The 144,179-nt window shown below is 44.3% G+C and overlaps 2 protein-coding genes and 1 long non-coding RNA gene across 3 annotated transcripts in view; all 3 read right to left on the bottom strand.

Annotated features, from left to right (window-relative positions):
• SMS (spermine synthase) overlaps positions 1-60,055 on the bottom strand; it is a 105,087-nt gene extending 45,032 nt beyond the window's left edge. The window contains exons 1-8 of the mRNA XM_069945140.1: positions 59,909-60,055; positions 42,331-42,451; positions 25,217-25,301; positions 23,044-23,108; positions 19,569-19,744; positions 15,959-16,113; positions 10,432-10,521; positions 9,065-9,179 (exon numbers count right to left, since the gene is read on the bottom strand). Coding sequence (XP_069801241.1) covers positions 9,065-9,179; positions 10,432-10,521; positions 15,959-16,113; positions 19,569-19,744; positions 23,044-23,108; positions 25,217-25,301; positions 42,331-42,451; positions 59,909-59,957 — 856 coding nt within the window. The 5' untranslated portion in view covers positions 59,958-60,055. The remainder of the gene's footprint in view (positions 1-9,064; positions 9,180-10,431; positions 10,522-15,958; positions 16,114-19,568; positions 19,745-23,043; positions 23,109-25,216; positions 25,302-42,330; positions 42,452-59,908) is intronic.
• On the bottom strand, positions 34,702-36,167 carry LOC138767562 (uncharacterized). Its single transcript, XR_011358813.1, has 2 exons — positions 36,089-36,167; positions 34,702-34,797 (listed from the first exon to the last, which is right to left on the bottom strand). It is a non-coding gene; the product is annotated as an uncharacterized lncRNA (long non-coding RNA).
• Positions 60,056-93,059: 33,004 nt separating the features above from the next.
• MBTPS2 (membrane bound transcription factor peptidase, site 2) lies at positions 93,060-143,146 on the bottom strand. The gene is made up of 11 exons (XM_069945126.1): positions 142,994-143,146; positions 141,826-141,974; positions 136,526-136,664; positions 126,488-126,591; positions 123,430-123,557; positions 120,119-120,237; positions 97,244-97,424; positions 96,574-96,668; positions 96,237-96,432; positions 95,262-95,337; positions 93,060-93,898 (listed from the first exon to the last, which is right to left on the bottom strand). The coding sequence occupies exons 1-11, from the start codon at positions 143,066-143,068 to the stop codon at positions 93,676-93,678; spliced, it is 1,485 nt and encodes a 494-aa protein (XP_069801227.1). The 5' UTR covers positions 143,069-143,146; the 3' UTR covers positions 93,060-93,675.
• Between the last annotated feature and the right edge of the window lie 1,033 nt (positions 143,147-144,179).

The following is a 144,179-nucleotide window of genomic DNA, read 5'->3' as shown; positions in this document are numbered from 1 at the left end:
CCTACCTCTCCCCACCGGCCTCCACATCCCGGGTGCCGCGGCCTCCTCACCTGGGGTAGCAGCAGCAGCCTCACACACCGCCCACCCGACGTAGCGCCCGGACGTCCTTGTCCAATCAAATCAGTGCAGGGAGGGAGTGTGGAGCCGCAGCGGCTCCACGCCTCCACCCTGCGCTGATTTGATTGGACAAGGACGTCCGGGCTCTACGTCGGGTGGGCGGTGTGTGAGGCGGAGGGGCAGCCGCTGCGACCTGCAAGCCAGATGCGGCCATCAAAAGAGCCGCATCTGGCTCGAAAGATGCCGGCGAAAAAAAGATTCGGGGCGGCAGGCATTTAATCCGGGGCTGGGCCGCACTTACAGTAAAATTACCATTGAGGTGGGGGCCGCAAACTAGTGTCCCCGAGGGCCGCAGTTGGCCCGTGGGCCGCGAGTTTGAGGCCCCTGGTCTAATAACTGCAAAAATAATTGCACCACCTGGGTGAGACAGGTGGAGTGCATGACCAAATAGAGGCAGCCACTCCCCCAACTGGAACACAGAAAAAAAGAAAAAATTGGTTAGCTCTCCTAGAACACCGTTCACACTAGGCAGGAGGACGTTGCCATGGCTGAAATTGCAAACACAGAAAAATGCAACAGCAAGATACAGACCCACCACAGACATAAAAATAGTTAAAAGCAGCCCCCCCAACTGCCCCAAAAAATTTCCACAAAAATAATGAGTCTCTTGGTTACTATTTGCAAACAGCGTAAACTGCCTCATTATTTTTGTGGAATTTTTTTTGGCAGTTGGGGGGGCTGCTTTTAACTATTTTCATGTCTGTGGTGAGTCTGTATCTTGCTGTTGCGGTGAGCTGCTGCATTTTTCTGTGTTTTTGTGTGTTTGCAATTTCAGCCTGTGGACATGTCACAGGTAAAGTGTTCGAGGGGAGGTACATCTCACCCAGGCTACTGCTTACGGTGAGATGGTAAATCCGGGAAAGATCTCTTACTCAGCAGTATTATGCTGCTGAGTTGTTCTTTACATTTTCCGGGCCGGATTTACTGGAATGGTGGGTAGGTTGGTAGTGGGACCTGCCATTCCCTTCCCCCCCGATCCAGTTCAGTTGTTGCAGTCAGGTGTGCCCTGATTAGCCTGCAACAACTTAAAAGCTCCACAGTGCTACAGGGGATTGCTCTCAGCCAGGGTGAACAGCCTGCATGCTGTGTTTCCTGGGAGCAAGGAGTTATATCACTGCTGGGGCCTATTCACACTCCACGATACCGCCTATGGAAGTGACAGATAGGTGACCTGTGTTAGTAAGTGCCCAGACGGGCAAGACCTTTTTGTTTTGTTTTATCCTTAAAGCACAGTGTTGCTGGATTTACTTTGCTGGACTGTTTATGTTACCAATAAACATCAAAGCTGATTTTTCTAAAGTCCAAGTTTGCTGCCTGACTTGTGTCCAAACACACCATCCCCCGGGAAGATCCCTACAATTGGTGCTGCGGAGCGGGCAAAACGGTTGCTAGGGGCAACGGTGTGCATCAACTTGGCTACAGCTGCTTATGTCCTGGGTGAAGGCTGCGGCTTCACTCCAAAAACAGCCAAGCAACATGGAGGAGATGATGAAGCAGTTAATGCAAGTGAGTTTGCAGCAACAACAGGCTCTGACAGACGCTAACCTGCGCCATGAACAGACAATGGCTGCACAACAGAGACTTATTGAGCACCTGATAGCAAAGCAGGAGGCGTCTGCAGGTGCTAATCCCCAGCTGGTGGCAGCAGCCGCGCCAGAGACTTTGTCTGTGAAAAGAGCCGTGCAGCGTGCGCTGCAAAAGATGACTGCTGATGATGATATTGAGGCCTACTTAACTGTCTTTGAGCGTGTGGCTGAGAGAGAGAAGTTACCCTCCACTGAGTGGGCAGAAGTGATTGCGCCTTATTTAACAGGCGAACCTCAAAAGGCCTATTATGACCTCAGTGAGCAAGAGGTCAAAGACTATCCTCGGCTAAAAGCAGAGATACTCGCCCGACTAGGAGTTACTGCTGCTGTCCGTGCCCGGAGGGTCCGCAACTGGAGCTACAGTCTGGACAAGTCAGCGAGGTCCCAGATGTACGACCTGATCCATTTGGCAAGAAAATGGTTGGAGCCAGACACCTCTACTCCTGCCCAGATCCTAGAGAGGGTCGTGATGGATCGCTACCTCCGTGCACTTCCTGCTGATCTACAACGCTGGGTAGGACAAGGTGACCCTAGGAGTGCCGACGAACTCGTCAGCCTTGTGGAGAGGTTCCAGGCGACCGAGGACTACCTCCGTGATGTTCCTGCAGCACCTTCACCTCCACGGAGTGCCAGATCTGTGCCATCGGCTGGTAAGAGACTTCCATCTATTGGGGGAGTGTGGAGGGGTGCTGATAGAGGGAAGAGCGCTCAGGAGGTGTCTCAAGGGCAAAAGACTGGTGATGGTCCCAGGTGGCTAAGTGGCCCTAAAAAGGACTCCTTGCCAAGGAGACCAGGCCCTATCCAGTGCTGGAGATGCCATGAGACGGGACATGTGTCTGCCCATTGCCCTCTTACCGCTGAGCCCATGGAGTGTGACGCTAGCCGGCGTCAGTCGCTATTTGCGGAACCGTCTTTTGTTGCGGTCACTGGACTAGAGACTGAACCGCAAGTCTGCCACATTACTGTTAATGACTTCCCTGTTAAGGCGTTGCTGGACTCAGGAAGCCTTGTCACCTTGGTGCATGCCAGTCTGGTGACTGGGGACTTTGTGCCAAAAAGACATATGAGTGTGGTGTGCATACATGGTGATACAAAGGTTTACCCTATAGTACTGGCTAATGTCGGGACTGAACTAGGCACGGTACAATATGAAGTGGGTGTGGTTAAAAACCTTATGCATAATGTGATATTGGGGCATGATTTTCCATTGTTCTGGGCTCTATGGGGAAAACAACAATCCCCTGAAAGGAGTGAGGAGACCCCTAAGTCTATTGCATTACCCACGGTAAATGATAAAAATGTACAGGATGAAAATGATGCTTTTCCTTTGCAGGTCCTGGCTGGTGAGGAAGAGGCTCCTCCCACTGAGCAGAATGTTCCAGACTTAGAGGTGTCTAGGGATAATTTTGGTACTGCACAGTTGCAGGACCCCACTCTCAAAAATGCGAGAGAGCAGGTCACTGTTATGAATGGGGTACCTCAGGAACCAGAAGCTGAGAAAAAATTTCCACATTTTTCTGTGACTAACGATCTCTACTATAGAGTCACTAAAATTAATGATGAGGTTGTGGAACAGCTTCTGGTGCCTAAGTCGTACCGGCGTCAGGTACTCGACATGGCCCATAATCATGTCCTTGGGGGCCACTTGGGGACCGATAAAACGCAGGAGAGAGTCCTCCAGAGGTTTTATTGGCCTGCGATTTATGCTGACATAAAAAAATACTGTGAGTCGTGCCCCACATGTCAGCTTAGCGCCCCAGTGTCGCATTTCCGCAGTCCGTTGGTTTCGCTCCCCATCATAGAGGTACCTTTTGACCGCATTGCAATGGACTTAGTGGGTCCCATTGTAAAGTCGGCAAGGGGACACCAGTACATTTTGGTGGTCTTAGACTACGCAACCCGCTATCCTGAGGCTGTCCCCTTAAGAAACACTGCATCCAAAACAATTGCGCGTGAATTGTTTTATATGTTTTCCAGGGTGGGGATCCCCAAGGAGATCTTGACCGACCAAGGTACCCCGTTTATGTCAAAGGTGATGAAGGATGTATGCAAACTGTTTAAAATCTCACACCTACGTACCTCTGTATATCATCCCCAGACAGATGGATTAGTGGAGAGGTTTAATAAAACCCTAAAACATATGTTAAAGAAAGTGGTGGAAAAAGATGGTCGGGATTGGGATCACTTACTTCCTTACCTGATGTTTGCTATTAGGGAAGTGCCCCAAGCATCCACAGGGTTCTCTCCCTTCGAGTTGGTCTATGGTCGTCACCCTAGGGGTTTGTTGGATATAGCGAAAGAGACATGGGAAAGTGAGTCCACCCCATACAAGAGTGTTATTGAGCATGTAGCACAAATGCAGGACCGTATAGCCACTGTAATGCCCCTAGTAAGGGAACACCTCCAGAGGGCGCAAGAGGGCCAAAGCAGAATTTACAATCGTTCTGCGAGAATCAGGACATTTAGCCCAGGTGACTGGGTACTCATTCTTGTTCCCACTGTAGAAAGTAAATTCTTAGCAAAGTGGCAAGGTCCCTATGAAATTGTAGAAAAAATCAGTGAGGTAAACTACAAGGTACACCAACCAGGTAGAAGGAAGCCTTTCCAAGTTTATCACATAAACTTGATCAAACCCTGGAAAGACAGGGAATCCTTGGTGGCGACAAACTCTATTAATAATTTGTCACAACCAATCCCTCCGGTCAAGATTGGTGATACTCTATCAGTGTCACAGAAGCAGGAGACTAAAGAGTTTTTGCAGAAAAATAAAGACAAGTTTTCTGACCTTCCAGGGCGTACGCATCTCATTCACCATCACATTGAAACTGAGCCTAGAAGCAGGGTAAACCTTAAGCCCTATAGGATACCAGAAGCACGGAGGGAGGCGGTGTCAGCCGAGGTAAAACGTATGCTTGACCTAGGAGTCATTGAGGTGTCCCAGAGCGAATGGTCCAGCCCGATTGTGCTAATCCCAAAGCCCAATGGAACTTGGAGGTTCTGTAATGATTTTAGAAAGTTAAATGAGATCTCCAAGTTCGATGCCTACCCCATGCCCAGGGTAGATGAGTTGATTGAAAGAATGGGTAATGCCAGGTACATAACCACCCTCGATCTCACAAAAGGCTACTGGCAGATCCCCCTCACTCCTGAGGCTAGAGAGAAGACTGCATTCTCCACCCCTGATGGGCTCTTCCAATATGTAGTGATGCCATTCGGGTTACATGGAGCCCCTGCCACTTTTCAGAGGTTGATGGACTTGATTCTGCGACCACATCGTGATTACTCCGCTGCCTACCTCGATGATGTGGTCATTTTTAGCCCTGATTGGGAAAGTCACCTCTGTAAAGTCCAGGCGGTGTTAGAGGCCATAAGTGATGCAGGGTTAACTATCAATGCAGAGAAGTGTGCACTAGCCTTAGAGGAGGCCAAATACTTGGGCTACATTATTGGGAGGGGGTTAATCAAACCACAGCTAAATAAAATCGAGGCAATACAGAATTGGCCTAAACCCCTCACAAAGAAACAGGTCAGAGCTTTCCTGGGTATTACGGGCTATTACCGTAGGTTTGTGCCAAACTTTGCCACAGTTGCAGCCCCGCTAACTGACCTGACAAAGGGAGGTAAGTCCGCAATGGTGACATGGACTCCAGAGGCCGAGAAGGCTTTTCAAAGCCTTAAATCTGCCTTGTGTCAACAACCTGTACTAGTTACCCCTGACTTTAGGCAAGAGTTTCTGGTCCAGACAGACGCCTCTAATACAGGGTTAGGCGCCGTTCTCTCACAGGTCGTGAATGGCGAGGAGCACCCGGTGATGTACTTAAGCAGGAAGTTATCCCCGGCCGAAAAAAACTACGCCATTGTGGAGCGAGAATGTCTGGCAGTGAAATGGGCCCTAGAGTCCCTGAGGTATTACTTGCTAGGCAGAAAGTTCAAGTTAGTGACCGACCATGCCCCCCTAACATGGATGAAGGTTAATAAAGAGAAAAATGCGAGGGTGACTAGATGGTTTCTGTCCCTCCAAAACTTTAATTTTACCGTGGAACACAGGCCAGGAAAGTTACAGGCAAATGCTGACGCCCTATCAAGGGTACACTGTCTGTGGGGACAGAATGCTCAGCCCTCCGGTCTGAAAAAGAGGGGGGGGGATATGTGGACATGTCACAGGTAAAGTGTTCGAGGGGAGGTACATCTCACCCAGGCTACTGCTTACGGTGAGATGGTAAATCCGGGAAAGATCTCTTACTCAGCAGTATTATGCTGCTGAGTTGTTCTTTACATTTTCCGGGCCGGATTTACTGGAATGGTGGGTAGGTTGGTAGTGGGACCTGCCATTCCCTTCCCCCCCGATCCAGTTCAGTTGTTGCAGTCAGGTGTGCCCTGATTAGCCTGCAACAACTTAAAAGCTCCACAGTGCTACAGGGGATTGCTCTCAGCCAGGGTGAACAGCCTGCATGCTGTGTTTCCTGGGAGCAAGGAGTTATATCACTGCTGGGGCCTATTCACACTCCACGATACCGCCTATGGAAGTGACAGATAGGTGACCTGTGTTAGTAAGTGCCCAGACGGGCAAGACCTTTTTGTTTTGTTTTATCCTTAAAGGAGAAGTCCGGCCAAAATTAATTTTTGATATGTTGTTACTTATGAAAAGTTATACAAATTTCTAATGTACATTAATTATGGGAAATGCACATATACTGCTATTTCCCTTAATTTAGTAGATCAGGAAGTGTTAGAAATATCTCTGAAGAAGTGACGTCACGACCCAGGGTGTAATTCCTATGGAGTGTCCAGCAGGGGGCGCTCTCTATATAGAAGTCTATGGGACTTTATTGTTTCTATGGGTTTCTATGTAATGTAATGTAATGTAATGTAATGTAGTGTACAGTGCTTTATTGAATGAATACATCTATGGAATACTTTGGGGAGCAAGTGTCCTTGCTCCCCAAAGTATTGCATAAATGTATTCATTCAATACATTCAATACACAGTAAGCCCGCCGATCCGCCGCATTTCCGCCGCATTCCCGCCGATCCGCCACACGCTGATCCGCCGCATTCACGCTGATCCGCCGCATTCCCGCCGATCCGGACCATATACATTGAACTACAGCTCCCATCATCTGCTTCTAGTATGAACAGGTAATGGATATGACATGCCGCCGGGCGCAGGGGGGAGCCGCTCAGTACACAGCAGCTCTCCCCCCTCCTCCTCCTCCTTCCGTGATAACTTCCGCCTATACCAATGCTGAGTCCCTGCCTGGCCGCCGCTCTCCGCTCTCATATACCGGCTCCCGGCATCAGCGCGGACACCAGGATGCATCGGGAGCCGGTATGTATGGGGGGGAGAGCGGAGAGCGGCGGCCAGGCAGGGACTCAGCATTGGTATAGGCGGAAGTTATCACGGAAGGAGGAGGAGGAGGGGGGAGCGCTCCTGTGTACTGAGCGGCTCCCCCCTGCGCCCGGCGGCATGTCATATCCATTACCCAGCTACAGCTCCCATCACCTGTTCATACTATAAGCAGATGATGGGAGCTGTAGTTCAATGTATATGGTCCGGATCGGCGGGAATGCGGCGGATCAGCGTGTGGCGGATCGGCGGGAATTCGGCGGAAATGCGGCGGATCGGCGGGCTTACTGTGTATTGAATGTATTGAATGAATACATTTATGCAATACTTTGGGGAGCAAGGACACTTGCTCCCCAAAGTATTCCATAGATGTATTCATTCAATAAAGCACTGTACACTACATTACATTACATTACATAGAAACCCATAGAAACAATAAAGTCCCATAGACTTCTATATAGAGAGCGCCCCCTGCTGGACACTTCATAGGAATTACACCCTGGGTCGTGACGTCACTTCTTCAGAGATATTTCTAACACTTCCTGATCTACTAAATTAAGGGAAATAGCTCTATATGTGCATTTCCCATAATTAATGTACATTAGAAATTTGTATAACTTTTCATAAGTAACAACATATCAAAAATTAATTTTGGCCGGACTTCTCCTTTAAAGCACAGTGTTGCTGGATTTACTTTGCTGGACTGTTTATGTTACCAATAAACATCAAAGCTGATTTTTCTAAAGTCCAAGTTTGCTGCCTGACTTGTGTCCAAACACACCATCCCCCGGGAAGATCCCTACAGCCATAACAATGTGCTCCTGCCTAGTGTGAACGGTGTTCTAGGAGAGCTGACCAATTTTTTCTTTTTTTCACTTTACAAAATGTTTGATAAATCTCCCTCTATGTGTATATACGTTGAATATGAAATTCTCAATCATACTAACAGGAACATTGATCTGATTGGAGTGTTATACTACTGCTGTATTAATTGAAATGCTACGTGTGTCGTACCTCAATAAGTGATTCTTGCAGCATGTTTCCATGCTGCCAGGACATTGTTATGCATTCAGCAATAATTCATGTTCCTCAGGATAACCATGTATGTTCTGACTATAATAATCAGTAATGGACCAAATGGTGTTTACATCCAGTAAATATCCATTATTCCAGAAATCGATCTTTTATTGCTGACTATAAACTGGCTATTAATTTTTTTAAGTACTTTTCATATACGGCAAACTAAATTACCAAGACATCAAGGAGCAGTGACAAGCCATTTGACAACACAGGAAGATCAGCATTTTTATGTAGCTTAAAGGGGTTATCCAGTACTACAACATGGCCACTTTCTTCCAGAGACAGCACCACTCTTGTCTCCAGTTTGGGTTCCAGGTTTTGCAACTTAGTTCCATTTGAGTGAATGGAGCTTATTCGCAAACCACCCCTGAACCGGAGACAAAAGCAGTGCTGTCTCTGGAAGAAAGTGGCCATGTTTTTGTATCACTGGATAACCAATTTAGGCTGCGTTCACACTACGTATATTTCAGTCAGTATTGTGGTCCTCATATTGCAACCAAAACCAGGAGTGGATTAAAAACACAGAAAGGATCTGTTCACACAATGTTGAAATTGAGTGGATGGCCGCCATATAGCAGTAAATAACTTCCATTATTTCAATATAACAGCCGTTGTTCTAAAATAACAGCAAATATTTGCCATTAAATGGCGGCCATCCACTCAATTTCAACATTGTGTGAACAGAGACTTTCTGTGTTTTTAATCCACTCCTGGTTTTGGTTGCAATATGAGGACCACAATACTGACTGAAATATACATATACTGACTGAAATATACATATACTGACTGAAATATACGTAGTGTGAACGCAGCCTTAAAGTAAATGAGTTTGGAACTGCAATCAGATATAGAACATCCTATGTAGATCCCACTGACTGTGTAATGTAATTATATAAAGGCATAGAACACAGAAATAGCAATGTATTAAGAAGCACCTTCTTCTGGAGATGTAGAGATGGGGACAGCAGTAAGGTCATTTATAACATAATCAAAGGTTCGCCCTTCTTTGGCATACATCTTCAATACTGGGACACAATCCTCAACCAAAACCTGTGCATGGCAAATATTCAGAAAATAATATAAGAAATTTAAGTTTTGTATAAAAAGACACAGAAAACACTTTGGCTGATAAATGTTACATGTATATCCAATGTTCATACACACAGCAAAGGCAAGCCTCTTGACTTTCCACAATGTTCTCATTTTATTTCCTAAATCCTGCGCTCATGACTCATATCTATTCTTAAAGGGAACCTGGCAAGTGCTCAGTGCAGCCCAATCATAGGCAGCAAACAGCAGGCATAGGCTCCCTGATTGCAATGACTGCAAGGTCAAGGTCATAGTGTTAGTAAAGGTGCATAACATTAAGGATGTGGTTCTCTGATGGTTTCCTCCCCAACCCTCGGGATAAATTGATTCTGTCTCTCCCTTTATAAATAAGGAGAATCCTGTCAATCAAGCCCAGCTAGGCAGGTAAAATCCAGAGGTCATTGGCAACAAAAGCTCAATGCTCAAAGCTCAATGATGCACATAGGGAGTGAAGGCCAGCCTATCTGTTCCAATGCAACATAAGAGACATGTATGGGTCTGTGGTAGCCACTGAATAGTCAAAGTGCAATGCTGAACGTGTCAACAGACAAAAGCATTTATCTTAGCATGAGAAACTAACCAGGGGGCAATTGAAGCATGAGTGTCATTTTAGGATGTGCACAAGAAGAACTGCGTAATTATCAGCAGTCTTCCCCTTTGCAGACTCTCTCAGTAATAATCACTTTTCCTTGAGTTCAGCTTAGAGTGGATGGAGACTGATCCTTCTCATACACTGCACAAAGAAGAGAAGTTCCTGCTCCTCTATTTCTCTGTAGCACATCCTCAAAAATTGCAGCATGAAATACATAATACAGCAGTAATGGGCAGTGTGGGTCAAGCCTGTAGGATGGGGGACTGCATGGATGCAAGCGACCGCCGCTCAGCGAGATTGACGGTCATTTGCAGTGCCTTTAGAAGGCATGATTAATGGCAAGGCTGAGCCACAAATGATCAGTGCAAATGTAGTTATCGCCCAGATATCCCCTGTTTACAAAGGAAGATGTGGGACAATAGCAATAAATTTTACCTCCTGTACAAAGGATGCAACCAGCTGACGAGCGGGTGTTTTCCCGCTCCTCAGTTGATCGCTTACACTTTCACATGGCCGATCACACTTTCACATAGCCGATCTGTGTGTGCAGATAGCTATGGATATATGCAAGTATACACCAGAGTACAAACACAAAACCGCATTCTCTTCTTATCCACTTACCTCGTAACAGTCGCCTTTTAGATTGTCTAACACATCACCGCATGTTTTTCGCATATGTTGTCTACACCCATCGATCACCATTTGGTCTATGTTTAATGCAAGTTAAGGTGCAATTATCTGTATGTGACAACATAATGGGTCTCCCTGACAGTCCTGACAAACATGATGTAATTTATTTCATCATTCAGTCACAGAGTATGGAAATAAAATGTGAGCTGAAGGACAAAAAACAGTAGAGTTACTGACTCCATCACTCAATCTGTCAACCACTACTTTCATTGAGGAGAGAAATGCCATAGCAGCCAATACAATTTGTTGTAAAGTGTACCCTTGCCAAAATTGACCATGCTCCTGGTCCTTTATGCGGAGTGCTTATGCTTTTATATATATATATTAGATATATATATATATATTTCTTCTTTTTTTTTTTTGGGCTTAACACGTTACTGACATTTACAGGGGTATTCTGGGGAAACTTGCATGCCTTTAATTAGAAGCAAAAATCCTATACCTGCACCCTTTAATTCCCCATCTACCACCAAGTGGGTTCCCATTATGCTGCACTTCTTTGTGTCTGTGTGGCACAAGGACCTTCCTACTCAGCCAATGAGGCAGGCGGCAAGACACCTCTGTTGCCATTGATTAACCAAGCTGGAGGTTTATTGTGTGACACAGAGACAAGGAAGTGCAGTGTAACAGAGGACTGAGGGCGACTGCATATATATTTTTTTATTTAACTTCGCCCTAAGCCTAAATAAATAAAAAAATATTTCCCCAGAACACCACTTTACCTAAACTGTGCTGAGCCCCCTCACGATCTTCTCTCCCTGGCTCTCTGAAGGAGATGAGCACCATAGATTTACCTCAGAATGCATCTACTGTAGGAAGACTGGGACAGCAGCACACCTGTGATTCTCCCCACTGGTTCTAATGATAAGCCAATTTTAACTAGATCCCAATCTATGAAAAGTTTTTGTTTAGGAATTTTCTCAGAAAAAAACGGTGACAGGCTTTCAGAGTAAAAGCATTGGGCATGAGTGGCTAGTACCTTCTCCTTCTAGCACTGGGGTCCTGGGTTCAAATCAAACCAGTGAAAAATCTTCAAGTTTGTATGTTCTTCCCGTGTTTGCATAAGGGTTTCCTGTGGGTACTCCGGTTTCCTCCCACGTACAAAAACATACTAAGGTTAGATTGTGAGCCCCTGTGGCAAAGTCCTATGTGATAATTGTGGAATATTGGTCCATTTACATGGAGCGATATCGTTCAACATGTTCTCAAATCATTGCTGGTCGCTGATAATTCCCAAATCGCTGTGTCTGAACAGCCTTTGTGTCAGCTATATGAATAAACGAAATAACTTTTGTCTCTTTAACGAATTCAGCCACACGAACAGCAAGAAATAGGAAATTCTTTTTGAGTGACATTATAAACTTAGGCTGCGTTCACACTACGTATATTTCAGTCAGTATATTTCAGTCAGTATTGCAACCAAAACCAGGAGTGGATTAAAAACACAAGAGAGGCTCTGTTCACACAATGTTGAAATTGAGTGGATGGCCGCCATTTAATGGCAAATATTTGATGTTATTTTAAAACAACGGCTGTTGTATTGAAATAATGGCAGCTATTTACTGTTATATGGCGGCCATCCACTCAGTTTCATCCTTGTATGAACAGAGCCTTTCTGTGTTTTTAATCCACTCTTGGTTTTGGTTGCAATACTGACTGAAATATACTGACTGAAATATACATAGTGTGAACCCAGCCTTAAAGCGTAACTGTCATTTCAGGGTCATTTTTTTAAAAACATTAAATATCAACAGTACAAAAGATTTTAAGAAACTTTGTAATAGGTTTTATAAACCAAAAGAGTTTCCTTCTGGACTGAAAAAGCAATCTCCCAGCTTCCCCCCTCACTTCAGAAGCAGCAGGATTTCTGTCTCCATTATGTGGCTATGGAGAGGGGAGGGGCTGTTAGGAGTGACTGAGCACGGAGCAGTCTTGCAAACCACAACACCCTGCAATCTTCTCTTAGTAAGTTCATAGATAAGCACTGACCTTTCTGACCCCAGAATCCTGCGGTTTAGGTGCCCAGAGAGTCTACAAACAGCTGACCTCATGTCACCTCTTCCTGCTCCCTCATCTCCCCCAGCCCCTCCCCCCTCCATAAGGATAGAATGGGAGAGCAGAACCCGTCTTCACTGGCTTCTCTGTAATGAAGACGTGTTTGCCTGATAATGCACAGATAAGAAGTCAGGGGGGAGGCTGGGAGATTGCTTCTTGAGTACAGAAGGAGGCTTTTTTGGCTGATAAAACCTATTACAGAGTTTCTTAAAATCGCTTATACTACTGATTTCTGCAATAAAAAAAATATGACAGTTACGCTTTAAGATAACGTACATTTTTATATCAATTTATGTTTATGAGGCATTATGCTAACAACCCTTGGCCATGCATACATAAATGTCACAATCACCCTGGTCTATCTAAACCCCTATGGCAATCTGCAATACAGAGGACTATATTCACTGGATGACACTTTGGCAATCTGGTGCAGAACATACAGGATTAGGCCAATGAGACCAGTGATGGGCTGAAGCGTCATGTGTACATGGACATTATCACAGCCCTAAACTTGGAGGACACCAGCAGTGGTAGAGCAAGGTAGGCGAAGGTGCAAGTTTTTTGTTTTTCTTAAAATTTTTCACCCCGTTCCCTGCCTACCTACGATTTTTTTAAAACGGGAAAAATTCTTTTAAGATTTATCTACTGAAATTAGAGGTTCCTTTAAACAAACCAGGCAATAAACAACAGAGGGTAACTTTAATAATGCATGATTACCGAAAAGCAAATCTATCACCCCCCTAATCACCTGACGGCACTGCTGGATAGATACCAATGAAAACATTCAGAATATACCTTTTCTGCCTGTGTTGATTTTTTATTTTCATTTAAAAAATTACTCAGCCTGTAAATAGTGTCAAGGAGGCGGGATCTAGCACCTTTATGACCTGCTGTGCTATATGTCTGTCCTTTTACATAATCAGTGACATACACTGTACAGACAGCACAGTGGGGCATAGTGGTGCTATGGCCCGGGTAACCCTAGACGTTCTTAATAAAAAAAAAAAAACACAAACACAGGCAAGAAAGGTATGTTCTGGTTAAGGGTAACAGAATTGTGTTAAATATATTATACAATAATATAATGTCCAAATACGGTAGACACGCACCTATCTAGAGGGACATATTGGAAGTGCTCTTTCCACTTATTACTATTTCCAGTAACTCAACTTGACAAATATAACCACATTTCACATACAGAGTAAAATAAACACAAGCTCATTTTACATGTGAATGATGGAGAAAGCCACAGAAATAATGTGATTATGATTAAGAGTGCAGCACTGTCGACTTCTGGCAGCTAAATCCTCCCGTCTAGGCAGAAATCAAATCCATTGCCACAGCTTTACTTCAAATTAGCACTTAGCTATGCTTCTCAGGCAAAGCCTGTAGGCAGATTCTTCAAAGCTGCAGTAATGGACCAACTATAGAGTGATATAAGGATTATTTTCTGTACTGCCAGTTTTCTACTCAAACGCTTAGCATTCACAGGTTATGCTTTATTCGTTGACCTATGACTACACTTAATACTTAACCAGCTATATGTATTGCTTAAAGAGACTTTGTCTCTGCTCTATCTCAGGGTAGCATAAACTAGTGACAGAGAGGCTGAACAGAATGATGTATCACTTACATAATTCTGTGTAGCTGATTCGAGGATATCCTCCTGAATAACATGGACAATAAGTAGTCGTCTCTATTATGCGCATGAGCCCAGTAGTCCTGGATATTCATGAGAAGCAGAAAACTCCGCCCACCAGCTGCTGATTGGCAGTTATCTATCCATGCTGTGTACAGGCAGTCACCTGCCAATCAGCAGCTGGAGGGCAAGGGGAGGGGTGTGCTACGAATACCATTCTCCTGCATATTAGGAGAACGACTGAACAGAATGATGTAAGTAATACCCCAATCTGTTCAGCATTTCCGTCACTAGTTTATGCTGCTCTCATTTAAGGCAGAATAAACCTGGTGACAGATTCCATTTATTGTAAAACTACATTCTAACAATAGGCAAGGGTCTTAGCACCCAGCCCCTCACTAATGCAAGCTCCTGACACATCAGTATGAGAAGTCAGACATTTGTTAAATGGTTAAATGATAGGTACGCTTTAAATTTACTGTCATTTAACAAAACTTTTTGACATGTCTAGAGACAAAATGTCGCCCCTTTCCTGGCCTTGTGCATTGTGCCGATTCGTTCCTTTTAATGGGGTTGTTTCATCAAAGGGGAAGTCTGGTGTCTGACCATTTTCCAAAAGATCCGGGGAGGAGGTGGCTGAACATAACATGCATCTACCTAACCGGCTCCAGTGCAGGGGTCCGCTGTCCCTCGCTCTGGTTCTCGATCCCCTGACCGCTTCCTGGTCTGAGCGGGAGCCCGGGTTGTGATGTGTCAGCCCCACTCAGCCAGTCAGCAGCCGAGGCAGGACCCCGCTACAGCAGAGTGAGAGCCAATCACTGGATGTGGAGCTGTCCCATCTCAGTCAGTGATTGGCTTGGCAGGCTGTCATTTCCCAGAAACCAGGAACACCATAGGAGGACACTAAGGGAGTGCAGACAGGTACGGATAACATGTTTATGTTTTACATGCACCAGCAGCAATATTTTTAAAAGGCCGACCGCAGGGCAACCCCTTTAAACAGACAGTAGATATATACATTTATGTGCCGTCAGTTTCCTGGGCTGCATGAATTATACAAGAATCGTTCGTGTAGCCCAGGCTTCTCATTTTATTGTGCTGTGTAAAGGCACTGTAAACAAGCACCAATCTCGCTGATCGGCACTAATTTGCGGCCCCCACAGCTGACAAATCTGCATGTAAAAGAAGACATCACATTCGTACTCCTTTACATATACGAATGTAGTACACATCTGATTTTACCAACTTTGCTTCATGGCCTTTAAAGTCCTTTTAAAGTATTATGAGCAGAGCATACGCAGGTGGTGAGCAAAGCAAGAAGTCTTTAAAGTTCACCTTAGATGCAGAGAAAGAGATGTTGTTTTAGCAACCCAACCACTTTCACTCAAGAGCATAAAGACAGCTCTGTAAAGTAAGGTGTATATACATTGCCGTACCCATGAATAAACTACATGTAAGTACACAAGGAGTGTATAGAAGCACTGAAATACATTCTGTTTGAACATCATAAAGACTCTCTGTTAACGCCCAGCATTTCTCTACCACCCATTCTGCAAAGTATGGGGTAGAGACGCTGCGCATGCTACCACGATAAGAATGGGGGAGGGGGAAATGCAACACTAGACTTGCAATAAAACAAAATGAAATGGAGAAAGGGGATTACTGTAAGTAAGCATTTCTATAAGTTTTAAGTAATACCATACACAGAACGCTTGTAGAAGTATTTATGTATTTGCAGAAGTTCACCAAAACAGAAAAGGATATCTCCACCATGGTAACCATCTTTGGTTTCAGTTTGACAAGTTCGTACAGTATGCCACCATCACCTCCTCCAAGAATTAATACTTCTTTCCCACAGTAGTCCTCCTTGCCACTGCCCATAATGGCATGGGTGTATGCTAGATCACTTTCTGCTAGGTCTGTAAGAATACAAATGAGGAATGATTTGTGAAATTCTTTAGAGAATAAGAAACCAAAGGCAAATAGAATACCTTATCAATAATGCATCTATGTTTTATAGGGTATTAGCAGTATTGTCTAGCGGTCATAAAACTTATCTAAGAGTAAGTTATATTATTCTATACAGCTGATAATGCTTAATGTACTAATTGCCACTTTAACACCGTTGCTCCTCACTGTACAGTCACACACAGCTGATGTGTTTTCTCCTCTCTTCCCTTTTGTTTTCATCCTGTTTACGCTCTGATTCAGTTCAGCTTATGTGATCTCCCCTCTCTGAATTCCTGCATGCTTTCTATCCTCTACACTCTATAATAAAGTAGTAGCAGCTGTCCAGAACTTTATGGGTGGTCAGAGATAAGAAGGAAGCCCTGATTTGCCTCTCAGGGACATAGAATACATTAACAAAGTTCAGGAGCTCTGTTCTGCACATACCACTAGCTAAGTCCCCCCCCACACTTCCTGTGATCTGTGTTGGTCTCCGTTACTAGAGGCAGACTGAACCTTACAACAGCGTATGCAGAATAAAAGCAGCACCTCACCAGAGACCCTGTGCACACAACCTGGAGTGTTTGGTCCACCTGGTTTTCACTCTGACACCTAGTGGTAAAGACTTTAAAGCTTTTTTTTTTTCTTGGGTAAGGAATAATTTCTGGTAAATTAAGTGATTTACGAATATTTTAGAAATCCCATAAGCAACCACATGGAGGGAAATTGTTTGAAACAAAAGTGACAGTTTAGGTCTTTACAGTTGTGATAAAAAAGATTTAAAGGGGTATTCCCCCCCAGAGCTAAAAAAATGAAATACTCCCAAACCTAGCCAGCCTTACTCACCAAGTCCCCCTGAGAATTTTGAGACGTCTCCCATCTTTCTAGCTGCTGCGGTTCCTGAGTTACAACTTTTTCTAAAACATGGTCTATATCCAAGATAGGAAACTACATTTCCCATCATGCAATGCTTCTGCCTGATGATGGTGCAGTAGCAGAGCTGAGACAATGAAGGAGATGATGACAGTGTAGCAGAGCTAAGATGGCCGTGTCGGTGTAGCAAAGCTGAGTTGGAAGTGACGTCGTAGCAGAGCTGCGTTGGTGGTGACAGTGTAGCAGAGCTGAGTTGGCGGGGACGCCGGTGTAGCAGAGCTGAGTTGGCGGGGACGCCGGTGTAGCAGAGCTGAGTTGGCGGGGACGCCGGTGTAGCAGAGCTGAGTTGGCGGGGACGCCGGTGTAGCAGAGCTGAGTTGGCGGGGACGCCGGTGTAGCAGAGCTGAGTTGGCGGGGACGCCGGTGTAGCAGAGCTGAGTTGGCGGGGACGCCGGTGTAGCAGAGCTGAGTTGGCGGGGACGCCGGTGTAGCAGAGCTGAGTTGACGGGGACGCCGGTGTAGCAGAGCTGAGTTGGCGGGGACGCCGGTGTAGCAGAGCTGAGTTGGCGGGGACACCGGTGTAGCAGAGCTGAGTTGGCGGGGACGCCGGTGTAGCAGAGCTGAGTTGGCGGGGACGCCGGTGTAGCAGAGCTGAGTTGGCGGGGACGCCGGTGTAGCAGAGCTGAGTTGGCGGGGACGCCGGTGTAGCAGAGCTGAGTTGGCGGGGACGCCGGTGTAGCAGAGCTGAGTTGGCGGGGACGCCGGTGTAGCAGAGCTGAGTTGGCGATGATGCGGGCGATTGCGAGGGGCGGAGCTTGTCGCAGGGTGGCGGAGCTTGCCGCGGGTGATCGCGGGGGCGGAGCTAGTTGCGGGCGATCGCGGGGGGCGGAGCAAGTTGCGGGCGATTGCGGGGGGGAGCTAGCCGAGGGCGCTTGCGGGGGCGGAGCTAGTCGCGGGCGATTGCGGGGGGCGGAGCTAGTCACGGGCGATTGCGGGGGGATCAAGTCGCGGGCGATTGTGGGGGGCGGAGCTAGTCGCGGGCGATTGCGGGGGCGGAGCTAGTTGTGGGCGGTTGCGGAGCTAGTCATGGGCGATTGCGGGAGGCGGGGCTTGTCGTGGGCGATTGCGGGAGGGCGGAGCTTGCCGTGGGGGGGGGGTGCCGTGGGTGAGTGCGGAGGCTATGCTGCGGGTTAGTGAGGGATGCCGCGGGTGATGGGGAGGGGCGGTTGGTTGTGGGGCGGGGCGCTGTGTGCTGCGGGTGAGTGCTGGACGGTGTGCCCGGGAGGCTCTGGACACAGGGGGTGAGCTCTGGGCTGGGGGTGACCGGGTGGCTGATGTTAGAGAGGGACACAGTCACAGCTGCGCTGATCACTGTCTCCCTCTGTAACAGCAGCCACCCCATCAGTGTTCTCAGTCACTTCACTGTGCTGGGACTGAGGACACGTGATGCCGACACGGAGGGTGGGGGCCAGGAGCAGGGAGCGTGTCTGGTTGGACTGAGGTCTGATGATTCTATGCAATCCATGGAGGTGAATGCAGCTAGGTAACAGCAAAACTGTGCAGAATCCATAATAACTTTATATTGGAAAGATGGAAAGCTACGGGTGGGCAGCGTATTAATGCAAAAATAATTTTGGGGGGAATACCCCTTTAAAGGGGTACGCCGGAGAAAATCTTTTTCTTTCAAATCAACTGGTCTCAAAAAGTAATACAGATTTGTAATTTACGTCTATTTAAAAATCTCAAATCTTTTAGTACAACTGCTGTATGTCCTGCAGAAAATGTTGTTTTCTGTTCAGTCTGACACAGTGCTCTCTGCTGACATCTCTGTCCCAGGCAGTAGCAAATCCCCACAGAAAACTTCTCCTACTCTGGACAGTTCCTGACATGGACAGAGGTGGCAGCAGAGAGCACTGTGTCAGACTGAAAACAAAACACTATTTACTTTAGGACATACAGCAGCTGATAAGTATGGGAAGGCTTGAGATTTTTTTTTTAAACAGAAGTTAATTACAAATCTATATAACACACTAGAGAGGGTCCTGGCATTACTCTCAAGCAGGGCTATAGTAAATAACAAAATGGATGTAAGCCGGACTGTATGTCTATATGCTACCAGGGTGCCCTTCATATGCAGTCAGCAAGCATAAAGCAATAAAGGAGACAAGGGCTAAAGGCACTCACCGGAGTAGATGCAAAATTTCTTCTTTATTTTTCATGTGGTTAAAACGGCACAGCATGCCGAGCTCTTTTAACCACATGAAAAATAAAGAAGTAATTTTGTATCTACTCCGGTGAGTGCCTATAGCCCTTGTCTCCTTTATTGATAAATCTATATAACTTTCAGAAACCAGTTGATTTGAAAGAAAAAGATATCCCCCAGAGTACCCCTTTAAAGTTATTGTAATAATACAATGTGAAAGCAGATAATTATCAATAATAAAAGCATTGTCCCTCAATGCTGGTGGTTTTAGGTACCCTTACTTTATAGGTGATGTAATTGTGAGATATTCTACATAAGATGGAGTTCTCCTCCAAGTGTTTGATCACTTACTAACATCTCCATTGAGGATGAGAATGTTTCCAAACTGCTTAGAGTGGAGAATTTTGATGTTCTGATAAGGTGAGTCTTTACTGTAAACTAATTCATCTATGTCGTACTCCACCAAGCGTCCGTCAGCCGTGGGCCAGTATCTGTCAACCTTTGCTCCCCGAACAATGGCTGGCAATCTAAGGGAGAAAAGGAAACAGAGTAATCCATAATTTATCCAAGGTAGGAAACAGGTTTTACATTTTACTCCTATAAATGTTGGTGCCGATCCCCGGTGGTCTGGAAGAGTTGAGATTTTTAAATAGAAGTAAACTACAAATCTATATAACTTTTTGACACCAGTTGATTTGAAATAATGCACGTAAGTTACTGCCATGCATATGTGCCCTTGAAAGAAAACCTATGACAAAATATGATATAGTAACTTAAATCTAAAAAGATATAACTAATTCTAGTAAGCCACAGAAGCAAAAAAGAATAAAGTTAATGATTTGTTTGTTCTTAACATATGGTAAGATAAAATGGTTCGCCAGGGGACGTGTAACCTATCTATAGAAGAAAGATACTGAAGTTAAAGAGATTCCTTGTGAAATTAAATTTTAATTGTTAGCCTTATGGTGCTTTGAAAATATAAGCATGGCTGCCTCGCAAGCTTCAAACCACAGTATCTGAAAATTCAAAGGAGTCACAGCTCATAGCACAGTAAGAAGATGAGCCAAGGCACAGTTTATCTAGCCTTGTAAGATGGGGATGGGAATGAACTACATGGCATGGTAATAACAGCAGATGTAGAATATTAACATAATAAGGTTTATTTCTATAGCGCCATCATGTTCCACAGCACCTTACAATTCGGAGGGCATTCACCAGTGGAGTACTCTTTTTTTCTGTTTTAACCGGATCCTGACATCATTTGAATGTAGCTAGTATTCCCAAGACAACCCCTTTAATCTCCAGGTAACATTTATGAAACATATAAACAATTAAAAAAAATACATTGCAAAGGTGTTTATAGCCTTTAAAAGGAATCTGTCATCCACTTTCATGTTGCCTGGACCACAAGTCATCAGGACAGTCCCCAGAGCTTCTATCTGCCCACTAGCCTTGATAAATAGATCTCTCCCTAAACTCCACATAGAGATTGAGCTCTCAATCAATGCTGGCACTGGGGACCGCCCTAATGACTCGGGCAGCATGAAAGTGATGACAGGTTCCCTTTAAACACTGTGTACCTTTGTTATCTATCTATCTCTATCTATCATCTGCACAAGCTGTGATTTCTGTTTCTTACCATAAACCACAATGCTCTGCCTGATCTGTTGCATAAGGACTATCACCAGTGCCTGAAGTACCTCAGCAATGATCAGGTTTTGTCATTTTGATAGGAGAAACATGCAGTATTACTGGATATTCAAATGAAGCCTCTGACACCGTTATTTGAGGCCTGAGCTAAAAGAAAGTAAAATGGCCTCTGTGTTCTGTCCGTCTCTCATGTAATAATGTGTGGTGAGACTGTTTCCCTGCACTACAATATATTGTGCGACAGATTTATCACCTGCGTCTCTGGTGCATGCCACTAAAAATACACAAGTTTTAAAAATCTGCACTATTTCCGTGGTGTAAGCCCCGCAGGGAGGCTCGGCAAGGCCTTCACCTAATTTATCATGGTTTACAGGCAGAAATCTACAACTACTCTGGAGCAGGGGTAGATTTTGGAACCCACTGTGCGCCTTAAGTGGACTGCATGGGGGCGAGTACACTGATCTTAATATATGTCCCCCTGTGAGTCTCATTCACAAGCAACTCAAAGTATAAGGATCATATATATGTTAAATGGGTACTGTTCTTAAATTTTTTTTTGCATGTTTTAACAGAGGCACTGATATCTAACATAGTTGTAATTCAGTTTATTTTTTTTTTTAAATAAATAAATAAATAAATAAAAATAGTTTTCTGTGTGTTAATGAAAGTTGTTATCAATACATGTTTGTATATGACAATTGTAGGGCTTGTTGCCATGCCACACTTCCTCTATTTGCTCTAAGCCCTGCAGTTGTCAAAGACAAACATACAGTATATTGACAACAATCAGGAAAGCAGAAACGGTGACACCTAGTGGCCAATGTTATAACTTTCAATAACAAGTACAAAACAACTTTTTTTTTAATGATGTCAATTACAAATATGTTACATATTGATAGCTCAAAATATTGATGATTCAAAATATACAATTTTAATGCAAATGTAACCAACATGTTAAAACATATAATATATTACCTGTCTGTTAATATATTACCTGTTTGGTGGGCTGTGTAGTAAGCTTACCCGAGAAAAGAATATGCAGCGTTCCTTGCTGTACACTAATGAACACAGTGTACATGGTGCTATCAGATAAGTTGATGCCTGCTTTTAAACAAGGCAAGTGACATTTAACTCTTCATTCTATGGCCTCCCTTCCCTGCTTGTGCACGCTTTGCAGGGTTGGCGGTCGCTGACCGACACAGTGTGGAGATAGTTTAGGGATCCATGTAAACCAAGAGACCGGCACATGGTATATGGGGCAATATGGTTTGATCAAATCATATACCAACATCCTGGCGTTGGTTTTTAAATGTGGCTGAGAGGCATTAGTGACAGCCAAAGGTGTGATGTGCAACAGCTCCTTTCTCTCCATGTTGTATTTTACTTTTCTCCCTTTTCTGAGCAGTTGGCACTCCTCCTTGTAAGACCCACATGACATAAATTAGCAGAAGGCACCTGTGTAAACATGTCAAGTGCCTCCTAACTTTCCAATTCTACCTGCAGGAGCTATGGTGAGTGCAAGATCATATTCACACTTGTGTTGTTTAGCAGTAGCTTTCTTCACCGGTGGTGCCTGCCGGGTTTTGGGGGGGCCCTTTGGCTTTGGTTCTGTGACATTGGGGTTGCAGGGCCATTCTATGGCCTCCCTTCCCTGCTTGTGCACGCTTTGTGGGGTTGGCGGTCACTGACCGACACAGTGTGGAGATAGTGTAGGGACATGTGAACCAGGAAACCAGCATGTGGTACATGGGGCAATATGGTTTGATCAAATTATATACCAACATCCTGGCATTGGTTTTTAAATGTGGCCGAAAGGAATTAGTGTCAGCCAAAGGTGTGATGTGCAACAGCTCCTTTCTCTCCATGTCACACTTAACTCTTGTATGTAACATTTGATCTGAAATGCAACTGTTCTGCAAACTTAGGACGGTAAACCCTTTAAAGCAAATACAAATACAAAGTTATGTGATAAAAATTAAACTGATCTCCATGATCCAAATCTTGCTCCATCCAGACATATAAAGGGAAAAGATGTTTAAATGTAATTTACCAAACTACCACTGGAGGGCAGCAAAGGACTACATTTATATGGGCACAAAGCTATGGTAAAATAAATGTCACCTCTCACATTGGCGTCTGCACCACTACAGTGTGACCTTAATGGGGGGAAAATTACCTTTTCACTTGTGAGATACTGTTGTGCAAAATTTCTCTCATTTTCTTCTCCACCTCGTCAAGTAGCTGAAGAAAGAATGTGGATAATCAAATATATATACATTTTCTATAGCATAATAAGGCTTTTAATATTAGCTACATATAACAGAACAGCAATGCCTAGGCTTGTTTACATGGGCAAAAAAATAATCACTTTTCTCTCATAAGATATATGACAAACGTTCTAGCATCCACCTGTGCTATTGATTTAAGTTGATTTGTTATGTTTGTTAAAACAATTGAGTCAATTTTGACTGATGATAGACGGTGGAATTCTTTTTTAATAGTCTGACTTATGGGCAGAACCAGACATTTTTGTGTATAGCAGCAAAGTCTTTTTCCTATCATAGCTTCCACTTGGTTTGTTTGGACTTGTTTTGTGCTTGAGACATTTTGCAAAACACAGTAACGTGTCCTTAAGGCTGGGTTCACACTGCGTTTTTGTTTTTGTGTCCGTCAAAAAAAAAAGTCAATGGAAAAACGGATCAAAACGGTTGCACACAACTGCATCCGTTTTTGCAATCAGTTTTTCATCCATTTTTTTCAAAAAACGGATTGCAAAAACGCAGTGTGAACCCAGCCTAATGACACGGCAATATATACGGTAATCTAATGATCAATAATAATCCTATGTCTAGTGGGACATTTCTTCCTGTACTAATCCAGGTAACTGTGTAAGTAATAGCAAAAGGTTCAAGCTTTCTGTTGAAGGTTTTAACACATTTGACAGCAAAGCAAGCAACTTACAGTCAAACCACTAGAACATGATAGTACCCTTACAGATCCCACTAGAACATGATAGTACCCTTACAGATCCCATTAGGTGTCATATCATAGAGGGATTAGAGCACTAAAAAGTGTATGTTCGCCATCTGGATATCTATGTATCTGATTATGACAACAACATATGAGGGGCGCTCCCATACAACCTGATCATGTAAAAGAGAGTGAGCATGGTCACCAAGAAACCTGACCCAGAAACTACATACATCCCATAGCATCACAAATTGTTACAGGGAGCTTGCAGCATTCTCTTTCTCATAGCTATAGCATAGGGCATAGGCATGGTCTTGTCTGAGGCTCTAGCACAAATGTTTCCTCATGATAAAGAAAGTTGTAAGCAACCTTATTCTTACGTTGCAGTAATTTTCCAAAATTAAGAAGACCTTAAAGGGAATGTACCATAAGTACATTGATTTTTTTTTTTTTTTACATGAATAAACTGGTAGTGGCGTGAGGATTGTGGTGCTGTGGTCCTTTTTTTGAACCGCCTCCTGGTTGCTGTGCACGGCGCCAGTCTATTACCAAGCACCGTCCAGGCAAGAAGCACTGGGGGCTGGCCCACCAGCCCCCAGTGTAACGATCTGCCCTCCCCTCTGAGACACGGCTCCACTGATTCTAATGGAGCCACGTCACAGAGGGGAGGGGAGATCCTCACTTTGGGGTGCCGCCGCCGCCACTGGTCTATTCATGTAAAAAACAGAAAAGCAATGTACTAGTGGTATATTCGCTTTAAAGAGAAGCTATCAGCAGGTTAGACAATCTAACCTGCTGATACGTCCCTTTTGTGCATGGGGTGAATTTCTTACCTTCATCCTCAGCACCATTTTCATGCAGTTTGTAGTTATATTCTTAGGTAAATATGGTATGGAGCACTGGGGGCAGGACTACCGCCCCCAGAGCACCGATTTAGCCCCCGGGCGGTTGTAATCCCGCCCCCAATGCTTCAAATCCCATATTAGCCTAAGGATATAACTACAAGCTACAGTGTCAAGGATCAAGGTAAGAAACTTAACTTCATACTCAGCGTCCAGTGTGCAAAAGGGAGATATGAACCCTTTAAAACTAAAGTTACATAGTAACTAGATTTCTCGTGTGAACTGCACATAAATTGTAGCTGCAATGTGATTTGTCATTTCTTATTAAGCAAATTGCTTCATGTTACATATGATGCTTTTATGTTAAGTGAGTGTTACAGTGAAGCATAGGGGTTGGGGGAATTCAACAGACTAGAAAATCTAATTCCATGCCTCATTGTTAATTGAAAGTGAGTGTATGGAATCCATGTTTCCATGAACAATGACGTGTTTTGTATAGGGATGTGCTGCTATATATATGGGGCATTATACACTCACCTTCTGGTCATCCTTGTTCGGCTCATCAAGGCTTTGCAAATCAACCAGCACTAGGCCATGAGGATAGATTCTCACAGTAGCAAAACTAGAAGAGAAACACAAGGGACCATGACTGACAAATGTAATCTTTATTATGCTTTAGCCTGAAAAGAATCATCAGAGTTTGCTCAAAAGTTAAACATTTTCTATGTATTATGACTACCTGTTTCATTTACCCAATGTGGGATGGAAACTAAAATATATGTGATATTTATTCAGATAAAAGACAGCAATATTACCATGCTGTGTATAAAGACAGACTGAATGCCTTTTGTGATTTTCCAAAACCTCTACAGACTGATAAACTTTTTGCGTTGTAAATGTCTCCCTATGTGTCAGCAGAACACAGTCATAGCACATACTGACCATATTTTGTCAATAGAGAGAGTAGAACAGCTGTTGGGTAACAACCACCTGGATGCTATCTCTGAACTTAACCCCCTTTAAAAAAAAAAATAAAAAAAAAAATTCCTTCCCAGTAAAGCATACCTGAACTTTCAGGTGACTTTTTAGAATAAGTTGCATTTTTTGTACATAAAGAATAAGATTCACACTGCCTTTTCCTGTCTATTTAACGTATATGTTAAAAGGAAAAAAACACATGTAAAAACAGATGGTAAAAAAAGATAGACAAATTTGGTCAGCTCTCCTAGAACACCTTTCACACTAGGCAGGAGCACGTTGCTATGGCTGAGTTGCAAATACACAAAGTTGCAAACACACAAAAACACAGAAAAATGCCACAGCTCACCGCAATGGCAAGAAACAGACCCACTACAGACATGAAAATAGTTAAAAGCAGCCCCCCCAACTGCCAAAAAAAAACTTCCATAAAAATAATGGGGCTTTTGGTTACCACTTGAAAATGGTGTAAACTGCCCCACCACGTTACGGTGGCCTGTCTGTAGTGGGTCTGTATCTTGCCATTGCGGCGAGCTGTTGCATTTTTCTGTGTTTTTGTGTGTTGGTAAAAAAAGATGTTTATATGCCATACAGCAGAATCCTGATTATGAATCAGGTTTTTTTTACGTATACAAAAATGGTGTTGACCATGTTTTTCTGTAAGTTAAAGGGGAACTCCACATAAGGAAAACAGTTTTTCTATTAAAAGTACATTAAAAACTATATAGATGTGTCTATACAATGTATTACCATATCTGTGCGGTTCTGACACACTGGTAGCTGATTGACATCCAGGAAGTGAAGAAAAATGGCCTCTGTGCCAATCTCTGTGCTCTTACTGCTCTCACACCATAGGAGACCAATATTCCATGCCTCTGTGTCACATTGTGTGTGTTTGCTGAGCACAGGCTGATGATGCAGACAGGGGGCAGGGCGTGATAACGCAGGAGGCTTCGCTGGATCCCCTAGTCTTCTGAGTGATTCACCATCTCTTACCGGCCTCTTTAGCTTTTAGCCTAACGCTGAGCAGGCAAGGAGTGACAGAAGCAGCTGCTGCAACTTCACTGATTGTGCAAAAGTCTACAGTGAAATTCGGGCTGTGTTTACACATGCTGGAGATTCGTTGCAGTACTGAAGCCTCTTCACAAAAATGATGCAGTAACACAATACCCCGTTTCGCGTCCATTATTTTCAATTAAATGGACTGCAAAAACGCAGCGTGAACCTACCCTAAGAGTATTTCTGACCGTTATTTATGATCTGTCAGTTCTCCTAAACCAGGGCTGTGGAGTCGGTAAGCCGCAGCTCCGACTCCAACTCCGACTCCTAAATTTTATCAGGACCGACTTTGACTCCGACTCCTGCTCCTTCATAAATGGCCGGTCATATACCAGGGGAGTTATTTGTCACACTGGCTCAGCAGCTTCTCCCTAATGTCCTACATGATCCTGGGGTGACTTCTGAGGGAATAAAGGAATACTGTATATAAAGCAGCTTCTGCTCTTCGTGTGCAGTGGATGCAGCCAGTCTCCAGCCTCCATGTCCTGAACTACTCACAACCAGACTAGATGGAGCAGGTGGTCTTTTCCTGCTGACAGTCTTCTATGTTTCTGACTAAATATTAACCATACTTAAAGAAGCACTGCTAACAATGCCAGATACCTGTAATATAGAGGTCAGCCATAGTGATATACAGGGGGTCACACATAGTGGGAATTTTTTTTTTCTGACTCCACTCCAGCCAAAACTAGCTCCGACTCTGACTCCACAGCCCTGCCCTAAAAACGGCTTCAGAGAGGCCAGAGACTAACTGCTACTGTCTCCCATACACTGCACACACAGTGGAGGAGATCCTGTTTCCCTATACCTCTATCACACACTCTGAGAAGCAGCAGCATCATGGAGAAAATTATAGAGCAGTATGAGAGTAGGTTCTAAATCAAGCACAAGATAAAGTTCTAGCCTTTCTGTGCCTCTCTCCAGCAGCTTACTCCTCCTTTCACTAGCTTCTTTATAGACTTCTATGGGCAGCATGTAAAATTATTCCTCAGAGTGCTGATGATCCATCTTGTCTTTTTAATCGGATTCTGGAGTTTCCAAAATGTGTGGTGCGTGGTTAATGAAAACTGTGCTCAGATCTTTGTGTGCTTAGTAGCTGGAATGAGGTGTGAATTGTTTTGTTTGCTTCTCTCCTTCCACCTAAACTTGGGTGCGTCTTATCAAGTGCATAAAATAAATCTTTTGAACTTTTCTTAAAAAACAATGTAACTTATCATTGCCATCTATTAAGATCCCCACATTCCGTAACTATTTTCAGCTCAACAGGAACAATAAAACAATAGGTAAAAATGTCATTCCCTGGGAAAAAAAAAAACTAAAGAAAAATCAGCTGACTGTAAACAGTGCTCCACTAATACAGCAGCAGGGCCCTCGACATCAGGACACCAGTCTGAGATTTACAACACCTATCAATATGAGGATGTTCACAGGATGGTCCTGACATAGCCAGGTATTCGGGAAATACACCACACAGACCTCAGTCAATGTCTCTGCAACATTTCAGAAAATGTAATAAATGACTACAACACTTCACACATTCAGTGTGAAAACAAAATGCTGCAAAGTAAGTGCACTGCCCACTATAGCCTATGCCGGAGGGAGGGGTCTTTGCAGGAGTAAGCTGGGAGGGGTCTTTGCAGGAGTAAGCTGGGAGAGTCTGTGCTATAGGCACACTCTCTGGCCAGAGAAAACACTGCTCAGTGCTGGTCTGTGAACTTCTGAAGGTTTGCTACAGTGAGGTAGGATTTTAGGATCTCAATTCTAGTGTGTAAGGGAAAGAAGAGTCTAGTCTGCATCCACACTGCAGCTGAGTATAGGGAAAGCAGACACAAAGATGGAGTTTGCAGGGTGGTAACTATGGGGGGGGCATAAACTAGTAATAGAAAGGCCAGATATAGTCCTGCTCCGCATACACACACAGGAGAACGCATACTGAAAAGTCACCTGAAATGACAGTTACACTTTGCGGCTATATTCACACAGTATATTTGCTCAGTATTTTGCAACCAAAACCAGGAGTGGATGGAAAACACAAAGGTTATGTTCGCACACTGTTGAAATTTGGTGGATGGTCGTCATTAAAAGGAGAAGTCTAGCGAAAATTTTTATAAAAGCATTACAAACAGTTATACAAATTACCAATATATACTTATTACGGGAAATGCTTATAAAGTACTTTTTTTTCCTGCACTTACTACTGAATGAAGGCTTCACTTCCTGGATAACACGGTGATGTCACGACCCGACTCCCAGAGCTGTGCGGGCTGTGGCTGCTGGAGAGGATGATGGCAGAGGATTTTGTTAGGATCTAGAGATGAGCGAGCCGGGTTCGGGTTCGAGTCCATCCAAACCTGAGCGTTCGGCATTTGATTAGCAGGAGCTGGTGAAGTTGGATAAAGCTCTAAGGTTGTCTGGAAAACATGGATATAGCCAATGACTATATCCATGTTTTCCACATAGCCTTAGGGCTTTATCCAAGTTCAGCAGCCACCCCTAATCAAATGCCGAAAGTTTGGGTTCGGAACGACTCGAGGTTCGCTCATCTCTATTAGGATCTTCTATATACCTATCTGACCTTAAGTTGCACAAATTGTGAAGGTCTAAGAGCTCTGCCATATGCGTAACTACTATTAAGGCAGCTTCACACAGGACAGATCGCAACGGAAATCCTGTTGCGAGTTCCTATGTAAATACATACAGTGGTGCCTTGGATTACGAGCATAATTCGTTCCGAGACTGTGCTTGTAATCTAAATCACTCTTAAACCAAAGGAAATTTTCCCATAAGAAATCACTGATATGCAGACAATTAGTTCTACTTCCCCAAAAATAAAGATTTTTTTTTATTCTGAATAGCATGTAGAACATATGAAACAAACAATGAGAAGTAGCTAAATATGTGATATTATAAGTTACTGTACAGTATAGAAATCAGCATGTGGAGTATAATGTACAGTAAGTGCATAAACCTGAAAAACAGCAGCAGTTTGTACATGCAGAATGGAGATGCAGATACCCACAATGCAGCAGTGTAGTACAACAGGCTAGAATAGAGAAGCAGGGCTGCTGTCAGAGGTCTGTGTGGTCACCTGACAGCAGAGGGGAAGGGGTGTGTGTGTTCAGCATGGACCAATCAGGAAGTGAGAATCACAGAGCTGTGCAGGAGGACAGTGACAGAAACGTTATATACAGCAGTTTGAATGTCTCAGTGTAATTGCAGGCACCATTATAGCAGCAGTGTGTATAGCTGAGTGTGAGTTTAGGCACATTATAGCAGCAGTGTGTATAGCTGAGTGTAAGTGCAAGCACATTATAGCAGCTGTGTGTTATAGCAGCAATGTGTATAGCTGAGTGTAAATGCAGGCACATTATAGCAGCAGTGTGTGTAGCTGATTGTGAGTGCAGGCACATTATAGCAGGAATGGAGAGGAGAGGATGGGAAACACAAGGGCGTGCAGAGACTGTAGGGAGCATGAAGGAATGAGCAGGACAGATGTGGGCACATAATGCAGTGCTCTCTGTCCAAGGAGAGAGGGGTTACAGCTATGAAGAGATTACCTCCACAGTCCTGTCCCCTGATATAAGCCCCAGCCTGAAGTGGATCTGCTATGTTTTGAAGGCAAGGGATCCTGGGTACAGGATACAGCACTGTAGACCAACCTGTGAAGGCCTTGCCCCTTCCCCACTCCCGCTCACACCGAGCAAAGGGAGATCTTAAACCAAAGTGATGCTCTTAAACAAAGTTACTATTTTGAAAAACTGTGAGCTCTTCTTGCAAAACGCTCTTAATCCAAGTTACTCTTAAACCAAAGTACTGCTGTACTTGCAGCGGATCTTCCAGAGCGCTGCGAGTATGTTAATTACCTGCCCCCTTAACCCACACGATGCCGGCGCATACATCACCTGTCCTCAATCCAGCTTGCGGCACGGACTCCCAGCTTGCTGCTCTCCCGCCCAGCCAATGCGTTGCCCAGTCGCAGCCACCAATTGGATGGGCGGGAGAGCAGGAAGCCGGAGGCCTGTGCAGTAAGCCGGATTGAGGATGGGTAATGTATGTGCAGACGGAGTGTGGGTTAAGGGTCCGGGTGATTTAAATACTCGCAGCACTCTGGAAGATCTGCTGCAAGTATGTATTCACATAGGAACAGACAGGACCTTGGATCGCAACAGATCTTTTTCCAAAACTCACAGCGAGTTTCCCACTGCAATCCATCATGTGTGAAGCTGCCCTCAAAATGTATTTTGGTTTCTCGACCACCACTGGTGGCCTCAAAAAGTGGGACCTGCATCTAGACCAGTGCTTCTCAAACATTTTCTACTGGAGCCTCACCCAACAGACCAAAGCAATGCCTGGGCCTCACCAGACTGACTAGGAGGAAGCATGGGCCTCAACATCTGTGATGGAAGCTCATGTAAATACTGAAAATAATGTTATGTATGCTTATCATCAGTCTCGTAAACTCTATATACCGATAAAACAAGTACAAAATAACCTAATAATGATTCTAAAATAGAGATTGTTACAGCCAGGGAAAGGACTGTGAAGATCGTAGTTACTTTTGTGAATACTGCCTCAACAGCAACTAGGGGGCGCCTCACTGGTGAAGCCCGTTTACCATTTAAGAAGCATTGATCTAGAGGACATTTATGGCATATTCTCTGAGTGTCCTCCAAATGAGTATAGGCTTTTAATATTGCAATAAATTACATATAAAGCAATTAAAAAAAATGATAAGAAGTAAACTTTATAGGAAAAAGGTGTGGGGTTATGCTGGTCTACAGTAATACTACACCAGCGTACAGACAAGCCGGATCTATGAGATGCAAGGCTCTACATAAATGCATCTAAGTCTGCCTGTCCGCCCTCATTGAAACCTACATCTCAGAGGTGCCGTAGATTTCAGCTAAAATCTAAGCCACTGCCCCGTTCCTGTCCTCTAGATGTGAATGGAGGCCATATAGCAGCAGGCCCTTAATTTGTAATTATAATTAGTATTAAAAATAAATAAATAAATAAATAAATGAAACTTATTTTTTGTTTATTTAGTTGTTTTTTTTTTGGGGGGGGGATTGTTTAATGAAATGGGGAAAAGCCCAACCTCTTTACATTACAGTCACCTTGGCATAAGTTTGTGAATAGCTTTTTGGGAGAATAACACATTTCTGGTCCGTTAAGATGACAATGTGCATGCTAATCACATTCCTCTCGTTTTTGACATTCTGCCACTGGGAGGTTTAATTAAGACCAAGTCCAATAAAATCACAGCGGTATTAATGGAAGGCCCCGGGCGGGATTTAATAAGCAGCTCACTGCCAGGCTGGGCACTGTATTTGGGTAACAAAAGGAGTGAAAGGGAATTCTATAAACATCTTACTACAACTGGTAAGAACTCCTGGATATTCTGAGATCAGGTTTTCCCTAAATATAACTAGAAATTACTAAATGATAACATTTAAGACTAAAGCCAAGGTGAAGAAAGGCATGACACTCCATACATTCACCGAAGGGCATAGAATCACATGTTAATAACGCCACTGCCGACATGAGCTGACACTGACACCTTGTCCACATAAGCTGGAGGGGCCATCAGTGCTATTGTTTACCATGCTGGAGCCCATTACAAGTCAATTGTGTCTATTGATGGTTAAGGGAATTCACGGTACAGCAGATCCGGCTGAGTGTTGGGGCTTCTTATATGAACGGAAGCCACAAAGCAAGTGTGAATAGAGCCTAAAAATGTTTTTCTGATCTAAAATGGTTCTAAAAAAGCTTTTTCACACTGAACTGAATAGGAGAGTCAAGCAATTACCAGAAATTAAGAATAAAAAAAACAGTCAATCTGCCCCCCCCCCCCCCCCCCAAAAAAAAAAATAAAAAAAATAAAAAAGGTTGACAGCAGGTCGTATGCAGTGATGTAGCTACCATGAGGGTCGACCATGCAAATGCTACAGGGCCCATGTGACAGTGGGGCTCACCCCATTAAATCAAGGTTTGCCTCTATGATTTTAGCTATGGCTGCTACTGGACAGCGACTCACAGCAGTTCGCATCAGCCCCCACCAGCAGGTGCAGTTTTTTGTTTGTTTTTTTGCTACCAGGCTTCATGAATCCATATTGTATGTAAAATATGTAAAAAAAAAGTAAAATGCCAGTGGTGTACTTGACCAACATAAAAAGATACATACTAGACAATTTAACACCCAATTATTCTCCTTCTCTTCTATATATACACACAGCCCACTCTTTCTATATATACACACAGCCCACCCCCTTCACTTTCTATCAGTATAGATGCAATCCAATCTAGCATGTAATCCTCATGAATCTAGGATCAAGCAGAGCTGATCGGTGTGGTGGTATGGTTAATATGACAGAAGGCAGATTTACTTGATCCTATAACTTTGTTCCTGCCATCCTATTTTGTGAACACCAGACTGACAGTAAGGCTACGAGCACACGTAGCACAAGTGGCCGAATTCCGCCATTTTTGCTACGTGTGAATGTAGCCTAAAAGATGGACGTTTACGTCACTCGTTCATTTCTTTACAAGCAGCCACAAGTTTACAGATGATGGGTAAAAGAAGTCTGTGCCAAGTGCCAGTATGGAGGCTATGTCTACACAGTGACCAAGTGCAATAGTCTATAGATTAGTATAATGAGCAAAACTAATTACATAGATTAAATGCTGCAAATAACACAACCTAGTGAATACAGTGGTGCCTTGGATTAGGAGCATAATTTGTTCCGGTACTGTGCTTGTAATCCAAATCCACTCCTAAACAAAAGCAAATTTTCCAATAAGAAATCACTGAAATGCAGACAATTTGTTCCCCACCCCAAAAATAATGATTTTTTTTTTTTTTTTAATTCTGAATAACATGTAGAACAGATGAAACAAACAATAAGAAATAGCTGAATATGTGATATTATTAGTTACTGTACAATATAGCAACCAGCATGTGGAGTATAACGCATAGTAAGTGCATAAACCTGTAAATACAGCAGCAGTTTGTAGATACAGGATGGAACTGCAGATCCCCATAATGCAGGAGAGTAGTACAACAGGCTAGAATAGAGAAGCAGGGCTGCTGTCAGAGGTCTGTGTGGTCACATGACAGCAACGGGGAAGGGGTGTGTGTTCCGCATGGACCAATCAGGAAGTGAGAATCACAGATCTGTGCAGGAGGACAGTGACAGAAACCTCTCTATATAGCAGCATGAATATCACATTATAGCAGGAATGGAGATGATAGGAAACACAAGGGCTGACAGAGACTGCTGGGAGCATGAAGGAATGAGCAGGGCAGATGTGGGCACAGTGTAGAAGCACTGTCCGGGGAGAGAGGGGTTACAGCTATGGAGAGATTACCTACACAATCCTGTCTCCTGATACAAGCCTCAGCCTGAAGTGGATCTGCTATGATTTGGAAGGTGAGGGAGACTTCCTGGGTACAGTGCTATGGACTCTGCTATGCAGACCATGCCTCTCTCTCCCTTACTCTCCCACCCAGTTCAGGGAGCTCTTAAACCAAAGCAATGCTCTTAAACCAAGTCACAATTTTGAAAAACTGTGAGCTCTTCTTGCCAAACGCTCTTAATCCAAGGTACCACTGTAGTTGCATAATGGTCAGTACAACAGTAGCCATGATGTTAATTGTTTAGATCTCAAAGGTTTTGGTACAATGCACAATGTGCCTAATCTCCTCCTCCAAACACTAGCATAATGTAGATGTGAGCCACAATTTTTATCACATGGCACATTTGCAAAAAGTTTTAAAATTGATCACTTTACAAAGTATCCAGCCTTAGGCTAGGTTCACACCAGCATTTTACCCTCTGCCACAATTCCATTTCTCTTTTCAGTTTTGATAACAGAGATGTTGTGCTCGAATTTCATTAAATCCATTAGGGTTTTTTTTTTTGGACAAGAATAAAATTTGTTCATGTACAAATTTTTTGTCTCTCCAAAAAAAAAGATCACGGATGGAAAACGCACATCCATTTTTTTTTTTTTTACATTACGATGGATCTAATAGAAGGTGTTCCTGTTTACGTTGTTATCCGCCATCATCAGCTTTTTCGCTGAAACCAGAAAGAAAAATAAATTGATATGCAAACTGATGCAAATGGATGTACAAAAGTCAGTTTTTTAAAAGCAAAAATGAAATTAGTTTGCTCATTAATTTCTGCTTATACTTTCATTTAATATGGACAGATCCATTTATGAATGAGACAAATGCAGGTGTGAACCTAGCCCTAGCTTTGTGCCTTGCTGCTACATGTGTTGTGCAGAGCTCTTGATATGGCTGATATACACACATATACGGCATTATAAGTTAACCTTTGGCATGCTCACATTAGTTTTTAGTGCTCACAATAATAATGTACAAGTAATGGTCTACCTTAAGAGTATGCTCACATAGGTCAGCTTCACAGAAATCTCTGTGACTTCCCTATTCATCTGAACAGATCTTGCGGAAAAGCATGCACATATGTAATGGATTTTCAGTCACAGCAACTTCTTCACAAATCTGCTCTTTGTAAGCATACCCTAAGGCAACTGTGTACAAATCTATACAGATTGAAAATGTTGTTCTGATTAATAATACAATTTATCTCAGGGATAAGGCTTAAAGCGACTCTGTACCCACAATCTGACCCCCCCCAAACCGCTTGTACCTTTAGATAGAAGCGTTTAATCCAAGATCTGTCCTGGGGTCCGTTCGGCAAGTGATGCAGTTATTAGCCTAAAAAACAACTTTTAAACTGGCAGCCTGCCCCTGTTCCTCCTCATCACTAGGAATGCCCCAGGCAGATTTTCTACTATTCCTCACCTGTGTCAGCACGGCACATGGGCTGGATCGTTAGGGCACCTGTGCAATGTTCAGACAGGAGAAAATGATCTAGGGGCATTCCTAATGTTGAAGAGGGTGGGGAGGAGGGAATGCATAAATGCCTAATGCATAAACAATATAAGCCCCGGCCGTTTGGCACAGGGCTGCAAGTTTAAAAGTTGTTTTTTAGGACAATAACTGCATCAGCTGCCAAACGGACCCCAGGACAGATCTTGGATTAAAAGCGTCTATCTGAAGGTACAAGTGGTTTGGGAGGGACAGATTGCGGGTACAGAGTCGCTTTAAAATTTGGTTGAGAGCTTCAGATCTATTGCTTGCCTTCATGCAGTCATAGTTAAATGACACAACTCTGATGCCTGGATTTGCCAATAGGGGTGACAACTCCTATCTATAACCTATTAGAACATATAGACAACAGTGATCCATTTTGGACCCCCTTCTATATGCAGACTCAAGACGCTCATGTATTACATAGCCATTCATTCATTTGGATGACCACCATATAATACTACACTTACCCTACAGGGGCCATTGGCTGGCCCTGAAAATGTCTGATGTTTTGATGTTTTCTAGAGGATTGCCCTATTATTTCTTCTCTAAACAGATAACAACTCCTAATCGACAAAAAAAAAACCTATATTCAGCTCTCATTGAGCTCAATAACAATAAATCTTTAGTAAAATCCTAATCCCTTTGAGGGAACTGCAGACGGCTAGAATTAGAACTCTAAATTAACTCTATGGGGAAATTTATTAAGACTGGCGTCTTACACGGCAGTCCTAACTAATCCCCTAAATGCATGTTGGATTTAGGTACAGTAGATGTGCAAGCCACTATATGAATCCAGATGCATCTGAGCTACATGGGCACCCGCAATGGCATCTAGGCAAGCTTGGAGCTGATGTAGAAATCAGCTGTAATGTCCACCTGACCATCCACAGTGCTTCTATGCACAGCTGTAACTCCTCCAACCTGCCCACCTAATGACGGGGCAGCAGACCCAGCAAAAAGTCACACATCTTTGCGTAGATGGGTTGTCTGCACAAAAATTTGTTATTTTTGGCTGGACCTGCATCTGACACAGCATTAAGAGATCCCCCCATGTATGTGATATGGAAGGAAGGTAATTTTGAGCTCTAAATTAAGAAAACTGAAGTTCCATAAATTCCATATATGTGTGTGTGTGTGTGTGTGTGTGTGTGTATATATATATATAAAGCAATTAGGCTTGCATGCAGCTGCTTGATCATGGAAACCTATTGTGTGAAACTTCTGCTTTATGGTTCTTGTGGAGTGGGGGATGTAACAGAAAATATACTTTTTATGCATTTCCCACTAGCACCCCTAATTCTGTGAATATGAATTTTATACCGCTTCAAGGTACTTTAGACAGTCATACCTTAGGTTGGGGTCACATTGCGTTTTTGCAATCCGTTTAACGTATTAGTTTTATGGAAAAAACAGATGCAAATGTTTGTCTGTTTGGAACCGTTTTTCCATTGATTTCCATTAGAAAGAAAAAAAACAGATCAAAACGGATGCATTTTTTTTCAACGGACACAAAAGTAGGGTCCAATATTGAAGCAGGGCAGGAAAATTAACAGGCCGACTCATGTGAGTAAAAGCAATACAAATAGATGAAAGATATCCTCCAGCTCCAAAAATCGTACGAACACACACACACACACATATACATATACACACAGATATATACATATACTCACTTACACACAGCAGTTACAGCTCTGAGTCTTCCCCTCTTCCTCTCTACAGTAAGGTTGAGGACCTGCAAATCATGTGACTCCTTCTCCTCTCTCCATCTCTGTATGCAGACCCTGCCATGCCTACCCACCAGTAAGTATTACAGAAGCTGGGAGGAGGGGAGGCTGAAGTTCCAGGCCCCCAAGTGTGATGGGTGGGCCCGACTATAGTACACACTATTCCCTGGTTAGCCAGTTCAGGACAAATAGTCCTTGATGGCTATCCAGGGACATTACAGGGCTGGGCAGGTCACGGGACCCACTGATGGGATGGGCCCCATAGCAACCACTACTGCTGCTGTGGCGGTAGTTCTGTCCCTTTGGAGTACTCCTTTAAGATACAGAAACTATGGTAGGATAAGGGGTTAATTCTGTGTCTTGTTTGAATCCATTAACCTTGATATAAAACACGAAGATACTGCACCTCATGTTTCTCTGAACATTTCTTGTCTTTTGTACTTGCTTTATGTGATTTATTTATTTATTTTTTTAAATTTTTAAGCAGGACGACTAGAGCCCATTCTGGTTAAATTATAGACTCCAATTATCCAATGAATTATTTTTGGCATATAGAGCATTATCTTGCTGCAGGAACAAAGCTAAAAGCACATTATATAATGCAATCTGTTAAATGGTTCATTGACAGATGTATTCAAGGAAATTGTTCAAAAATGGAAAACAACCAAAGTGAGAAATACCCCAGAGCTTTCCATGACCTAGAAAGCAGATCCTGACCATCCTGAGGTTGGAGCACGGGGAAGCAATAAATGACACATTCATTAGAGCTTGTTAATCCCTTCATTATTTCTAGAGCATCAGCAAACCAAGCAGCATAATCACATGCTAGAGGGTTCACTACAGGAAGAGAAAGCTGGCACAACGAGACAGTATGGCCGCACTGGTTTTACCCATACATTTAGTGGTCTATTTATTTAGGATAGCAGCACCAGAAAATGGCATCATTTCATTACTTTGTATGGGTCAATCCACTTTCTATACTCCAGAGGCTATTTAGTAACTGTGGGTGCGGCACAAGATCGCATGCACTGCATGTATAGCCGCTAATGAAAGTGGACGGAGAAGCAGTGCGACCCGTTTTCATAGCCACATAGGGGATCTATACTCCATTACTGCCCCATGTAGATGACACTTCGATCAGCCATGGAACAAACACTCATTCATTAGCTGCCTACATGTTTATGCAGACCTAAAAAATCAACAGCATCTCCCCGTGTAAATGGATCATGCGCTGCAGACTATGAGGCCGTGTTCACACATGGCATTTATTTTGCGCTAATGATGTATTTTTGCTGTGGTTTTGGCCCAAACTGCACAATTACTGTGAAATAGCGCTATTTTTACACAATTCCATCAAAATTGCTGCGATTGCACAATTTACAGCAAAATAGCAGCAAAAACCCACAATTAACGCAAAATAAATGCAACGTGTCAACACAGCCTGATGGAAGTAAATAGCCAATCAAATGATTCATTGATTGGGTGATCAATCACTGTCAATTATTAGAATGTACAAAGGGTGCATTTAACGTACCCCCAAAGGGTGCTTTTAAAGAGACGCTTAGGGCCATATTACACAGCACCATAAACAAGCACCGATCTGCTACCTCTCCTTCCCAGTGTCTTTTAGTGTTCTCCTCACTCCCCACAGCCACGATACAACTGCAAGGCGGTCTCTGAAGTTACAAGCTGCTCAGCCATGGCCATGGTGGTCCTGTCCCCGCCAGTGATTGGCTGAGAAGCCAGTGACCTCAGAGAGCGGCTCTGAAGTTGTACAGGTGGCTGCGGTGAGCGAGGAGAGTCCAGGAAGACACCAGGGAACATGGAGGAGAAACATACAGAGTTTATTATTTTCTTAACAGATTCATCAACTGTCGGAGGCCGATGATTCTAGGTAAGGACCTAAAGACAAGATCTTTGTCTTTATTACACAAAGCGATGATCTGCCGAATCGGCCTGAGTCGGCAGATTATTGCTCCGTGTAATAGGGGCCTTAGACAATTAGATTAGAGTGCTTTATAGGTAAGAGTTAAAAAGTCAGTGCTAACCAGGATGACAGAGATATCTATTAGAAGTGTATGTGTACAACATCTGTATCCGATTTCTACTACTAATGGTGCCTTAACACAGAGATTTATCTGACAGATCTTTGAAGCCAAAGCCAGGAATGGATTTGAAAAGAGGAGAAATCTCAGTCTTTCCTAAATCTCTCTGTGTAAAGGCACCTTTAAATTTTAATCATAGCAAAATATCTGTATACACTTGGAGTTTAGGCATTAACATTTTTATAAGATCAGATCACAGGAACATTCATCATACCGGAGATTCATATTTGCATTCATTTGAATGAGGCAGATGCTGGTCCCAGACAACTTGAATGCAGTCTGATAAACACTGGACGGTAATATAACTATATGGGATGCAGGGGTTACCATCGGACACATGCACTGGTGCCACTAAAGGGCCAAATGGTGTCACACCTTGTGCTACATGAAAAGACAATGCAATATTATTAAACGGTACCTGTCATTCAATGACCCTGCCTGGTTTTGTTACATTAACCCTTTAAAGTGGTAACAAGGTAATTTTAGTGTCCTCACTACTGGTATTGAGCCCCTGTGATTTCCGAGCTGGGCTGTCTGCCAGACACTAACAACACACACAGGGACTTCCTTTCCATTACTTGTCTGGCGAATCACAGCATCTACTAATCCCTACTATGCCATGGCACTGTGCTGGGGGATAATTTACAGTACAATACTACAGTAGAGGGACAAGGGGTTACTGATGCATTGGCATATTGCAAGGTGCTATGTGAGCAGAAATGAATAAAGCAGCACCATTACAGCAAGAAAGGGCTTGCAGTACGGCTGCTGCTGCAGTCAATGATGATGACTAGTTAGGCCCCGTTCCCACTGAGCAAAACTAGTGAAATTCCGCGGCAGAATTGTCCGCCGCAGAATGCCGCTAGCCTCCCGCTCATAATTGGAGTCTATGGGAGGCGCGCGCTCCTGCCCTGTCTGCGCTGAAGAATGAACATGTTCATTCTTCAGCGCGGACAGGGCAGGAGCGCGCGCCTCCCATAGACTCCCATTATGAGCGGGAGGCTAACGGCATTCCGCGGTGGACAATTCCTCCGCGGAATTCCGCTAGTTTTGCTCAGTGGGAACGGGGCCTTAAAAGGAGGTAAGAAAGAAAATTACATTCTGAAGGCAACAGCGCGTACATACAGAGCTGAGAAAGAAGCCTTGATTTACCTTTCATTCCCAGTGTGGATTATCTAGAGGAGGCAGACAGGCTTATAGATTGTAAGTACACAGTCAGCTGCTCAGTTAGTCAGACATAAAACAGAAGCCTTGATTTAAAGTGGTTGTCTTTATTTTATTTTATTTTTTTCAAATCAACTGATATCAGAAAGTTATATAGATTTGTAATTTACTTCTATTAAAAAAATCTAAAGCCTTTACATACTTATTAGCTGCTGTATGTCCTGCAGGAAGTGTTGTTTTATTTTCAGTCTGACACAGTGCTCTCTGCTGACATCTCTGGCCGAGACAGGAACTGTACAGAGCAGGAGAGGTTTGTCTATGGGGATTTATAAAAAACCGAGACAGAGTTCCTGTCTCGGCCAGAGATGTCAGCAGAGAGCACTGTGTCAGACTGAAAATAAAACATCATTTCCTGCAGGACATATAGCAGTTGATAAGTATGGGAAGACCTGAGATTTTTTTTATAGAAGTAAATTACAAATCTATATAACTTTCTGACACCAGTTGATCTGAAAGAAAAAGATTTTCGCTGGACAACCCCTTTAAGTTTTTAAGCACAGTGTGGTCCCTCTGGAGAACAGAACAAATCTTTTGGAGGAGGTTGACAGGCTTAAGATGTATGAACACAGTTCAGACTTTCTCTGCTACATAATACTAGCTAAGCACCACCCCGACTTCCCATGATCCTTCTTGTTGTCTCTGCTGCTAGAGATGGAAATCTTCTAACTACAAGCAGTGGACAGCGGTTTGGAGAGAAGTGAAACACCTACTGGCCAACACTTTTTTCTAGGGTAAGGAATCATTTTATATAAATTAGGTGATTTGCAAATATGTTAGAAATTGCGGGAAAAAAACAAGTGTTTGTGGACAGGTTAATTTTGTATTTGGTTATCCACCCCACAGAATGCACTCTCATGCTGGTTTCACTTTAGTTGCAATGCATTTGATGTTTCTGATGGGCTGAAGGTCATTTACATATTAATCCTGTATTGTTGAGCAGAACACTGGCCTTGGCTGGCTATAATTTAGCATGGGACCTGGGTTACTATCAGGCATATGTCTAGGGAACTGCAGTTTATTACTTCATAACCTCTGTCAGCACTGTATCAGGTATAGAACTGTGGATCCCGGCAGGTAGGTGCTAGGAGAAAAAAATTACCATACCTTTACTTTGCTTTTATCCCACCAGCACCTATCACATATGCACATACAACAAGTCAAATGGTGGAATTGGCAACAGCAGCGGCTCTAGTTGTAAGGGGAGGGAGATTAGACAGCTGTCCAGACTGTATGTCCATCCCGGAGTTTATGTTCTCACAGTATCACTATCTCTTATTGATATAAAATTAGACGTGACTGAGGCCACTTTCACATGAGCAGCTATATTAAATCTTTTGTTGACCATTATACGGAGCTATTGATAATCTAAGGAACTATTCAAGTGGGTGCAGAAATTTGTGTATATTTTACTCTCATCAATTTTATCCATAAAGAGGGATTAAAATACCAATGCAACTGTATGTATTGCATTAGTATCTTACCAGTATTTCATGTGTATTGGAATTTCATGCCTAGAAGTAGGTTCTCCACAATATAAATAAGAATATGACCATATTTTTGATCTGTATTACGACACCACAACTTGTAAGTGTCAACTTTTAAGTGTAAGCATGTAATCTGAGGGTACAATCTGTTACACCTTTGCTTTCTTACCTCCCGTTTTTGGCTGTGTATGTGGCCAGGTAGCCATGGTCTTCCCAGCTATGTACAGTCTCTGTCATTTCATGGTTTTGAAATACGGGTTGCAGCTCCTTGATAATGGCACCTCCGTCTGCTACAATAGTGACAAGAGAATAACACAATTCAGTTTTTGAAAGATAATTCTTACAAAAAATCCCTATATTTATGCACTTTTGGCCATGAATTCATTTTCAGAAACAATGTAATGCAAACAATGAGCCCTCCGTAAAAAAAAAAGTTACAAAGGTCAGAATATGGGAAAAATTTTTACTATTATACTAATACATAAACATTATATCAATTGTGTACCACTGTAATCATAAGGACCTGCAGAATGAAGATAACATATCAGTTTTACAGCAAAGTGAATGGCGTAAAAATGAAATGCTTCAAAAGTTGCAAAAATTCCTTTTTTGTTCATATTCAGACCCCATTTTTTTCTGTTTCACGGTCTATTTATTTTCAGATAAAATGAAGGATGTCTTTACTGAAATTACTGCACAGTATATTATTTGTAGACTACAGAGCATGTGCATGCTCCATAGTCCATGATGTTCATGAGCTGCTGCTCTATCAGTCTACCTGCCAATGGTCAACAGCTTTCTGCAAATACACAGTAACAGGGAGGGAGCTGTCAATCAGTAGCAGTAGGCCAAGTTAGCCCCCGGCCTATAAATACATGCGCTTCATTTTGTTTTGAGAAGGCAAAGGAACAGTACACAAACACACTTCAAAGGTCTCCAAAACAGATCTACATATTCAATGCAGGTTGCAAAGACAAAAACTGTTTTTGCAGTCCCCTATGAGAAAACAGGCTTTGTCCTTAAAGAGAACCTGTCACACTGGTAATGCTGTCTGATCTGCAGGCATGATGTTACACAGCAGGATGAGCTGAGAAGACTGATATATGAGAATTTGTCATTCATACTGTGGTTCAATATTGCACTTGAATGTTTTAGATCATCCAATTACATTAAAGTGGTCTTCCAGGGAAAACCTATCCATGATTGGTGGGGTATTGATACCCACAAATGTGCCAACCAGCTGATCAGCAGGGATGTTGGCATCCTTCCAATCAGCTTTGGATGCCCTATCCAGTGGCTAGGACATCAATTGCTTTTTCCTGAAAATCCCTTTAATTTTACACAAAGATAACTTCCAAAGTAACCACCAAATGCTGTTTAATGGCAGGGAATCCCGGCTTAATTAAGGGGATTCCCTGCTCCTGTACTGCAGGGAGGGGTGCGCTAAGGACCCCTCCTTACTGTACAGCCCCAGGGGGTTAGTAGTGATGCTGCTGCATCACTACTTAACCCTTTACACTCCGTGGACCGGGTGCACAGCACCTGACTCATGGAGCAAACTCGCTCCACATTATGGGTGGTGAAATAGACCACCTCTGGTGTGGAGTGAGTTTGCGACACATGTGCGACTGTTTTAGATAGTCGCACATGATAAATCATGCCTACTTTCAGCGTAAGCTGAAGTAGGCATGATCAGTCTAAGTCAGTGACATGTCGCAAAATTTTGCGCAACTATGCGGGTGCGCAAAGTTTTGCGACATTTTCACTCCAAAAAAATGGTCTAAAATCATGATAAATCTCCCCAATAGTGTATACACACACTGTACATACAGTAGACTCTTAGTTGCATCTAACCATTAAGCTCAATACATGGATTCTCCTTGGGAGGTAGTCATCTGGAGATATGTAATGTGCAGCTTGGTAAACTACCTTCTGTGTTTTTTGTTTCTTATTTTATATATTGGCTCTCACTGGGTAATATGTTCTTCATTGTTGCTATTGTACTTCAAATGAACAAACATTTTTGAACTGCATAACCCTGTACACTTGTAAAATTTGAATAAAAAGAGCAACCTTTAAATGCTGTTTAATCATTCTTATGTGGCTCATAATTAAGAACTGAGCTACTAAATCAACCAGTTAACCCAGTTTAATCGACAATTGGTTTTGATTATTTATAAATAAATGAAAACATAGTCGCCTTTCCCTGACTCTAAAGTGCTTGGCGGAAAAATGCCCTCATGACATCCCTGTACACTCTGCACAGGACACAGGACAGTGATCACTCTCCTGACATGACCACTGAGGCTAGTGAGTGGCGGCAGTGTCCTGTGCCGATTCTATAAGGATTGTATATCATCCAAGTACGTTCAATGGAGCCCATAAAGCAGCGGCGGCACTAGACAGTTATATAATTTTTACCCCCTTACCTGTATCTACTTAATTTTTGTTGGTAAACCCCATTTAACACCTATCACACATATAAATATGCTGCAGGTCACCAGAGCAAATCAGGTCAACACATCATGGGAAAGTTTTTAATAAAATTCTGGCTAAGTATACATCGTACCTAAACAAGTGTGGGAATTTGTGGAAACAGAGCTTCAGATAAGTATGTCAGCCTTGGACTAGAAACATTTATAGCATGCAAATGATAAGTTCATGCCAGCATTGTTCTATTTAAACGCTTTGGCTGCTTTCCATATAGAAGAACTAACAAGGAATAAATTAAATTTCACATCATTAGCCTACCAAATATGGGGAAAAAAAACACCCAGCCCGAAATGTAGAAGAATGTCCGTGCTTATGTAGCATCAGCGGCCCGGCCAGCCTCCATGATGCAGCTACATGGAATAAAGCATGGTACAAAGCGTACGTTGTATGACCAAGCTCTTTATTATAGGACAACATAAGGTTCTGAATTTCTAAATGTCTGTCAAATAATTGTGAGAATAAGAAAAAAATAATTGGACACAGACAGAGATAACTGCGGCCCCTGAGTCATCCAACAGACCAACTAATAATGGGTCATAATAACACCAGCATAGAGGCTGATAATCTGCAGTGGATGTTATGAATAGAACACCTGTTGCACACACAAAAATAAGATTTTTAATTTTTTTCCTTGAAATTCTATTGTGTGAAAATATCTAGAGAACTGTCATCCACTTGACTGGAGTCAGTCCATAAAACCTAATTTCTAAAAAATTTAAAGAAGCTGAACTTGTGCTATATGCATAGGGTGTTAGCTGTAGGTTATATCTGACAACTGTCTACAATTACTGACAGTGGACCTCAGTTTCATCAGTTTATGGTGCGTTTACACAGAGAGATTTATCTGACAGATTATTAAAGGGGTTATCCAGCGCTACAAAAACATGGCCACTTTTCCCCCTACTGTTGTCTCCAGTTCAGGTGTGGTTTGCAATGAAGCTCCATTTACTTCAATGGAACTGAGTTTCAAAACCCCACCCGAACTGGAGACAACATGACCTGTTCTCCCTGAATTTCACAGGACCTAATTGGGTTATGCCTCATACCAGACCTCGGATTCCACATAGAAGCTGACATCACTTCTGTACTACTTGGAGATCTCACCCAAGCAGCCTACGCTCATTTCTTTAATGGTACTTGTGTTTTATTGATTTATTGTATGATGTTTCTCATTCTAAAATTTCTCTGTACCATATATGTGCCAGCCAACACATTGCTGTGATACTCTTTTCTGTATGTCACCCTTTTGCAGAGTCTGATGACGGTCGTGTAGACCAAAATGTTACGATTTTTCTGCTTTGTCACTTATGTGAATTAAACTACCGTAATCGCAATCCCTTGTGCAGAGTACCTACTTAGATTATCTAAAGGGGTAGTGCGGCGTTTTTCTTTTTCTGCTTAATTAACACACATTACAAAGTAATGTAACTTTGTAATGCTGCGTTTACACGGAACAATTATTGTTCGAATTTGCACGATAACGATCGCATTTGAGCGATAATCGTTCCGTGTAAACATAGCAAACGATCAAGCAACGAGCGAGAAATCGTTCATTTTGATCTTTGAACATGTTCTAAAACCGTCCTTGGTCGTTCGCAAAAAAATTTCGTTTCGTTTTGTGTGAACAGTCTTTCACCGATTTAACCTGTGTGCGAGATAGGCTCAAGCGATTGCAAAACGATCGGAATATGATTTTTCCATACAATATATCATTCCGTCTAAACGCTGATCGTTATCAAAAACAAAACGTTATTTTGAAATCGTTAATCAAACGATCGGGCAAATTATCGCTTCGTGTAAACGCAGCATAATGTGTGTTAATAAGCGGTTTAGCCCCTTTCCCCCCGGAAGTTTATCAAAACACTGTCGATCCCGTCCTCTTCTCCTGGGTGTCATCTTAGGTCGATGTCGTAAGACAGTCTGACACAGTGTTCTCTGCTGACATCTCAGGCCGAGACTTTGTCTTGGTTTTCCCATTGAAAACCTCTCCTGCTTTGGACAGTTCCTGTCTCGGCCAGAGCTGTCAGCAAGACTAAAAAGAAAACAACATTTCCTGCAGGACATACAGCAGCTAATAAGTATGGAAAGACTTAAGATTTTTTAACAGAAGTAAATTAGAAATCTATATAACTTTCTTAAACCAGTTGATTTGAAAGAAAAAGCTTTACGCTGGACAACCCAAATACACAGATGCATTATTTAGATGTTATTACAAATGGGTCCCTTAAAGGAAAAGTCCGGCAAATTTATTTATTAATACACAATATACACCCTGTCATCATCCTCTCCAGAAGCCACAGCCCGCACAGCTCTGGGAGTCGGGTCGTGACATCACCATGTTATCCAGGAAGTGACATCACCATGTTATCCAGGAAGTGACATCACCATGTTATCAAGGAAGTGAAGCCTTGATGCAGTAGTAAGTGCAGGGAAATAGCACTATAAGCATTTCCAGTAATAAGTGTATATTGGTGATTTGTATAACTTTTAGGGGTAATACAATACTTAAATAAAAAATTTCACCTGACCTCCTTTAAATGGCACTTCCTGCATGTAAAGGGTTTTGTATGGTAGAAATGCTCCTTTATACAAGTGATCAAAATGGCCAGGAAAACAAATGATCATGCAAATCTCAAGTCCATTTTTGTCTCGGCAGAAAAGGGTTCTTTGCATTTTTCTGTAGTTTTTGTTGAAAGGTCTCCAGCTAAACTGTGAGATACAAGTTGTTCCTTAAAAAAGTTATTCTAATGCCAAGTCCCAAGCTTCATTAGGGTTTCAATGGATCTCTCACAAGAAGCTAGAAAATAGGCACATTCATTCATCTGCCAGTTCTGGCTCTTTCCAAATGTATTCTCGGGCTCTGCCTTAAAATCTTCAGCATTCATTTCAACTACGTTACCTGTACTTGGTGATAAAGGTACTGATGCTAAACGTACAGATCCATAAATAGGGCAGAAAGTCTGGTAATTTACTAAGATTTATTCATCTGAGGCCCGTTATTAAGAATGCTTAAAGGAGAAGTCTGGTGGAAATGTTTTATTAAAGTATTGTATTGCCCCCCAAAAGTTATACAAATCACCAATATACACCTATTACAGGAAATGCTTATAAAGTGCTTTTTTCCCTGCACTTACTACTGCATCAAGGCCTCACTTCCTGGATAACATGGTGATGTCACGACTCAACTCCCAGAGCTGTGCGGGCTGTGGCTGCTGGAAAGGATGATGGCAGAGGGATGCTCAGTGTCCCTCCAGTGCCCTGTGTCCCTCAGTGTCCCCCCGCCATCATCCTCTCCAGCAGCCACAGCCCGCACAGCTCTGGGAGTCACCATGTTATCCAGGAAGTGACATCACCATGATATCCAGGAAGTGACATCACCATGTTATCCAGGAAGTGAGACCTTGATGCAGTAGTAAGTGCATGGAAAAAAGCCCTTTATAAGCATTTCCCAGAATAAGTGTATATTGGTGACTTGTATAACTTTTTGGGGGAAATACAATACTTTAATAAACCTTTTTGCCGGACTTTTCCTTTAATAGATAGGGCCACGTAATAGTGACACAAACAAGGCCTCAACTATTTTATCAGAAGTGTTAGTAAGGTAATATAGATATTGGTAAATCATTTATAAGTAGAGATGAGCGAACCGGGTTCGGGTTCGAGTCGATCCGAACCTGAACGTTCGGTATTTGATTAGCGGGGGCTGCTGAACTTGGATAAAGCTCTAAGGTTGTCTGGAAAACATGGATACAGCCAATGACTATATCTATGCTGAAAGTTCGGGTTCGGATGGACTCGAGCATGCTCGAGGTTCGCTCATCTCTACTTATAAGTTATCTGTTCGATGACATCAATGTCTTCTGTCTGTGATAATTAATTTGTAAATGTCTAATTTTTGCAGAACACAGGGTCCCTAGAGAACAGGAGCAGAGAGACCTTTAGGCCTAATTCACACACTGTATTTTTTGCAGGTTTGCAACAACGCCCGTTGTTTAATCACAGCGGCAGATCGCATTTACCCCTATGTAATCCTGGCCACACTGTATACACTCTGGCCGGGATTCCATGTGGCCGCACAAATAAAATTCCGGTCACAGAACGGCCGCTGATTTGCTATGTGTGAACATGGCCTTAGGCTGCATTCACAGGTCCGTAGATTGTGCGAACCTACGGACGGTGAATGCATGCAATGGGTTGTTTCACCACTCGGCATGATGTGTCAAGGGGAAAAAATCCATTGCATGCATTCACCGTCCGTAGGTCTGCAAAATCTACAGACATGTGAATGCAGCCTTAGGCTGGGTTCACACTATGTATATTTCAGGCTGTATTTGGTCCTCATGTCAGGTCCTCATAGCAACCAAAACCAGGAGTGGATTGAAAACCCAGAAAGGATCTGTTCACACAATGTTGAAATTGAGTGGATGGCCGCCATATAACGGTAAATAACCTCCATTATTTCAATATAACAGCCGTTGTTTTAAACAGCAAATATTTGCCATTAAATGACGGCCATCCACTCAATTACAACATTATGTGAACAGAGCCTTTCTGTGTTTTCAATCCACTCCTTGTTTTGGTTGCTATACAGCCTCAAACATACAGCCTCAAATATACGTAGTGTGAACCCAGCCTTATGGTGTGTTTACACAGAGAGATTTATCTGACAGATCTTTGAAGCCAAAGCCAGGAACAGACTATAAACAGGGAACAGGTCATCAAGGAAAGACTGAGATTTCTCCTCTTTTTAAATCCATTCCTGGCTTTGGCTTCAAAAATCTGTCAGATAAATCTCTGTGTGTAAATGCACCCTTAAGGCCCTATTCCACCAACAGATCTGACGACAGATTATCTGCCAAAGATTTGAAGCCAAACCCAGGAACAGACTATAATCAGAGAACAGGTCATAAAAGAAAGACTGGATTTCTTCTCTTTTCAAATCCACTCCTGGGTTTGGCTTCAAATCTTTGGCAGATAATCTGTCGTCAGATCTGTTGGTGGAATAGGGCCTTTACTCCCCACAATCCTTACTGCAATAATCCTGTTTCCAGTTCACTGATTGCCCTTCTTTGGTAGATACTGACCACTGATACCAGAAAAACCCCAAAAGACCTGTTGTTTGAGACATCCTATGACTCAGATATGTAGCCATCACAGTTTGGCCCTAGTCACAGTCTCTCCGATTCAGAGCCTTACAGTGTGTTCACACATACAGATTTTTGGTTGAAATCCTCTTTTTAAATCCATTTCTGGCTTGGTTTTCACCCATTGCAACCAAAAATCTGTATGCTTGAACACACCTTTAGGGTACAAACACACTTGACGTTGCTGTGGATCCCGTCCCTGTTTACTCAATGGCAGACAAACAAGCAGCAGGGATGTACATCCCTGCTGCGTGTTTGTCCGCAGCCCGCCCCGTAAACCCCCTCCCGCCGCCGGAGCTGATACTTTACCTAACCCTGGCCCCGGCTTCCTCCGGCTTGCTTTGGGGCTCCCGATGTCTTCTTGTCTCGCTCAGCCAATCAGTGCGCAGCGGCGGGGCAGCGCACTGATTGGCCGAGCGGGACGTGCCGGGATCCGCCGAAGCAAGCCGGAGGAAGACGGGGCCGGGATCAGGTAAAGTATCAGCTCCGGGGGCAGGGGGTTAACGGGGCGGGCTGCGGACAAACTCGCAGCAGGAGATGTACATCCCTGCTGCGTGTTCGTCTGCCATTGAGTAAACAGGGACGGGATCCACAGCGACGTCAAGTGTGTTTGTACCCTTATACTGTTATATTGTTGTACAAATGCTCGGATATATCGCACCCATTAACAGTAGCCATTGTAATAAGAATCTATGTTTTCACTTCACCTCTTAAAAGATTGATATAAATTATATAAAGGGAAAAAAAACCCTCTGTATCTTTTACCACCTTAAAAAAGAATGCTGCACATAAAGCAGATGAGTATTCGTCCCAGTTTCTACAGCCATAGCCGCTATATTGTGCATTTACGTAGGAGTGTAAATTACCATCCCTCCAGGGAGTAGATCTATTTAGAGCTTTACCAGCTGAAATCTCAGTTATGTATAGTCCAGGCTTATAGAGCAAAAAACAGGCTGATCAATTACCTCTCCCGCATCTCCGTAATGAGCATTGTGAATAAGTAGTGCGCTGGTGATCAGACAGCTCTGGCCTTATTGACCATCCTGATAAACAGGTTAGTAGTGAATCAGCAAAAGCAGCTAACATCCCCCCTGAGAGCAGGGCAGTAAACGGGATGCATGGGACCATACACCACACTTTCAGATGGATGGATGTTAGACAGTATCAGTATAATTAAAACCAGAAGTGCAACAAAACAGAGATAAAAGTACAATGCAAAGGTAAAGACAACATCCTTGATTGAGACCAGGGATGGGCAACCTTCAGCCCTCCAGCTGTTGCAAAACTACAATTCCCATCATGCCTGGACAGCAAAGACTTAAAGGGGTTGTCCAGCGCTACAAAAACATGGCTACTTTCTTCCAGAGACAGAACCGCTCTTGTCCATTTAAGGTGGGGTTTTGCAACTCAGTTCCATGGAAGTGAATGGAGCTTAATTGCAAACGGCACCTGAGCTGGAGACAATTGTGGTGCTGTCTCTGAAAGAAAGTGACCATTTTTTTGTAGCGCTGGATAACCCCTATTAACATGCTATAAGCCTAGTAATAAGGATGATTAGAAAAAGTGAATTCCCATTTACGTGGTATGCCCCATATGAAGAAAGACCCATGTACATGAGCAGCATACAGCAGATAAGACGTACAGGATCAGACACCCTTCAGCGTAGACAGCACTGGGCCCCAGTAGTTTGTGACGGTCTAACAATAGCTACAGTCAGATGACACATTGTCCTTGTGTCACAAGTGAGTGTTGGTGTTTTATACATTTTGAGTATCAGCCCTGCGTCCACCAGCGATCACTACCACCACCCATCATTGCAGGTTATATGTTTCATCTATGTTAAAGGGAGTCTGTAAACCGTCAGAGGAGGCAGCATAAAGTGGTGACTGACACTGACTTGTGATGAGGATTTAGGCCTGTAGTAGGGCTGGGCGATAATGGCCTAAATCTATATCGCGGTTTATCGTACATATAACTGCGGTAACGATAATTGAGCGATAATTATGACACGCCCCTTTTACAAGCCACACCCACTTGGTTGTGCCAAACGCAATATTTAGTTTCAATAACGTAAAAAAAAATAATAAAAATTAATTGAGCAGCAACCAAGGCTATGTACACACTACAGAACATGTATAGACAGGTATACAGCCACTACAGGATGTGTATATACAGGTATACAGCCACTACAGAATGTGTACACAGAGGTATATAGCTATGTACACAATACAGGACGTGTATACACAGGTATACAGAGCATTGTCTACACTGGATACAGCTGAGCGCAGGACTAGCCATGTACAATGTATCAGTCTGGAGCTCACAGAGCATTGTCTACACTGAATACAGCTGAGAGCAGGACTAGCTGTGTACAATGTATCAGTCTGGAGCTCACAGAGCATTGTCTACACTGGATACAGCTGGGAGCAGGACTAGCTATGTACAATGTATCAGTCTGGAGCTCACAGAGCATTGTCTACACTGTATACAGCTGGGAGCAGGACTAGCTATGTACAATGTATCAGTCTGGAGCTCACAGAGCATTGTCTACACTGTATACAGCTGGGAGCAGGACTAGCTATGTACAATGTATCAGTCTGGAGCTCACAGAGCATTGTCTACACTGGATACAGCTGGCAGCAGGACTAGCTATGTACAATGTATCAGTCTGGGGCTCACAGAGCATTGTCTACACTGGATACAGAGCAGGACTAGCTATGTACAATGTATCAGTCTGGAGCTCACAGAGCATTGTCTACACTGGATACAGCTGAGCGCAGGACTAGCTATGTACAATGTATCAGTCTGGAGCTCACAGAGCATTGTCTACACTGGATACAGCTGAGAGCAGGACTAGCTATGTACAATGTATCAGTCTGGGGCTCACAGAGCATTGTCTACACTGGATACAGAGCAGGACTAGCTATATACAATGTATCAGTCTGGAGCTCACAGAGCATTGTCTACACTGCATACAGCTGGGAGCAGGACTAGCTACGTACAATGTATCAGTCTGGAGCTCACAGAGCATTGTCTACACTGGATACAGAGCAAGACTAGCTATGTACAATGTATCAGTCTGTAGAGCTCACAGAGCATTGTCTACACTGGATACAGCTGAGAGCAGGACTAGCTATGAACAATGTATCAGTCTGGTGTCCAGGCTGTTTGTATCCAGTGTAGACAATGCTCTGTGAGCTAGACTGGGGCAGGATGGTTCTACTGGCACTAAACAAGCTAGGAACAGACAAGGATCTGATCATGTAGGGAGGGCAGAACACGTGTGCGGTGTGGACTATGGGACCGGGCTGAGTCGCGCAGCGCTCCGTGTGGTATCCACGGGACATGAAGGGCCGCATCGGACGACTGGGGTCTGCTCTGCTGTGGCGGGCGAGTTGGGGTCAACTGTGCCAGCCGGGGGCTGCTCTGCCATGTGGGGTGAGTGGGGACCCGCTGTGCCGGCCGGCCGGGGGCTGCTCTGCCATGCGGGGTGAGTGGATGACCGCTGTGCCGGGTAGGCGGATGGCTGATACCTGTGTCGGGCAAGTGGATGACCGATATGCCGGGCGGGCGGCTGCTCTGCCGTGTCGGGCGGGTGGGGGCCGCTCTGCTGTGCCGGCAAGACCGCTGTGATATGCCGGACGGGGGAGGATGGCAGGGGCGCTCTGACACACGGTGCTGGTCTCCTATGTGCAGTCCGTGCATCCCTGCACAGACTGCACATAGGAGGCTTCCTCCGGCCTGTGCAGCGCTTAGGGCTCAGGTAGGAAAATAGTAAAAATACCGCAGATACCGTCCTGGCAAAGTTGAGGTCGGTTAACCGACGCCAGAGACGGTATCGGTATTTTGACGGTATACCGCCCAGCCCTAGCCTGTAGGTCTTATGCTAAGTTTACACGAGGCGATTATTGGCCCGATCGTACGATTAACGATTTCGAAGTAACAATTTTTTTTTTATAACGATCAGCGTTTAGACGGTACGATATATCGTATGGAAAGCCCGCCCCCGCTCAACAGCAGCCCCCTGCGCCGCCCCGATCGCCACCCCCGATGCTCCGATCGCCACCCCGGCCAAGAGCATACGTTACCTGCTCCGCGCAGCAGGTCTTCCGACATCCCTGGCTCCCATCTTCAGCGCATTGATTGGCTGAAGAGATGAGCCGGGAATTTCAAACGGCTCCTCTTCAGCCAATCAGTGCTCCTCTTCAGCACTGATTGGCTGAAGGGGAGCTCTCTTCAGCCAATCAGTGCTGCCGTGCATTGATTGGCTGAGGAGATGAGCCCGGAATTTCAAACGGCTCCCCTTCAGCCAATCAGTGCTGAAGAGGAGCACTGATTGGCTGAAGAGGAGCCGTTTGAAATTCCCGGCTCATCTCTTCAGCCAATCAGTGCACTGAAGATGGGAGCCGGGGATGTCCGAAGACTTGCTGCGCGGAGCAGGTAACGTATGTTCTTGCCCGCGGCGGTGGGGGCGATCGGAGCGTCGGCGGGTGGGGGTGGCGATCAGAGCGCGGGGGTGGCGATCGGAGCAGCGGCGGGGGAGGCGTTCGGGGCGGCGATCAGAGTGGCGGCGGCGGGGGGTGGCAATCGAGCCGGAGCGGGGGGCCGGGTTGCGAGCGGGGGGCCAGGCAGCGGGCGGGGCTTGGGTGGCCGGACTATCACGCGACGACTGTTTACACGGAACGATCGGCGAATTTTTTGCGATCAGCGAACGACGATTTATGAACATGTCAAAAGATCAAAATGAACGATTTTTTGATCGTTCACCGTGTTTACACGTACAATTATCGTTCCAATTCGATCGTTATCGCGAAAATTTGCCCGATAATCGTTTCGTGTAAACGTAGCATTAGGGTCCATTTACACAGACAGATTATCTAACAGATTAACAGGACCTTAGGCTTGGTTCACACCACTGGTATACATTTCTGTGCAGAAAAAAAGATAATAATGGCAGTGCTTGTTCCATACACGATGGGTACCAGCTGCTATCTGCAGCTAACATATGGGCTGTGGAGTCGGAGTTGGAGCTAATTTTAGCTGGAGTCAGAATCGGAAAAAAATGTACCGATTTCAACTCCAGTTTTTAAAAAAATCTTTCAAAATTTTTTAATTGAATTTCATATTAATTTTATAAATGTTTCTCATCACTATAGTTTATGTTCTATCAATTTAGGGCACTTATTTATAACAACCGGAAAAACCCTTTCTCACATACATTTAGTTTCCTCCATACATCAGTAATAAAGCACTGGCCTGTTGGATAAGTGCAGTCAGGGAAAAGTTGGGACACTAAGGGGGAGATTTATCAAAGGGCTTAAAATTCAGACTGGTGCAAGCTGCCCACAGCAACCAATCACAGCTCAGTTTTCAGTTCTAGTGAAAGGAAAGCTGAGCTGTGATTGGTTGCTATGGGCAGTTTACACCAGTCTAAGGGTACTATTACACGGAACGATAATCGGCCAAATTGACCCGATTCGGCCGATTATCGCTCCATGTACTAAATATAACGATCAGCCGATGACAACGATCATCAACTGATTGTTGATATAGGTTCTGACCTATTTATTGTCGGGCGCCGACCGCACACCGCTATTACACATAGCGACTAACGATATACATTACCCATCCACGTTCCAGGGCTGCTGCTGCGGTCTTCTTCTCCCCCGATCCCGCGCGCTGTAACGTCAGAGTGGCCTGTCAGCTAACAGGCCGCCTGGCCAATCGCAGGCCGCAGCAGTCCCGGCCTGTGACAGGCTGACAGGCCGCTGTGACGTTACAGCGCGCGGGACCTGGGGAGAAGAAGACCACAGCAGCAGCCCTGGAACGTGGATGGGTAATGTATATAGTTATGCAAGGGCTGCAAGGACATCGGTAACGATGTCCTTGCAGCCCTTGTTTAACGATTATCGGGCCGTGTAATAGGCCCAGGCTAGATCGCCGCTCGTTTACAGGTATTATCGGGCCCTGCTCGGCCCGTGTAATACAACCCTAAATTTTACACCCTGTGAAAAATCTCCCCCTAAAAGTTGGTCAAGATTTGGCAGTTTGTTCCTGAACTTGAAGAGTCCATTGTAGGGGAGTGGGTGCTGTTGTTTTTCTAAATGACTGTATATGAACATGAGTGTAATATGAAGATATCCTGTGTAATATAGTATAGTATATATAGGTAGTAAAGCCATAAGTAGTAATCTTCTATGTGATGTTTTCTTTGTGTGTGTGTGTGTGTGTGTGCGCGCTATGGCTCTGCAGCAGGCTTTGTGTGTGTGTATGTGTGCTATGGCTGCAGCAGGCTGTGTGTGTGTTCTATGGTTGTAGCAGGCTGTGTCTGTGTGTGTGCGCTATTGCTGCAGCAGGCTGTGTGTGTGTGTGTGCGTGTATATGCGCGCGCTATGGCTGCAGCAAGCTGTGTATGTGTGCTATGGCTGCAGCAGGCTGTGTGTGTGTGTGCGCGCTATGGCTGCAACAGGCTGTGTGTGTGGGTGTGTGTATGCGTGCGCTATGGCTGCAGCAGGCTGTGTGTATCCTATGGTTGCAGCAGGCTGTGTATGTGTGTGTGTGTGTGTGTGTGTGTGTGTATGCCCGCGCCATGGCTGCAGCAGTCTGTGTGTGTGTATCCTATGGTTGCAGCAGGCTGTGTATGTGTGTTCTATGGCTGCAGCAGGATGACTGGCTGACTTCTCTGTTTCCCAGGACTGGATCCAGCTTTTCCCCGCACCAGGGGAGGAGCGGCACAGAGTGGAACAGACTTCCTACTGTAAATATGCTCATATCTATAGGGCACCAATAAAAAGTAAAACTTGTCACATAAAAAATATGCTCTCATACAGCTCTGTCTATGTATAAAATGTTATTGTAGAAGGCGAGGAGGAAAAATAAATAAAGTTAAGAAAAAACTGAAAAAAAAATAAATACACCAGTTCACGATGGGGTAAAATTTCAATTAAAGTGAATATAAGATAAAGATAAAAGCCGATTAAGTTTCAGCCCTGGCCATGTTAACATTAGACACCACATCCAATGACTATTAACCCCTTAGCGACCCATGACGTACCTGACGTACCGCGGGGGGTGTTCAGAGTGGGGTCCCGCCGGGGCCCCGCTCTGAACGGCACCGCTCCCAGCTGCAATCTGCAGCCAGGCAGTGCCTCTATTAGCTGGCGCGGGTCCCGTTGCCGCGCCGGCTAATTAAAGTGAATGTACCATGAGGCCTGGGCTGAAGCACTGGAGGAGGGCTGACCCACCCCCAGTGGGAGAAAACCCCTGCCCTGTTATGATACAGCTCCATTGATTCTAATGAAGCATTGTCATAGAGGGGCGGGCGTTTCCTCCTATTGGGGTTGGTTCGGCCCGCCTCCAGTGCTTCAGCCCGGGCCTGATGGTACATTCCATTTAAGCACTTCAATGCAGCTGTCAAACCTGACAGCTGCCATGAAGGGCTTCAGACCTCATGTCCCTGGTGTCTAGTGGGACGGATGCGATTGCGGCGGGGGAGATCCGTTCTTCTGCCCGTGCCGGGCCTCAGCGTCGCAATGACGCTGATCCCGGTTAGGCAATAGATTGCTGTGGCCTGCAGCAGGCCATAGTAATCTATGACCGATCTAATCGATCTTTGCTGTGTATATACACAGCATTGATCTCTATGAGAGATCAGTGCTGTCTATATACAAGTCCCCCAGGGGGACTTCTAGTTGATGTTAAAAAAAAAAGTAAAAAGTGTTTTTATTAATAAAAAATCCCCTCCCCTAATAAAAGTCCAAATCACCCCCCTTTACCCATTTTACAAATATAAATTAATAAACAAATAAATAAACATATTTGGTATTGCCGCGCACGTAATCGCCCGAACTATTAATTAATCACATTCCTGATCTCGCACGGTAAACGGCGTAAGCGCCAAAAAAATCCCAAAGTGCAAAATTAAAAATTTTTGGTCGCATCAAATCCAGAAAAAATTTAATAAAAAGTGATCAAAAAGTCGTATATGCGCAATTAAGGTACCGGTAGAAAGAACGCATCATGGCGCAAAAACTGACACCTCACACAGCCCCATAGACCAAAGGATAAAAGCGCTATAAGCCTGGGAATAGAGTGATTTTAAGGAACATATATTTGTTAACAATGGTTTGAATTTTTTACAAGCCATCAGATAATATAAAAGTTATACATGTTATATATCGTTGTAATTGTAACAACTTGAGGAACATATATAACAAGTCAGTTTTACCATAGGACACACGGCGTAAATGCAAAACTCCTTGAAATCAGAACAAATTCTGTTTTTTTTTTCAATTTGACATTGCAAATTATTTTTTTCCGGTTTCGCAGCATATTTTATGGAAAAATAATGCCGGTCATTGCAAAGTACAATTGGTTTCGCAAAAAATAAGCGCTCATATACGTCTCTAGGTGAAAAATGCAAGCGCTATGGACATTTTAACATAAAGTGGAAAAAGCAAAAGCGCAAAAACGAAAATTGGCTTTGACCTTAAGGGGTTAATGTGGTCGCACTGCAGCTTCTGACATGACAGTTGCCCAACATCCAAATTTGATGTTTTTTTTGCAAAGTTGCATAACAGCAAATTGCTGATAAATCACAACTGTATTTAGTCTGCACCACGCATGTGTGACCATCGAATACTTCCAAAGTCAGTGCATAGAAATATTATGGCCAAGCCCGCACAGTGCCCCCAATTCATCCCTATTCTCAGGATCAGCGGGGTTCCCAGTGACCAGAGGCCCCCAGTCACCTTGTTAAATGCATGATTCATGTCACCATGTAGCCCTAGCCTTAGTTCTACAGTAACAATAATATACAAGATAAAACTGGAGTTGTATCAATAACATATAAGATGAAGCTGGAGTTGTATCAATAACATATAAGATGAAGCTGGAGTTGTATCAATAACATATAAGATGAAGCTGGAGTTGTATCAATAACATATAAGATGAAGCTGGAGTTGTATCAATAACATATAAGATGAAGCTGGAGTTGTATCAATAACATATAAGATGAAGCTGGAGTTGTATCAATAACATATAAGATGAAGCTGGAGTTGTATCAATAACATATAAGATGAAGCTGGAGTTGTATCAATAACATATAAGATGAAGCTGGAGTTGTATCAATAACATATAAGATGAAGCTGGAGTTGTATCAATAACATATAAGATGAAGCTGGAGTTGTATCAATAACATATAAGATGAAGCTAGAGTTGTTCATTACTTCTGACCCTGAATAACCTTTGACCTATTCATAACTAAAACTATATTCACACTTAAGTGACCTAAGGTCAGACAGCCAGGGATCACAATACACGTACATATCATATACTGTAATGAGTGCAGATGTCTTTATTACTTTGGAAAATTTATGTTTTTTTACACTGCCATTGTGCTCAAAGGACATAGATCAGTGGTAAAGGAATAAATGGCCATATATGTTAACATTAGAATATATATATATATATATATATATATATATATATATATATATATATATATATGCATGCACACACTGACACCCAGAGATATATGTATGTATATTATATATATAGCTATGAAGTGCTATATACCCCCTATGACTGGTGCTCCATCAGACAGTGCTCCCCAGCAGTCCCAGCTGTCACTACTGCCGGGGAGAAGCGCACACAAAGGTCATGCCGGCGGTGAGACTAAACAAGCCGCCGCCGCCTCCTCCCGCCCGCCCGGTGCACTAGGCCCGGCGTCTGTGCTGCGGGTTATATATAACGCTGCTCCATAGACTGAAGGTGAAAGTACACGGCACCCTGTGCAGCATACATGACGGCCGCAGGGCCCTGCGGAAACCTTGCCCGCCCCAACCACTTTTACGCTATCCGAGAACCTAGGGATAAAGCCGGGAGCCAGGAGTGTCCTCAGCGCCGGCACAATGCAGCACCGCCCGCACCCCCGGCACCGGCTGCTGCACGACCCTCAGCACTTCCTGTGCGCCCACTTGTCACCTCCAGGCACCGGGGCTGCAGAGCGGCAGAATGGGCGACATTGCAGCGAGGTGTAGTGGGAATGAACGCCCCTCCCTCGTATTCCTGGTGTGCGCCGTGTGACCCGGGCACTGCCATGCACGTTACCTGTGCCACCGAGCTGGAAGTCGAGGGTGTTGTGTCGCACTGCTGCCATAGTGCCATGCCTGGGGGAGGCGGCCGCTGCTGCACTGCCCTGTGTCACAGACTGACTGGAGAGTGCGCCCGCCCGGGCTCCAGACCTGAGGGGAGGATCTGCTGCAACAATACGGAGCAAGGGAGGAGCGGCCGGAGCAGCGCCCCTCACAGGACGCCGGGCCACACGTCACACCGGGAGCACCGGCACAGGGCATCATACCCTCTCACAATACATACACCGCACCGGCACAGGGCATCATACCCTCTCACAATACATACACAGCACCGGCACAGGGCATCATACCCTCTCACAATACATACACAGCACCGGCACAGGGCATCATACCCTCTCACAATACATACACAGCATCGGGCATCATACCCTCTCACAATACATACACAGCACAGGGCATCATACCCTCTCACAATACATACACAGCACCGGCACAGGGCATCATACCCTCTCACAATACATACACAGCACCGGCACAGGGCATCATACCCTCTCGCAATACATACACAGCATCGGCACAGGGCATCATACCCTCTCGCAATACATACACAGCATCGGCACAGGGCATCATACCCTCTCACAATACATACACAGCACCGGCACAGGGCATCATACCCTCTCACAATACATACACAGCATCGGCACAGGGCATCATACCCTCTCACAATACATACACAGCACCGGCACAGGGCATCATACCCTCTCACAATACATACACAGCACCGGCACAGGGCATCATACCCTCTCACAATACATACACAGCACCGGCACAGGGCATCATACCCTCTCACAATACATACACAGCACCGGCACAGGGCATCATACCCTCTCACAATACATATACAGCACCGGCACAAGGCATCATACCCTCTCACAATACAAACACACCACCAGCATAGGCACAGGGCATCATACCCTCTCACAATACATACACAGCACCGGCACAGGGCATCATACCCTCTCACAATACATACACAGCACCGGCACAGGGCATCATACCCTCTCACAATACATACACAGCACCGGCACCGGGCATCATACCCTCTCACAATACGTACACAGCACCGGCACAGGGCATCATACCCTCTCACAATACATACACACCACCAGCATAGGCACAGGGCATCATACCCTCTCACAATACATACACACCACCAGCATAGGCACAGGGCATCATACCCTAACCCTCTCACAATACATACACACCACCGGCACAGGGCATCATACCCTCTCACAATACATACACAGCACCAGCACAGGGCATCATACCCTCTCACAATACATACCACCGACACAGGGCTTCATACCCTAACCCTCTTACAATACATAAACACCACCAGCATAGGCACAGGGCATCATACCCTCTCACAATACATACACAGCACCGGCACAGGGCATCATACCCTCTCACAATACATACACACCACCAGCATAGGCACAGGGCATCATACCCTCTCACAATACATACACACCACCAGCATAGGCACAGGGCATCATACCCTAACCCTCTCACAATACATACACACCACCAGCACCGGCACAGGGCATCATACCCTCTCACAATACATACCACCAGCACCGGCACAGGGCATCAAACCCTCTCACAATACATACACAGCACCGGCACAGGGCATCATACCCTCTCACAATACATACACAGCAGCGGCACAGGGCATCATACCCTCTCACAATACATACCCGGCACAGGGCATCGGCACAGGGCATCATACCCTCTCACAATACATACACAGCATCGGCACAGGGCATCATACCCTCTCACAATACATACACAGCAGCGGCACAGGGCATCATACCCTCTCACAATACATACACAGCACCGGCACAGGGCATCATACCCTCTCACAATACATACACAGCACCGGCACAGGGCATCATACCCTCTCACAATACATACACAGCACCGGCACCGGGCATCATACCCTCTCACAATACATACACAGCACCGGCACCGGGCATCATACCCTCTCACAATACATACACAGCACCGGCACAGGGCATCATACCCTCTCACAATACATACACACCACCAGCATAGGCACAGGGCATCATACCCTCTCACACAGGGCCGGTTTTAGACTAGATGTGGCCCTGGGCAAAGTTAAAGGTGGGGCCCCAAATGCTGAAATATTTTAGCAACAATTTAAGGTCCCCATACATGTTACTCTTTTGTTGGTGGTACCTGTTGCTCCTGGTGGGTTCGGCCATCAGCGTAAGGTGTATGGGGCTCTCTGGACAGTCCTCTGACAGATGATATCAGTGGACATAGGGGGTCGAGCTTGATGGAAAATCAACGCCCAACCTCTTTGTTCTCAGAGAGATAAGCCGGCATCAGATCTGTATGGCTATGGCTTTCCCCTCTCATAGAGAACACAGGAACACTCAGATGTGCCAAATTTCTGTGTATGGGGAGGACGGGACCGGATGGGACAGATAATTGTCAGCTGAAGGATTGTTCAGCCAGCAGTTATTGGAAGTGTACGGCCACTTTTAAGGCCGTATTACACGGCCTGATATTCCGCAGAAGCGAGCGCCAATCTGGTAGAATGGAGCTCGCTTAGAGAGCCTACTACATGGCTCTTTTATGATGCAGCAAAAGCTATGGAGGAGATTTATCAAACTGGTGTAAAGAAGAATTGGCTCAGTTGCCCCTAGCAACCAATCAGATTCCACCTACTTAGAATGTGAGTAATGAAAGGTGGAATCTGATTGGTTGCTAGGGGCAACTGAGCCAGTTTCATTTTACACCATGTTTGATAAATTTCCCCCCCTATGTGTATATATACAGTATATCATTAGTGATGTGTGTGCAATCCTTGCTGTATATAGTAAACAATAAAGATATATACTACCTGATTAAGGTCCCCCGGTGTCCTCAGGCCTTGTCTGTGATATATACTACCTGATTATGTTCCCCAGTGTCCTCACAGAGCGATAGCGTCCTGATTCGGACAATTTTCGCTCCATGTATTAGGGCCCTTACTCAGTTCAGAAGGTTACATGCCGGGACTGCCGCTATATGCCAGGACTGCCGCTACATGTCAGGACTGCAGCTACATTATGGGTCTGCCGCTACATGTCGGGACTGCCGCTACATGTCGGGACTGCCGCTACATGTCAGGACTGCCGCTACATGTCAGGACTGCCGCTACATGTCAGGACTGCCGCTACATGCCGGGACTGCCCCTACATGCCGGGACTGCCGCTACATTATGGGACTGCCCCTACATTATGGGACTGCCCCTACATTATGGGACTGCCCCTACATGGCAGGACTGCCGCTACATTCTGGGACTGCCGCTACATTATGGGACTGCCACTACATGCCAGGACTGCCGCTAGTGGTGTAAACACAAGAACTATTTATATGAATTGCATTAAAAAAATAAAATAAAAAAATCACTATAATCAGGACCAAATATTACCTCCATACCGTTATTGATGAAAACACACTATATATAGGCCAATATTACCACCATAAAGTGACCGCCCCATAATGACTTTATATACACTATATACAGACCAATATTACCGCCATAGAGTGACCACCGCATGACTCTTTATATACACTATATACAGACCAATATTACCGCTATAGACTGACCACTGTATAATGAATGACTCTATATACACTGTATACAGACCAATATTATGTGTCTGTAACTCTATGGCTTTACTTTTGATCTGTATATAGTTTATATAGAGAGTCATTATGTGGTGGTCACTGTATGGCGGCAATTTGGCAATGTCATTATGTGGTGGTCAATCTATGGCAGTAATGACTATATATACACTATATACAGACCAATATTAATGCCAAAGAGTGACCACCGCATAATGACACTTTATACAGACCAATATTATTGCCAAAGAGTGACCACTGCATAATGACACTTTATACAGACCAATATTATTGCCAAAGAGTGACCACCGCATAATGGCTCTATATACAGACCAATATTACCGCCATAGACTGACCACCACATAATAAGGGTACTATTACACCAACAGATCTGACGACAGATTATCTGCCAAAGATTTGAAGCCAAACCCAGGAACAGACTATAAACAGAGAACAGGTCATAAAGGAAAGACTGAGATTTCTCCTCTTTTCAAATCCACTCCTGGGTTTGGCTTCAAATCTTTGGCAGATAATCTTTCGTCAGATCTGTTGGTGTAATAGTACCCTAACTCTATATACAGACCAATATTACTGCCATACAGTGACCACCACATAACTCTATATACACACTATATACAGACCAATATTACCGCCATAGAGTGTCCGCCACATAACTCTATATACACACTATATACAGACCAATATTACCTCCATAGAGTGACCGCCACATAACTCTATATACACACTATATACAGACCAATATTACCGCCATAGATTGACCACTGCATAATGACTCTGTATCCAGACCAATATTATGTGGCGATCACTCTATGGCTGTACTATTGGTCTGTATATAGTGTATATAGTCATTATGTGGTGGTCACTGTATGGCGGTAATATTGGTCTTTATATAGTGTCATTATGTGGTAGTCAATCTATGGCAGTAATGACTATATATACACTATATACAGAGCAATATTAATGCCAAAGAGTGACCGCCACATAATGACTCTATATACAGACCAATATTACCGCCATACAGTGACCACCACCTAAGGACTGAATACCACCTTATTTTTTTTTCTCACCGTATTGCCTTATATACATAGGAGCTGCAGCCAATCAGCGGCCTCAGTGGTCACCTGCAGCAATTACATAGGACTGATGAGGCCAGAGAATGGCTGCAGCTCCTATATACAGTCTATTCACCTCAACACTTGGAGTCAGCAGTGCTAATACACACACACCATTATATATATATATATATATATATATATATATATATATATATATATATATATATATATATATATATATATACATACACACACACCATTATATATATATATATATATATATATATATAAAAATTGAACACGAGGACGGCACTCCAGTAGTGTACAGTGAGGATTTATTCACCCAATCACAAACAGCTATATATATATATATATATATATATATATATATATATATATATACATACATATACACACACACAGCTATATATATATATACACACACACACACATCCATGAAAACACATTATACAGATACAAACCATCCAGTCCACACACTATACACAGGACATGTAACACACACTACATTCATGCATTATACACCTACATTCATACACATTACACACTACATGTACAGAATACTTACTCCCTCTAGCATGCTGGTTGTAGTGGTGAATCCCCCTCATGTTCCTTGCAGCAGCAGCAGGCTGTCATCCTCACCCGGCAGCCCTCTCCTCCATCGTCCCGACAGCTCCAGACCAGAGGAGGAAGTCACGTGCAGAGAGGAGCTGGAGGGAGGGGGAGGGGGAGCTACACACACGGAGCCCAGCGTCCTGCAGCCTCTGCGTGACCCCTGATGGCAGCAGCCGGGGATCACTGCCAGACGCTGGAGGACGCTGTCTGTGCTCTCCTCTCCTACTGGAACTGCGGGAGGGGGCCCCTGGGGGATGGGGGCCCTGGGCATTTGCCCTGCTTGCCCCCCCCTAACGCCGGCCATGCTCTCACAATACATACACACCACCAGCATAGGCACAGGGCATCATACCCTCTCACAATACATACACACCACCAGCATAGGCACAGGGCATCATACCCTCTTACAATACATACACACCACCGGCATAGGCACAGGGCATCATACCCTCTCACAATACATACACAGCACTGGCACAGGGCATCATACCCTCTCACAATACATACACAGCACTGGCACAGGGCATCATACCCTCTCACAATACATACACAGCAGCGGCACAGGGCATCATACCCTCTCACAATACATACACAGCACCGGCACAGGGCATCATACCCTCTCACAATACATACACAGCACCGGCACAGGGCATCATACCCTCTCACAATACATACACAGCACCGGCACCGGGCATCATACCCTCTCACAATACATACACAGCACCGGCACAGGGCATCATACCCTCTCACAATACATACACACCACCAGCATAGGTACAGGGCATCATACCCTCTCACAATACATACACACCACCAGCATAGGCACAGGACATCATACCCTCTCACAATACATACACACTACCAGCATAGGCACAGGGCATCATGCCCTAACCCTCTCACAATACATACACACCACCAGCACCGGCACAGGGCATCATACCCTCTCACAATACATACACAGCACCAGCACAGGGCATCATACCCTCTCACAATACATACCACCGGCACAGGGCTTCATACCCTAACCCTCTTACAATACATAAACACCACCAGCATAGGCACAGGGCATCATACCCTCTCACAATACATACACAGCACCGGCACAGGGCATCATACCCTCTCACAATACATACACACCACCAGCATAGGCACAGGGCATCATACCCTCTCACAATACATACACACCACCAGCATAGGCACAGGGCATCATACCCTAACCCTCTCACAATACATACACACCACCGGCACAGGGCATCATACCCTCTCACAATACAAACACAGCACCGGCACAGGGCATCATACCCTCTCACAATACATACCACCAGCACCGGCACAGGGCATCATACCCTCTCACAATACATACACACCACCAGCATAGGCACGGGGCATCATAACCTCTCACAATACATACACAGCACCGGCACAGGGCATCATACCCTCTCACAATACATACACACCACCGGCACAGGGCATCATACCCTTTTACAATACATACACACCACCGGCACAGGGCATCATACCCTAACCCTCTCACAATACATACACACCACCAGCACAGGCACAGGGCATCATACCCTCTCAAAATACATACACACCACCAGCAGAGGTAGGGGGCATCATACCCTAACTCTCCCATAATGGGGGCACACCACCGGCACAGGGCATCATACCCTCTCATAATGGGGGCACACCACCGGCACAGGCAGGGGGCATTCTAACCCTTTCATAATGGGGGCACATCGCCAGCACAGGCAGGGGGCATCATACCCTAACCCTCTCATAATGGGGGCACACCACTAGCACAGACAGGTGGCATCATACCCTACCCTTTTACACTGTGTACAGACAGGGCGGATCATACCCTAACCCTCTCACAATGGGTAAACACCACTAGCACAGACTGAGCATCATCCCCCTACCGTCTTATAATGAGTACCCACCACCATCACTGACGGGGGACATCATACTCTACCCTCTCACAATGGGGACACACCACCAGCACAGGCAGGGGGCATCATACCCTAACCCTCTCATAATGGGGGCACACCACCAGCACAGACAGGTGGCATCATACCCTAACCCTCTCACAATACATACACACCACCAGCACAGACAGGTGGCATCATACCCTAACCCTCTCACAATGGGTACACACCACCTCCAATACAACACATGCTATGCACATATACAGTATATACATACAGTGCAATAGCACACTACAGAGAAGAGTGTGGTGCATACTTCTACTCCAGTATGTAATACTAGAAAATGTACCCGGGGCTGCCCGGGTATAAAGTGTCAGTGTGTTAATTAGATTTGTTCTAAGGTGCCCAGGAGGCCAAGCTAAAGGTATTGTTTCATCTGAGTTAATCAGTGGAATTAGTGTATACCTGTAGTGCATAGTTGGAGGGGTTCTGTATAACCACAATGTATAGTTTTTAGGGGTCTCGCATATCTGTAGTGCATAGTTGGGGGGGCTGTATACCTATAGTGTATAGTTGAGGGAGGTCCTGTATACCTGCAGTGTACAGTTGGTGAAGGTCCTGTATACCTGTACTGTATAGTTCGGGGGTCCTGTATACCTATAGTATATAGTTGGTGCTGTATACCTGTAATGTATAGTTGGTGGAGGTCTTGTATACCTGTAGTATATAGTTCGGGGGTCCTGTATACCTGTAGTAAATAGTTTGAGGGTCATGTATAACTATAGTATAGAGTTGGTGGAGGTCCTGTATACCTGTAGTGTATAGTTTGGGGTCCTATATACTTGTAGTATATAGCTGGTGGAGTTCCTGTATACCTGTAGTATATTTGGGGTCCTGTATACTTGTAGTATAGAGTTGGTGAAGGTGCTGTATACCTGTATTATAGAGTTGGTGTAGGTCCTGTATACCTGTAGTGTATGGTTTTGAGGTCCTGTATACCTGTAGTGTATAGTTTGGGGTCCTATATACCTGTAGTATATAGTTGGTGGAGTTCCTGTATACCTGTAGTGTATAGTTTTGGGGTCCTGTATACCTGTAGTGTATAGTTTGGGGTCCTGTATACCTGTAGTATATAGTTGGTGGAGGTCCTGTATACCTGTAGTATATAGTTTTGGGGTCCTGTATACCTGTAGTGTAAAGTTTGGGGTCCTGTATACCTGTAGTATATAGTTTTGTGGAGGTCCCGTGCACTTGTAGTGTATAGTTTTGGGGTCCTGTATACCTGTAGTGTCCTGTATACCTACAGGGTTGTATTTACCCGTATGGCAGTGTTATTCAGTCACAGTATGTCGGTATTGGTCATGTCTGGTATGGGGGTGTTATCCAGTAACAGTATGGCAGTATTGGTCAGGTTTGGTGTGGCGGTGTTATCCAGTCACGGTATGGTGGTATTGGTCAGGTCTGGTATAGCGGTGTTATCCAGTCACAGTATGGCAGTATTGGTCAGGTCTGATATGATGGTGTTATCCAGTCACAGTATGGTGGTATTGGTCAGGACTGGCGTGGCGGTGTTACCCAGTCACAGTTTGCCGGTATTGGTCAGGTCTTGTATAGCAGTGTTATCCAGTCACAGTATGGCGGTATTGGTCAGGTCTGGTATGACAGTGTTATCCAGCACAGTATGGCGGTATTGGTCAGGTCTGGTATGGCAGTGTTATCCAGTCACAGTATGGCGCTATTGGTCAGGTCTGATATGATGGTGTTATCCAGTCACAGTATGGTGGTATTGGTCAGGACTGGTGTGGCGGTGTTACCCAGTCACAGTTTGCCGGTATTGGTCAGGTCTTGTATAGCAGTGTTATCCAGTCACAGTATGGCGGTATTGGTCAGGTCTGGTATGACAGTGTTATCCAGCACAGTATGGCGGTATTGGTCAGGTCTGGTATAACAGTGTTATCCAGCACAGTATAGCGGTATTGGTCAAGTCTGGTGTGGCGGTGTTATCCATTCACAGTATGGCGGTATTGGTCAGGTCTTATATGACAGTGTTATCCAGTCACAGTATGGCGGTATTGGTCAGGTCTGGTATGACAGTGTTATCCAGTCATAGTATGGCGGTATTGGTCAGGTCTGGTGTGGCAGTGTTATCCAGTCACAGTATGGCGGTATTGGTCAGGTCTGGTTTGGCAGTGTTATCCAGTCACAGTATGGCGGTATTGGTCAGGTCTGGTGTGGCGGTGTTACCCAGTCACAGTATGGCGGTATTGGTCAGGTCTGGTATGGAGGTGTTATCCAGTCACAGTATGGCGGTATTGGTCAGGTCTGGTATGGAGGAGTTATCCAGTCACAGTATGGCGGTATTGGTCAGGTCTGGTATGACAGTGTTATCCAGTCATAGTATGGCGGTATTGGTCAGGTCTGGTGTGGCAGTGTTATCCAGTCACAGTATGGCGGTATTGGTCAGGTCTGGTATGACAGTGTTATCCAGCACAGTATGGCGGTATTGGTCAGGTCTGGTGTAGCAGTGTTACCCAGTCACAGTTTGGTATACCTGTTGTGCCCTGTATATACATGTACTGTATGGATGGAGTAGGGGGTCCTGTATATACATGTACTGTATAGATGGAGTAGGGGGTCCTGTATATACATGTACTGTATAGATGGAGTAGGGGGTCCTGTATACATGTACTGTATAGATGGAGTAGGGGGTCCTGTATATACATGTACTGTATAGATAGAGTAGGGGGTCCTGTATATACATGTACTGTATAGATGGAGTAGGGGGCCCTGTATATACATGTACTGTATAGATGGAGTAGGGGGTCCTGTATATACATGTACTGTATAGATGGAGTAGGGGGTCCTGTATATACATGTACTGTATAGATGGAGTAGGGGGTCCTGTATATACATGTACTGTATAGATGGAGTAGGGGGTCCTGTATACATGTACTGTATAGATGGAGTAGGGGGTTCTGTATATACATGTACTGTATAGATGGAGTAGGGGGCCCTGTATATACATGTACTGTATAGATGGAGTAGGGGGTTCTGTATACATGTACTGTATAGATGGAGTAGGGGGTCCTGTATATACATGTACTGTATAGATGGAGTAGGGGGCCCTGTATATACATGTACTGTATAGATGGAGCAGGGGGCCCTGTATATACATGTACTGTATAGATGGAGTAGGGGGTCCTGTATATACATGTACTGTATAGATGGAGTAGGGGGTCCTGTATATACATGTACTGTATAGATGGAGTAGGGGGCCCTGTATATACATGTACTGTCAGGGCCGGACTGGGACTGAAAATCAGCCCTGGCACTCACACCCCTCCAGCCCACATACCATATCACACTTAGGTCATGTTGTGTTGTATTGCAACTTACTTATTTACAGAAATGGTGCCAAGTCTATCTGTCTGTCTATCTATCTATCTATCTATCTATCTATCTATCTATCTATCTCCTATCTATCTCCTATCTATCTATCTATCTATCTATCTCCTATCTATCTCCTAATCTATCTATCTATCTATCTATCTTCTATCTATCTATCTATCTATCTCCTATCTATCTATCTATCTATCTATCTATCTATCTATCTATCTTCTATCTATCTATCTATCTATCTCCTATCTATCTATCTATCTATCTATCTATCTATCTATCTATCTCCTATCTATCTATCTATCTATCTATCATGCAACAACAGGTTACAGCAGTGATAATATATATAAGTAGGGTCCTAGGGAAATTTTTAGGATATGTAAAATAATATTACACATTTCCTGTATAATATTAGCACTGGAAAGACAATTTTCTATGCATGATAATTCTGTATATCTCTAAATAGTTGTCATAGTTACCAAAAAACACCAGTATACAGGAAGCGAATATCATCATTACTGTTACTGGCCAATCTATTATAAAGAGACTGATACTACCATTTTTACAGTATACAAGTAACAGATAATACCTCAACACTGTGACCACTACCATCATCACAACATCACTAATACCACTATGCTGTCACTGAATAAATCCACTACACAAACACAAGTATTACCAATAAAATAAGTATACACAGGACAAATAATACAGCACACCATGACCACTACCATCATCACCATACAGTGACTGGATAATACTGCTGTACTGTCTATTAATAATATTCCCTTTATACCACCAGTATATAAAATGCAATATTCTACCTCAGCATTGACTAGAGATGAAGTTCAGAGAATTTGGGTTCATGTGAACCTAAACTTACTGTAAGGTCTCTCATCTCTAGCAGTGACCAAATAGAGGTAGAGATGCAGCTATACAAAGGATCTACAGACCTTAAGAGTGTGTTCACACATACAGGATCTGCAGCAGATTTGATGCTGCAGATAGCTTTGTTACTCAATGACGGAACCCAGCATCAAATCTGTTGCAGATCCTGTACGTGTGAATGCACCCAAAAAGTGATTATGCATGATTGTGCAGTTACATCCAGTGACTTACAGGAGGCGTCTTCCTACATGAATCATAAGTGACCTTTTTGGTAGTCAAAGTTGTCTGTTTTTTCCTTTTCTTTCCATCTGGCTCAGCCCATCATGAAGATTTCTCCACCCATGACTCGTCTCCCCAGAATCTGCGAGACAAACACTTTAAGCTCCACGCTCCAGCACCAACCTAACCTCATACCTCATCATAACCTTATATTCCCCATTGCTTTACACAGTAACAGTGCCCCCTCTGTGCTCCCACATAAGCAGTCAGGCCCAATATGTGCCTCTAAATAGTAGTCAGGCAGCTCTGTGTGCCTATATAGTATTAGACCCTCTCTGTGCTATGTCATTATATGGGCAACATCAATGCTCCCCTATAGTAAGCTCCCCTGAGCAGCAGTCCCCATATACCATAGGTCCCACTGAGCAGCAGAACTTATATAGCACAGGTCCCCATGTGCAGCCCCTAAATAATATAGCCCCCGACACAATATAGATGCCCTGTGCAGTCCCACATAATATAATATAGGCCTTCCCCCTGTGTAGCGCCCATAGTATATCCCCCTTTGTAGCCCCCACATAGTATAGCCACAACATATTATTCCCCCCTTCTTGTATCCCCCAAATAGTATAGGTCTCTGTGTAGCCAGCCCCCACATAGTATAGTCACAACATACAGGGATGTCACTCAGGATATGCACAGTATACAGGGATGTCACTCAGGATATGCACAGTATACAGGGATGTCACTCAGTATATGCACAGTATACAGGGATGTCACTCAGGATATGCACAGTATACAGGGATGTCACTCAGGATATGCACAGTATACAGGGATGTCACTCAGGATATGCACAGTATACAGGGATGTCACTCAGGATATGCACAGTATACAGGGATGTCACTCAGGATATGCACAGTATACAGGGATGTCACTCAGGATATGCACAGTATACAGGGATGTCACTCAGGATATGCACAGTATACAGGGATGTCACTCAGTATATGCACAGTATACAGGGATGTCACTCAGGATATGCACAGTATACAGGGATGTCACTCAGTATATGCACAGTATACAGGGATGTCACTCTGTATATGCACAGTATACAGGGATGTCACTCAGTATATGCACAGTATACAGGGATGTCACTCAGGATATGCACAGTATACAGGGATGTCACTCAGGATATGCACAGTATACAGGGATGTCACTCAGGATATGCACAGTATACAGGGATGTCACTCAGTATATGCACAGTATACAGGGATGTCACTCAGGATATGCACAGTATACAGGGATGTCACTCAGGATATGCACAGTATACAGGGATGTCACTCAGTATATGCACAGTATACAGGGATGTCACTCAGTATATGCACAGTATACAGGGATGTCACTATATGCACAGTATACGGGGATGTCACTCACTATATGCACAGTATACGGGGATGTCACTCACTATATGCACAGTATACAGGGATGTCACTGACCATATGCACAGTATACAGGGATGTCACTCAGTATATGCACAGTATACAGGGATGTCACTCAGTATATGCACAGTATACAGGGATGTCACTATATGCACAGTATACAGGGATGTCACTCACTATATGCACAGTATACGGGGATGTCACTCACTATATGCACAGTATACGGGGATGTCTCTTACTATATGCACAGTATACGGGGATGTCACTCACTATATGCACAGTATACAGGGATGTCACTCACTGTGTAGCCAGCCCCCACATATTTCCCTCCCCCGATAGTATAGCCATAACATATTATCCCCCCCCCCCCCCGTGTAGCCCCCCACATAGTATAGGTCCCTGTGCAGCCAGCCCCCACATAGAATAATCACAACATATCCCCCCCTGAAGCCCCCCACACAGTAAAAGCATCCCTCTGTAGCCCCCCACATGGCATTTCCCCCTGTACAGCCCCCACATAGTATAGGACCCCCTCTGTAACTGTAACCCCATGTTATAGGCCCCAAGTGAAGCTCCCACATGAGCATTCATGTAAAAAACAAAAAAACAAAAGTATACTCACCTCTGGTGGATCCAGCAGGTCCTCTCTGGTCCGGTGCTGTTAGCTGCTTACATATTCTGTTACCGGCAGCCCGATGCAGCCCGGCCCCGGAGGCTCACAGCTCCAGCCCCGCGGCGCCTGCATCTCTCTCCTCTCCTGCTCCGGCGGGCAGCAACTGATGACGTCACAAGTCTGCCGACGAGCAGGAGAGGAGAGGGATGCAGGAGGCGGGGCTGGAGCTGTCAGCCTCCGGGGCCGGGCTGCAGAATATGTAAGCAGCTAACAGCGGCAGATGCAGGGCGGCCGGCGGGGGGCGGGGAGCTGGGGGGTGTAAGCGCGTGGTGGCCGGTGGTTTACTTAGCAGGGGGGCTGGTCGGCGGCCCTCCGACTGATAATCTGAGCAGCCCAGCGGGCATTTGCCCGGCCTGCCAGATTATCAGTCCGGGCCTGTGTACTGTATAGATGGAGTAGGGGCTTCTGTATATACATGTACTATATAGATGGAGTAGGGGGTCCTATATACATGTACTGTATAGATGGAGTAGGGGCCCTGTATATACATGTACTGTATAGATGGAGTAGGGGGCCCTGTATATACATGTACTGTATAAATGCATACCTCCCAACTTTTGCAAAGAGCAAAGAGGGACATGTGCGCCGCGGTCCCCATAGCCACGCCCCCATAGCCACGCCCCCATAGCAAACCTCCATAGCCACGCCCCCATAGCAACCCTCCATAGCCACTCCCCTACAGTCACCACATGCTGCTGACTGAATAGTGCCCTATACAGTATCCAATCCCCCATTATAGTGCCCCACATAGTATACAATCCCCCATTATAGTGCCCCACATAGTAGCCAATCCCCCCATATAATGCCCCACATAGTAGCCAATCCCCCCATATAGTGCCCCACATAGTAGCCAATCCCCCCATATAGTGCCCACATAGTAGCCAATCCCCATATAGTGCCCCACATAGTAGCCAATCCCCTCATATATGCCCCACATAGTAGCCAATGCCCCCATATAGTGCCCCACATAGTAGCCAATGCCCCCATATAGTGCCCCACATAGTAGCCAATGCCCCCATATAGTGCCCCACTTATTATCCAATCCCCCATATAGTGCCCCACATAGTAGCCAATGCCCCCATATAGTGCCCCACATAGTAGCCAATCCCCCATATATGCCCACATAGTAGCCAATCCCCCCATATATGCCCCACATAGTATCCAATCCCCCATATATTAGCCAATCCCCATATAGTGCCCCACATAGTAGCCAATCCCCATATAGTGCCCCACATAGTAGCCAATCCTCCATATATGCCCCACATAGTAGCCAATGCACCCATATAGTGCCCCACATAGTAGCCAATCCCCCATATATGCCCCACATAGTAGCCAATCCCCCCATATAGTGCCCCACATAGTAGCCAATCCCCCATATAGTGCCCCACATATTATCCAATCCCCCCATATAGTAGCCAATCCCCCATATATGCCCCACATAGTAGCCAATGCCCCCATATAGTGCCCCACATAGTAGCCAATCCCCCATATAGTGCCCCACATATTATCCAATCCCCCCATATAGTAGCCAATCCCCCATATATGCCCCACATAGTAGCCAATGCCCCCATATAGTGCCCCACATAGTAGCTAATGCCCCCATATAGTGCCCCACATAGTAGCCAATGCCCCCATATAGTGCCCCACATAGTAGCCAATCCCCCATATAGTGCCCCACATAGTAGCCAATCCCCCATATAGTGCCCCACATAGTAGCCAATCCCCCATATAGTGCCCCACATAGTAGCCAATCCCCCATATAGTGCCCCACATAGTAGCCAATCCCCCATATAGTGCCCCACATAGTAGCCAATCCCCCATATAGTGCCCCACATAGTAGCCAATCCCCCATATAGTGCCCCACATAGTAGCCAATCCCCCATATAGTGCCCCACATAGTAGCCAATCCCCCATATAGCGCCCCACAGAGTAGCCAATACCCCTCATTTGTGTGGCCCCAGCAGAAAAAACAATAAACCAGTAACTCACCTGTCCTCCGGTCCCAGCAGCTCCTCTCCCGGCAGAGCGCGCACTCCCGTCATCCTCCGGGGCGGGCAGCGGGGAACAGAGACACTGACTGTGCCGGAAGTGATTCATATAGAGGCTGCAGGTCACTTCCGGTACAGTCAGTGTCTCTGTACACCGCTGCCCGCCCCGGAGGATGACGGGAGTGCGCGCTCTGCCGGGAGAGGAGCTGCTGGGACCGGAGGACAGGTGAGTTACTGGTTTATTGTTTTTTTCGCTGGGGCCACATATAATGCGGGACACTGGGGGCCGTTCCGGGACTGCGGGACAGCACCCCGAAAACGGGACTGTCCCGCGGAATCCGGGACGGTTGGGAGGTATGTAAATGGAGTAGGGGGCCCTGTATATACATGTACTGTATAGATGGAGTAGGGGCTCCTGTATATACATGTACTGTATAGATGGAGTAGGGGGTCCTATATACATGTACTGTATAGATGGAGTAGGGGGCCCTGTATATACATGTACTGTATAGATGGAGTAGGGGGCCCTGTATATACATGTACTGTATAAATGGAGTAGGGGGTCCTGTATATACATGTACTGTATAGATGGAGTAGGGGCTCCTGTATATACATGTCCTGTATAGATGGAGTAGGGGGTCCTGTATATACATGTACTGTATAGATGGAGTAGGGGGTCCTGTATATACATGTACTGTATAAATGGAGTAGGGGGCCCTGTATATACATGTACTGTATAAATGGAGTAGGGGGCCCTGTATATACATGTACTGTATAGATAGAGAAGGGGTTCTGTATACATGTCCTGTATATACATGTACTGTATAGATGGAGTAGGGGGTCCTGTATACATGTACTGTATAGATGGAGTAGGGGGTTCTGTATATACATGTACTGTATAGATGGAGTAGGGGGCCCTGTATATATATGTACTGTATAGATGGAGTAGGGGGTCCTGTATATACATGTACTGTATAGATGGAGTAGGGGGTCCTGTATAGATGTACTGTATAGATGGAGTAGGGGGCCCTGTGTATACATGTACTGTATAGATGGAGTAGGGGGCCCTGTATATACATGTACTGTATACAGGGCCGCCATCAGGAATTTCGGGGCCCCATACAACCAAAGTGTCTGGGCCCCCCACATTAATAAAAAAAATAAAAAAAATTGTGTGTTCGACCCACGCCTTGCTGGGAGGTATAATTTGGTTCAGATCAATTCTAGAGAACTGGCTCATATACTCCATTTTCCCCAGTGGCTTAAAATGTAACCTCTGTTATACAGTTATAAAATTGTAGAAATTAAATGTGAACAAGGTGCAATTCAAACAGACACTTACTTGTATAGCTGCCTCTTGTGCTCTGTATGCAGTGCATTATATTCACCCCTGCAACGTACAATTTATAGCGTGTCTACAAGCCCAGCGGGGCTCATTATGATGGAGACTAAAACTAATACAAGAGTGGGGTAGGGGTTCCCCTGTATTCAGAATGCTGTTGAGTACTAGGCAATGCCCCGTCTGGGATTATTGAATTTCGAGGGTCTGGGGGGCTGTTTGATTTGTATATGTTCACCAATATCCCCCCCCCCCCCCCCCCCGGTATGCTCACTAACATAGAATATGTTGATAAGGCTAATATAATGAGGCTGTTCCATGTTAGTGAGCATATACAAATCATCCCCCCCCCAGGAAGACTAGTTTAGCTCACCCAAGCCAGTGATAGCGAATACATGGCGGTGAGAACGCTTTCTAGGAGATCCTGTTTGTGCAGCAGAGGTGTCTTTATCCTGCTCTGCATAGACCCTCGAAATTCAATAATCCCAGATGGGGCATTGCCTAGTACTCAACAGCATTCTGAATACAGGGGAACCCCTACCCCACTCTTGTATAAGTTTTAGTCTCCATCATAATGAGCCCCGCTGGGCTTGTAGACACGCTATAAATTGTACGTTGCAAGGGTGAGTATAATGCACTGCATACAGAGCACAAGAGACAGCTATACAAGTAAGTGTCTATTTGAATTGCACCTTGTTCACATTTAATTTCTACAATTCTATAACTGTATAACAGAGGTTACATTTTAAGCCACTGGGGAAAATGGGGTATATGAGCCAGTTCTCTAGAATTGATCTCACACACAGACACCAGCACACATGTATACAGACACCAGCACATGTATACACACATACAGACACCAGCACACCAGGGCACGATGAAGTTTGAACTTCTGCAACCTGGAGAAATCACCTGATATCACCTGCAGTCCTATGTAACACCACATAACACAGTGGTATCTCTGAGTACAGATAATGTAGTAGATTTCACCTGCAGTCCTATGTAACAGCACAGATAACACAGTGATATCTCTGAGTATAGATCATGTAGTAGATGTCACCTGCAGTCCTATGTAACAGCACAGATAACACAGTGATATCCCTCTGAGTACAGATAATGTAGATGTCACCTGCAGTCCTATGTAACACCACAGATAACACAGTGATATCTCTGAGTACAGATAATGTAGTAGTCACCTGCAGTCCTATGTAACACCACAGATAACACAGTGATATCTCTGAGTACAGATAATGTAGTAGCTGTCACCTCAGGGCGCCCCTACTAAATGATGTTCTACAAAATAAGAAAAGTGTCATACAGGGACTCACAGGTGACGTCTTCTTTGATCTGAGGCGTCACTTTCCCTTTTCCTCTCCATCCGGCCCAGACCTCCATGATGATTCCTTCCAGATACGTTTCATCCCCTTAGAACCTGCGAGACAAACAATTTAGGCTCCGCACATTTCTAGCAACTTCCTTTCCTTTCTCCCCCCTGTAGGCTCCTATAGTAACTGCGCTGTGTGGGATGCCCCCTGTATGTAGGATCCCCTGCTGTGCCCCCTGTATGTAGGATTCCCAGCTGTGCCCCCATGAGCTAATAATGCCCCTAGAGGTGGCCCCCATGAACTAATAATGCCCCCAGAGGTACCCCCATGCACTAATAATGCCCCCAGAGATGCCCCCATGAGTTAATAATGCCCCCAGAGGTGCCCCCATATACTAATAATGCCCCCAGAGGTTCCCCCATGAGCTAATAATGCCCCCAGAGGTGCCCCCATATACTAATAATGCCCCCAGAGGTGCCCCCATATACTAATAATGCCCCCAGAGGTGCCCCCATATACTAATAATGCCCCCAAAGGTGCCCCCATATACTAATAATGCCCCCAAAGGTGCCCCCATGAACTAATAATGCCCCCAGAGGTGCCCCCATGAACTAATAATGCCCCCAGAGGTGCCCCCCATATACTAATAATGCCCCCAGAGGTGCCCCCGTACACCAATAATGCCCCCAGAGGTGCCCCCGTACACCAATAATGCCCCCAGAGGTGCCCCCGTACACCAATAATGCCCCCAGACACTAATAATGCCCCCAGAGGTGCCCCCATACACTAATAATGCCCCCAGAGGTGCCCCCATGAGCTAATAATGCCCCCAGAGGTGCCCCCATATACTAATAATGTCCCCAGAGGTGCCCCCATATACTAATAATGCCCCCAGAGGTGCCCCCATACACTAATAATGCCCCCAGAGGTGCCCCTAAAAAAAAAAAAACATCCTACTCACCTAATCCGCGCTGTGCAGGCAGCAGCTCTCCTCCTCCTCTTCGGGCTCCATCTTGCGAGCCGCAGGGACGGGACTTCCGGCAGACGTGATGACGTCACATCATCACGCCTGCCGGAGGGGCACATGATCACGGCCCGGCCTCCCATAGGCTGCTGGTATGAAGTGCCGGCAGCCTATGGGAGAGAATACAGGAGGAGGACGCTGACAGGTCCTTCTCCTGTATTCTGATCGCTTTAATGTTCCGCCCGCTGTGCGGGCGGAACATTAATGCGATCAGTGCATCCCGAGAAGCTGCGTGGCCGCAGCTTTTCGGGGTGCTCAAAAACAGTTGGCAAGGGGGGCCGTGCGGGCCCCCCTAGCGTAGCGGTCGGGGGGCGGCGGCCGGCGGGCCCGCCGGGCCCCCCCCCGTGTCTCTTAGGGTCCGGGCCCCATACGGCAGTACCACTTGTACTGCCCTATCGGCGGCCCTGACTGTATAGATGGAGTAGGGGGCCCTGTATATACATGTACTGTATAGATGGAGTAGGGGGTCCTGTATATACATGTACTGTATAGATGGAGTAGGGGGTCCTGTATATACATGTACTGTATAGATGGAGTAGGGGCTCCTGTATATACATGTACTGTATAGATGGAGTAGGGGGTCCTGTATATACATGTACTGTATAGATGGAGTAGGGGGCCCTGTATATACATGTACTGTATAGATGGAGTAGGGGGCCCTGTATATACATGTACTGTATAGATGGAGTAGGGGGCCCTGTATATACATGTACTGTATAGATGGAGTAGGGGGCCCTGTATATACATGTACTGTATAGATGGAGTAGGGGGTCCTGTATACATGTACTGTATAGATGGAGTAGGGGGCCCTGTATATGTACTGTATAGATGGAGTAGGGGGCCCTGTATATATATGTACTGTATAGATGCAGTAGGGGGCCCTGTATATACATATACTGTATAGATGGAGTAGGGGGTCTACCAGTTATTACTGTGGATGTTGTGAGGCAGCTTCCCTAGCAACCATTGCTCCCTGTGAAAATGAAAGCAGTAATCCTATTGGTTGCTAAGGCTCCAACTGCCGTGTCTGCTGCAGCTAATTATATCACCTGTGTTTGCAGTGAGGAGATTTTCCCATTCATCTCTATGGGGCGCCGCTCTTTCCCCTCCCCCTCCCCTCCTGTACATCTGGCGGGGACGGGACCTTCGCAATAACCTTCCCGGGCACCCAATGTATCTGTGGGCCAAATATGGGGTCAAACGGTTCAGGCGTTTGGAAGTCTATAGAGGACAGACAGACAGAAGGACAGACAGACAGACAGACAGACTTTGATTTTTATGATATAGATGTAAACAAAGGCTGGGTTCACATCTTTTTTGTTCTTGCCACCTTTACTACTAAGAAAATACTGGCTGCATAGGAAGGAGTTGTCAATGTTTGAGATGCAATGTCACCACATGTCCCTGGGATCTAGGGTAGTGAAATGGTTAATACTAGTATCCCAGGTGGTCTAGGGCAGTTAAGAAATACAGGGAAATGTCTCCAAAGGACCATCCACCTAATATAGGCCGGATTTCATGTCATGGATTTTCAGTCTGTCATACATTATACATAGTAGCCATTTTTGTTTGAGAAGACCAGAAGACCACTCTGCAGTGCAAATTTGTAAATGGTGTTCTCAAAGAGGTTTAAGGCCCCGTTCACACTACGGAATCGGCAGCAAGATTCCGTGCGGACCACCCCCCTACCCCGGCATGGTCTTGGCACCAAATCCTGCCTTCTATGGGTGGGTTCACACTGAGGCATTCTTGCAGATAAATTTCACGGAATTCCGTCGCCTGTATGCTCACACGGCCGCGCGCCTTTCCGCTGGCTCCATAGACACCATTCTATGGGCCAGCTGATTTCGCATTCCTCTGAAAAAATTGGACGTGCCTCCACTCTTAAGAATTGACATGTCCCATTCAAACTGATATAAGGCAGGATTTGGCACAAAATCAGCATGGGGGGGCGTTCTGCATGGAATTTCGGCACGGATACCGTAGTGTGAACGGGCACTTACTCTTAAAGGCCAACCTCTCTGGTGACCCATTGGGTGTGCCTATGAGACAGACTTCCTTCTGGGGCTCTCGGCATTGTGATGTCTTGTTTAACCAATCAGTGCTGCGGACTGTGGCAGGACAGCGCACTGATTGGCTGCGCGGGACGTCAGGATGCCGGGAGCCCCAAAAGGAAGCCGGAGCATGGAGCGGCAAAGTATTCACCGGGCCGACCTCGGGTTAAAGGGGAAGTCTAGGCAAAATAATTTTAGGATATGTTATGTTACTAATAGACACTTATTATACATGCTGTAGTAAGTGCAGAGAAAATGCACTATAGGTCTGTTTCCTAATAAGTGTCTATTAGTCATTTTTATAACTTTTGTTGGGCTATAACATATCTTAAAATTATTTTGCCTGGACTTCCCCTTTAAGAGGGCCACCGTTTACATACTCAAACCGGGATGAAACTTCTGCTGCTAGTATGTAATCATATTGAAACTGACAGCCCCCGGCCCAGAGCATACATTACCTGCTCGGTGCCACGGCTGTGTGTGAGGCTCCTGGCTCCCCTCGCTCCCCATGAGCTACCCTTAAGGGGTATTCTCATGTAGGGCCCATCAAATGTATATTTTTGCAAGTAAATGTTATAATGTAGATGTATAGAGATATAGTGTATATACTGTATAATATATAAATAAATATGTATCAAATATTATTACACACTGTTTTTAGAGCAGAGTGGTGGTCTGTAACCTGTAAAGGAAGGGAAAGAGCAACAAATCAGGAGAAGGCGGCAAGTGTGCCAAATGATTTGTATTTGTATTACCCCTACGCTCACACACAGAAAGGGGTTCTTCACACGTTTGTAGAATTCTGTCCATACACGGAGGCTGGTCTGCGGACTGGACCTGGGAGCTCCCAGAATCATGATTAATTATGATGTCAGGAGCTCCTAAACAGTTCTAGGCTGGGTTCACACTACGTATATTTCAGTCAGTATTGTGGTCCTCATATTGCAACCAAAACCAGGAGTGGATTGAAAACACAGAAAGGATCTGATCACACAATGTTGTAATTGATTGGATGGCCGTCATTTAATGGCAAATATTTGCTGTTATTTTAAAACAACGGCTGTTATATTGAAATAATGGCAGTTATTTACTGTTATATGGCGGCCATCCACTCAATTTCAACATTGTGTGAACGGATCCTTTCTGTGTTTTTAATCCACTCCTGGTTTTGGTTGCAATACTGACTGAAATATACGTAGTGTGAACCCAGCCTAAGGGTGCATTCACACGCACTGGAGAAATCTGCTGCAGATTCGCAGCAAAATCTACAACAGATCCAGTGTCAGTGCATCCCTATGAGAATACATACTCGCAGCAGGATTGACATCCCTCAGCGTGTATGTAGGTTAACCCCCCGGCGGCCGGAGCATACATCACCTCCTACCTGCTCTGGGAGTTCTCGGCAGGAGGTGCCGCTCAGCCAATCAGTGCGCTGCTACAGGGCAGCGCACTGATTGGCTGAGCGGGATGAGCAGATGCTGGGAACCCCTGACACAAGCCGGAGTGGGGAGGAGGTGATGTATGCTCACGAGTATGTATTCTCATAGGGATGCACTGACACTGGATCTGCGAATCAGCGTGAAATCCACTGCGGATCCGGTGGGTGTGAAGTCATCCTTAATCCGTAATGGATTCTGCAAATGCTGCTACTGTGATTTTCAATGGGGTTACATACACAGGGGAATTTTCATTCCGCTGTATGTAGATGCAAGCCTCTTTAACCCGCCGCCGCCAGGAGCATACATTACCTGCTCGGTGCCACATCTGAGGCTCCCGTAGTCACTGGTTAGCTGAGCGGGACCAACGGGAGTTGAGAGCCTCAGATGCAGCCACAGCGCCAAGCAGGCAATGTATGCTCCTGCGGCGGGTTAAAGGAGTCGGTGTCTGCATACTTACAGCGGAATAAAAATTCTGCTGGGTGTGTGTAAGCCCATTGAAAATCACAGTGGCAGGATTTGCAGAATCTGTTAGGTGTGAAGCTACCCTAAGGGTTTGTAACCCCATTATAAATAACAGTAGCAGGATTGGCAGCGGATTTCACTGCAAACTTGCAGCGTGAAATCTGCTGCAAATCCGTTACGTGTAAAGCTACCCTAAAAGTTCATGCTAGTGTACTGGCACCAGCTGTGCAGCATGTTACTGTCCCTTTAAAAACAGCTCTGCATACTTAGCAGACTGAAGGATCAGTGCAGTACTTTAACAAGAACTGATGGAATCACACACAAGATATACACAAGATACTCTGAACATTAGGACTTGACTAGTGATGGATAGCGGGTGATGGTGCTCCCACTCCTCATCTCCTATTGCTCCCAGCCAGTTGTCTGTTGTCACTTGGCGGCCATAACTCCACCTTCTCTTTCCCAGAAGCCTCATCGTCCTGCTGCCATAGTGATAAGATGCTCAGCTGCCTCATGAGCTTCTGCTCCCTTTTCTTCCCAACACTTCACGCTAAACTCCGCTGTACACAAGCTGTTTTTTGGTTAAAACCAAAAACCATAAGGGGAATCATCTCAAGCCACACACACACATACACACACACACACACGGGGCAAAGGGTACACAGGGACCATAAAAGCCATTCACTCTCACACATTGTGAAACATAACAAGCTGTGCCACCTCCTTACATAATGAAGTGGCAAATGGTATTCTGACATTCTAATGTAATGTATCTTCGAAGGTTCACAGCGGGGATGGGGAACCTATGGCCCCCGGCTATTGCAAAAACTACAACAACCATCAGTCCTGGACTGTGAAAGCTTTGGCTTTAGCTGTTCAGGCATGGTGGGTAGTTTAGTAACAGCTGTAGGGAGGGCCGAAGGGTACCCATCTCTGGTCTACAGTGATGAAGGTTACCCATCCATGGTCTACAGCCATGAAGGTTACCCATCCCTGGTCTACAGTGATGAAGGTTACCCATCCATGGTCTACAGTGATGAAGGTTACCCATCCATGGTCAACAGTGATGAAGGTTACCCATCTCTGGTCTACAGTGATGAAGGTTACCCATCCCTGGTCTACAGTGATGAAGGTTACCCATCCCTGGTCTACAGTTATGAAGGTTACCCATCCCTGGTCTACAGTTATGAAGGTTACCCATCCCTGGTCTACAGTTATGAAGGTTACCCATCTCTGGTCTACAGCCATGAAGGTTACCCATCCCTGGTCTACAGCCATGAAGGTTACCCATCCATGGTCTACAGCCATGAAGGTTACCCATCCCTGGTCTACAGCCATGAAGGTTACCCATCCCTGGTCTACAGCCATGAAGGTTTACACCTGTGTCCTGAGTTTCGCACCTCCCCAGTCTCCTGCTATGTCTCCTTTTACTAAAAGCTGAATAAACGCACTTCTCCCTTCTCTGTACTAATAAGAAACATAGGAGAGGACTTTGCAGCCAGCTATGGCTGACCAGCTGAGGGGTTCTCCCTGTTATGGGGCACAGCACAGCTCTGTGTGTTCCCTGAGCACCAAGAACAGATACTATTCTCTGTGCTAAATGTAATACTGCCAGTGGTCTTATATCAGTCAGCAGGCATACCAGTCACTTACCAGTTTTATAGCAACCCTATCTAAAAACTAAGCATTTATTTTCATTCCATTGACCTCAACACAAAAGGAAAACGTGCAATGGTCCCATAGAGAACATTAAGATTTTTCCATTTGAGCTGGGTAGACATGTAGTATTTGGGTCAGTATTTTTTACCAAAACACAGAAAAAAGATGCAGCTCTTTCCAATATGTTTTTATATCTGCATTAGTACCACTCTTAGCTAAAAATGCTTACATATCAAACAAAATACTATGTGTAAACCCAGACTAAAAGAAATAGTTTTCATTGTCAATGCTTCCCTGTCATTTCAAAGGCTTCTTAATAGTTCATCAGAATCCAGATATAGTATACCTATACTTCCAAAACAATTTTAAAAACCTGTGTGGTTTTGTTACATTAACCCTTCAGAGTAGTGGCAAGATGACTTCCATGCTTTCAGTGTTGTTAATGAGCTCCTAAGAGTCCTTTCCAATGTTGCTCAGCTAATTTAATATTCTCTTTCAGGGAGCAGTAAAACAGAGGCACACCTACTAATACCGTTTTCTCTATGCCATGTGCTTCTGTATGTCACAGAACGGCCAGTGTCAGAGAAGATCATCCCAGCTGGTATTACAGTACCGGCTGGATGATCTTTGTTTCTGCTGAATTCAGATGCGGGCGCATCTCTGTGCACCCGCATCCAAATTCGCCACTGGTCACAATGGAGTGTGCCGCCGGAGCCACACGCTTCATTGTGTGAACTAACAGGTTCTCTGCGGACGCTATTCAATGAATAGCGGCCTCAGAACACTGACATGTTTTCTATGTCAGTTCTATGGGACAGGAAGAAACTTCTCCCAGTTTCCCAGGATTGGATCCAGCTTTTCCCCGACACCCGGGTTGGAACATCACAGAGCGGAGCAGCACTGTAAGGCCAGCGGCATGATGAGCGGATCACTGATCAAACAAAGCAATTCACTTCATTTAGATCAGCGATTCTCTCATCTCTAATTGAGTCTATGGGACAGGCAGAGGCAGAGGTTGTGTGGCGGAATCCGCTTGAAGTCTCTGAACTATTCTGCACATACCCTAACTAAGGGGTATGATGAGGGGACTATATTCAGGAGACAGCACTGTGTATATAGTAAGAACACAAGTACATGTACTTATACAAGGTCCGGCCCATCAAAAGCAGATACAATAGCACAAGGTACTTATTACACAACATCCAGAATAAAGGGGGAGTGGGTTACTGCATGGTTTGTACCTGTATACTGCTTGTCAGTGTTTATACTTGAAAAAGACCTGCATTGGATCACGTCGTATGAACAAATGTTTATGGATCAACCTAACTTGCCTCTCTACTTCTGCTTTACCTTTACCCTGTAGATCAGAGCTGTGGCAGTACCTGCTCTTTGTCCAAACATCTCTCTCATATAACCAAGTGACTGCTGCAGCCGATCACTGTCCTTAGCAGCCTCCTGCTCTACACTGCTTGCTGGTTTGTAAGCTTATAGGCATATCAGGGAATACTACTGCCATGAAAGGGTCTACTTGGTCTAAAACACGTTATGTAGGTGAAACATGTCAAAATAACATTAATATAAATCCCAGGATCCAAGACTTTGCATCAGAATTGCCTTTACCAGTTTGCTTTCAGAATGTTATATAGATTTGTGATTTACTTATATTTAAAAATCTCAAGTCTTCCCATACTTATCAGCTGCTGTATGTCCTGCAGGAAATAATGTTTTCTTTCCAGTCTGACTTAGCATTCTCTGCTGACATCTCTGTCCAGAGCTGGAAGGGTTTTCTATAAGGATTTGCTGCTGCTCTGGACAATTCCTGACATGGACAGAGGTGGCAGCAGAGAGCACTGTGTCAGACTGAAAACAAAACATCACTTCCTGCGGGGCATACAGAAACTGATAAGTATGGGAACACTTGAGATTTTTAAATAGAAGTAAATTACAAATCTATATAAACTTTATGACACCAGTCGATTTAAAAGAAAAAGATTGTCGCTGGATAACCTCTTTAAAGTTCTGATGCCATCTCTACTTTCAAGTGAGTGGCACAAATGGACCTGGATATCCACATGATGTAACAAAAACTAGATTCATTAGACCAATGTGTACTGAGGAGCACAAAACTGGTAGGCATCTCTATAAATAGACACCCGGAGGTAAGGAACCTGATGGCCACACATATCTTTCCCTAGACATCTATGAGGAAACCTGCAATACACTGCACCCTGGGGGTCCCCACTCCTGGGGTACTTCTGTACCTCACCACTCTCCCTACCTAAAGACCAGATCCAAAGGGTCAGGTCAGCCACAAAGTACTGAAGCTTCCATAATAATATATACTTGCTTTATTAGAACGACCTAAAGAAGATGCTAAATACTTAATAAGTGCCCTTCACATAACATATCCCAGATACACTGTATTACAGGAGCTTAGCCAATTCCATACAAAGCAGAACTGTCTGGAGACGTGCCATCTGTATTTGAAAATAGTTCACAACCTACCAAAGATCGACAATGTCTGATTTAGACCATAGAAAGTGTTTGGCTTTTTTTTTATTTTAAGTTTATTATACAAGATATTCTGGAACATCTACATCAACTACAAAATGAATTGAAACATATGACAGCAGAAATCTAGGTGGAATTTAACAACTGAGGTAGGATTAAGAAAGGCATTACCATCCCCACAATCCATAAAATTACATAATCAGAAACAAATTAACTAAAGTGCAGAATAAAATTCTGTACAACTTCAAAAGATGTCTGGGGCTTCCCATAGAGGACGATTTAGCTACACTAGTGCAAAGATAACATCTGTCATGGATATAATATTCCCCATCCACACACAATGCAGTCAGTTCTGTCAAGATTGAGGCTTATACTCTAATAGAACCCTCTGCATTAGAGATGAGCTCGACTCAAGCTTACTGGAGTCAGATCATTCGGCATATGAATACCAGTGGCTAATGAAGTTGGATGAAGCCCTAAGGAGTCCTGGAAAACATGGCTGTATCCGACAAATGCCGAGTGATGTGACTAGACCATGCTCGGGTTCATCTCTAATCGAGCGAGTTTTACTCATCTCTAGTTACTATCTCTTGCACTAGTTTTGATACATTTTCTATCAGCCTGTGTTCACAAGTGACAGTATCTCGGCATGATTCCACCATCATTTTCCAAGCTATTGGCAAAAATATTAGAGGAAAATTGCAGTATAACAATGTTGGGAGCCACAAAGAAACTGCAAAATGTGAACACAGCCTCAGTACACAGAAACAATCAAGCCTGGTCTGCTACGGGCCTGCCGTAAAGTGAGATGCATGTGCAGATTTTGCAACAAAATGTTATTTCAAATAGAAAAAGGGAATTTTTTCTTACAACAGTAGATGTAGCAGATGAATGCTGGGCAGTACTGTATGTAGCCACACACTTATAGGATTTAACACTTAAATAAAGTCACTATTTTCAATCTATGTAAACATATGAATCTCAAGCATAAAAATACTAATGTGATCGACTGAGAAGTCTCACCAACCTCTCCAAAAAGACAAGAACACATTTTAACAGGTTTTTAATTGGGATATAAGACACTGAAAGCTTTGGGTGAAGTATCAGAAGATAAAAGGAAGAACAAACCATGACTTGCATATCACTAACAGACTTGTTACACAGATAAATTGAAGGCGTCTGGGAACTATGGCCCTAAAGAAATCCCTTAAAGGGAAAATTCTAGCCCGCTGGTATTTTCCCTTAGCGCACAGGGTGCTAAGGATCCTTTTCCTTGTCTGTTAGTTCAGACAGCCCCGCGGGACCGGGAGATGAAGACCTGCGCCCGGACAGGTAATGTATGGTTCTGCTGAAATTCTACCGTAGCAATGCGCTGGTGGCGAACGACGATTTTAGGTCTGAACCTAAATGAACGATCATTGGCTGATCGCTCTCTCTATTCCACGGAGCGATAATATGCTAATTTGGTGTTAAGTGCCCTGGGGGTGGGACTACGACCCTTCTAATGAATATCATTAGAGTGGGCCGGCCCAGTGAACCAAAACACTTAATTAGCGTATGATTTAAACTCCTAATAGCACAGAAACAGTGCTGGGGATCAACATAAGAACCTTACATTTATCCTCAGTGCCCTGTGCGCTATAGGCACATATCAGCAGGATAGATTCTTTCCATTTAAACATATTTAAAATCTATGGAGATGTTTTTCTAATTTTCTATTATATTTTCTGTATTTTTAAATAATAGTGAAATCTTTCATTTTCTATTCTCACTATTAAACTACAGATCATTTCCGGCAGTGTCCTACAACACAGACAGGAGTACAGTGACAGGTGACACTTAGATACACACAATAGCTGTTACTCAAATTTCAATGTTCCCCTACCTATAGAATGACCTCTATAAAAGGTCACTCAGTATGCCCAAAAACCTTTCTCATTCATCTAAATAAGACAGGTCCTGTTTATTGTGCTGATGGTCCATAGGGCTTGTTTATCATACCACTAAATGCTGGTAAAATAACTCAGGTAAGATGGCAGGCCCTAAAATAAAGTTCAAAGAGTTTAATAAAATGAATTACAATTAGAAAATAAAAAATAGATTAGAAAAAAACACCAAAGTTCTATATACAAAATCTATGTGATACAATTACTTTAAAGAGGAATTTTTTTTCAAAGAAATCAACAGGGGTTGTGATTTTTTTGTTTGTTTGTTTGTTTTTTATGTTTATTGAGACAAAATAGACAAGTCTTCACTACACATTACAGCTGCTGCGTGTCCACATTTAGTAGCAGAAACTCTGTTTGGTTTTTTTTAACCCCTTAGGGACGGGGCCCATTTTCATTTTTGCGTTTTCGGTTTTTCCTCCTTGTGTTTAAAAGGCCATAGCACTTGCATTTTTCCACCTAGAAACCCATATGAGCCCTTATTTTTTGCGTCACTAATTGTACTTTGCAATGACAGGCTGAATTTTTGCATTTGGTACACTACGAAACCAGAAAAAAATTCAAAGTGTGGTGAAATTGAAAAAAAAAAACGCATTTCTTTTATTTGGTGGAACTGTGTTTTTACGCCGTTCGCCCTGGGGTAAAACTGACTTGTTATGCATGTTTCACAAGTGGTTACGATTAAAACGATATACAACATGTATAACTTATATTGTATCTGATGGCCTATAAAAAATTCAAACCATTGTTAACAAATATACGTTCCTTAAAATCGCTCCATTCCCAGGCTTATAACGCTTTTATTCTTGGGTCTATGGGGCTGTGTCAGGTGTAATTTTTTGTGCCATGATGTGTTCTTTCTATCGGTACCTTGATTGCGCATATACGACTTTTTGATCGCTTTTTATTACATTTTTTCTGGATTTGATGCGACCAAAAATGCGCAATTTTGCACTTTGGGATTTTTTGCGCTGACGCCGTTTACCGTGCGAGATCAGGAATGTGATTAATTAATAGTTCTGGCGATTACGCACACGATGATAGCAAACATGTTTATTTATTTATTTATTTGTTTACTTTTATTTAAAACCTGGGAAAAGGGGGGTGATTCAGACTTTTATTAGGGGAGAGGCTTTTTACTATAACCAACTTTTTTTTTTTTTTTTTTTTTTTTACACATATACTAGAAGCCCCCCTAGGGGACTTCTAGTATACATACTTTGATCTCTCATTGAGATCTCTGCAGCATAGATATGCTGCAGAGATCAATGAGATAGGAAGTAAACGAGTGCCGAGCCGGGGACGGCGCCATCTTGGACGAGTTCCCGGCCGGCATCAGTAACTAAGATCGCTCCTCTGGGACAACGTCCCGGAGAAGCGATCTCCCCCACTAGACACCAGGGAACGGTTGCCTCCGGTAATCGGAGGCAGCTGTCAACTTTGACAGCTGCCTCCGATTAGCTAATTAGCGGGCACGGCGATCAGACCGCGGCGCTTCAAAGCGGGGTCGCCGCGCGGCCCTGCTTTGAAGTGCTAATGAGGACATATGACGTACGGGTACGTCATATGTCCTTAAGAGGTTAACGTACACAAAAATGTAGTTGACTTCATTGTTGTGTCAGTTTTGATCCCTTTTTTTTTTAATAATGGAAGTCAATGGAAAAATGGATCAAAACAGATGCACACAATGCATCTGTTTGTTTTTTTTCATGGATTTAAAAAAAAAAAAAAAAAAAAAAAGATGAAAAAAACGGATTGCAAAAATGTAGTCTAAACCCAGCCTAACGGTGCCTTTACACAGAGAGATTTATCTGACAGATTTTTGAAGCCAAAGCCAGGAATGGGTTATAAGAGAGGAGAAATTTCAGTCTTTCCTTTATGACCTGTTCTCTGTTTATAGTCTGTTCCTGGCTTTGGCTTAAAAAATCTGTCAGATAAATCTCTCTGTGTAAAGGTACCCTTAGGGTCCTATTACACAGGCTGATGGTGGCCTGATCAATACCTGCTAGATTGGCACTCGTTTACTGGGCCTATTACATGGCCTGATACCATAGCCCTTGCACAAACAGTTAATTCTTTACCTGTCCACGCTCCCAGTCTTCTCCTGCGCTCCTGCACTGAGGAACCTCTCAGCTCAGAGCGTGCGGCGCCAGGATGCATACAGAGAGCAGGAGAAGACAGAGAGCGTGGACAGGTAAAGTATTAACCGTTTGGTCAAATGTCAGCCGAGCATCGCTGATGCTCAGAATTCAGCTTCCCATCCCTGTAAATAGATCTCTGCAAAAGTCACAGAGCTTGCCTAGAAAATGCTCTCATTCTTAGGAATAAGGTCTGGCCCAAAGTATTGTGCCGACAAGAATGTGGTATCCCGTAAAGCATAACTCTAAATGCTGTTAAGATAGTTCAGGCAAGATGGCTGCACCCATAAGGTATGAAAAAAATTCTTAAAAAAAAAATTGGAATCGGAAAATAGAAACAGATTTAGAACCAAGTTCCAAGACTCTGTCTCTGAATAGTAAAAAAAAAAAAAACCTAGACGACACATTCACTTTCAGTCATACAACACTCACAATGACACTTCTCAATCACTCACAATCGAAGCTAAAACCTTTTTAAATTCTTGTAGAACAAAAGGCTACCTGGAAAAAATCATTGATGTAAATGAGGATAACTGTTAAATCACATGAAGGCTATATGCTCGCCCCTTCACTTTGCTATGTCTTAGAACAGTATATTCACCCTGCAGCAGCTGTGCCCAGAAATGTGCAGCAGAATGAGGGGGTGGGGGTGTTCGTGGTTGTACTATGAGACCTCCATTTGCAACATTTGTAAATTTACTTACAGTATATAACATCTGAAATCTCTATTTGCGACAAACGCTGCCGGCTTCAAGACGAGAAGTGCGTTTTAGGAGCTTAGATGGTGTTAATACAGACAACATTTACATATTTTACAGTATTTTAGCATGGAGCCGCCTTTAATATTTTGTTTTAAAAAATGTGGCAAAAAAACTTACATTATAAATATTTGGTGCTAAAACTACCACTGCTCATAAAGACAATGATATGAAGGACCATAGAGTCCCTGCGGCTCCATACACTCTATGTAGGTTATGGAAATCTAAGCAATATTTCTGTACAGTAGGGTCCCAATAACTTCCATGGGAACAGATTCAGGTATGGTAGAGCTCCTTCTTACACCTACAACATATTGATGGTCATCAATATCAGAATGGTAGGGTGCTGACACCTGGCAATCATGCTGTGTTACTGCAGTACAGCTTCTATTTAAGTGAATGGGAGCAGAGCTGCAGCAACTCATCAAGGCCACTGTATAGTGAACAATGCCACCTACTTCTGTCTGTGTTTCTCTGTGTATTGCAGAGAAGCCACTGTATAGAAAACAATGCCACCTACTTCTGTCTGTGTTTCTCTGTGTATTGCAGAGAAGCCACTGTATAGAGAACAGTGCCACCTACGTCTGTCAGTGTTTCCCTGTGTATTGCAGAGAAGCCACTGTATAGAGAACAGTGCCACCTACGTCTGTCAGTGTTTCCCTGTGTATTGCAGAGATGCCGCTTGGGGGAACAGTTGATCAGTAGAGTGCTGAGTGCTGCCACCTCAGTGACTGGTGTTTCTATCCTAGGGCTAGGCCATGAATATGTTGTGACCAGAAAACGACTTTGACACTAATATAAGACAGAAAGATATAGACACAGGACCTTACAAAATGCTACATGATAAATGCTATAACAATACAGACTGTAGGAGGAAATATCTCCCGTGTACTCAGAAAAGAAACCATATTCACATTCAAACATATAGAAAAGGAGGACACTAGTGATCATGGGGTATTGGTGGTACAATATTGCATTGTCTGTAACATAAGTCAGGCCCCTCGCTTGTCACTGAACGGTTTCCATTAGTGCAGTCCGCATGTTTCTGTTCACAGACTCAAGATCCTGGCAATTTTTGGTCACATATCACACACTCCAACTATAAAAAAAATAGGAACTGAAGAAAAGTGCAGTCAAGCCCATCACAAGGAGAAGGATTATTCATTGCAGATGTTCCAGAGGCTAGGACATGTGGCTACCGGGCTGTCACCATCCAAAGTCCCAGGACCACATTAGCTGTTAACAGAATACTGCCTGCTAGAAGAATGAAAAACCCCAAAAGTTCTCGGTTCTCCTTCTCTACTATGAGAGAACTCAGCGTGGCTTCCAGGAAAGAGTTTAATATCCACTGTCCATCCAGGGCAAAGCAAGGAACAGCATTGATCACTGCCAGTGCCCCCGAGAGAGAAATCACATATCTAGGAGGAATTAAGGAAGCAAAGAGAAATATGTACAGAGAAATACCCATCACATAAGACACACCATAATAGCCAGGAGTCTGATATTACTTGCTGCCATACAGCTTCCTTCCTACATCACTCCTGATTCTAAGGGGCCTATTCTACAGACCGCTAATCGGCCCGACAACGATCAGCCGATGATCAATTCATCGGCTGATTGTTTATTTAGGGTCAAACCTAAAATCATCGGGCACCGACAATGCATCGCTGCGTGGAATAGCGTGGCGGACGGCCGACGATTTCACAAGCAGCATACATTACCTAAGAATGTTGCAGGGCTTCTCCTGCGCTCCTCTTCCTCCCGGTCCCGTGCGCAGCAGCAGCTTCTGTGCGGCCTGTCTGAGCTTACAGAACGCTAAGCCAATCACTGGCCAGGACCGCCGCGGCCAGTGATTGGCTGAGCAGCCTGTCAGCTGAGACAGGCCGCACAGAAGCTGCTGTCCGCTGCTGTCCGCACGGGAGGAAGAAGGAGCGCAGGAGAACACCTGCAACATGGATAGGTAATGATGTCCCTGCAGCCATTGCTAAATGATTATCGAGCCATGGAATAGGCCCAGTAAACGAGCAGATCGGCGCTCGTTTACATTATTTATTTATTTTTATTTTACAATCAATTGTAAAGTAACTTAACACTAAAAGTAATTCATTCTGTATTTACAATACAGGAAAATTCTGCCCCTGGGACCTGGTTACATGCCCAATGATGCAACTGTATTGCATTGCACACACAGCAGTGTATGTATTTGACACTTAAGAACTAATGTAATCCATCTCAATTACACTGCTTCTATTGAAGTCTGTACGATCAGGTTCCCATCACAATTGCACCTCCCAAGGCACATATACATCAGCAACCTGTAAATACGGGATGCTGACATATAGAAGCATAGACAAGCTGAGGCCATGTTGACTTCATTGGCCCGAATGCAATCAACTAGTGACCACGATGGATAATTTCCTGCTTGTATTCATGTATATTTTAAGCATGGTGCACTGCAGTTTTATGTCCTAGTAATAACACGTATATATGTTCGAGAAATGACCCAAACATAGTCACTTGTTGACTACATTCGGGCCATTGAAGTCAATGATCCTGTGCACACATATATCGGAAACCCATTTTGACAGGTTGTCGACATATGGGTTGCATGGACATCATAATTGTGGTGTGAACCCACCCTAACTAATGTGGCGTTTCTCTCTCAGAGAACAAGTACCTACTTGCTGTATAATACCAAAAACTGCCCAAAAAGTCGCAATTATATATATTTTAAATTATATATCCTCTGTTTGGTTACCAATACTGCACTTAAAAGGATACTTGCAGAAGGTCTCTATTACCACTGGAAGGTTGACACTCAGAAACTTGTATCGAGGAATGAAGCTGCTCAGGCTCACTGTGGGAAAAAGATGACTGCCATTACCCTCCATGCATGTGTATTATATACGTAGCTTACTTTTATATTGTTCCAACATATACATCACAATGGAGTTTACACAAATTAAGGTAATATTACATATATTGATTGTATCCTTAAAACTAGCCAGTAGGCAGGTAACTGGGGTTGTAAGTAAACACAATGCTTGATAAGGCTTCTCATCATAATTTCCGGCATAAATTTTTTAATTACAATAGTCCTCTCTGTCGGTAAGATATAAGCCCTTTGGTTAATATCCAAATGAGGCTCAAGTGTCCAGGGGGCGTTTTCCTGCATGGCATGAGTCCAGGTAAGTTCAGCCCACGTCCTTTTATTCACCGCCCTGCAGCACGCTTGCATTCGCCTACCATGTTTAACTGACAGCCACTGGACAAAGACTATATGGGCTGGACTTACCTGGGCTGATGCTCCATGCTGGGGAACTGCCCCTGGACTTCAGTGTGATTTATATATTAGCAAAAAAAAACGTATATTTTCGAGAGTACTATTGAAATTTAAGAAAAAAAAACAGCACCTCTTGTTCCCACATAATGCAGGCAGCCACCAATTCCAGACTAGGTAGTCGAAATCTTGTCTTTGTACCTGGCCACACAATAAATTTGTGAACCCTTTGAACCACCCCTGATGCTGTTGGACTCTTTCTACACACTAGTACTTGATTCAAGTAATAAAAGAGTGTCATAGCACTGCAGGGCTTTTAAATAGAGTATACTGTCATTTCTTTATGTAATCTGAAGTTTCCAATGGTATGGACACTTTAGGAAAGAGGCATCAGCTAAAATAAATGTAATAAGCATCCATTAACACTGTAGGATTGTAGGATGAACCCTTTAAACTTTAGTGTTATATTTGCTCACCTCCGTATTCTAGATGTGCAGAATAACCTATGAATAACATATCTAGTTGAGGAGGATGCTTCACTCTGATCAGGCGAGTCTGATTCTCTATCGATGGAATGGCACAGACACTGTTAGCAGCTGACTTCTGGCAGTCTGAATTAGACTGACACTCTGGACTGGATTGGATTGCTTTCCTTGCTGCCAGACAAGCATACTGTAAGTAAGGACACAAAGACCACAGGTTACAACATCTTACATGTGAAACGGTTAGTGCATTTGCTCGTTCACTATTTATGTCAGTAATATCTGTAAACTGAAGTACATGACCTATCTATTACATCCAGTATAGGTTTACCTGCTGACTGTACCCATGGACATTGTAGGTAAAGCAGACGTCAGAAAAACTGTTGTTACTGCAACACTCTACAGATCCATCCAGCCGCCTGTACACTGAAAAGGAAAGAAATCAGCAAGAATAATTTCTATGGAGTACAAGTAGATATTTTCTTATGTCCAACAAAAGAACATGTACCCTGACTAGTGAGACCTTACTTTGCTTGCCATTTCTCTTTCCTTAAAGGGGTTCTCCAATTTAAAATACTATTGGACTGTCCTCAGGATTGAAGTAAAAAGGGAGCTGAGCAGCAGTAACCCAGAGCCACCACTGCACAGAGCCTGATGTGCACTGTTACCTGAGCACCGCAGCTTGCCTGTACACCTGATCGGAGGCGGTGTTTGGTGTCAGCAGAGGATAAGCTTTATTTCCAAAAATAGTTCCATTCTTGCCCATATCATATGTCTAGTATAGCAGCAACATACTATATGGGTAAGAGTGACACTCCTAAAAAAAAGAAAAAAAAGACTGCTGCTTTTGTCCAGTCACAGCTCAGCTTTTATTTTACCAGAGCAATGTGAGAAATTAAACCTGAGATGTGATTGGTTTCTACAGAAACAAAGAGAATCTTGCGGCTGGGTAGATCTCCCCCATTGATGATACTAAGCAGTGCTATGGATTGCATCTGTACCTCTGCTGGGGAAGTGTAGCTGTTGTAGAGCTGCGGAGCTTATACAGAAGCCTGTTTGGGGCTTCATGGAGATGTCGGTCAGACATTTATGCCAGTCATCTACACTTCTCACTGGACAGTCCTGGATTTGGGTTACGATATCTCGAACAAATAAACCTCTTGGTCCACTTGCTGGAGATTCCTTTGAAGAGGAAGAAAGGAAAGCCATGGATTACACATTACTCTATGAAGCACACATGATAAGGTTCCTGTACTGTAAGTTCTCTATGGTTAATAACCACTCAGCACCCAACATTAGATTCCTCCAAGCACAATGTGAGAGTGTAGCTTAGCATTAGTACTAAGCCTAAAACAGCAAAGAAATGACACGGCTGTAAACAATGGCTTTACACAAACAAATCTGCAGCCTATCCACTTGTGTGAACACACCCTAAAGGTTCCTATAGGTTTTTATATTGAATGTAAAATAAAAGCATGGCATTTTAGTAAACAGATCTACATCTATATGATTTACGGTAGCAAATAACATAACCTGCACCGCCGCCAGAAACATGAGCTACAGAAATTGTTTGGTCTAGCCTTATGAAATAAAAATAATAAAGTAAACGGCTCCAAGTATATTCTGACATTATAACATCCATCCATCAGCTCTGCAGTAGATACCTGTACACCGAATAAAATGACAGTTCTGGAAAACTCAAAAATGACAGGAGGGCAGAGAGGTGAGGGAACATAAAGTATACTTACCTATCCTCGTACCCTTAGCGTGGCTCTCGCTGGCAGCCGCCAGCCTCCTGCAGTGACATTTATACTGTAGAAGTCGGGTAAGTGATGTACCCAGGTGTTGGCCAGCGGCTGCCAGAGTTACCTGGGGGCTGTGCCATTGGGGCACAGGGACAGGTAAGTACATTTTGTGTATTATGCTCCCATTACCTCCTGCCTTTGTGTCATTCTTTTAGCTTCCTTTGCTATTTCTTCTAAAAATATATTTATTTACTAACCATTGGGTGTTACTAGCTGGAGGTGTGTCCCTTTGTGTGCTGATTGTATTAGACTGTGTAAGGAACCCATTCCTTTAACAAAGGGAAAGGCCACATCAACAAAAAGTGGAGTCTAGGAATAGATGGTTTTGAATTGTTACTTTACAGGGAAAACATTACATACAAGGCAACGGTGTAAACTAATCCTCCATGCTAAATATGTATAATTTCCTTTTTTGTCCCATGTTGCTCCCTATTTGCCCCTTCACAGTGTGGGTGCCCAGTAGCAGCCCATGAGGATTGCAGAATACAGTTTCCATTCTGCATTGCTGGCATGTTTTCCCCCCTGTATTCCCCTGGCTGCTAAAGAGTGAGTCTCTAAACTCGTATTATGATCTTCTCCCTTGCTGCAAAGCCTCTGTCATGCCCGTACCTGTCCTGCGCTCAGCACGACCCTTGGCTTGTGGTGTGCGGCTGAGACTGCATCGGTAGTCAGGTTGTGTTTGTATTTTGTTTTTGTATTGATCTGAACACTGTCCTACACTTTCTACCTCAGTAATTGCTTTCCTTACCACACCCTGTTTCCTACAAACTTCCCTCCTGTGACTTTACGGTTAACCGTGTTTTACTTTGGCGATTTCTGTGACTGTCAGGTCTCCCTGACTGTCAGCGTGTTTGGTTATTAGGTGTCTGTGGTTTGGAGATCAGGGGAATGGACCAATCACGTTCTGGACTAGACCCCTGATCTACCATATAACCTCTCCAGCCAGTTAACCCTTTGCTGGCTATTAGACTAGGTTCCTAGCAAGCTAAGCATCCCTGTTTTTATTTCAGGCTTTCCTGACCCCTGCTTTTGCTATCTGACTATCCATTGTTATGTGACCTCGGCTATTGCGACCCTACAATTCTTAAGGATTCTGATTGTGTAATACGCTACCCGTTTGGTTTGACTTGACTTGCTTACTTCTCTTAATTGTTTGTTTGTCTAGTCCGCGTTTCAAGTATTTTAAGTCAGGGACAGTCGTTCAGTTGCCTGCAAACATACATAAGTAGGCAGCACTTCATACACGTGAATCCCTGGCTTGAGAAAGGTATAAACCAAAATGTTGCTGTGCGAAAATATAAAGGATTCACATATATAAAGTGCTGAGGCGGAGCCGTTGGACCCAGGCCGTGGAGACGTGCACTCGGGATTTTGTAAGATACCAGATACTGGTGCTGTTTCTGACTTTTTATTTGGTTTTAGCAAACAAAAAGATTTTTTAACAATAGAAAAATAGTACAGTAGAAATCAGAAAAACAATCATGTACTGATAGTATGCCATCTGAATTGTGCAGCAGAAAGATCAGGCAGCTCATGACACATATCTCCAACACTTATATTCTCATAGATATTAGGAAAAAACAAAAGGAAAACAGATAGAGGAAAACCCAACAGTGTACACTTGTGCCATGCGAAGAAGAATCTCGTATCAGATAATGAAGTACAGTGGGTAACAGAAGTTTAGAAAGAAACAATGAACTCCAACAATTAAAGCAGTTATGTCTAGTGGTATAAAGTCATATTACAACGCCTACTTTTTTAAGCAGAACCTGGACAGGGTTCCTACAACATTCCCATAAGGCTCTCGAGGGATAACCTGCCATGTCTATCCAACGTTCCCAATTTTTGATTTTTTTTTTTCAAACTTGTGTGAACACTTTCTCTTAATAAAGACACCTTTCTTCATTCTATTCATTTTGGTGATAAACTCCTGCACAGTGTAGGTATCCTCAATATTAGGGATCTAAGATCCCAAGTAGGCAAGCTTTCGGTTCCATGGGTGTCTGACTTGTCTTTTCTAGTTGCCTGCAGTCACTGTGAGGCAAGTAAGCAGGCACAGTGGGCGGTTCACAGTCTGTGTCCACCCTGTCCCTTCCCTGATCGAATACCAGCAGCAGTACCGTGACAGCCTATCACAATAATTCCGAGTTCCCTTAATCTATTATTTCATAGATAAGCCGCTCACCTTCCTATAACTCCTGGCACCAAGCATGTGCAGCCAGCAAGCGTATGTTGGGTTACAAGTCTTAACTCTAGGGATAGATAGATAGATAGATAGATAGATAGATAGATAGATAGATAGGTAGATAGGTACAATCACATGATAAGTGGAGATTTTTTCTTTGTACTGCATACATTTAATTTTTGTATACCAGAATATCCCTTGAAGAGACTTTGCCACTTCCTATACTACAGTAAATAGAGAATAGCTTAAAAAACCCTGATTCCAAGTTTAAGGGTACAAACCCACACACCGTATACGCAGCAGATACGCAACAAATACACAGCATATTTGATGGTGCAGATTTGATGCTGTGTTCAGTTATTTAGATCTAATATGCTGTGTATATGCTGCGTATTCACTGCGTATTTGCTGCGTATCGCAGCAATAAATACGCTGCATATACGGTGTGTGGGTTTGTACCCTAAAAGTTTTATCGTTTGACTTACTTGCATTGTCCCGGAGTAAGCCTAGAAACAAAGAAGTCTCTGAGATCCTCCCCATTATATTGCCACGCTTAGTACACTCCCCATTATATTGCCACGCTTAGTACACTCCCCATTATATTGTCACGCTTAGTACACTCCCCACTATATTGCCACGCTTAGTACACTCCCCATTATATAGCCAAGCTTGGTACACTCCCCATTATATTGCCACGCTTAGTACACTCCCCATTATATAGCCACGCTTAGTACACTCCCCATTATATTGCCAAGCTTAGTACACTCCCCATTATATTGCCACGCTTAGTACACTCCCCACTATATTGCCACGCTTAGTACACTCCCCATTATATTGCCACGCTTAGTACACTCCCCATTATATAGCCAAGCTTGGTACACTCCCCATTATATTGCCACGCTTAGTACACTCCCCATTATATAGCCAAGCTTGGTACACTCCCCATTATATTGCCACGCTTAGTACACTCCCCATTATATAGCCACGCTTAGTACACTCCCCATTATATTGCCAAGCTTAGTACACTCCCCATTATATTGCCACGCTTAGTACACTCCCCACTATATTGCCACGCTTAGTACACTCCCCATTATATTGCCACGCTTAGTACACTCCCCATTATATAGCCAAGCTTGGTACACTCCCCATTATATTGCCACGCTTAGTACACTCCCCATTATATAGCCAAGCTTAGTACACTCCCCATTATATAGCCAAGCTTAGTACACTCCCCATTATATTGCCACGCTTAGTACACTCCCCACTATATTGCCACGCTTAGTACACTCCCCATTATATTGCCACGCTTAGTACACTCCCCATTATATAGCCAAGCTTAGTACACTCCCCATTATATTGCCAAGCTTGGTACACTCCCCATTATATAGCCAAGCTTGGTAGTCCTCTTAATGCACCAGCTGCAGCACATGCCCTATTTTCCGGCTTAGAACAAAAGCATGTAACTGAATAGAAAAGATAAAAATTACAGATTTAGAATAGGCATCTTTTAACCGATTTACTGATTATTGACGTTTAGAAGGGTTTTTTTTCCTTTTTTTTCCAGAGATGACATTTTCCAGTCCATTGTCCAAGCAATAGACGTCATCCTTAGTAATAGTTGATACATGTTAAATCTCTTTGGACAATAAAAAATACTTCTGCTAAAAAGAAATTCCTTCCTTTCATATAAACATCCGAGTACATTCCCAAAGGGAAACTGTCAGCAGTAACTTCTGTGGGAAAGAAACTGAAGCTACTAAGTGGATGGTAGCTGAAGTAAGCAGAATTGGTTTCTAATAAGAACCTGAAAAATGTCAGCAGTCATGCTGGTTACACAGACGTGATTACAGGCCAGCATACTGATGTCATCTGGGCATTGGGTGGTGTTAGTGTAAACCAGGGGATATACAATTGCATGCTATGCATTATGTTAGAAAATGACAGCTGCAACCCCTCATTGTGTAAGAAATCCTGCTAATCCTAAAAGCAAAGATTGTGGCATCCAGACTGATAGGACAGATACAAATGGCTCACGCTTTATCTTCATCATTACGGATATGAAGTCATATCCAATAGGTGATAGGTAGCCCCACCTTCGGCTATCTCCAGAACCAGGACCCTGTGATCCCCACCCTAAGGCAGTCACCACATCCATGCAGAAAACAGATACAGATACTTACTCTATTCACTGCTATACAAGTAAATAAAGTGAGAGAGTTGCATGTGTGGTCACCTTTCTATCCATCCTTTACCATACCACGCAGTACCAGTCAATTTCCCCAGTTCTGGCAAAGGTGCAGATCCCACAGGTTGGACCTAAATACATGAGACCTTTATGGCATTACCTGTGGATATACAGTACCATAATGGTCTATTCCATATACCAGCATGGGTATTTTGGACCAATATTTTTTATATGTTGCTGTGGCTAAAATAAAAAAAGGAAGGGTTTAGTCACCTACCTGGATCCCCACAGATCCCTTGTAACGTCATCAAGTACCCCACTCTGCAGTTACTGCCAATCACCTGACAGCAGACAGGACACTGATGTGGCTGTCACTTAACCACAATAGTGTCCATGGCTGGGAAGGACCCAGGTACGTGACTATGCTTTATTTATTGCAATCCCAGCAAGAAAAAGGTTATATGCCCTAAATACCCCTTTAGGGTGCCTTCACATGTACCATATCGCAGCAGATATCACGCTGAAAATTCTGCTGTCATACTGTTAGCCACGGCTTGCTTAACTCAGCAGTTACTAGGCTCACAAGCAAATATATTACCTACATTACCCGTTCCGTCTTGCTCCTCCGGCTTCCAGGTCACCTGCTGTCCCGCTCAGCCAACCTGTGGCTACAGTGGGACAGGGCACTGACTGAGCAGAACATTAGGGAGCATGAGAAGCAAGCCAGAGCGCAGACAGGCAATGCATTAGCTTGTTAGCCCGCCAGATGCAGTTAAGTAGGCTGTGGCTACGTTCTTGCAGCGGAATGAAAATCCACTGTGAATGTAGAGCCCATAGGCCGTAGGAGTACACAGTATGGCAGCAAATTTAGCTGTGGAACTCACAGCGTGAAATCCACTGCAATACTGTGCATGTGAAGGCACCCTAAAGCAATTCCTTTTGGTCTGAAGAGTTAAAAAATTATATATAAAAAAATATATACATATATATTAGTGACATTTACAATATTGACCTTTACATGGATCCTATTCTGCCCCACATTGTAAACATGAAGCATGGATCGGGGTGTGACAGGACGTTGCAATCGGAAAGAATACCACAGCTGTCCATTTATTCCTAATAAGAACCTTTGCATGCGGCCTCAGCATGAAGGCTGGTGTAATCACAGCCATCATGGATGGGAACACTAAATTAAACATAGTTAGACTACATGCACCATTTTTTGCATGCATTATCCAGCATGCATGTTCCTCTATTTGTACTGTATGCATTTTTTCCCCTGCTGACTACATATAGCAGACATCAGCCTGTAGTCAGCTAATGTGCTAATACCTACAGACGTTTGTGAATCAGTCAATATCTATAGTCTGGGGGGAAGGGGGCGCAAGTGGAAATCTCCTGCACTGACTATTAATCCTTTTAAGGAGCAATAATTTATGGATTTTGCTCCTTAGGGAATAGGCTAAACTAACATGTTCCAAGCCTTTAGAATTTGCTTTAATGAAAGTGGATACTATACATTAATATACAGCACAGAATTTCATGTCCATATTGGCATATAATAAGCTTCGGATTCTGTAAGGTTCTGCAGGGATTTCAAAATTATGTTCCAAAAGGACTTGTCTACTTAATAAACCGACGACACTGATCCTTGGTTATATACCGCCCCCTTATTCCTTACAGGGACTATACTCAGTGACATACAAAATACTGGGCTCCAGGTCCTGTCCATCCGCAGTTCACTAGCTTGTTCCTAATGGAAAGTACTGTAAGTGTTTCATCACCGCCAAGTAGGACTGCAGAGCAATCATTAAAGCCTACAGTGATCCGCATCCTCAGCACAACACATCTGTGCACAGCAGTTGCCAAGCAATCCACAAGTAAATCCTTAGGGCTTTAAAGAAAAAAAAAACACAGAAAAACTGACAGTAATAACATGAGCACAAACCGGAATGAATGTCTATGGTCCGCCCACTCATACAAGAAATCATGAAGTGTGTCCCATTACTCAATATACTATACATTGTCTCATTACAGCCGCTGTCCCATGATACCAGATTCATTTCCTCTATTAGATGTGGCTAAAAAAAATTACAATTATTGAATTAAAGTCATTTAAGAAATTTTTTTTTTCCTGTTTGTAGAAATTTCAGTTGCATACTTGTTATAGCACCCCCTGGTGTTATTTGGATTCCCCTTCAGAACGTCCATGTCCATGGCTGGTGAGAAGAAACCTCTCATGTGTATCAATTCTCACTGAGCTAGCCTGTACAATAGTAGAAGTCACTTTGTTGCCCGTGTACAACCGGATCCAGGTGTCTGACTGAGCTAGCGTTCATGTGTGATTACCTACAGAATTCTCCAACACAACGTCACCAAACAGATGCTGGGCAGAGAACTAAAACACAGCTCTGCTCAAATAAATGGAGCTCTCCCAGTCGGAGGAGGCTAAGCAAAAGTCAAAAGGACTACCGCACTGTAGAGCGATTATTGGCCAGATAGGTCGTACAATTGTCAAGCCATGTAATAGGCTCAGTAAGCTAGGGGATTGACTTTTCCTTATTTTGGGACGTTATTCAGTCTTCATTCTAGGAATTAGCATGGGCCCCACAGTAAGATGTATACACTCCTTTATTGTTGTCGCTTGCAGTAGGGTTAGCAATAGGTGGGCCCTTCTGCACACACATTTCTATGCCTGCATACAGAGAGATGAGTAGACACTACACTGGATGCAGCTCCATTTTCATTTGTAGTTACAAAGAGCAACGATATCAGCACTGTCCTAGCAATAGGAACCCGTATAAAGAGCTCAGCGTGACACTCCCATATGCAATAACCCTCGACCACTCGTGGTGCTCTGCTTTAAAAGTCCAGCAATATCTTGACAATTGAGAATATAGTGAAGGCGGCACTCACCAGTATCGGTTAAAATATGCTTTATTGGGACAGTAAAGGCATCAGCAATCAGGTCGGCCGAGAAGCATTTCACACGTGCTCTGTAATTTCTGTGGAAAGCACCTATTACTGATGCCTTTACTGTCCCAATAAAGCATCTTTGAACCGATAATGGTGAGTGCCGCCTTCACTATATTCTCTATTGTCAAGGTATTTTCACTTGTCACTTCCCTAAGATGCCTGTTCCTCCAGTCAGCGTATCCCATAATGGGGAAGACGCAAAGAGAAGTAACAGTCCACTAGTAAAAGTTCATGAAAGATGTATGTATATAGCAAGAGAGAGGGAGAGGTATTATTAAATAATAAAGCACTTGACTTGGGCTGCATGGGTTGTCTGCCATGTTGATTCCTATCCCCCCCTCCCGCCATATGGTTTTCCTACTGCAGCGCCTCTTTCCTATGATGCCTTTGACTTTGCAGAGACAGAGGGGTCAGAGTCTTATGACTGCACTTGCTCTGAGTCCTATGAGCTCAGCAAGTCATAGATCAGTAACATTGTTCCAAGTGATAGGACTAATAACACAGAGCTCTGGCGTGTGGGAGAGAGCAGTGTGACAGCATGACAGGGGACACATTACAGAATCTGCATACAGAAGAGATGGGCAGTATAATAAGGGAGGATGTAGAACTACAGCTAAATAGTATATGGACTCACCTACTATTCTATATCCGAATACAAAGAAGATGTTCAAGCAAGTGGGTCCTTTAAAAGTACATCACTCCATATAGGAATACCCCTTTAAGTTTCAGCCTGCAGTCTTCGTTCCATCATTTTTTTTAAGACCCTTGATACACAGTTTGCAGTCTCTTTCTATGTGGGTGTGTCCTCCCAAAAATACACATTTTCTCCCTGCTCATTCTCCTGATCAGTGGGGGGATTCAGCAGTGACACCCCCCCCTTAAACACACCAATCAAAACTTCTGACGTGTCCCTGTAACGTCAAAAGGTTTTATTACTGATGGGTACACAATGTTCACACAAGGTTTTTTGATGCATAAATATGGCAGTATTTTGACAACGGTGGCCATAAATAATGATGAGCGTGCTATTTGTGGCCGTAATTATCAAAATACAGACTAAAAAAAATGTGTGAACAAAACCTTAAAGTAGCTGAGCAGAATTCTGTTTTCGTCATTAGATATCAGTAATAAAACTTACAACCTGGGAACTGTATTTGTTGTTTACTTACATAAAGTCCATATATCATTTAGAAATATCTATACAATATGGTATCAATGTCTGATCGGCAGAAGGTCCACCAGTGGAAAAACACTATTAGGCTATGTTCACACAACGTTTTTTTCAGCTCCATTTAAAATGAGTCTAAAATAACAGACGTTTTTCGAAGCCTGGCATCCCCTTAGTGCAATGACGGGTGTTTGCACATTATCTTAGTTTGGGGTTACTAATGGCCTTTGGTTGTGACTTAATTGAAAAATCCATTAAATTTAATAGTAAAAACGGAGAAAGAACGGTGACAAAAGAAGAACTGTGTGTGAACAACTAATAAAAAACGTCCGCTATTTGCAAAAAACGCCCGAAAATAATGTTCATGTTCATTATTTTGATGTCTGCTGCAAAAACGTCAGTTTTTCAATGCATTGTGTGCATAGGACGTCCGTTTTCCCATTGACTTCAATGCAATTGCATTGAAGTCAGTTAAATTGCTGCAAAAACGGACGTCTTTTTAAATAGCGAAATCGGATGCTTTTTCTCCATTTTTGACATTGTGTGAACATAGCCTTAGGCCATCGGCAACAACGGCCGTAGTTTTACCTAGTATGAACATAGCCTTAATGATAATGATAATATAATATACATAACAATTGATTGCATAACTGCTTACCCTTTTACTGTAACACAGTCATGTAGTGAGTCAATAGTATGTGGTTAACCCATCTATATTTCTGAAGAAATGGCTAATTCTTTATTCCAGTGACCTATTGACATTATCCATAGATAGCACAGCACACACTGTCAGTGTGACAGACATATACAGTATGCTATGAATCAGGGGTTAATGCTGGAGATACTGAAATAAATGTCAGCACCAGCAGGAGGCCCAGCAGTGTACCTGGCTCAGGACGGATTATGGATAAGCAGTTTTATTAGTCAAAGGATCATTGGAGTAAAAAAGGTCTTTATTCAGCACAGAATTACAAAGTCAAATAGCCATATGAGAGAGCACGAAACCTGATCATATCTTTTATGCTGGATTTTAGGTCAATGACACTGCAGGTCAATAGTGGGATCTGTTCAAAATTCAGTATGAAACATTAATGAGGTTTTTTATATCATGGAAAAATGAGAATGTAAAAATGTGCCGTAATAGTATAATCCAGTCCTGTGCTTTAACTCTACATGTCAGCCATAGTTTCATATAATTAAGAAAAAAAAAAAGAATATCCTGGATTTGTTCAAAGCTATAATAGCAGTGCTTTGCCAGGGATACATAGTAGAGGGATGGTAAGAGAATAAGTTAGAGAAGTAATTTGCTGTCTGATCAGTCCCTTAGACATGTCAGAGATATGACCCTGACCCTACGTGTACTGGCCTATTATACAATCATTGTATGTTACGTGTTGGGTTTGAGCAGAGTCTGGTAACCCGGCAGCACTCTCGGAGGCTGCTTTGGTCAGTTTGTTCAATGTTCTTACTAACGTGTTTTAAATAGCAGAAACAATGGCCCTGTTTGCCTGTTGCAGTTTTGTGTACTGATGATAGTAATAATTTATGATGTAAACAAGAGCAACCACATGTCTGTATTTCACGTATGCTACACAAGTTTGGATTGATATGGATGGAGCTTTTGTTTTAAAGCGACTCTGTACCCACAATCTGACCCCCCCAAACCACTTGTACCTTCGGATATCTGCTTTTAATCCGAGATCTGTCCTGGGGTCCGTTCGGGAGGTGATGCAGTTATTCCAGCCCTGTGTCAAATTGGCGTGGCCTAGAATACCCATGTCCTAGGATTACGACGCCCCTCCGTCCCTCCTCATCATTAGGAATGCCCCTAGAACAATTTGTCCTAACTATCACCTGTGTGACCACTGCATGTGTTGGATCAGTAAGGCACATAAGCAGTGTTCTGACAGGTTGTGAATAGAAAAAATCCTGCCTGGGGGCATTCCTAATGATGAGGAGGGCAGGGAGGAGGGATGAAGGGGCGGTGCAGTCCTACGGCACACACAATCTAGGCCACGCCAATTTGACAAAGAGCTGCAAGTTTAAAAGTTGTTTTTTAGGACAATAACTGCATCACCTGCTAAACGCACCCCAGGACAGATCTTGAATTAATATATGACCCCCCAAACAGACGGTACAATCGGTTTGAGGGGGTCAGATTGTGGGTAAAGAGTCGCTTTAAAGAATTCTTTAATAATAGTGACATTTTAATGGTCCTGGATCAATTTTCCTTAGGCTGGGTTCACGCTACGTTTATGCAAAAAAATGGATGAAAAAAAAAAAACTGATGTGTGCATCCATTTTCTTTTTTTTTTTTTTACTGGGTGTCCCTCCCAGTAATATATGTTTGATCCAAGATGCCTCAAGCTCTCATGTAACTGGCTGCAGTGATTACATGTCCATGAAGAGAGACTAAAATGAAGAGATTGGCAGAGGAACCAGGAGTCCAAATAGGAGCAGCAGGGAATCGGTAAGGTGAGTACCACTACTTTTAACAATTTACAACATACTGAGCTTTTAAAAAAATGTGACTTGATTGGACACATGGCAATATATTAACCCAGAACTGATCATGTTAATGTTTAAAATATCCTACAACACAAGCTTTTTGGTTGACTTTTCTGGATAACATCTGTGCCATATTCTAATAAACTAAAAGGACCATTGACCACAAGGTCTCTTAAAAATCTTTATTCTCATACACTAAAACTATTGTACTGTCAATCATGAAGTGATAGAATTTTAAGTTGTACTACTTATTAATTTTCCAAGTTTTCCCAAGGGGATGTCAGTCTCTGTTGCAGATACACAGCCTTTTTTGGTTCTAGAGCTCTACTGACGGATGCAATAAAAATGTGGATTCTTAAAACTGTAACACTTTATAGTCCTGTAGGGAAGTCCAAGGACATAGCATCTTTTTAACCATTTCCTCTGAGGTGGCACTCTGAATGGCATTACTAATAACTGCAGCACTCTGTTGGCATCCTCCTGGTGCTATTAAAGGAGATGTCCTGTGGATAATAAAATACGGCAGCCGGCAGGGGGGAAATTGATTACAAGTAGAGATGAGCGAACCTCGGACATGCTCGAGTCCACGCGAACCCGATTTTTCGGCATTTGATTAGCGGTGGCTGCTAATACTGGATAAAGCTCTAAGGTTGTCTGGAAATGGATGGATGTCATGAATACAGCCTATGACTATATCCATGTTTTCCACATAGCCTTACGGCTTTATCCAACTTCAGCAGCCACCGCTAATCAAATGCCGAACGTTCGGGTTCAGATGGACTCGAGCATGCTCCAGGTTCACTCATCTCTAATAACAAGTACTAACTTACCTCTCCCTGTGCCCCGCCGGAAGGCATTTTCCAACCCAGGTTGTGATGTCATGACTCAGGGAAAAAGGCGGTCCCTGCTGATGGACTGGCTGCTTAGCCAATCAGAGCAGCCAGTCCATCAGCCGAATCATGACATGTCAGCTCCAGAGATCCTAGAGCCCAGAGGGAGTCCCGCTGCTCACCACGGGCACGGAAAGAGTTAGTACTTGTAATCTATTACACGGAGCAATGGTAGCAGATCATTGCTATTCAAGTCGTTTGTCTTTCAACATGCTGAAAGACAAAGATCAGCCAACATCGCGTATGTTGGCTATTCGTTCCCTTTTATTACACAAAGAAATTATCGGCCATAATAGCTGATAATTGTCAAAATACATCCTATAATAGCTTTGTGTAATCAAGACCTTCAGGTAAAGAGACTGGGAGGAGCCTAGTGGAGCAGAACTGCACATTAGGAAAACTTGTTTTCTATTAAAATAATAATAATAATAATAATAAATTTATTTGTATAGCGCCAACAGATTCTGCAGCGCTTTTTTTTTCTATGCATACAGTACAGAGGTACATAATACGCTGTTAAATTGGAATAAATAAGTACATAGTTAATAAAAATACCAAAAAAAATACAAAATACAGAGTATAGACGAGACCTGCTCGTTGGAAAAGTACATTAAAAGTTATATAGATGTGTCTATATAATGTATTACCGTATCTGTACGGTTCTGCCACACTGGTAGCTGTTTGAAATCCAGGAAGTGAAGAAAAATGGCCTCTGTGCCAATCCACATTGTGTCCTGCTCCCATTGCTATCCCCCCTTAGGAGACAAATCTTCAATGCCTCTGTCTCACATTGTGTGTGTTTGCTGAGCACAGGCTGATGATGCAGACGGGGGCAGATGTGATGTCACAGGAGGCTTGGCTGGATGCCCCGATCCCCTGAATGATTTACTATCTCTGACCGGCCAGAAGAAGCTGCTGCAACTTCATTGAATGTGCAGAACTCTGCAGTGAAATTAGGGCTATGTTCACACATGTTGGAGAGTCATTGCAGTACTGCAGCGTATTCACAAAAATGATGCAGTAACACAAATAAATGATGCTAAACAGCACAGAGTATCAGAGCTGGCACTGCCAATCCCACCTGCACCAAAAACAAGGTATAAACAGTATATCCCATGTAAGATAATATCAGATAAAGTCCTTATTGTGGGGCTCCACTTAAAAGGCAAAAGATGCTTGATCATAATACGTGCGTGGAGATAAGAACGGAAAAAATTTAAATTAAATTAAAAAAGTTAATTCCAATATCAGCGTTACAGGTAGTAACAGTGCGCTGTGTTGTGTTACAGGTAGAGAATATAGTGGTGTCTAGTGTTACAGGTAGAGAATACAGCGTGCTGTCTGGTGTTCCAGGTAGAGAATACAGCGTGCTGTGTGGTGTTACAGGTAGAGAATACAGCTTGCTATGTAGTGTTACAGGTAGAGAATACAGCGTGCTGTGTGGTGTTACAGGTAGAGAATACAGTGTGCTGTGTGGTGTTACAGGTAGAGAATACAGCTTGCTATGTGGTGTTACAGGTAGAGAATACAGCGTGCTGTGTGGTGTTACAGGTAGAGAATACAGCGTGCTGTGTGGTGTTACAGGTAGAGAATACAGCGTGCTGTGTGGTGTTACAGGTAGAGAATACAGCATGCTGTGTGGTGTTATAGGTAGAGAATACAGCGTGCTGTGCGGTGTTACAGGTAGAGAATACAGCGTGCTGTGTGGTGTTACAGGTAGAGAATACAGTGTGCTGTGTGGTGTTACAGGTAGAGAACACTGTGCTGTGTGGTGTTACAGGTAGAGAATACAGCGTGCTGTGTGGTGTTACAGGTAGAGAATACAGCGTGCTGTGTGGTGTTACAGGTAGAGAATACAGCGTGCTGTGTGGTGTTACAGGTAGAGAATACAGCGTGCTGTGTGGTGTTACAGGTAGAGAATACAGCGTGCTGTGTGGTGTTACAGGTAGAGAATACAGCGTGCTGTGTGGTGTTACAGGTAGAGAATACAGTGTGCTGTTACAGGTAGAGAACACTGTGCTGTGTGGTGTTACAGGTAGAGAATACAGTGTGCTGTGTGGTGTTACAGGTAGAGAATACAGTGTGCTGTGTGGTGTTACAGGTAGAGAATACAGCGTGCTGTGTGGTGTTACAGGTAGAGAATACAGTGTGCTGTGTGGTGTTACAGGTAGAGAATACAGCGTGCTGTGTGGTGTTACAGGTAGAGAATACAGCATGTTGTGTGGATGGAAACACAATGAAATGATAAAGTACTGCAAATAATTCAGTAACACAATGCAACTGCAATGTGTAAACACAGCCTGGATGTTTTGCAACAGCTTTGGGTGGGGAATAGTCAGGGGGGAGGACTGTGATAAACAGCTGAGGGAAAGCATTGCATTCTGGAACCTGTAGTACTGTGTACAACTTATAAACCAGGAAGTACAACCACACAATACAGAACAAAAAACTTTAAAGCAAATGGATTTTTGGTATTTTCAAAACTGGGATAGATAGATAGATAGATAGATAGATAGATAGATAGATAGATAGATAGATAGATAGATAGATAGATAGATAATGCTATTTGCTTCTGTAAAAGTTTTTTTTTTTATTTTTTACCTCTACCTGGAGTTCCCCTTTAAAGAGCTATTTCCATATTAGACAGATATAGCAAAAACACAGGAGTATATATGGACTGGTGAAGTGGCTTGCAAAACCAAGCTCCCTGTATTATACAAAAGTAAATGGGCGTTCCAGAAACAATGGATCACAGCAGACTTGGCTGTTTCCATAATACCAATTAACCTATTGTTTAGTCTCTGTTTAAATTGTATTTACCATATATACTGTTGTGAAAGACCAAGTCGGGTCCGAACTTGTGCTGTTACTTAAAGCTTTAGAATAAAACTTCATTACTTGCATTGAATGAGAGCCGAGATTTATTCTCTATACATGTGGGCCAGTGGTCAGACTGCCCCCATTCTAGAAACGCATACAGGTCCCATAGGTGTGATCCTCATCAGATATTTATGGCGGCTGTGATCAGGGTAGCTATAAAAGTGTATTTCTTACACAGCGCAGACCCGAGGCATGCTTCCAGCAAGGATCAGATTAAATGAAAAACAATTACTTCTGGGCTCACATTTAGTCAGTTCATTCATTTTCAACAACTATCTAGGCTGTACAGTTCCAGCAAGCCCTGCTCCGTACAATGGATGAACCGCAGAAATCAAGAATATATTTGTTAAGAATTAATGGCAGTTTGGATGTTTAATCAATACATATCTGGTAGAATATTAGTTATCACAGATAAACCTTAAAGTATAACTCACATTCACTGAAGGAAACTCAATGTTTGTAGCCAAGAAAATAACTCTTATTCTCAGCATCCGCTATATCTCAATCCTTTCAGATAGATGAACAAATAAAGCTGTAAAGGTTTTGCCTGAAAAACGTTTCAAAGCAACGCCATTGATCGCTCACCAAACTATGTTCATGCAGGGAAATATCTATCTGCTTGTCCTGAGGGCAGGTCCGGTTAACCTTAAGGCTTTATTCAGCAACAGATTTGGTTCAGCTCACCATATGCAAGATGTCCTGCCTGACAAGGTTCTCCCGTACCCAGAGCGCGTGGAGCAATATCGCGGGACGTGTCCTGTTTGTACTTAGAAGCAGAAAATAAAATCCAGCTCCCAGCTCCTTAAAATCTGTAATCTTTATTTTTGGGACATCTTAAAATTCCAGTAGCTTAAAAACACTGCGCCGACACGTTGCGAGGTAAGAACCTCCTAATCATGGCAAATTTACAAACACTATAACACAACTATATACAGGTAAGATGTACCTCCCCGATACCGGTCCACCCCTAGGGCGTAACTCATCCGGATCAGAGACCACATGACTTACTTCCAGGTATGGTAGAAAACATGAAATAGATCACCCCATTATTAACTTAATAAATATAGTATAGATCGGTTTTCAGATAAAGACTAGAGATGAGTGAACCTGGAGCATGCTCGAGTCCATCCGAACCCGAATGTTCGGTATTTGATTAGCGGTGGCTGCTGAACTTGGATAAAGCTCTAAGGCTATGTGGAAAACATGGATATAGTTCTTACCTCATCAGTTGCTTTTTTACATATATGCACATAGGGCATCTGGGGCTAGCACACTTGTGAACACCTGTAGTAGAAAGCCAAGTCCTGGCACTATCCAGACTTTTATTTGATCTTAACATACTTGGTGATAACATATTGCCCAAGGTCTGCCCCCCTCCTCGCCACACATCTGACTCCAGGCATTAGAACCTGTTCACACATGGGATCTTGGAACAACATAGGAATATATTTCATTATGATGTTCTGTAACTTTGCGGTGTATAGCCCACAATTTAATGAGATCATTAAACATCATAATGAAATATATTCCTATGTTGTTCCAAGATCCCGGTATCGGAGAGGTACATCTTACCCGTATATAGTTGTGTAATGGGGTTTGTAAATTTGCCATGATTGGGAGGTTTTTACCTCACAACGCGTCGGCGCAGTGTTTTTAAGCTACTGGAATTTTAAGATGTACCAAAAATAAAGATTACAGAATTTAAGGAGCTGGGAGCTGGATTTTGTTTTCTGCTGTTAAGGCTTTATTACATGGGCCGATCTGGAGGGGCAAGTGAGCGCCAACCTGTCAAGTCAGCACTAGCTTGCTCCTTTTACCCTGCTCGCTGCCACCGCTATTACATATGCCTACAGCAAGCAGGTAAGAGCTGGGGGTCCATGGGGGCTGCGCCAGGGGCTCCCCGGACAATCAATGGAAATTCCAAGAAATCTAGAGTAAGCTGGAGCAGTTCTGCTAGGGATAGGCACAACTCTATCTAGCGCTCACACCACAGCACTGCCAGCTCCAGGTAATTTGTGGACAAGCTAGGAGGTAAAGTCTGTATAGTATTGGAAAATATCCCACCTACCCTGACTGTCTACCAGCGCACCCCTTACTGTATGTACAGCCAGCGTGTAGCTTGCCACTAATACTCTATGAGAAAAGTTAACAGCCTTTGAAACCGTTTGGTGTCTCCTTAGAGAATAAAGTGCTGGCCACACATATCCACCATTCCTTCCAGGGGCAATGCCATTCTTTAAGCGTGGATTAAGCAAGGATGCCACCCCCAACCTGCTGGTGTGGTTCTTTAGTGCTCCTCATTGCATAGCTGGTCCCGGAGTCTGTATGTCTGCTGAAGGCAGTAATCGGGATAAAAACAACTTATATTTCGGTGGCAGGGTGTCAATGAGACGAGGCCTAGAGCATCCATGCTCTTTAGTGCTCCTCAATGCATGGCTGGTCCCAGGATCTGTATGTCTCCTGGAGGTAGTAATTGGGCTAAAAACTATTTTTATTCCAGTAACGGGGTGTCAATGAGCCAGGGCCTAGAGCATCCGTGCCTTAGGCCTGCAGTCCCTCTCTCCCTGCCTTCTTCAGTCGTCACACTCCTGGGCTGCATAATCATCATCATTGGCAGGCTTAGTGCATGGACGCTCTAGGCCCCATCTCATTGACACCCTGTTGCCAGAATAAAAGTTGTATCGGCTCTATACCCTGGGACCAGCCATCAAATGAGGGGCACTAAAGAACGCCACTGGCGGCTTGAGAGGGAATGTCCTGCGGTACAGATGCAAGCTGTAAAAGCTAAAAGGGTTAAAAAGAAAAAAAAGGACATGCAAAGCGATTAAAAACTTGGGTTCAAAACTATGTAAGAGTTGTGATGCTAAAGTGGTGAGCATAGTGGTCCCAAAGGCTAGCGCAGTAGGCCTGTCCCTGGTCACATGACTAATGCTCTCCTTGTGCTTGCATCGATTTCCTCCCACATGGTAAAACTATACTGGTACATGAACTGTATTCCTATAAAAATGGCCCTAAGGTCTTTGTACCTTTCTCATGTGAAATTACACTGTGATCTCCCAGGATGTGTTTGACTGTAAGCAATAGGTGACAATGAATAAATGCATAAGGCAGTGAATTCTTTGGTTTAAAATAGAGCCGCAACCTAAACCTATTAGTATAATGTATTCCATAATCTATTCTAACAGCGATTTGGTTTTGAAACTGTAGCAGGTCTTTATGGGGAAAGTGTAGGTGAAATGATATGTAAGCACTCCCAGGTGGCTGAAGAACTGCTGCATAATATCAGGCTTATGTAAGCCACTATATTGATCCACAGTGTATGCTTAAGCCTCCACCGAATGGAGTTCATGCCGTAAGGCTTAAGAATTCTGCAGAATATTACTATGCACTCTGTAAAGAATTTCTCTGCTTTAATTTATGTTGTAGTTGTCAGGCAGTGTAACAACTAAACCGGTCTGACTGTCTCGGCTGTTTACCTCAGAACTATATCACCACTATGTTAAGGGCAAAAGCAGACTGTCCATCTCCATCCTGTAACATAGCCTATTGGCAGACCACCTAGTCCATCTAGTCTGCCCTTATATTATTATTTTCTCTCTTATCATCATAGATCTATATTACATAGATATAGGTTTATCCCAGGAATGTATTAATTCAGTTTAGATTTACCTACCACATCTGCTGAAGTTTGCTTCAAGTATGGACTACTCTTTCAGTAATATTCTCTCATATTGCTTCTAATTTTTCCCTCAACTAACCTGAATTGTGGCCCCTTGTTTTTGTGTTCAGTTTCTCCCTCCCTCCTGAACTGCACCTTATTTAGCCCTTTAACATATTAAAAGATTATTCATTATCATTAATATATTTAAAGGGGTTGTTTGAGATATTAGGATATTGAAGGGAAACTATCCGCAGGTTAGACAAGTCTAACCTGCTAATATCTCCCTACTGCACATGAGATACAGAGGTGAAAGCTATGTCTCTTACCTCTCTCCTGGGTGCCGCTCCGTTGTAGTTAGTCTTTTGCTTCACAGTCCGATGAGACCATTAGGATCGCTGGGGCGCACTTCCTGCCCCGATATCGCTCTTTCTAATGATAATGAATGGATCGGCGCTATGATGGCGCACAGTGCTCCTAACTGTCTCACTAGACCGTGGTGCAAAAGACTAACCGTCTCATTGTTCTCCTTTAGGCCCCGTTCACAGAGCAAGAGAGGCAGAACTCTGCGGTGGACATTCTATGGGAGACGCGCACGCTGTATCTCTTGGCGCTGAAGAATGAACATGTTTATTCTTCAGCGCTGGGAGACGCTGAGTGATGCGGCTCCCATAGAGTGTCATTATGACACGGAGGCTGGCGGCATTCCACGGTGGACAATTCCACTGCGGAAGTCCGGCTCTCTTGCTCTGAGTGAACGGGGCCTTAAAATATATAGTATTCATGTGTCTTTTGCTTGATGAGTCCAGGGACACTGCTCTGATCATGGGCTCTTCCTGCTGTGCTGCCTATGTTTGCCTCCTCTGAGGACTGCCTCTCCCTTCTCTTTTGTCTCTGCCTCCTCTGATGATGGGTTCTCCCTGGTCTTCTGTCTCTGCCTCCTCTGAGCCCTTATTTTTTTTTGACACCTATTGTACTTTGTAATGACTGACTGACTCCATTTAAAGTTTTTCTGTCTACCCCCTTACTCTATGTGCAGGGGAAGAGGGAACTTAACTGCCGTGAACTGACACTGTTGACTAATAAAATTAAGCAATACTTTGTGTGCACAGCGACCACTGTTCCCCAAAGGATTCAATCGAGTGTATTCTTTTTTTGACAAGAATGGCCGTTTTTTTTTCCCGGGAACAACAGCCATATTTTTCCAAAAAAGAAAAAAGTACACTGTGTGAGCATAGCCTCATACAGGTATATATTAACTGTGCTATATCTAAGCTTGTGGATGGTCCGGAGATTTTGCTGTAGCATAACTTTTCATGTTTAATGTATCCTTCTTCCTCTTGGTCAGGGGTTGATCAGTGGGGGTCAAATTGTCTAAAGAAAAAATTCTATGACACACCTAAGCATGTCACGCAGATTCTACCCCTCGGTCCTGTAGGACCTGTTCTTCTGATGATTCATACCAAAAATATTGCAATAGAATTGACAGGAGGCTACATTCACTGTTATAATGAAGGCTTCTGAGAAAACAAAATAGTATGGTCTAAGGCTACGTTCACACAGAGCAAGAGTGGCGCAGAATTCCGCCACTTTTGCTCCATGTGCACGTAGCCTAAGGCATACTCCCAGTATCTTTATTCTGATTCTATAAAGAAACCAAAGTGTAAACACAAAAACATAATGTTTTCTCAACTAAATACGGCATAGAGGCATAGATTATCAGGCGATCAAGAAAATAATCACTTGATATCGCCCTATCCTTCATCAGGATGACCTAGCTGCTAGCTTTTGATGGTGTAGCTAGGAGAGGAAAAACTATTGGCGGAATCTTATCTCCTATGCAGTAAAAAAGAAATAGAATCGGATGAGTTCCTGTCTCCACAACAGGTAGGTGTAAAAGCTAATTTACTGGTATATAAATAAATAAATAAATATGTAGTGGAGTCACCGACAGTTACAGAGCAGTTGTAGGACGGGTGCAGGTTGTGATAGTGTGGTGTAGCGACCATGTGTGTCCCTCTTTGGTAATCTGAAAGCTTGGGAGGTCAGTGCTGGCCAGTTTCAGGTATATCACATCTACAACTACTTGTACATGTCATCTCTTATTATTTAGTGTCCTTACTGCCCAAACCATAAAGTACTTATTTGGTCACAAGTGTGTTTAATGACTTCTGTAGTAAAGCACATTGTCTGTCATTAAAGGGTTAATACATCAGATCACTGTGAGCACCTGTAGTAACCATAGGAACCATGCACTGTGAGGACAATCGCTTACATCATAAAGAAGGTTCTATAGAAGAGAGGCCGCTGCCTAGACCAGTGCCAGAGGACCTTAAAGCTTGACTACTTTACTCTTCTTACCCTTAAGACGAGTTGGAGGTTGTGGCAGAGAAAAGTGTTTTTTTGTTTTTTAGACTACCTCATCCGAGTCTCCACTTTCTTGAGAGGTGGACCTGGAACTGTATGGGAGAAAGGGTACTGTCGCCTAGCTATTAATAAGGTGACAGTAACGGCGGCCAGATCTTTCTCACATCTGATGTAGTATATTTATGGATTGGTATTACCCTCTAAGCCCAGGGAAGGGGCAACTCTCCAGCCATGGCTCCATCAAGGTTTCCTCCACAGGGGTTTTTTCCTCGCCTGAGTGCTGGAGGGTGATTCTCTGTGAGTTGGATCTGCCTTTTTTTTTTTTTATATTTTCAGGGACATGTTATTTTAAGTAAAACTGTGACCATTGGAGACCTGATTACAATAAGTCATGTCTTAATTTTGCTTGGGAGTTGGGTATACATCACATGTTGCAGAGTCATAAAGCCAGACATCTTCCCACCAAAGAAATACATCCTCATTCCATTTAGAGAAAGAAACAGGTAATAGAGCCCCGATCATGCCTATTTGGATAGACATGTTTTAGTATAACATTGTAAATTTGTTAATTGCAGATTCCCATGGAGTCTTACTCAGCTTTTCCTGGCTCTTGGATAACAAATGTGGCTAGTTATTCTATAATATAAGATATGGGGCCCGAGGCAGATATAATGGCCTGGGAAAGCAGGGTAACAACCTCTGTGAACCTGCAATAAAGGATAACTTGATCATGTAAAACACTCAATAATACACTGTGCATATCTATCATGTTGTGACCCCACATTGGTGTCACTCAGCTTTCCCAGCAGCCTGAAAGGAAAGTCTGTCTGCTGTATATGGGGGAGGGTATTTATCACTATATAACAAGGCAAAGTTGGAATTCAGCAGTCTGGGAAAGTACCCGAGGGCAACTTTGCACAGGGCCCCCTTTTCTTGTAAATACTCCAAGGACATAATAAGCACTGCTCTCAAATTACACCAATGGGAGACACAGGATCAGTCAGAATAGTAATAGATTTTAATTTTAAAAAATCATTGCCCTCAAAAGGCCAACTATCTGCAGAGTACAAGGCACCGGTACTCTGTTACCCCTTTCCCCCATGGCATATCAGACAGGCTCCACAGTATCTATAATGGGGAAACCATTTTAAATAAGAAAATCCAGCCCATCAAATTGCAGTTGTCATCTTACTATTTCAGGTCAGCACTACTCCTCAATGGCTAAAAATATAAAAGGTATCTGCAGGTACTTACCTCTAACACTTCTGTCACCAGAGCCCCAACACCCGTGGAGTAAAATGGGTAGAGAATCGCAGGGAGGGGAAATAATATCAAGATTCCCAGGAGGCCAAGGATAAAATTGTGCCAGACTCCTACAAAACAAGCAACAAAAACAATGACAAAAGGTGCATAGAAATGTTATATTTTTTCATAAGAAATCAACTCAATGATAAAAACCTTACTCCAGACTAAGAGGCCTATTCCACGTAGCGATAATGAGCCGAATCGGCCTTGATCCGTTTTTTTTTTTACAATGGAAGTCAATGGAAAAACGGATGCATACAAAATGCAAAAAACGGATTGCAAAAACGCAGTGTGAACCTAGCCTTACATTCATTATTTTTTTTTCCTTATCATGAAGAACATGGCACTTTCTGTTTTCTGTTTTTTGAGAAAGTAAAAAAAAAAAAAGAGTCGGAAAACAGGAAGTCCAGTGTACCTCAGGCCATCTGAGCGCTCACAGAGAGAAGGCAGTCATGTGACTTATGGACGCATTGAGCCATGACTCTCTGTACTGGCCGGAATTCCTGTGTTTAGTCTGTTTTTTTCAGCCTTCAGGAGACTGGACCTGGATTTCTGGTAAGTATAGCTTTGTTTTACAGCATGATAACAACAAAGATAATGAATGTAAATTAAAAACTTGCTTTATATTACATCTACTGTTGATTTAGATTTTGAAAGTTATAACGACAGTGACACTTTAAAGTCTTTTGAAAAAAACTGTTGATAAACCTGGCCTAATAGTTCAAGCCCAACATGGGGAACGCTAAACAAACCTTGAAAATGTAGCATGGAAGCAGAATTAGAAAACTATGCATTTCTTTTAAGTGTTGATAAATAAAAAATTAAGCACATTATAGCATAGTACAGCTATCCAATACATCAGATATATAGCAAAGCAAAAGTAAATTTGTTATCTGCATATCAGTAGTTCATTATGTAAAATACAACAGATCCTCACAAAGGCCTCATAACAACTTCCCTAGTACAGAGTTAGTATGCCATCTAGTGGCCATGATTGCTCATTGCTACAACAAAAAAAATTTATATATACATATACACAGTGGTGCCTTGGATTACGAACATAATACGTTCCGGGACGGCACTTGTAATCCAAATCCACTCTTAAACCAAAGCAAATTTTCCCATAAGAAATTACTGATATGCAGACAATTGGTTCCACAACCCAAAAATAATGATTTTTTATTCTGAATAATATGTAGAACAGATGAAACAAACAATGAGAAACAGCTAAATATCTGATATCATGAGTTACTGTACAGTATACTATCAGCATGTGGTGTATAATGTATAGTAAGTGCATAAACCTGATAACACAGCAGCAGTTTGTAGATACAGGATGGAACTGCAGATCCCCATAATGCAGGAGCGTAGTACAACAGGCTACAATAGAGAAGCAGGGCTGCTGTCAGAGGTCTGTGTGGTCACATGACAGCAGTGTGGAAGGGGTGTGTGTTCAGCATGGACCAATCAGGAAGTTAGAATCACAGAGCTGTGCAGGACGAAAGTGACAGAAACCTCTCTATACAGCAGTTTGTATAGCTGAGTGTAAGTGCAGGCATATTATAGCAGCAGTGTGTATAGCTGAGTGTAAGTGCAGGCACATAATAGTAGGAATGGAGAGGATGGGAAACACAAGGGCTAACAGAGACTGCTGGGAGGAATGAGCTGGGCATATGTGGGCACATACATGCACCATTCTCTGTCCGGGGAGAGAGGGGATACAACTATAAAGAGGCCTTCACAGTCCTGTCCCCTGATGTAAGTCCCAGCCTGAAGTGGATCTGCTATGATTTGTAAGGTAAGGGGGACTTCCTGGGTCAGGATACAGGGCTGTAGACCACGCTATGCAGACCATACCCCTCCTCTACTCCCGCTCCCACCCAGTACAGGGAGCTCTTAAACCAAAGCAATGCTCTTAAAGTTACAATTTTGAAAAACTCAGAGCTCTTCTTGCAAAACGCTCTTTAACCAAGTTACTCTTAAACCAAGGTACCACTGCAATATTCAAATAATGTACAAAATATGTTAACAATTTCATTACAAAAAACTCTGCATTGCATTGTGTTGCATATTTTACAAAACATTTACAACATGCAAGTTAGATGCAAAGTTGCTCAGTGGTACAATCCAGAACTGCAGTAACCAATGAGCTCTGTTGGTTAAAGGGGTAGTGCGGTGCTCAACATTTATTCACTAAATAACACACATTACAAAGTTATACAACTTTGTAATGTGTATTATTTAAGTAAATGGCCCCCCTTCCCGGAAGTGTGGTGCATTATACTAATCGTCAGGAGGCCGGCCGGACCGTTTCAGCCAGCCCTTATGCCGGCCCCCCTCTGGCGCGTCATCAGCTGCTCAGCCGCGATTGGCTGAGATCGTTACATTGCCGGCCAGCGGGCCTGCCCCCAGTGCTTCATGCTAAGCTGGTGCTCGGGAATAGACCGACGGTGTGGGTGGGAACCGGATGGCTGTTCAATAAAAGGACTGCGCCACCATCATCCCCCGCCAGCGCCGATCCGTTAAGGTAAAAAAAAAAAAAGCAATGTACCCGATGGTATGGGGAAATGGCCTTGTTTGCCACCATAAATCTGTGTTGTGAGTTGTTAGCGGAAACCCCTCCCAAATCCGTCCCCTTTACGTCTCATTGACATCTCCTAGACAGGCCACATTTGGTGCAGATAACAACCAAGAGAAGAGAGGGGTGGTTGGGAAGGATTTCCGATGACAACACAGGACAATTGACTGGAGACTAAATGCCCAGCACACACAATGATCCATCAGTACATGGAGGAAGAGAATAACATCTCATTTTCCCAGATAAGCTTGGCTTATGCCAGCAAAAATTCTGAATTGTAAAACTTCCGAATTCAGAAACAATCTACTTCCCAATCTATTACAACATCCAATCCATGGGATCTAAACATGCCATGTCTCTGCCTTACAGTCCTCTTCTATGTTCTTTATGCATACTGGGGGTAAAGGAAGACAAATGGCACATTAGAAGGCAAATAAATACTCCACATACCAAATTACGAAGAGAAAAAAAAAATCCCCTGTTGTGGCTGGGCTGAAGAATTTCCTTTCATTTAAGAAACTGGCTGTGTTGTCAGAATAAGTTATGGCATTAGGAGGACATGAATGTGAAATATGTCCCCTCTAATTATAAGGAGGAATTCCACATCCTCACTCCCTAGAAGAACATCTACATCATCCCTAATGCCATTAATGCCTTCTGAAAAGAGATGAAGGTCACTTACCTGCGCAAAATATCCGCAGCTGCTGAACGGGTGAAACCAGCTGGAGGTGAGTGGTAAAAAGATCAACAAATGCCCCGGGATACACCACAAACATGAACATGCCAAAGCCATTAAATCGCACCGTTTCCCTGTGGATGCAAAAGGAACAGTCATACAGGGACAGGGACACTTTGTGTATAAAATGACAAGCATACATCTTGAAATGACTCTGGATGAAGAAGCAAGACATAGGAAAGTTACCACTATCTGCAGAGCTGGGGGGCAAGGAGCACATTGTTCACTACTGACAACAGATTATGAGGCTGGCCCCTTCCCCTCCCAATGTCCACCACACAGGTTAGAGAGCATAAGCCTCTCATAGAGGTCAATATTAAAGCGATTTGGTGTCAGAAAGTTATATACATTTGTAATTTACTTCTATTCAAAAATCTCAGGTCCCCATACTTATAAGCTACTGTATGTCCTGCAGGAAATGTTCTTTTATTTACATTCAGACACAGTGCTCTCTGCTGACATCTCTGGCCGAGACAGGAACTGTCCTGAGCAGGAGAGGGTTTTTTATGGGGATTTGCTGCTGCTCTGGACAGTTCCTGTTTTGGACAGAGGTGTCAGCAGAGAGCACTGTTTTATAAGAAGTGGAATCTGGTTGTTGTAGGGAGTGGCTCCCCTTTAATAGAGTACTGTCCAGAGCAGTAGCAAATTCCCATAGAAAACCTCTCCTGCTCTCTAGACTGGAAAGAATACACCACTTCCTGCAGGACATAAAGCAGCTGATAAGTTCTGGAAGACTTGAGATTTTTGAATAGAATAGAATAGTAAATTACAAATCTCTGGCACTTTCTGTATTAATTGGGTGTTGTATTAATTTCCCTTTACAAGGCAAAACCAGTCATGCCACCTTTTCTTGGCTATTACACAGGGAGATGTGCGCAGGATGGGCAAAGATTTTTCAGCAAGTCAGAATGGCCTAATCAGCTATGAAATGATGAAAGAAATGATGTTTAATTGTTCCTTGAACGATAACTAGCGCTATTACACAGTAAAAGGCCAGCCTTAAAAGCGAATGTATCATCAGGTACATTGCTTTTTTGTTTTACCCTAATTGATCGGCACTGGTGCAGGGATGTTGGCGGCGTGGTCCTTTTCTTTTAAATGCTGCTTGTTTCCCACACCCAGTGATGGTCTTTTCCCAAGCACCAGTCTCCCCCGAGCACTGAGGGCAGGCCCACTGCCTCCCAGTGTGGCAATATCCCCTCCCCTTCTAATGGAGCAACATCAGAGAGGGGAGAGGATTTCGTCACACTTGGGGGTCGTTTCAAAAAAAAAAAAAAAAAAAAAGAGGCCGCACCACCAACATTTCTGCATCGGCACCGACCACAGCGCACTGATTGGCTGAGCTCCAGGGGACGCCGGGAGCCCCCAAAGCAGGAGGGAGTGGGACCCAGCAATGTATGTACCAGGGGGTTAAGGGGACTGACTTTTCCATACTTGCAGCGGGGTGACAATCCAACTTCAAGTATGTCATCTCATTGAAGTGACTGGAAAGGTACTTACAGCGGATTTCACTGCTAACTGGCAGCGTGAAATCCGCTGCGGATACGGTATCTGAGAACCCATTCTAAATCTACAGTATTTCAGTTTTGTGTGAACATACCCTTACTGACCATTTCCATCAAAGGGTTTTTCCATCAGCAGGAATCATGCAACACTTAAAATCTTAAGAACTGCGGCAATGGTAAAGACAGGATGCAGAGAGCATCAGCTGCCAGACGAGAAGACATCATTTAGAAAGAGGTAGACCTTAAAGGGGAGCTATAGCGATCCCATAAAAAAAAAAAAAAAAAAAAGCATATAGGTGCACTCACCAATCTGATTGACACCATTCCCCCTTCTCTATGCTGCTCCTAGCCTCAAATTTTAACTTTTACATATGATCCCAGTTTTTCATCATGGATGCCACCCAGGAAATTACTTCTCCCAGCATGCATTGCACAAGTACACCGGTCTTATATTAGGCCCCACCCCTTTTCTCCGGCAGGATTTACTAAGGGGCGTACACGTAAGAGGCACGAATCTGCGCCCGGCCTACCAAATCTACACCTGTAGATTTGCGTCATGATTTGCTCCTGCGAGCAGGCATAAATCATGATAAATGAGGCGCGTGGCCTCCTCTCCCTCCCTCCCACCTCATCACGCCTCCGCAAGCTGCGCCAGCCCGCCCATCAGGCGAGCGGGGCGCACGGTAGGCGTATGCCAGAGAGAAGGGGCGATTCTGCACCTTCTCCCTGGCGTATGCCTTTGATAAATGTCTTCCAGTATCTATTCAAAGAGAGAGAGAGAGAGAGAGAGAGAGGGAGGAGAGGGAGAGCTGAAACAACTGTATCTCCTTTCCCCTATGCTCAGGAGAGGCTGTCGTTTTCCCACCCTTGACTAGATCACTGTGTGATGTCAGTGGTAGGTGGAGTTACAGATGGGTGTTACAGCATCATGTGACTTCTGAAACAGAATATACCTGGAAGTGAGGATTTTCAGCAGCCCCAGGGTGAGTCATGATGTGCTGCAGACAAATAGCCAAATTCACGTAATAGAAGCCTATTACAAACAAGCTTAGATCATAGAAGGAGTTTGAACAGGAATAAATCATTTATTTGGAGTTCCCCTTTAATACCCACCCAAAAAGCAAAAAAAAAAAAGAGTCTTTCCTACATAAAGCTGTAAACAAAATTCTGGTGTCACTATGTGCTTTCACCCTCCTATTGACCAAGCCTGCAATGGGATACTCAGCTTCTCATTGCAGTCTCCATCTAATATTTCTAATGGATCATTTCCCATAAACAAGCTGCATATTAAAGAAATGTCGAAACATAAAGGCCGATTGGAAGATCATAATGGAGAATTGTCAGATTCTTGACGGCCTCTACACAGCACGTCCAGGTACACTATAAATATTTCATCCTTTATTCACTGCTGTCCAGTTATACCACTTTAAATATTCATAAGAATACAAAATGCAGCTTCATCTCTGCCAGACATAAAAAGAAGAAGGAGATCACATTACCTGACGGCTGCCACTCCGTGCCCGACCTCATGTATGACACCACTGATGAGGATTGCCGAGAAGAAGTATGTCAGCTGGCTGATGGGCAGGTTTACACCCGGCACCTGTTCAAGTAGGCATAGAGACAAAATATAAAACATGAGCTCCACAGAGACACCATCAGATACCGTATACTGGCAGCTGCACGGACAAATGGACGGCCATACGCTGCACTTAGATAGGAAGCTAATTATACGTTACTTGCATCTCATGGTATTACCAGATTTTATCGAGGAGGGAAAGCGGACTTATCATTTTAGTAAAATACTAACACAAGAAAATAGTCAGAAGGCATTAAAGGGGTATTCTGCGCAAATCAAAGTGTTAACATGTTGCTGTCCTTGGTGAGAACATAACAAACAGCCTATTGTTATCTTTCTGCACAAAGAGGGAAGAATAGCCTGTTATGTTCTCACCAAGGGCAGTAACATGTTAACATTAAAATTTGAGCAGAATACCCCTTTAAATTCTACAAAGACAAAAAATACTTTTTTTGTACCTAGCTTTAAAAAAAAAAAAAAGAGAAATGCTTACTGTTAGCCATGTCCTCTGCTATTTGTCCATTATTTACTTTTTTTTTTTGCTACAGCAAATTATATAAAATTTTCAAAACAGTAATTTTTTCTTTATGAAAATGGCCTAAAAACTTGTTATAAAAACTTGTGCAAGCACTTTTTCACTTCCTACAAGAAACACCCCTGGTATTTGGGAATCTTGAAACATCACTTTAAGAAATGTACCTGTCACTTCAGGATGCACTGTGTATGTATATGAGGAGCAGGACTATATCTGGTCAGTCACTAGCTTATGCCATCTCTCCCCCTGGTTACCCCCACTCATTTTCTGTGCCTGCTTCCTCTATTCTCAGCTGCAGTATATACGCTATATACATACTAAGAACAACATCCTGCAATCCTACCTCACTGTAACAAACCTTCAGAAGTTTACAGACTAGTACTGAACAGTCTGATCTACGATTTCATGTTTCTTCAGGCCGTCCTGCCTCCTCCGGCTGTCAATCATTCTGGAGGAGGCAGCGGCCTGAAGATACCGCAGTAACTGTACAGGTCCCCAGGGATGGACGGGAGAGTCGGAGAGCAGGATGCTGGATCACACAGCAGCGCTGATGGTAAGTACGCACTGCATGTGTGATCTGAAAACTGACAGGTCGGATATAAAGTTTCCCTTTGCTACTGGCTACACATCCCGTTTACACAGGAAGATGTGCGGCCGATAACGATACATCTTTTTTTTTTTTTTTTTTTTTTTTAAATTCTTTATTTCGAAGTCACAGAAAAGGAGGGACAGACAACACCCATCCGCTCCACATCATAAGCACATGAGATAGGGTAAGACATAGTAACTGGAACCATTTCCACTATCCACAAATGGTAGGTCCTTGACCAATAAGAAAAGAGAAATAGTAACACACAGGAAGCATATACTGAGACATCACCCAAAATAGTCATCAATAAAAGAGCCGAGAGTGCCGGCCACAACCCCTCCGCAACTTCCATGGAAAGTTTTTTGTGTTATCGAGGGCTCCCTACCAGAGGGGGAGTCACCTCCGCCTTAGTTGGAGAAAAAGGACGGAGGAAATGTAAAGCAAAACAGAAAGCTTAGAGAAGAGAAAAAGGTAAGCAGGTAAAGAAAGAATGGGAGAGGGGAGAGGGGGGGGGGGAAGGACAAGAGAGGGAAAGAGAGGGGAGATGAAGGGAGGGAAGGGGTAGGGACTAGACTAGCCAACGTCACGATCATCATCCTCTGAGACCCGGACAAAACCCCTCCATCCCGCCCCCACCTCAGCTCCGGGGTAGGGGGTCAGTATGCTGGTTTTAAACCAAATCGAGTCCACTCACCAAGGCGCGGTAATCCGGAGTTCCTCTGAATTCCATCCAAGGATACCATGTGGAGGTGAACTTCGCATTAGACTCATGCAGAGAGGAAGTCAAGTCTTCCATATGTAGTAGGTCATTGACCTTAGAAACCCAAAGCGAAAGCGGTGGAGGGGAGTCCTTCTTCCAATATAAGGGAATACAGACTCTCGCTGCCATCACCAAAAATTTCAGCAACGACTTCCTGTAGGACTTTGTCGGGAGTGAACAGTGGTGTAACAAGAACAGGGCGGGTGTCAAGTCAAATGACACATTCGTGACTTTCACAATGATCCGCCGCACCTCGTCCCAAAAGGGAGTAAGCACAGGACATGACCAAAAAATGTGTAGGTGTGTACCTTCAGAAGTTCCGCACCGCCAACACAACGGATCCACGTCTGGCCAAATAGAGTGAAGCTTGACGGGCACTCGATACCATCTGGTAAGTATCTTATACCCCGCTTCTTGATAGCCTGTGCACATGGACGACTTGTGGACCAAAGATAGAATGCGGTTCCTTTGGGCCCCGGTCAACGTCACCTCCAGGTCCTCCTCCCACCTCAGAAGGAACTCGGGGGGTGGTAAGTCAGGGGGGGTAATCAACAGAGCATATGTGCTTGAGAGCGTATGTCTCAGGATTCCCTTTGCCAGGCACAGATCTTCGAAGGCCGTGGGGGCGGAAGCATACGAGGTCACCAGTGGCAGCGTGGTCAGAAAATGTCTGAGCTGGGTAATTCTCCACGGGCCCAAAGGGACAGGCTCCGAGATATCCCCGAGACGCACAGCCGACAACCACCCCGAACCCTCCCGGAAAGAAGAGAGTCTGAACCTTCCCGCCTTCGTCCATGCCTTGAACGCTGGGTCAGTAAGGCTGGAAGGAAAGGAGGGAGTCCCCAGAACTGGAAAGCACGGAGATCTGTGGGGGAGCATGTGGGAACGACTGCTTTTCGCCGAACAGGCCAGAATGGTCGGCCCAATAGTGGGGTGGGACCGCAGGGGGGGGGCGTCGGATGGATGCAGCCATGGAAGACAGGACAGGGGTATGTTCGTGAACGACTGTTCTACTCCGACCCATGGCTTTGTGTCTCCATGTCTGCACCAGTCTACCACCCTCGTCAGCAGCGACGCCTGGTGATACAGTCGCAAGTCTGGCAAACCCACTCCGCCCTGTGATTTTGGGCGACAGAGCATGGTGCGTCTAAGGCGGGCCGGTTTGTTGTTCCAGACAAACCTGATCTGCATAGACGTCACTGCTTTGAAAAAAGAGATCGGGATTCTAGTGGGGATGCACTGGAATAGATACAAAAATTTTGGTAAGAGGGTCATCTTCAGGATTGCGCACCGTCCAAACCAAGAGAAATAGCCCCTGGACCACACCTCGCATTGGGATTGCACTCGAGACAGCAAAGGAGGGAAATTCAGCAAATAAAGTTTACGTAAGTCAGAAGGAAGGCGGATACCCAAATAGCGGATTGCCTCCGGAGCCCACCGAAAGCGGAAGGAACCCCTAAGTCCGGACACCACTGTTTCTGAGAGACCGACATTCAAGGCCTCCGATTTAGTGAAATTAATTTTGAAATTGGACAACCGTGCAAAGTCCTCCACCTCTCTCAACCAGGAGGGGAGAGAAATCACGGGGTTGGTAATATAAAAAAGTAAATCGTCTGCATACGCAGAGACCTTGTGAGTGGTGTCCCGAACTGGCACCCCCCCCCACGTCCGGGTGGGCCCTGATCCTACAAAGAAAGGGTTCTAACACTAAAATAAATATTAGGGGAGACAGGGGGCAACCCTGTCTAGTCCCGTTCTTAATTGTGAATTCCTCAGATAGGAGACCATTCACCCTGACCCGAGCCCGCGGGGTACGGTATAAAGCAGAGATCCAGTTCATAAAGCTATGACCGAGTCCTATGTAGGTGAGAGTCTCCACCATAAAAGACCAATTGATTCTATCAAATGCTTTCTCCGCATCTGTGGATAAAAGCATTAGTGGTAGGTCAAGAGATTTGGCCTTGTGGATCAAGTCTATGGCTCGTATGGTGTTGTCTCTGGCCTCTCTTCCCGCCATAAAGCCGACTTGGTCAGTGTGAATGATCTCCCCCAGAGCAGTAGATAGCCTGGTGGCCAAAATTTTAGTGAATAGTTTGAGGTCCACATTGAGTAAGGATATGGGACGGTAGGAACTACACAACGTACTGTCTTTTCCCTCCTTGGGTATCACCGAGATATGAGCCCGTGTGGAGTCCAGGGGCAACTCCCCCACATCCGCGGCCGCATTGAAGGTTTTAGTAAAGTACGGGGCCAGTTGGGTTTGGAATAATTTATAATATATCAGGGCGAACCCATCCGGGCCCGGCGCCCTCCCAGTCTTAGACTCCTGGATTGCCGTCAGGAACTCTCCCGAGGAGATGGGCTGTTCCAGCATCTCCACCACCGTCTCTGTCAGTTTGGGCATCCCACTGCCCGAAATGTAGGACCGGATAAGGTCCTTAAAGTCACGGCAGGATGTAGTGGGGTTTGTCGAGTCCACAGAGTAAAGGGCAGCATAATATGTCTTAAATGCCTCAGCAATATCAGAAGGGAGGTACAAAGGAGTGGCCTGAGCAGAGTGTATAAGAGGCACATAGGAACGTGTTTGTTGGGCCCGTAACGCTCGCGCCAAAGCCCTCCCCGGTTTGTTACCGTGCTCGTAATAGTACCTTCTACATTTAGCCAGAGTGGCTTTAGCCTTGTGCAGGAGGTGCGCCCGTAGCTCTTCTCTCTTAAGCTGGAGAGCCCCCGTAGAGTCCGGAGTCTGTCCCCTCTTATGGGCCGTCTCCAGTGCACGCAGTTGGGACAAAAGCCGCTCTGTCTTTAGGGACCTCTCTTTCTGCAAGCGCGCTCCGTGCTTCACTAGTATTCCCCGAATTACACATTTGTGAGCCTCCCAAACCGACATAGGCGAGACATCCGCCGTGTCATTTGCGGGAAAGTAAGCCTCCAAAGTGGATTGGATTTCCTTCCGGATCACCAAATCCTGAAGCAGCGAGGTGTTTAAGCGCCATTGCCACTGAGAGACCCGTAATGCGGGCATCTCCAGCGTCAGAACAACCAACGCATGATCCGAGAAGGTGATACTATCAATGTGGGCCTGTTGAAGCAAGGAGAGGTCCCCATGGCGCAGGAAAAAGTAATCCAATCTGGAATAGACATTGTGCGCAGGAGAGAAAAAAGAGTAATCCCTGTCAGAGGGATGGCATATCCGCCATGTGTCCACCAATCTGTGGTCATGTAAGGCGTCACGTATACGACGTAAGGCGGAAGAGCTGATGTGGGAAGAGCCTGAGGAGGTGTCCAAGCGGGGCTCCAGGGCTACATTAAAGTCACCCCCAAGCACTAAGGTCCCCTCCACAAAGTCGTCCAACGCGTCCAGCATCTGATTGAGTGCCTGACCTTGGTTCGTGTTTGGTAAATAGAAGGAGGCGAATGTAAAGGTATGTGCGGCTATGCGGCCCTTAAGAAGAACCACCCTACCTGCCTCGTCACACCACGTCCCGACATGTTCCCACGGAAGATTCTTGGAAATCAAGATACACGATCCACAAGCCTTGGAGTTTGGAGAATAGCTATGGTAAGCAGAGGGAAAATTCACGTTAGTGAGTGTAATCTGATTGGAAGCGAGCAGGTGAGTTTCTTGCAGAAAAACTACATGTAATTTCTGCTTACGTAGGAAATTTTTCAGAATGGAGCGTTTGCCCGGGTCATGTAGACCTTTGACATTCAGCGTGCCAACCCGTAAAGGCACTGCGCTGGCAGCCATCGTCAGGGAGGAAGGGAAGGGGGAGGGAGGAACCAAGGAGAAGGGGGAGGGAAGAAGAGGGAAAGAGGAGGACAGGGAAAAAACAAAACAAAAAAAAAAAAAAAAAAAAAAAAGGGGGGGGTAGTAGGGAAGGAGGGAGAGGTGGGTAAGTAGGAAAAAAAGAGGAGGTGAGACTCCTAATCCAAAAAGGAAAAGGACCAAATAGAGGATAGAAAGACTAAGAAGAAAGAGAAGAGAATGGGCAGCGCCCGGAAGTGAGACCCTATAGGGAGTTGGAAACACCCAAGAGGGCTAAGAAAGAGAGAATAGAGAGGTAGTGGAAATCCATGGGGGAGGTCCAGAACCAGCAGCCGCCTAGCGGTCTGAAGGAACACTGTAAGGTCCCGCGCCAAACACCCCCCGCCAAACCGGCAGGGCAGTGCGGGCACGCAACCCACAGGGCACTCTACTTTAAACTGAAGTATAAACTTGGAATGTTACAAGCATACAATAGAAAACAGAAAGCAGGAAACAACCCCCTTACAAAGTAAACACCCACCCATTAGCTACTGTCCGTCTGAGAAATACAGATGATTTGAAGGCGGGAAGCCCACCCCAAGGCCCTCCCTCTAATAACATTGGGAACCCACACCATATGGAAGGGATCATATCAGCAATGGTCTGACTTCAAACCCAGAGGGAAGTCCGGTGGAGAGGCAGTTCGGCTCAGACCAGTCTGGTCCCCTTGTAGGATGAGTGACCGGATCTATGAGTAGGAAGCATATCGGCGCAGCGGGGTAAAGCAACCAGTATCTTGTTTGTCCTCAGGCCGTACACGCCCCGTTATACAGAGTATCCGCACACATCAAAACGCCAACTGGAGCAGGGCAAGTCTAGTGGGAAATACTTATGATGTCCTGGCGCTCCTGACCGCAGACATGTCGGAGCCGCCTAATGACCGAACGTGGTGGTGGTGTACGTTACCCCAGGGTTGGTTAGGCTTCATTGGGAAAAGCGGAGGACAAATCCGGACCAAGCGGAAAGCCCTCTGTCTCCCTCTCCGGGCTGCGTCGGATCCGCCTCTCAGACGCCCGGGGGCAGGATCTCGCCGGTGGAGGAGGGATGCGGTCCGCAGTCAGCCAATCCGGTACAGACATGGGTTGTGTGCTCAAAAAGTTGAAGAGGCCTTCCAATTGGTCTGGGGTTCTCAGCACGTATGTGCGGTCCTGCCTCCTGACAATGAGATGAAAGGGGTGTCCCCATCTATACGTAGCCTCGCAGTCCCGGATACGCACCAGCAGAGGTTGGAGCAGTCTCCTCATGTAGAGTGTACGTGCGGAAATGTCCGGGAATAGACGCACCACCTCGCCCTCAAATAAAATATCTGCTTCCCGGTCCCTTGCTGCCTTAAGTATAGTCTCTTTGTCTGTGTAATAATGCAGCCTACATAGCACGTCTCTCGGAGTACCTGCGTCTGGCTGCATCCTGTTGACCCGGTGAACCCGATCCACTGCATACGTTGCGTCTTCCGGGCGCCCAGTCACCGTGTTAAACAGGGCCGTAACCCGATGCATAAGGTTGTCCTGTGACCCTCGTTCTCCCAGACCCTTTATTCTGACGTTGTTCCGTCTCCCTCGGTTTTCTTGGTCATCCAGGAGAAGCGTCAGGGAACGTACCTGGGACCGCTGACGGGCAGAGTCTGACTCCAGGGTAGCTACCCTCGTGGTCAGAGCTGTAATGGCGTCCTCATTAGAAGCGGTGCGGGTGGAGAGACCGGTGACCTCTTCTCTCACCGCCTCCAGAGCCTGCTGCTGCGCTGCTTCAATCCGTTGAACCACGGAATCCAGGTCTTGCTTAGACGGCAGGGCTTGGATGAGATTCCGCAGCAGTTGTAGCTCAGACTGCACCACCTCGGATGGGGAGCACAATGGCGGCGTGCTACGCACCCACGATAAGCCCGCGGACGCTCCGTCCTCATCTGCCAGCGGGTCTGGGGGAGAACCGGACATCTCATCCCTCCGACGGGGTTGGCGTGTTTCCCCCACACGCTGGGTACGCATCTCCGGTAGGTCTCTGAGTCCCGCCTGGGACGACAGTGGTGCAGGCGCCATGTTGCCTTCCATACTGAGTTGGGGTACGGGCAGGAAGAAGCGATCAATACCTCCCGCGGAGGCCACAGAGCGGGTAACCGGGCGGCTGGGGGTGTTAGCAGGTGTCCCCAGGGGTTTAGGCATTCCAAATAGCTGTAAAACCTTCAGTTAGGATAGTCTGTTGCCGCTGCTGGCCTGGAGCTCCAAGTAAGTGCGTCCTTACAGCTCCATAGCTAAGCCACGCCCCCCGATAACGATACATCTTAAGGCTGGGTTCACACTATGTATATTTGAGGCTGTATTTGTGAGGCTGTATAGCAACCAAAACCAGGAGTGGATTGAAAACACAGAAAGGCTCTGTTCACATAATGTTGTAATTGAGTGGATGGCCATCATTTAATGGCAAATATTTGCTGTTATTTTAAAACAACGGCTGTGGTATTGAAATAATGGCCGTTATTTACTGTTATATGGCGGCCATCCACTCAATTTCAACATTATGTGAACAGATCCTTTCTGTGTTTTCAATCCACTCCTGGTTTTGGTTGCTATGAGGACCTGACATGAGGACCAAATACAGCCTCAAATATACATAGTGTGAACCCAGCCTAAGAGTGCGTTCACACGTACAGGATCAGCAGTAGATTTGATGGTGCAGATTTGATGCTGTGTTCAGTTATTTAGATGAAATCTGCTGCGGATACGCTACGTGTGAACGTACCCTAAGGGTCAATTCACACGTACAGACTCGCAGTGTAAATCTCGCTGCGAGTCTGTCAGGTCTTGGCAGTTCAATTGTCACTACATACTCGCAGCTGTCTGAACGACCGCTGCGTGTATGTAATTCTGCCGGCCCCTTAACCCCTTCTGCTGCCGCCCGGCTCCCGCTCTGTATACATTACCTCTCCTCGCTGCAAGGGGTCCGGAGTACTGCTCTTCCGCCTGGCCAATCAGTGTCTTGCCCTGCCGCAGCCATTGATTGGCCGGGCGGGAGAGCAGTACGCCAGGACCCTGTGCAGCGAGGAGAGGTAATGTATACAGAGCAGGAGCGGAGCGGGAGCCGGGCGGCAGCAGAAGGGGTTAAGGGGCCGGCAGAATTACATACACGCAGCGGTCGTTCAGACAGCTGCGAGTATGTAGTGACAAGTGAACTGCCAGGACCTGACAGACTCGCAGCGAGATTGACGCTGCGAGTCTGTACATGTGAACTAACTCTAAAGCAGATTCAAAAGATGCGATCAGCCAAGGAACGGCATTTTCCCACTCTTCAGCTGATCGTTGTCACTTTTGTCATGTGCCGATTATCAACCAAAGATGCGTTTCTAAAAACAATCCTGGCCGATAATCGGCCTATAACTTGAACATAGAAAGGATATTGTGGTGAAGATGTTGTTTTCTGAAACTTTTCAGCCTTACTAGATTAGGATTATATCTCTATATATCAGAGAGCGCTGATGTGAGATCTGCATTATATGGTGACATTTAACTCCATGTACACTTTAGAAGGCCATAGTGCTTTACAAGTTACATTTGGAGGAGGAAATTAGTAACTTCCTAAAGAAAATGACTGAAGTAAAGCCACAAAATGCCTCTTAGAGAAGCAGAGCAATACTTAGACGAATGGTAAATGCCCCCTTGTGAAATGTCAGCAGACGCTCTATAAATGTCACAGATAAAAGATGGTTGTAATGATTTTTCACTTGCCAACAAATCAACTCTGCAGACTACTTTCACACATGATCAATCACAATGAGCACCGCTGGGCATTTAAAGGGGTTTTCTACAACTTTTACTATTGATGACCTATGCTCAGGATAGGCCATCAATATCTGATGGGACTGATGCCCAGCACCCCTGCTAACCAGCTATTTGCCAGAGACTGGTACCCTCATACACAGGGATCAGCCATGCTGGTTTACTGTACTTCCAATCACTTCTATGATAGCTAAGCTACAGTAACCAAGCTTCGCCATCACACAATGTATATGGAGCTATCTGCTTCCGTCCTTTTTTACTGTAAATGTGGGAACCATAGCTGTGGCCAAGAGATGATCACCAGGTGTCAGAATAACACCAAAAAAAGTCCTAGAAAGCCCCTTTACATGCCCCTAATACAAGTAACACAAGCAATACATAATTCCTGGGTAAAAGCTAAAAATGTAAAAAAAAAAAAAAAAAAAATATATATATATATATATCAATGGATGTGATATATGGTCAGAGGCTATTATAAATGTGGTACGTTACCACTACTGACCACAACTTGGAGCATGCGATCATTCTGAGGCCCCGGGGTGTCTGCCATCATCTGATGTAACGTCTGTATCAGCGTCCTACTTAGTAGAATCATCGACCCAAACATAGCCAGGATTCCAAACACCATGCCCAAGTTGAACCTGTAGTGTAAGAAGATGGATATGATGTTACCCCCCTCATATGTACAGAGTCACAGCACTAGCTACAACCTTCTCATATACTTTGTGCTTCAATTTCTTTAAGTCAATTAAGGCAACAGATTCCACGTTTATATGTTCTACAATTGTTGTAGACTATAAAGACCAGAGAGGAATATGTGCTGCTGATCTATTTGGCTTACAGAGAATTGTCTTATACCATGGGTGTCCAACCTGCAAAGCTACAATTCCCATCATGCCTGTTTAACAATATTTAAACAAACAGTTCCCTCGTAGAGATGAGCGAACCTGGAGCATGCTCGAGTCGATCCGAACCCGAACTTTTAGCATTTGATTAGCGGTGGCTGCTGAAGTTGGATAAAGCCCTAAGGCTATGTGGAAAACATGGATATAGTCATTGGCTGTATCCATGTTTTCCAAACAACCTTAGAGCTTTATCCAAGTACTGCAACCCCAGCTAATCAAATGCCGAACGTTTGGGTTTGGATCGACTCGAACCCGAACCCGGTTCGCTCATCTCTATTCCCTCGGTATCAGGTAATACTATATTATACAGGAGCCACTAGTTTTTGAGCCAATACTGTGACTTTATAGAAGGTTATTTATCTGTGATCATACTCTGTCTGGTCTCTCTGCCTGTTTCTAAGGGGTGTATGTGATTTCTACATATGTGGGGGAACTGTTTGTTTAAATATTGTTATACAATAAAATATTCCAATTTTTTAAATTTTGAGTGGTATTGTAGGTTTTTGTATCTCTATGTTACCACGCGCCTGGGGGAATTATAGGGGGAATATATTTATCTACTAAAGGATAGACAGCAAATGCTCCTGGATCAGCTGTGCTGCACCCACACTCCTGTACACTCTTCAGGAAACTGTGCCATCTATGTAAACTGTGCGTCTTATTAGATTATTAAATGTAACCTTATGACTGTATAAACTACTTTGACCTTAACTAAGTTTTCAAGGTTACACATGGAGATACTCCTTATGATCTATAAAAATCTATTTCCAGCAAAACAACTTTCCTTATGCTTCACGGAGGCATATGGATGCTATAGAAGGGTCTCCCTGCTTAGTAGCCAGAGTTGCTACCAAAGAGTGGCAATACCTTGCAACATTCCCCAGCAATATCACCTGACTGTGAAGAGGGGTTGGAAAAGGAGACAGAGAGGCGTTGCATCACCTGCACTGCAAGTTATACTTAAGGGAACCAATCACACAAAAATTGGCTATAAAGCTAAGGAAACGTGCTGGTAGATCAGCCAGCACGCTTTCTAACTATTCCCCTGTCCCCTCCGTCCCATGAACATAGAGCCCGCAAAGTTAGTTTATTAGTCTCCCACGCTCTATGCAAATTACCATCTAAGTAGTCACGGTGGGCGGGCGGCTTCTTCAAGTAGTCACGGTGGGCGGGCGTCTTCTTCAAGTAGTCACTGTCCTGGGCCGGCTCCGGCGCTGTTATCACACCCCTCTGGGCGTGTGTAGAAAGCGCTGCATGGTCACGTCATTAAGGGGGGCCGGCATTGCACGTCGGCCTTGCCGACGTCCTTACTAAGCTGCGCATGCGCAGTGCTGTAAGTGAAGCCGCTGCTGTACTACGCCGCGCAGGCGCAGTACCGCAGAGTCTTCTCCGGCTGCACTGCGCATGCGCAGCTTAGTAAAGACGTCGGCAAGGCCGACGTGCAATGCCGGCCCCCCTTAATGACGTCACCATGCAGCGCTTTCTACACACGCCCAGAGGGGCGTGATAACAGCACCGAAGCCGGCCCAGGACAGTGACTACTTGAAGAAGACACCCGCCCACCGTGACTACTTGAAGAAGCCACCCGCCCACCGTGACTACTTAGATGTTAATTTGCATAGAGCCCGGGAGACTGATAAACTAACTTTGCGGGCTCTATGTTCATGGGACAGAGGGGACAGGGGGATGGTTAGGAAGCGTGCTGGCTGATCTACCAGCACGTTTCCTTAGCTTTATAGCCAATTTTTGTGTGATTGGTTCCCTTTAGGTGCATTAAATCATAGATCTGCAACATAGAACTCACTAATACTGTTAAAGGGGTTATCCAGCGCTACAAAAATATGGCCACTTTCTTCCAGAGACAGCACCACTCTCGTCTCCAGCTTGGGCGGGGTTTTGCTGCTCAGTTCCATTGAAGTGAATGGAGCCTCATTGCAAACCGCACCTGACGTGGAGACAAGAGTCATGTAGTCTCTGAAAGAAAGTGGCCATGTTTTTGTAGCACTGGATAACCCCTTTAAAAGAGTTATCCAGTGCTATAAAAACATGGCCACTTTCCCCCTACTGTTGTCTCCAGATTGGGTGAGGTTTAAAACTCAGTTCCATTGAAGTAAATGGAGCTTAATTGCATACCGCACCTGAACTGGAGACAAGAGAGAGGGAAAAGTGGCCATGTTTTTGTAGCACTGGATAACCCCTTTAAGTCTAAAGTATATATAAAAGTATTATAAAAATGCATTTTTGGGCTAATAAATAATAATAATAAACCTAACTACAAAGTTTCTTAAAATCGCCTGTGTTATTAATTTCTGCAAAAAAAATTTAAATGACAGTGACACTTTAACCCCTTAAGGTCAAAGCCAATTTTCGTTTTTTCGCTTTTGCTTTTTCCACTTTATGGTTAAAAGGCCATAGCACTAGCATTTTTTCACCTAGAGACGTATATGAGCGCTTATTGTTTGCGACACCAATTGTACTTTGCAATGACAGACTTTATTTTGCCATGAAATATGCTGCGAAACCGGAAAAAAATCTAATTTGAAAAAAAAAGGAATTTGTTTTAATTTCAGGGAGTTTCGCGTTTACGCCATTCACCCTGCGGTAAAACCGATATGTTATGCATGTTCCTCAAGTCGTTATGATTACAACGATATATAACATGTATAACTTTTATTTTATGTGATGGCTTTTATAAAATTCAAACCATTGTTAACAAATATATGTCCCTCAAAATTTCTCTATTCCCATGCTTATAGCGCTTTTATCCTTTGGTCTATGGGGCTGTGTGAGGTGTCATTTTTTGCGCCATGACATGTACTTTCTATCGGTACCTTAATTGCGCATATGCGACTTTTTGATTACTTTTTATTACATTTTTTCTCAATTTGAGGCTACCAAAAATGCACAATTTAGCACTTTGGAATCTTTTTGCGCTGACGCCGTTTACCGTGCGAGATCAGGAATGTGATTAATTAATAGTTCGGCCAATTACTCACGCGGCGATACCAAATATGTTTATTTATATTTATAAAATGGGAAAAGGAGGGTGATTTGGACTTTTATTATGGGAGAGCATTTTTTATTAATAAAAAAAAAAACATTATTTTTTTTTTGTTACATTAACTAGAAGTCCCCCTGGGGGACTTGTATATACACAGCAATGATCAGTGAGATGCAGGCCAGTGCAATGTATTGCCGAGCCAGGATCATCGCCATTGCGACACTGAGGCCTGGCACGGGCGGAAGTACGGATCTCCCGCCCGCAATCGCGGGGGGGAGATCCGACCCACTAGACACCAGGGACGTGCGGCGCAATGCCTCTAAATGCAGCTGTCAGGTTTGACAGCTGCATTTAAAGGCTTAATAAGCCGGCGCGGCAACGGCGCTCCCTGGCTGCAGATATTAGCGACGTTCACAGCGGGGTCCCGGCGGGACCACTCTCTGAACTCCCCCCGCGGCACCATGACCATGGGTCGCTAAGGGGTTAAAGGATTACAAGGGTTATCCAGTGCTACAAAATTATGGCCTCTTTCTTCCAGAGACAGCACCACTCTTGTCTCCAGTTTGGGTGCAGGTTTTGCAACTTAGTTCCATTGAAGTGAAAGGAGCTTAACTGCAAACCACACCTGAACTGGAGACAGGAGTTGTGTTGTCTCTGGAAGAAAGTGGCCATGTCTCTGTAGTGCTGCATAACCCCTTTAAATAAGTTTTAGTATGGAAGTTTTTTTTTTTTTAATAAGAAGCTAAACACAAGAAGGAGGCACAATCTGATGTTAGTTATAGTAGCAGATGCCTGGAACATGGTGGTAACACCAGATTGACTGAATTTATGCAGGCCTGGGAGATGCAGATGCAGATTTTGCATCAAATCCGTAGCATTTCTGAAGCAAAATCCACAACAGCTGTTTTAGTTCAGTTTGAACTTAATAGAAAAAAGCCACCCTAAATCTGCAGCACAAATTTACACTTTAAGGGTACGTTCACACATACTGGATCCACAGCGGCTTTCTCACTGCGAATTCACAGCGAGACCCACTGCGGATCCCTGCCCAGCCCGCCCCATTAACCCCCCGGGACACCGGAGCCTATACATCACCTGGTCCAGGCTCCGGCTTGCTTCAGGGGTTCTCGGCATGTCCCGCTCTGATTGGCTGAGCGGGACGCGAAGACACTGGGAGCCCCGGAGCAGGGAGCAGGTGAAGTATACACTCCGGCAGCGGGAAGTTAACAGGGCAGGCTGTGGACAAACTCGCAGCGGGATGTGCATCCTGCTGCGAGTTTGTCTGTCCATAGAGTTTACTGGGCAGGGATCCGCTGCAAATACGCAGCGAGAAATCCGCTGCGGATCCAGTCATCATTTTTGGGCTGTAGAACCAATTGTCTGCATTTCAAAGATTTCTTGTATTATGGTGATAAGTTCTCGACAGTATCACAGATCACTGATATATGAGGCTGTCAGTCTGGATCATTAAACTCACAGTTAGGCCTCGTCTACACAGCCATAGGAGAGACCATATTGCACAGCCTGTTATTGTGAGCTGTCCACGGAATTACAGACCATGCACTTCTGGAGGAGTTTAAAGTCTATAGAGTCCACACCACAAAATAGTCTGTGCAGGTCCTACTCTTTTGTGCTCTGGGCTCCTGTCCACACACAGATGTTTTTTTTTGTTTGTTTGTTTTTTTTAAATTGATATATGGATGACCACATTGAAATTAATGGGTCTTTTTTTCTGTCTGTAAATCAGGATGCTGATTTACAGAGAAAGAAAAATAAGTGTGGAAGCGACCTTAGGCCAAGAATTGTGGCCACAACACTGGCACTAAAGTAGACCCATATTATTCTTGTCTATATCAGTTTATATCATATCATGGACGTTACTATACAGGCGCTTACCATATATACAAGAAGTACGGCTTCCATCTTCCCCACTTATAAAATAGACGGTTAAATATTGTGGTTTGCCAGCGGATGTGAAATGGTGAGATGCTGAGCCCATGAGTGGAAAGCCATTCTTCATAGGTGCTCTTGTAGGTCTTTGAAGACTATGGGTAGAAAAAGACAATTTATAGCAATGAAAGGGAAAGTAACCTTAGATTCATATGCACTTACTTTATGTCATTTGTATCCATGCTTTCATTTTAAGGAAAACTGTAATCGACAGAACATTTCACTGACTTCAGGAAAGTGGTCCAAAATGTGGTAGGGCTAGATGCAACGTTGTATATATTGGGTAGCCATGACACGAGGCTAGAGGATTCTTTACAATGGCTTATTGTTTTCTAGATTAAGGCTATGTTCACACTACGTAAAAAAACACGGCCGTGTTTGTGCAAACAACGGTCGTTATTTTGCCGTGCTTTTTACGTAGTGTAAACCTGGCCTAATACTGAGCAGTCGGCTGACAGGTATCAGCCCAGATCCCTAAATAAAGTGGATGTCTGCTTGAGATAACCCATTCTGAGTCTACAAAGGAGAAGAGCCCCTAATTGAGTCTCCCCTCTATCAGACACAATTATAAAGGGGGTCTCCAATCTCAAGTGTCCTGGTGGTCTGCAAATTACATGCACTTTACATTCATTTCAATAGGCACTATGCAATTTTGTTTCAGATAAAGATTTCCCACTGGACACCTCCCTTAGCAATGACAACTAATATAGAGGAGCCCCAAAGGCAGGATTATTGGGGTGCATAGTCTTTAGAAGCCCCCTATAACTCCATAGACATGCACATTACTGCCCCAGGGATCAGCACATGTCAGTGTATACATCTCAGGCACCTGGTCTCCAGATCTTGCAAAATGACAGCTTCCAGCAGGGCAGCAGCTTGCAGAACACTGCTACAGACATGAGATAGCAGTCACAGACATCTGATAACTACCATGACAGGTGTGGGGCTTCCCTGGTCCATGATGCAGCTATATAAGTCATAGGAAGCAGCTAGAACTTCCATTACCCAGTTACTGTAAAACCATATAACAGGTCCATGGAAACATTATTAACCACGTGACAGCCAGCCCTTCATGCAGCAGGGTAATGGAAGGTTCCTTCCCGTGTCCTCTCACCGTCAGAAAGGTGTCGGCCAGATAAATAGCACACCATCCTCCAAGCACCACCACGACCAGCGATATCGGGATCATAGCGAAAGGTACACTGCCATTCAGCGATCTGACAACGGCGGAACTTTACCATAACAGGAACTTCGCGGCCGCGGTGAATGTTTCCTGACGGACACTTCCAGTGCGAGGACAAACTAATTCGCGTCGGTGATTGGCTGTCGCTTGGTGACGCGGCGCCAGTAAGAAGTAGTGTGCGGACATCTTTGCTACTGGCGGAAGTGAATGTACTGGGAACTGTGGGTTGTGAATTACTGTATTATATTATATATGTATTTATAGTATGTGTCTATTCATATATATCTATAGATAGATATTGTAGATACTGTTATATAGAATAGATTATTCTGTGCTGTTATTTTCTAGATAGCTTAAACAGTCCTTATATCTGCTGCACCCCTGTCCCCCAGCAAGTGGTTAGGTACTATTAAAGGGGTTATCCAGCGCTACAAAAACATGGCCACTTTTCCCCCATCTGTTGTCTCCATTTCAGGTGTGGTTTGCAATTAAGCTCCATTTACTTCAATGGAACTGAGTTCCAAATCCCACCCAATCTGGAGACAAGAGAGGGGGAAAAGTGGCCATGTTTTTGTAGCGCTGGATAATCCCTTTAATATATGTGGGCTGAGGGCATATTGTAGGGCAGTGTTCCCTAATCTATGGCTTTCCTGATGTTGCAAAACTTGTTGCTTATGGCTCTATGGGCATGATGGATGATGGGAGTTGTATTTTTTTAAACAGTTGGAGATCACAGGTTGTGGAACAGTGTGGCATCACCTACTGATCTATTGTGGGGTCCAATTATCTTGACATTCACTAATAATTGAGAAGGAGGACTTAGGGTGGTTCTCCTTGTACAGTTTCTAGCTTTTAGGGTATTTTCTTATGATGTGTATAATGAATGGAGACAAAGCTACAGTGACCACAATATATGTGCCCTATCCTGTCCATACTATGGGTAATGGTGCGTTTACACAGACAGATTTATCTGACAGATCTTTGAAGCCAAAACCAGGAGCAGACTATAAACATGGATCAGGTCATAAAGAAAAGACTGGGATCTATCCTCTTTTAAAATCCATTCCTGGCTTTGGCTTCCAAAATCTGTCAGATAAATCTTTCTGTGTAAACGCAC

Source organism: Dendropsophus ebraccatus, chromosome 11 (genome assembly GCF_027789765.1).
Source record: "Dendropsophus ebraccatus isolate aDenEbr1 chromosome 11, aDenEbr1.pat, whole genome shotgun sequence".
NCBI lineage: Eukaryota > Metazoa > Chordata > Amphibia > Anura > Hylidae > Dendropsophus > Dendropsophus ebraccatus.
Note: the sequence above shows the minus strand (reverse complement) of the source record. Positions and strands in the feature narration are given on the sequence as shown.

Coding starts and splice junctions, on each gene's coding strand:
- MBTPS2 (XM_069945126.1), bottom strand. CDS start 143,068: ATGATCCCGATATCGCTGGTCGTGGTGGTGCTTGGAGGATGGTGTGCT. Junction 136,665..141,825: donor CCGTACTTCTTGTATATATG/GTAAGCGCCTGT, acceptor CTTACACTACAG/GTTCAACTTGGGCATGGTGT. Junction 126,592..136,525: donor ATCGCATGCTCCAAGTTGTG/GTCAGTAGTGGT, acceptor CTACTTGAACAG/GTGCCGGGTGTAAACCTGCC.